This window comes from Pollicipes pollicipes, unplaced genomic scaffold (genome assembly GCF_011947565.3).
Source record: "Pollicipes pollicipes isolate AB1234 unplaced genomic scaffold, Ppol_2.1 Scaffold_4339;HRSCAF=5111_pilon_pilon_pilon, whole genome shotgun sequence".
Classification (NCBI taxonomy): domain Eukaryota; kingdom Metazoa; phylum Arthropoda; class Thecostraca; order Pollicipedomorpha; family Pollicipedidae; genus Pollicipes; species Pollicipes pollicipes.
In genome coordinates, this window is record NW_023596473.1 from 266214 (window position 1) to 378560 (window position 112347).

General features: G+C 54.1%; 4 protein-coding genes and 1 pseudogene across 5 annotated transcripts; 2 read left to right on the plus strand and 3 right to left on the minus strand.

Moving 5' to 3' along the window:
- Positions 1 to 8231: 8231 nt before the first annotated feature.
- On the minus strand, positions 8232 to 12774 carry LOC119097770 (50S ribosomal protein L1-like). Its single transcript, XM_037220744.1, is given in 7 exon segments — positions 8232 to 8344; positions 8347 to 8466; positions 8469 to 8540; positions 8543 to 8828; positions 8870 to 8912; positions 9864 to 10087; positions 12769 to 12774. Coding segments are annotated over 7 exon segments (864 nt in total).
- A 6468-nt stretch (positions 12775 to 19242) lies between these two features.
- Positions 19243 to 29848, plus strand: LOC119097756 (negative elongation factor A). 2 transcript variants are annotated; one of them, XM_037220726.1, is made up of 11 exons: positions 19243 to 19465; positions 21596 to 21776; positions 22039 to 22124; positions 22937 to 23102; positions 23508 to 23711; positions 23971 to 24183; positions 25472 to 25593; positions 27267 to 27347; positions 27865 to 27969; positions 28883 to 29015; positions 29584 to 29848. In XM_037220726.1, the coding sequence occupies exons 1-11, from the start codon at positions 19256 to 19258 to the stop codon at positions 29769 to 29771; spliced, it is 1689 nt and encodes a 562-aa protein (XP_037076621.1). In that variant the 5' UTR covers positions 19243 to 19255; the 3' UTR covers positions 29772 to 29848. The 2 variants fall into 2 exon arrangements, with proteins under 2 accessions (XP_037076621.1, XP_037076622.1); XM_037220727.1 differs by having other exon boundaries at positions 27868 to 27969.
- Positions 29849 to 31812: 1964 nt separating this feature from the next.
- Positions 31813 to 33318, minus strand: LOC119097772 (transducin beta-like protein 3; annotated as a pseudogene).
- A 1-nt stretch (position 33319) lies between these two features.
- Positions 33320 to 34995, minus strand: LOC119097773 (transducin beta-like protein 3; the record flags this gene model as incomplete). The annotated part of the gene is made up of 1 exon (XM_037220745.1): positions 33320 to 34995. A coding segment is annotated over exon 1 (1398 nt), but the record flags the coding sequence as incomplete, so codon positions are not given.
- Positions 34996 to 42849: 7854 nt separating this feature from the next.
- Positions 42850 to 106905, plus strand: LOC119097774 (putative U5 small nuclear ribonucleoprotein 200 kDa helicase; the record flags this gene model as incomplete). The annotated part of the gene is given in 37 exon segments (XM_037220746.1): positions 42850 to 42870; positions 42996 to 43180; positions 44128 to 44291; positions 44778 to 44949; positions 46010 to 46024; positions 46026 to 46203; positions 46465 to 46619; positions 46946 to 47037; positions 47449 to 47836; positions 48147 to 48614; positions 48954 to 49124; positions 49976 to 50146; positions 51033 to 51179; positions 51469 to 51612; positions 52083 to 52199; positions 52639 to 52770; positions 53176 to 53298; positions 53794 to 53900; positions 54318 to 54474; positions 54841 to 55047; positions 55366 to 55513; positions 60842 to 61001; positions 62525 to 62653; positions 62952 to 63039; positions 63353 to 63486; positions 69671 to 69788; positions 72448 to 72586; positions 73969 to 74156; positions 74521 to 74693; positions 75538 to 75697; positions 76041 to 76301; positions 83311 to 83489; positions 86786 to 87083; positions 92393 to 92718; positions 99209 to 99401; positions 99691 to 99780; positions 106798 to 106905. Coding segments are annotated over 36 exon segments (6045 nt in total), but the record flags the coding sequence as incomplete, so codon positions are not given.
- Positions 106906 to 112347: the final 5442 nt, after the last annotated feature.

Consider the following 112347-nt stretch of genomic DNA (forward strand, 5'->3'; position numbering starts at 1 on the left):
CCACCAGTTTGTTTTCTGGAAATGGCCAAGCTGCTTCGAATGGTAGGATTTGTGTTGCAAATGGATTGGATAAAGGTACTTTTTAGCGCATCAGGAAACAAAGAACTTTGCTGACCACTCTCAGGAACAAATTCCCTGTCACATTCAATCAGGTCACTGGAACCAACATTTCAAAGCAGCAAGGGTCTTCCGAGGTCATATGATGTTTGTAAAATCGCCTTCAGGGTTTCTCCGAACTAATAAATACATTTGCCTCAAGAATTTCAAGGTAAAGACATACACTTTTTTTTTTTCTCTCTCTCTCTCTCTCTCTCCTCTTCTCTCCTCCTCCTCCTCTCCTCCTCTCTCTCTCTCTCTCTCTCTCTCCTCTCTCCTCTCTCTCTCTCTCTCCCCTCTCGCTCTCTCCCTCTCATCCTCTCTCTCCTCTCTCTCTCTCTCTCTCTCTCTCCTCCTCTCTCTCTCTCTTCGTGGTTCAGTTGGACGACGCGCACCGATTGGTTTTCCACGTGTGACCTTCTCATTTCTGTTTCAGTCGGACGCTGCTGACAGTAGTGTTGTTCGTGTGTCGCGGAATGGTGGCAGGCGTCTTTTCCAGGTCGCCTATGTCTACACTCCGAGGCAAGTCAGGGACGACACCAGACTGTTAAGCAAGCGCGGACGGCTTGTCACGATTCGGTCTTGACTGTGCTATTGGTGGCATCAACAAGGCAAACAGATTCAGAGCCGATGGCACGCCGCTGAGCTTTACTTACCTTGTAATGCACAAGGTAACAAGCTTACAAACACTCGTGTTATGAGATTTCTGGAGGAATATATCGAATCAATTAGAGAACAATATTTTTGTCCGGTCCCGTGGCGACTAGTTTTTTCAAAGCACAACAAATATTTGAAGCAATTTAGCTTACATACCGGGAGTCTAAAATCCAAACCGAAAGCTAAGAAATCCTCGCGCGCTCGGCACACCCCTTGCAGGACAAGTTAAAGATCACATTATCGGGAACAAGAGGCCGTGCGTCACTGCTCATTTCTGTGTTTTAAGAACCCTGTCACTTTTTCTGTTTTGGTAGACTGGTTCACCCACACGTAGCAACCGTTTTCACCGTTGGATCTTTTTTCAGTTTAAAGAACAGCTTCACAAAGTCCGTCGTTGCAGTCATTTATAAATATTGCTGTGCTCGCGTGTAGCATCTTAAGTGAGTTCACCCCTTCGTAGCTTGCACTGCAGAGTACACTGCAAACACGCGCAGACAAAGACAGCCCGTGCTTTTAGGTCTCTAGCTATCTTAGTTTTCTAAGATCTCCTAAGAGTCAAATTGATCCCGCCACCCGATCGAAGGGTATTCAACCGACCACCCAGTAGTGTGTCGACCTATTCAACCCCCCAGTGGAGTACAGTGCAAACATTTCCTTTAAGGAGACTATTCCATATTTGTGAGGGGTTTTGAAGTGAGACAGCCATACTCAAGATAATTCCCGGCAGTTCGCAATCATGGCCATTGTAAGAATTCAAGTCCTCTCTTTTCTGAACTAGGCGCACGAGAACTTGTGCAGACTATTTCGTGCCGCCTTATTTGAAGTTACCCAGACACGCTCGACGTCATGGAAACACCTTACGAATTCTGCCTCCCCAATGGCCGCATTGTGTACAGGTTAAGACAAAATGACTATATATATATATATGATATGAGCATTTACTTATTCGTATCTGAAGCAACTCAGCGAGTGGCTTCCAACCGACTCGACACGTTACATGTAAGTCTTGATCACAAATGGCGTTTTGCGATACACAATTCAGGCATTTGGGAACTTCTACCAGGACATGAAGGACATGAAGGAAAAAAACGGAAGACATGAAGCTGGAAACGAACACCCTAATACCGCCCGAGCGGCCGGTTGAACACCCTTCGCCCGGGTGGGTGGTCAGTTCGATCCTCTGGGATCTCAGAAACTAAGGGAGCTAAATGCACCAAAAGCAGGGTGTCTCATTCTGTACGTGAACTCAATTACTTCAAAATCTGAGGTTCTTAGATTGTAGCCTTCGGGCCAAATAGGGCCAAACAAGATCAAACTCCAGGTTGGTGCTCAAAGTACCCTGAAACTTCTCATGCAAACTCCGTAAACCTAGATATCTTCCAAGGAAAAGGCCACTGGTGCTCATGTAAAACCAGTGACCTTGTTTGATTTTTCGAAGGTCATGCGTATCAAAGTCGTACAACACAGCTATGCTTTTTGCATTTGAATAAGCGTCAAAGATTAAGCTAACCGGTACGTTCCTACGACATGTCGACCTAGGCCATTTTAGGTCAGTGACTTTTTCTGACCTCTCAGAAGTTCATGGAAGACGTAAAATGAGGTTCTCGTTATCAATACATGCAAAATGAGCATCAGGAACCTCCCTATACACCAATCTCTAGAGTAAAAAGCAGATTGGTTTTGACCATGGTTTAGCCCTCATACCGGACTCTTGGTTAATGTAATTTGCTTTTTTAATTATTGTGTTGCCTAAGAAACTATCTCAGAGACATGCTACTTCGTCTCACACTCCGTTGTTGCGTCAGATTGAACGATTCCCTAGAAATCGTTTTCGCCGTATCCATGTCCTGACTTTGACCTACCGTAGGTCAGCGACCTTGCGACGTACGCCTAAACTTTTATACCAAACGATCCGCTCTTCAGTTGTCTACAACCAGCCAAGATTTGGCACGGCTATAACGTGCCGTTCGAAAGCTTTCCCTGAAAACCTTTGGGGTCAAATTGACCTCCATCCGGGCGCGTGTTGCGCCGGGTGGCCGGTTGAGTACACTTCACTCGAGGTCAGTTGGACTTCCTGGTATCTAAAAAGGAAAAAAGCTAGAGACACAACATTCTTGGGGTGGGGCGGTATGTATGTGAGCTCGCTTGCTACAAATTTTGATATTCCTAGGCCATGACCTTGGGGTCAAATAAGGTCAAACCAAGTTGAACTTGAAATTGGTGTCTTAAGTGCTCCCAGGCCTACTTACGCAACCGTCGTGAACACTAGATACTTGCTCTAGGCCAAAAGGTCACCTGATTTTCATTAAAGGTCAGTAACTGTTTTACCTCTAGAGGGCTTTAAGGTGACCAATCATGTATCTAATGCTGTATTTTGTATGCCTAATGCTTCTCGCTGTGCCCCATGGCCGTGATTAGTAATAATGAGTTTAGGATTCTGAGGAGGAGGAAACTTTGACCTGGCATGGTGTTCAAAATCAGATCTGCGGGTCTTGAGATCTGGGCACTGGTTTTTCATTTTGGGTTAGTTAGCTTTTCATCTCTAGAGGAACAATGGTGACAAAAAACTACAAGTTCGCTTTATTCATCATTCTAATAATCAGCAGGGATTATGTAGGCGGTATGTTCTTAAACATGCTGACCTTAAAACATGCATGCCTGACCTGGGTGTATTTTAGGTTAGTGACCTACTCTGGCCTTTAAAAAGTACACGAAACATTCCTGTTACGGTTCCTGCTATCAATGCATTTGGAAATAAACACCAAAAAACTATCCCTTTAAGCGGGTTCTCGAACAAAAAAACAGGTTACTTTTGGCATCAGTCGTACCCTCGTACCTAAGCAAACGTCAACGAAACTTTGTTTTAGTTTTAATTGCAACTGTTTCATTGCATAAGAAGCTATCTCCGAGAGATATGACTTCGTCAACATCTCGTTACCGCATCAGATTGAACGATGCCCAAGAAATGGCCTGTGTTGACAGCACGGCCTGATTTTGATGTGCCATAGGTCAGCGACCGTTTAAGGCACATCTAATTTTCGTACCTAATGATCCGTTTTTCAGTTGGCTACAGTCGTGCAAAGTTGGCCGCGCCGTTCGAAACCATAGTGAAAAACCTTGGATGAGTGAGATTGACCCCCGCCGAGCGCGTGTTCAGAATAGCACCGTACTGGTGATGGAAATGCAAGTAAAACCCGTCATTACGGAAAAATATGCGCGAAGCCACAAAAAGACAAAACACGCGAAAATAGGAATGGGTGATTTTTCACACCGCAGAGATCAACAAATCACTTTGCGGTGAGTCGAAGCAATGCGAATGAGTCAGCTAAATCACTTCGTTAACAGTTCTGACGCGGCCAGTCTGGCAGCGACTTTGATGTCATAGAAATTCTCCATGGCGCCATTAAACGATAACATATCCAGGCGAATATTGACTAAATACAGAGCTTGTGTTAAAACGCGAACTGACAGTTACAAGTAAGCTGTCTTCATACCTGATGCTTGCCTAAATTTCCTAAATTCCCTATATTCTCCTACACAGCTTTGAGAGCCAATTGAAGGCCGTTTGATCTGGAAATCGTGCTCACGAACGCTAGATATGCACGACTTGATGCTCACATTTGTTTTACCTGGATCGTCCCACGGTTAATGGAATGGCAGGATCTGAATGACATTGTTATGGCGTCGTGGATGCGCAGGCGACTTTGATATAGTCTCCTCCAAATAGTCTACACGTTTTCGCAGGCGTGTAGCTCATAAACTAGCTACACACGTGCGAAAGTAAAAGGAAGTGGGGTTTAGTTTTAAAGAAGGTGAATTTAAAGGGAAGGGGCTTTAGGTCTTAAGAAGAGCAGGGCAGCAAACTACCGCATGATCTTCAAGATGGCAAGTTCGGTAAAACCCCACACAAATGTTGAACACTTCCTTAAAGTAGCGCCCTGCCGCCGCCACTCGTCGCCAACCACGCCTGATATTTCCTGTCATCGCCTCGCTCATCTCGTGCGTCACAAAATCGTGCCGTCGAGGCAACAGAGCTTTGGTTGGTTCCAGGTGTACTCAACAGAGCATCGGTTGGTTCCAGGTATACCTAACAGAGCTTTGATTGGTTCCAGGTATACCCAACAGAGCTTTGGTTGGTTCCAGGTATACCTAACAGAGCTTTGGTTGGTTCCAGATATACCCAACAGAGCATCGGTTGGTTCCAGGTATACCTAACAGAGCTTTGGTTGGTTCCAGGTATACCCAACTCATCTGCGGGCTATCGGCTTGGGCTGCTGTGGGGGCGTAAGCCGCTTTGGGGCCATGATCACACCGATCGTGGCTCAGGTACGTTCCATTACCCTGACGTGGGACACGTGTGCGGCTGGCAGGACTGAAGGTGGTATCAGGAGGCCCCTGATGGACATACCCCTAGCGCCCTGGTGAATTACGCCGAATGGTCCATGTCGATGCAGTAACCATGCAAATAGGTCTCACGGTGACATGTCACAGTTATCAAACGATGAGCGGGCAGCTTCAGTGTCCTGTGGTGCGCCGCCAGGTTGCCTACTGGAGACCACTTGATAGCGTATCAATTTACGATTTCCTTCAATCGCGCTGTTCACCCCAAAACCGTAACTCATATCCATCCACCATCACCAAGTATTGGTGCGCATGTTGGTCGGAACACAGCACTAGTGTACCCTTGTTTGCGATTCGCACTGATAACCTTACGTCACCGCCCAAGCACCGAGGCGCGGCTCAAGTGCACGCTAACGTGGCTGCATCGCTCGTCCAGACTCCCTTCCCAGGCACATGTTACGGCGGCACTGCTAGTGCATCGATTCGGTTGCACGGCCCCTGCACTGGCTGGTGTGACTACAGTGGTAGGCCGGGCTTGCTCCCCAGGTGCTGGTGACTGTCTCCGTGCGGTACACGGCGCTGGTGGTACGCCGGCGTGGCAATCCCTGGCAGCGGTCAGCGCGCTGCTTCTGCCCATCGAGACTGGCGGCCGGGACATGGAGTAGCGCTTCTTCCCGACCGGACGAGCGGGTCGCGCCGGCCGCCACCCTGCGGCTGGCTGCCCCCTCTGGAGCAGTTCGGAGACGAGGACCGGACGAGCGGGGACGCGCTGGTCGCCACCCTGCGGCTGGCTGCCCCCTCTGGGAGCAGCTCGGAGACGAGGACCGCACGAGCGGCGCCGCGCTGGTCGCCCTTGAGCGGCACGGAGACGAGGACCGGACGAGCGGCGCCGCGCTGGTCGCCCTGGAGCGGCTCGGAGACGAGGACTGGACGAGCGGGCCGCGCCGGCCGCCCTGGAGCGGCTCGGAGACGAGGACTGGACGAGCGGGGCCGCTCTGGAGCAGCTCGGAGACGAGACTGGACAGCATTCACGCAGGCAGTGGGGACTGTCGCCAGCAGACTTGTTGCCTTTCGTATTCGTGTGCTCCCTGTTATAAATGATAATATTGGCGAGGGCTTCTGTGCGGTAACCATGGAATGTGTTTTAAAAATGTGGTCCCAAATTCTCGTGGAGATCGGAACTATACTCGTCTTCCACTGTCTATGTTCCGTGGGGGCATATTTTGCGATGCATTCAGCCGCAGGCAGAACAGGCCGCGCTGTTGCGGAACAGGCCTGACGCGACCTAGCATTGCGCGGGTTGCGCTAATAGTACGACGCCCTACCTCGCAGTGGGACTTAGGGGCGAAGTCACTACGTTGTGCTGGCTCACCTGTCAGCGTTCAAATAAACGGGTGCATCGTCACGAACCTTGTGACACGCGCTCGGGTCCGGAGAAACCCACTTAAGCCTCAGTTTTCCAGAATAACTTTGGAACGACGCGATGTAGCGGTGCAAAGTTTTGGATAGCTGTAGGCAATTCAATAAGCAATCGGTCGGAACTAAATTTAGATGCCGTTGGAACCTACCTGACGTACGACAGATCGAAGTCCGGTCATGACTGCCACCGAAGGCAATTCCTAACGAAGCGCGCAATCTGATGCGACAACGGAGTGCGAGACAAAGCAATACATATTTGAAACGGTTTCTTAGACAATAAAGCAACCTAAAGTCAGGACGGCGAAAAATTCCTTTGATCATGGATTATGACCTTTGACCTATGAAGGCAAGGCCGCGGTCAAAACCAACTTGCGTTTTCCTGGGGACACTGCTTGCGGTGGCAGCGTTTGACGTTCATTTCGAATTTCCTTCATCACAGAGACTTCAACAGATGTGTTAACTGGACCTGGCAAAGGTCAGAGAGATCACCGACCTAGAATAAGTCCGCCACAACCATTTGTTTTTAGAAACACATTGCCCCGCGTAAATATTGACGCTTATCAAGGCTTTACACAAAGACAATCTTGAAGGCCTCTGGTGACCGTGATCTTGGAAGGTCAAACAGAATCCCTGTACCGAAATAACAGTACTGATCTGTTATTTAGAAGATGCATACGGGTTACAGATCGTTGCATGAATAGGTCTGAGGTAATTTCGGACACCAGTCAGAAGGTTGACCTTGTTTTACCTCATTTGACCCGAAGGTTATGACCTGGGGACCTGAATATCTGCCATGAGTTCACGCACATGCCTATTTACGCTGTAACTTTGGTGATTAACTCCCGTAGTTCTTTGGGTCTCAAGGGGTCAAACCGACCCTTATCCGAGGGCGCCGCACTAAACTGGCCGGCCAAGTGCGGGCTAACGGCCATCCATAAATTATGTTGGGCATAGATGGGGTGGGGGGGGGGGGGGGACATTTGATGGAGCGTAGCCGAAACGGAACAAGTGGGAGACGTGAGATAAACAGTGTAATGCCGTGCTTAGGTAACCGAGTGGATGCCAGTATAACCAGTCTCTAAAAAGTTTGAGCAGCACACATGGGCTGTTTCTCGCCCAGCGCAGAGCAGTGCGTGATCAAGGGTAAGCGACAAATGTGTCATACAATGTATGTACCACCCCTATGACTAAGTTGAACCGTCCTTAGTCGACCAACCAGAGGCTGGGTCATTCACCTACTTCCAGCCTGGCAATGACGTCAAGTTTCCTGCATCCTGAAGTCGAAGGATTCCAGCCAGCACTGACAGCTCGAACGCCAATAGTTCAGTCATTCATTGCATTCACTACAGGGGCCATGACATACATCGCACGCACAAACAGCACACGTGTAATCGAACGCAGTCGATTCATGCGCACCACCAAACCAGCCCGAGTTTCAGCAGCGGCAGTCGCTTCCTGTTTGTGTTCGCACCCACCATGTGCCGCCGGGCTCGGCCCGCGCCCACCGCTGCTGCCGCCTGTATCGATGCCGGTCCGCCGCTGGCGCCACCTGCACCGGTCCCAGGGCCCGACACTGACGCTCACACCCGCTCGGCGTGAACCTCTGTCGGCGGCGGATCCACGTCGGCCCTGCGCCTGCGCCTGCGCCGGCTCCAGCAGCGCCGCGAAGTCGATGTCAAACTTCTCGGGCGCCGGCTGGCACCAGGAGGAGACGCGCGTCACGAACGGGCGCGTGTGCCGCGTGGCCGAGCCGCCTGCAGGTCGGTCAGCAGCGCGGTCAGGTTGGCGATCAGCTGATCGGTCGGCATGCTGAGCTTGCCGACGGGCGCCACACCTGGGCGAAGTCCGGCTGCCGCTCGTCGCGCTCCGAGGCGTACTCAAGGCCCGAGCTGAAGCGGTCGACGGCCGCCGCCAGGTCGACCGTCAGGCTGCCGTCGCGCAGGCTAGGAAGCGACGCCGCAACAGACCGCGGATCGCCACCAGCTCCGACATCATCTCCGGGTGCGCCACGAAGTAGTCGAAGTCGTCGCCATCATAGCGCCGCTCTGGAACTGCTTGATGAGCTCGCTGCCGCCGTACACCGTGACGCCCATCTGTTCGGCGAGCTGGCGCGCTGCGGCCGACTGGCAGAAGACGGCCACCTCGCGTGGCGCCGCGAACTCGAACGTGTGCGGCAGCGTCACCAACTGGCGCACTGGGTCTGCGAAGCGCGTCCGCTTGTCCATCTGCATGTCCAGCTCGATGGGTGGCGAACAGCAGTTCGTGCGGCCGGTTGTAACGGTCGGGTGGTGCGTCTCGCGGTGCATCTCCACCGCCTGCTCCATCCTATACTCGGGCCAGCGGAACCAGTGCGCACGTACACGTCATCCACCGGCTCCGGCAGGCGGTAGCGGTTGACCCTGGCGGCAGGCGGCGGCGCGCGGTCAGAGGGCACGGCGGCGCGCCGGTACCGAGCAGGATCCGCCGACTAAGGCCCAGACGAGTGGGCATCGGCAGGTGACAAGCGGAGCGCAACGGCGGGCGCTGCCCGCGGGGGAAGCCGCAAGATAGGACGAGCAACGAATCATGGCTGATATCAGCATAAAGCGGCAAAATAACCTCCCCACACACGGCATTCAAATGCCGCTGCGAGCACGCGGTCACATTACGGTGCCTTATCTCGTTATCATGGTTGAGCTAACTTATTCGTTGGAGGAGGCATGTACCCCCCGAACTAATTTCAACATTGAGCTGAGCTTCGCGGGAAGGGATACAGAGAGCGTACAGGGAGGGTTTCGAATATAGTGAGGCTAAGCCTACAACTCGTTTGCAATTATACTACTTGCGAAACAGTTCACTGCGATATCGGAGTGATTTTTCAGCGTTTGTCTAATTAGGCAATTTCAGTATCAAAGCGATTACAGGGTTTATCTAATCAAGCAATTTCAGACACGTAAGCATGGACAATTTATCGGTTTTCTGGTGCTTCCATGTGATCAAGTATTTCATCGGAGGTAGCGCGAATTACTTTTTACCTCTGTCACTAGTGCACACAGTCCGTCTAGCATTCGATGAACAACTACAAAAAAACGGAACGGGTGATTCAGCTGTCAGCGCTGGTCGACAATTCCAACTCTGAGGCAGTACCGAGGACGCAAAAAAGCAATTCTCAGCAGGACTTTTGGGAACTTTGGAACCTACCAACTCCATTTAACCCCAAATTTTGTCATGTTCTGCTGCTGACGAGTATGACGCATTGTCACTTCAACGCCCCAGGTTACCTCAGGCCACGTGATGCGCCACCCGAACTCGCGACAGGGACTACGCATCGCCGCCGGGACACGCCCACGGCCCCGCGCTGGTCCAGTCACCTTCTGTCCGGGTACGGCTGCTGGTTGAGCAGCTCGGCGCGGCGCACGTTCTCCGGCACCCACTCCGTCTTCACCTCCTCCTTCTTCACGATCTTGGCTTTCTTGCGTTCGCGCGTGCCCTTCCGGGCGGCGGCGAGCGGCGCAGACGTGGAGACGGCGCGTCGAGCTTGCGTCAGCAGCGGGCCGCCCAGCCGACGCAGCGGAGGACAGCATGGCGCGCCAGGCTGAAGTGCGTCGAAGCATACGCGCGTTATGCGCCAAGCCGCCGACGCACTGCCATGCACTGGTGTATACGCCACAGCAGGCAGCGGCAGGTCTGCCGTGTGCACTCACAGCGGCTCCTGGTGCCAGACCATTGCTGGATGGGGCTTACAACATGGCACACTTGGAATGGGGTGGATTGGGCTTAACAGATGTGTGGTCCTACCAGCCCAGCCCACACCAGGTGGCAGATGGCTGCAGTGAGCTGGACTACAATGGATTGCACAAAAGGTTGCACAAATCAATACATTGTGTCCGCTGCATGTGCGGTGTGCGGGACAGATTACCGATACCTTGGGGCCAGTGAGGGAACGGGGGGGGGGAGGGGGGGGGGGCAGGCCGGGAGAAAGAGGGCGTCATGACACTATGAAATGCTCATGCCGCTACGGCATGCTTATAGCAGAAAGAGCATGGTGCATACAAGTCAGAATACATGCCATAAGGTGGCATACTGTATCCACCTTGATATGACCATGAAGAGCATGGGAAATGCAGCAACACTGCAAACCTGGTGTCATTATACACCTATGAACAATGCAACTATGCAATGTGCCAGGTAACAGCAAAATGTATCCAAACCTGCAGCTGCCAGTCAGTCTGAACATGGCCCCATGAGGCAATGTGTACAATGGTGAAGTGGTCCAATGTTGTTGGATGTGACCAGAGTGAACTGGCCGCCGCAGGAGTTTTCCATGCATGCAGTTACACTGTGACCTGCTGGGCTCTGGGGTCCCCCCCCCCCAGGACAGCTGTCACCATGTGGGGCGGTCAGGCAGACCATGCTGAACATGTGTGCCCCGAGAAGGGAGGACTTGCTCAGGGGCACAGTGTGCATGGTCGCCATCAAAAGAATGTGAGCACGGTTCAGAGTGAACCATATACCTATCTTGGTTCACTTAATAAGGCCATGCATGGTTGCCATCAAAAGGATGTGGGCATGGTTTGCAGAGTGAACCATATATCTGTTTTGATTCACTTAACAATCAGATGCCTGGGTGGGATGAAAGTCGCTGGGGTGACAACCTGTGTGCATTGAGGCATGATGTGCACCATGGGATCTGGATCTGCCACAGCACCCTGTTATCAGGCTTAGGTCAACTGGACATCTTCAACAGTAATCAAGGTCAGACAAACCTGCAAAACATGTTTCTTGCATTGAGTGTGAGCACAGTCAGATAACTGTTGATTTACAAAAGTTATTTCATAATGGCTCAGTGACCACTAAGTCAAATTCACTATTTCACCACACAAATTCAAAATGTATCAGCAACACCAGAGCTAACACTACACATCTCCTGAATGCATCAGCTACATCAATTTGTTCTGCATAAAGCATGATCCTGTCAACAGATTTATAAAAATTTTGGACTGCTTCTGGCAGATGTGTTACTCATTCAGCTCACCACTTGATCCTTGCACCAATGTTAAGGCAGCATGCCCTATAATTCCTTTAGTTACTTATTTTTGTATAAGTGCCTTACTTCATCCCTTATTTTCTTTAGCTTCCTTTCTTATTTGTGTTCTTGTCTTGTCACAAGTTTTGCCTGAGACTTGTCACAACTGACAAACTGAGCAATGGTGTATTTACTCTCATAAAATAAGAAAGCTTTCAAAGAAGGGAATTGTGTTTTTGGCAGACCCCAATCCATATGCAGCACAGGGCACAATGCATAAGTGAAAAATGCTGAACAGTCGATTTGTGCCCATTGTGTTAAGAGTATCCCCTAATACTATGTTTGCCTGCTTTAGGATCACAAGGTGCACACTGAGAACATGACTGTATAAATAAGGCAGAGAAACCCTTTTCTTGTTATATTCTCATTGCTCCTTTTTCTTACTGACCTTAGGTCCTTTCACTAACTTCCGACTCTTAGGCACTGTGGCATAGATGTTGAGTTGAATACAAAAACATGGTGGGCCACCTGTACTACCGGCGTAGACCTCACACTTTTAAAGACCAGTCTCGTCTCCCGATCAATTCATCTGGTGTGAAATTTATACAATACCGGTATAACCTGATAAGAAACAGATTTAAGAATGCTTCGAACACCTCCAGTTACTTTCATGCTCCACACAATGACAAAAATTGCGTTTTACCTCACGCTCCCCAGTCGTCAAATCAACCAACGTGCGGAGCAGCGGGCAGTTGACTATGCGAGGAAATCAAACATTTTCAGCTGTCTGTGACGTCACAAAGCCAAGAACCACAGCTAGCTTGGTGGCATGTCTGCAGGATCGGACGGTGTGGGATGGAACCGATCAAAGAAGCTGAATAGAGCCGATCGACATTGGACGGGAAAGGACGGGTCTAGATGGAACCGGATGGAGCGAAATGAGACCAGACGAGACCAGGCAGCTCCGGATGGACCGAACAGACGGGATGGGACCAAACGGGCTTGGAAGTGATGGAACCAAACCGAGTTGGATCTGAACTGCAGTACCGGACGAGGCGAATGGAAACTGGACGGTGCCGGATGGAGCGTAATGAGCTCGCTGACGAGACCGGGTAAAATCGAAAGAGACCGGATCGGACCGGACGACGGTGGCGCACGGGGCTGGACGGCGTTACGCGAATTTATATTTTGTATTTCTCTCTCTGTGCTTTCTTCAACCTTTGATTCTTGGCGGTATCCCTCATACTGACCACCATTGTGTGACGCGGGTAATTTGCACATCGCTGTTTTCTTCAAATTGATTTTTGACGTCCACATGACTAGGAGCGAATTGAGACTTTTCTTCATTTCTTCACAATCGAATCATAATTATCCGATAAATGCTCACCGTTACAAACGACAATCACAAGACTCCCAAAGCCCATATCACCTCAAAGCAGCAAGGATCGTGACTGACTTTAAAGTGAAGGCGAAGTTCCTGTATGGTTTTTGAAATTACGTACTATCACATAGCGCTGGTGTAATGCATAATGCATTGAATGCGTTGATGGATACTAATCAGCGAGGTGATAGCGCTGCTTCGTCGAAATAAACACTTTTATAAGTATCTAATTTAGTTGGTTAGATAAGCTGTGCGGGTGTGAATCATTGGCTATATCCAGCCCCCCCCCCCCCCCCACGCACTGCGCCTCCCATATTGAACCCGTCATTGTCGCTTTATGACACTCGCAGCTATTCAAACTACATGGCACGTGACTGTACTCACTAATTATTAATCTCACAAAAGAAACGCTCCTTGAGAGTAATATGTTTATCAGGATTAATCACATTTGTTTGAATTTATCTCACCTGTTACAGTAAATGGCACCGGTGGTTCGCTTGCCCATTATATTGGTTCGCAGGCAATTATCATCGAGAAAATTATTTGTTATAAACTGACTAGCTGGATGAGTGCAAATGGTGGCGGCAACATTGGCTAACCAACAATATATGAGCTTTTACGAAAAACATGTGTTCTGTGTTTAAGGCTCACTACAGCATCATCACGTAGCTCACTCTATCGCCTTTGAACTGTGCCGAAATTTCTCATCGGCTCACAATGCCCTATCGCTAGCCACGAGGAACCCTTGCCTTTGTGACGCGTAGGCCTTCCTCCGTCGCTACCCGTTAGGGGTCATTCAGTAAAGTAACTGTAATGCATATAACCCCTCGTGACAAATTTGTCACGAGGGCTTCTTTTTTCCAATGGAATGGTTCTTCAAGGTAGCATTCCATTGGAAAGTCTGTGGGTAGGGTTGGAACGCGTGGAAAGTTTTCATACCCAAATATATATATATATATATATATATATATATATATATATATATATATATATATATATGTGTGTGTGTGTGTGTGTGTGTGTGTGTGTGTGTGTGTGTGTGTGTGTGTGTGTGTGTGTGTGTGTGTGTGTGTGTGTGTGTGTGTGTGTGTAAAACGCCGTATATGGTTTTATGCAAGATAAATGTATTGCCGTAGAAATACGGACCAACTACGGCGTGACCTGCCTCATCAAAAGTCTGAGACCACACCTTATACCTTGATCTGTTTTTTTTTCTCAATGACCGTTCATTGAAACATGTAGGCAATCATATGGCTGGAGTTAGCACGCGATTTAGCGTCAAATATTAGCGAAACATCTCTATATTAGATGTGCTTATTAGGACGATAAATGCTCGCGAAGGAATGCACTACATATAACAGATCAACGATAACATGCGAATGCATGATCTCAAAGCTCTGTGGAACTTTTTTAAGCTACATCAAATTCAACGCGATGCTATGTGATAAGTGGACAAGGGCTGGGAGCCTCAGGAAAACGCCAAAAGGTCACCGATCCTCCCGCCAGGCATACACTTTGTGGGGTCGTAGGTGCCGAGCGCCCGGCCGTCGATGCACCAGGCCGATGAGGTCTCCCAGCACCGCGAATGACCGTCTGAATATCGGAATCCCGAGTGAAAAAGTCCCCCCCCTCCGACAGGATTGGCGTATTCAACGGAAATGTTCCACATTTGACGATATGGAAGCTAGCATGAGGCATGATGAAATAAGCTTACTTATAACGCCCGTTATTCGTTAAATGGAAAAGACTGCTTCACACAATGCAATTTCTATGTAAGTAAATATGCTTCTCAATACATCATTCTTTAATTGCCTCATCGTACCTTGCACAGCATTGATTCAGAGCTAATTGACAGCCGTCATATCAGGAAATCGTGCTCACGAACGTCAGGTTATATTTTGTTGGTCTTGATCGCCGTATGTCTAATGAATTGACAAAATTTGAATGACGTTATTTTGACGTCATGTATGCCTGGGCGACCTTGGCATAGTGTCCCCGAAATAGTCCGCACATCTTCGTGGGTGTGTCGCTCAGAAAGTCGAGGGGATTAGGTCTTAGGAAGGCCAGGACTACCGACTGCACGGAATGATCTTCCCGATGGCTAGTTAAGGTCAAAAACCCTTGCAAATGTGAGACACTTCCTTCACTGGACCGCCCCCTCTTGATCGTCCTGGCGCGCATGCCCGAGGCGAGCGCCCCGGTCAAACATAACAAAAAACCGTGCTCGCACATTACGAAAAAAACGAGCGTGTGGTCCGTAGCGGATACATACTCCGCGTCTAAACCTAGCATTTTTTATGCCACCCCGTGATTACATATTTTGATACACACCGTCAGGATAACCGTGCTTGCGCATTGAAAAAATATGTGGTCCGCAGGGAATGTTTGCGCTGGAAGCCACAGGACCATACAGGAGACGGAAAGGGGTGCCATATTTGAACACACTGGTGACAGAAGGAACAACTGCACAGCATTAGAAACGGAGCTCCGTGTCAAGCCCATCAACTCTGGCATAATTCTGCACTGTGAATCTGTGCGTCCAGCTTCCACTACGTACAATACAAGTAACACAATGTTCAAAATGGCTCTAAACACGGCTGGAGATTGCTCTCCGATGGTGGGGACAGATGTGTGTGTGTGGGGAGGGGGGAGGGGGGTGGTCCGGACCCAGGTGACCCGGGCCATTGGAGCCCAGTTCAGCCCGCTGCCCAATTTAGAGCACCTCGGTTTGAACCACTTTATGTCAACGAAAGGGATTTTTGATTGCTATCTTTAAAAGCAAATAGAGCTTTTTATGATAAACTTGACGTCTGGTATAAATGACGTCTGATGTCTTGATGTCTGGCTTAAACAAGCCTGTTGCACAGACTCGTGATAACCCGAAGTTTTGCGAATGTTTTGCTACAGCTGAAGCGTTTGTTGCCTTCGTCATAATGGCCTGACGGGATAATTTCCTCAACGGGATAATCACCAACCCCATCTTACTCTGCTACCTTTTTCACACCACAGCTCAAAATATCTCTCCTCGCTCGTTTTGAGACGCCGAATGCGCGCATTTTTTTTTACAAATTAAAGCGTTTGTCGCCGTGTAAATAATAGTCTTACACGTATTTGTAAATGCCAATTTCACCTTCACCGAACCACTTTTGCACTTCCTTTGTGTTTCCTGTAAGATCTCAAATGTCACTACTTCGAGCACCACACCTTAGCAATGTGCTCGCGTCGCAGGTACGTGCAAATTTGAATGAAAACGTGATTATCGGTAGCAACATTTTAAACAGCAAACTTCCATATCGGCTATTCAGACTGGAACTAGGCTCTCTACGGTTTCCTTAAGCTTCCCAAAATGGTTACACAACTCCTGACTAAACCTGGGTTCCCGGGTTCGCCTGGCCGATCCAAGGCCCAATCCTTGTGGCCGTGCGTTTCAGTCAGTGGCAAATCACGGCACATCGCCACTGAAATTCGCGGGAGGACAGTTTCTCCTTTCTCGTTTTATTCTTACCGTCTTTAACTGGAACAGAGGTAGGAAGCTACCGGAAAATGCAGTTCTCTTTACATTTTGAAGTTAATTCATTTAACACGTGTCCGGATGGTCGGCTCATTATTTTTCGATCGGGGTGACCATACAGGAACGCAACGTCGAGAGTCTGCGATGACAATAGTTTTATTTCGAAGCTCACGAAGCATGGAAGAGTGTATTCGTGACTGCCGGTCGTGGGAACCAATACAAAAATGAGTGACCAATAATAGTTATGTCGTCATGAGGGCTACAGCACGACACGATTTCTCTAACGGCATGTTAGAGCAATCGTGTCGTGCTGTATTTTTTATCTGGCCGATAAAAAAATATTGAAGCACCAACGCAGTTAATGTACGGTTGAACACTGCACTTCGACTTGGCGCAGAGCACGCTTAGCCTTGACACGACACTTGTGACACACATGACACTTGTCTTCTTGACTTGACACATAACACCTATCTTCCACGTCATTGGGCGTTGGCGCGCAACTGTGTGTGGAAAACAACTTCATGAGACATGGGCGCAAAATTGCATGGCAATCCGGCGCGTCCTGAAGCGCCAATCATCACCATCGCCCTGGGGTATTCGATGCATTACCGTGCATCCACGGGAGGGCCACCTCGCCGCTGAGATCAAACGGCCTCATCACAGCCGTCGACAGAAGAAGTTGTCTTCGATACACAGCGACATAGACATCGACGGAACCATTCTCAACCGTGCGTGCCGTCCTCAGAGCACCAACACCACATGCTAAGAATGGATGCATTCAACGTTGTGATGAACTGCTGAGAAACGTTCCAAGCATGGATCACGTTAGCACAGTAACCCAATCACGACGTTAGCGCGACATACTTTCTTCTCAAAGTTTGAGATGTCGAGTCCCCACATAACAGGTGTCAACAGGTGTCGAGTTCCCACATAGGATAACAGGTGGACTATGCAATGACTAGTCAGGCAAAGTAAGTGGCAGTTTGGTGATAACCAAAGTCACCAGATCTTTTGGCAAGCCCTTGCCTTAGACCATCGTTGGTCTTATAAACCACATTAGGGCACGTTACATCTGCAACGTGCAAGGCTAGCGCGTTGAGAAGAAGAGAGGACATTGCGAAGCAGCATTTGTATGCAATCAAGCACTAACAAGCCCGTTAAATGACTCGTCAGGGTCCTTTTGCGAGCGCCAACATGCCTGCAAGCCTTTATTACCCACTAGATATTCGAACATCTATCACGATAGCCAGTTCTTTTCAGCAAGAGTGATGCACGGTACCTTGCTGTAATGTCAGGGAGAGCGCAGCGGGAGGATTTCCCCAAAAATTTGCATTTCACCAAAAATTTACAACATTTTACCAAAAATTTACCCGCCGATTTCAACTCTTAAAGCATCAGAATATTCACCAGCACAAGTCCGTCAAATGTCCTGAAAAATTAAGGTCACCTAATGCGGAATATTTAGGAAACAAAGTCCATAACGGAAACAATTATTGCCTTTAGAGGTGAAGTTTTCTATTTAGTTAGAGGCTCCAAACTTGGACACCAGACCCCCAACTTTGACGGAAAGTGAGCAAACTCCGGCGAGAAACCCGTCCATTGGCGAATTTTTGTGGCAACTTTCATCATGGCCGGCACATCTTGTTGACAGCCCCCCCCCCCCCTGGTTCGAGCTTATAACATCGATCAACACCAAATCTTCACCATTCGATGTCACTTGGTAGATTGTTTACACTTAACAAAACAAAGAAACCTTGGGTCAGGTCAAGGGTCGTCAAAAAAAACACGGACAACTAAGTTTGCAGACAACCCTATACTCCTCGCGTAGGGGACTGATCGACACAAAACCTTCACCAACTGATGCTCCATAATCAATATCATATCCTGTCCAGAACATAGTGACCTTGGGTCAAGTTCAAGATCACCGAAAAGCCCAATACTACCAAACTTGGCTGCAGACAGTCCCATGCTCCGAGCCTTCTGCTATCGATCGGCACAAAAGCCCTACCAATCGATGCGTCATCGTCGATATCCCATCCTTTCAACCTTTCAAGCACATCATAGCCGTAAGGTGCTTAAACCTAACCGAATTCGGTCAGGTGATAGGTCACAGAAACGCCCAAAGCCACCATAACTGGCTGCAGAAAACCCCATACTCCGAACTGTTGGGATCGATCGGCACACAACCTTCATCAATTGATTTGTCGTAGTCCATATCCTATCCTTCTCATAACATGCTGACCTTAAGCCAGATCAATGGTCATCAAAAACTGCCGAATCCAACTGAAATAAGTTTGCTGGCAGCACCATACCCCGAGCTTATGGGACTCACAGTCTAGCTTTTTACGGCTCAGCTCCCACCCCATGAAACTCACTGCGAAACATCACCCGTCGACCCTCATATTTTTGTTGTATGAGGTGGCCACCTTACAACATATGATGCATGCTCCCAATCCAATGATAACACATTCTATGCAATAGATGTAGGGACCCTGGAACGAATTTTTCGTCCCAAATAGTGTCGAGTTCCACATCTTTCTTGTCCTCCTTTGTTTTCAGCTGTTGAGAAAGCCAGCGGTAAGCGACAAATCATATTTGCGCCATATGAAATCCTGCTGTGCAGGGTCTGCTTTAAACTGGCTACTGTACGCTGCTCCACTGCCCCGAATCGACACCATGCTTGCGGCTGGCAGAATTCGAGAGCCAATGACCAATGAGATGGACGGCTTTCCGACTGTCATCAATGCGCCATAATCGGCTGACGGGGACGGCTGAGAACAGGTCCCATTTCCAATTAGCGTCTCTTGTTTACACCTTGCAATTGAGGGAGCCAGTGTGTGGAGAAATGGCGAACGTGAGGGACAGTGATACATCGCTGTGGCTTCATAACAAGCTAGGAACTTCTAATGACACCTGGATAGGAGGTTCGATATGCTCCCAGCTTAATGCATCTGTTCTAAGAAATATCCGAGAATGTTTTGTGGATTTGCAGACTCAGGTAAAGCTGAAACTACTGTTGGCACTTTTGCACACCCCAAGGAGGAACGTAGAAGAGGTGAGTACCTTTTTGTTATTGGAAAGTTCTGGAGTGCTCAAACCACCAGGTGTATATGTCATACCAAGAGTGTAGTTTCCTGTTCAGTTGGAGTCTCGCTCCCCCCCCCCGCCTTCCTCCACCTTAACCCAACTTGGGCTCCAGCGCGCTCAACTTTGAGAAAAGTGGGCCATATCCATGGAGAGGCCTATTTGTCAGTAATTTTGTGCACAATTTCCATCATTTTTCACTGTGCAGGGTCCCAGCCCTCAACTTAGTTGGCAAAACTACTGCCTTTTATCATGACTCAAGTGGAGTCGTGCAGTGACTAACACAATGTGAGATGTAACTAAGGTTGCAAAATGACAGTATTGAGTGTACCCAATTAAAATCAGTTTCATGGAAAGATAGTTTTGGCATAACACCACTGTCATGCCAAAGTCTTAACATGATACATAAAACTTGCATGCCTAGTTGAAGGATTGGTTCCTTGTGTGCTGACATTTGTGCATTCATCCCACCTATAAATCTCAATGATGAAATTGTGCAAGGCAATGTGTAGAAGCAACACATATCTTGACCAAAACTGTGTGTAGTGATGCATTCATTGCAGCAAAAGCATGAAGCTATTGCCTATGAGTTGTTACAAGTTGTGTTCAAATGAATTATCCTCCAGATACCATATATCACTATTGTGCAGAGGAGTGCTACATGCTAGAGTCATGATGTATAGATGTGGGTAACAATAGTAAGGTTACTTGCATTTTATGGTTGGTATACTGCCATGCTTATTCCCAATAGAAAGCATAGCAATTACTGCAGAGTGCTATTTGCACATGCCACATGGGCATTTACCAGCACCTTCCCTTTGATGCCACACACAGTGCTTTTAACGCACATCATTATAGCATGTGAGTTTTTGTATGATGCATTGCCTCGGGAGCTATTCCAGTAAGAAATGACATTACCAGCCTGATAAAATTTGGCCTGATCTAAACCAACTTTACCTAACCTAACCTGACCTGAGCTGACCTGACTGGATTTGACCACATCTGACCTGACCTGATATGATCTGATATAACCTATCCTAACCTAACCTAAGGCTTTTCATGGGATCAAATCTGATGCAGGCCTACCCCATGCTTGGCTGACTTGGCAAACAGTTAATGATCAGCCTCATCTTTTAATGCTGTCATGTACTTTGAAGATCTTCTTTGGTATGAGATCATAGTTATTTCATTTTCAAGCAGAAGATATTGCAGTTTTGCTGTTTTTTAAGTATTGTTGGTATTGTATGGTCAAAAAGGCAATCTTAGACACAGTTTTAGTTTGAATAGTGGTAAAAATTTCCATTGATTTCCATGCTTGATATGTTATCTGAACATTTGTCTAATCATGTCACATGCAATTTTGTTGAAACAACCAGCTGATAAAAGTATTGAAGCCAGCACATACCCCTGCAATCAGCAACTCCTGTGCTGGATTAGGGCATCCTTTTTGGAACAGAGAACCATGTTTTGGAATAAAGAGCACCTTTGTGGGGTTAAGAAGACCCCTGTATTAGCCAGTAGGTCTGTATTTTGGATCATTTTAAGTGCCAATATTTCTTAAACTAGATATCCTTGATACATGCAAAAATTTGATAAGGTGTATGTGCCCCTGGTGTCCCCACCCTTGACACTGCCCAGGAGCCCCCTAAAATCCTGCCTTTTCCCCAATTAAAGGGTTGTGGCATGCCAAACAGGAGAAAATGGCTAAACCTTCCCTCAAAATATGCTGTAAAATGCCCTTCTCTCAGATTTTACACATTTTCTTCTCCATGTTGCTAGGGCTGAAGTGCCACAAGTGAACAGGATACTACACCCCTGGTCCAGTCTATCCCAGAGATTCCTTATGGCTTCAGCATGTATATATTTGTCCAAGTATTGCAGGCTGGCTTGATGTCCCTCATGAATTCAGCAAGTCTCAAGGGCATCCCACGCCCTGTCGCGATGCCGTGTCATGAGTTGCTTGGTTGTTTGGAGATCTGCTTCATCATTTTGGAGCTCACTAACATTATCAGAACAATGTCATGTTTGCACAAACAGTGGAAGGGAAGGGGAGGTTCCACTGTCCATATGGTAGTGATTACATTGCTTGAATTTTTTGCAGTGGAAGGTGGACATCGAAGAGATACTGGAAATCGCAGCCTTAGACTCCGACCAGTGGGTCTCGATGCTGGCAGAAGTCATGAGAACGTTTCCGGCTACCGGAAATCTAAACACAGACATCGGGAAGATGGAGGAAAATAAGAAGATCTTTGGGGATTTGATTGCGGAATTAAAGAGGCTCGGTGCGTTGCTGAGCGTCGGGATGTCGGCCTCTTTCATGCATTAGGCCGCCATTGTGTTTTATGGTGACGTTTTTTATATGATGTACACTCTGTTCGATGCGCTTTAGTACAACAGTTAATTAGCGGCCAGATTGATGATATGGTGACCAGCACTGGGCTGACCAATGTGGCCACCCGCCCCCCATCGCCGCATTCAAGCCAGCGAGATTGTATGCGGCTGTTGTGAGTTGCGCGTCTCTGACTTTTGGCCTTGTGTTTTCAGTGAAGAAAAATCTCGACTTGGATCTGCTACCACTGGAGTGTCACTACCTCAACAAGGCTGCCTTGGTCGCCTCGGTTGGCCAGATTGTAAGTCAAGCGTGTTGGTCCAGCAGTGTTGTATAACCACTTCAGGCTCTTTTTTAATGCGAGGCTGGTGGATCTGTGGTAAGGTGGTACATGGTCTATAAAGACTTCGGTGCATATTGACCAAGAACAGTCGCGTTTGTCGGTTTGTGGTGGGTGTTTGTGGGTGCTGTCACCAGCACAACAAACAGTGCAAGATCAGGTTTAAGGGGCATCAGGAGTGTAGTGGTTGAGCTGCTCATATGGGCGACCAGAGTTGCGGGGGTTGGATGCCCTGCGCTGCCCGCCCTTCCCGCGTGGGTGAGAGGCAGGCGGCGCCGTATCGCATCAGCAGCCGGGTGCGTCGCTGAGCCCCAGTGCCACATGATGAGCTTTTACATTATGTTTGCTGGTGTTTCGTGCTTACTGGCTAGTTTCGGTAGAGCAACACATAGCTTTCGCAAAGCTCTTTGCATATATATTTTTTGTCGCTGGAAATAGACGGAAGTTTGCTGGCTGGAGACGTTTCTGAATATCGGCGATAAGCAGAATGGGAGTATCCATTGCAGTTTGTCGCTCGCTTGCTATCGCCTGGCTGCTGATGGGGATGCGTACCAACTGATTCTGCCGTGGGTGTGCTTCATAGCTGTTGCTGCTTATGCCTGCGCCAAAACAGCCTGCTTCACAAATTGATGGCATCTCGACCCATGTCCATAATCCCGGCTGCCTCGGCACTCTCGAATTTGTCGGCGCTGCGGCTGTACCATAAGTCCTGCGTTGTTCAGCTGAGTCAGCCAGCAGGGCGCACTCTCGAACATTCCACGGTCCTGCCGCAGATCCAACCCGAGAAGCACTTCGCGCTGCGACGCAAGCCCAAGTCGGCGGCGCTGAAGGTGGAGTTGCTGCAGAAGGTCAAGGACGCCAGTCTGCAGGTCAAGAAGAACGTCATGCCCAGCGTTCCCGTCCGCTCGCGAGGCATGCCGCGCAAAATGGAGAATGCCAGTAAGTGGCGGACAGACGGCCGAGGAGCGGAGGCTGGACGGAGGCGTGGCGGGGTATTCCGCTGTTACGCTTACCGGCTTGTGGCATGACTTATTACGTACAGCCACGTTGTGTACATGCCAGTCACGCCGGGACTGTGGCTGACTGCTTGCTGGTGGAAAGTCGCGGTCATGGTTTTGCGAGAAGGAAGTCTGTTACACCTCAATACCTGACAACACAATTTCATTTAACTTCCGAAGGGCTCAGTCTTAGGTATATCCACCACGCAGGGTCGTTGGCTTAGCGCAATAGAGCGCCTACCCGGGACCGGCGGCACGATGTGCGGCAGCGTCGTCGGTCGCGGTCCGGGCAGACCTTGCCGGGCTGGCGGCCCGGCCTGGTTTGAGCGCAGTGCGTCTGCCGCAGCGCCGCTCAAAGGCATCCCTAGCCGGATCCCGACCGGCGGCTTCACGGGCACCAGCAACCTGTCGCGGCTGGCGGCGGCCGGCGGCACGCCCGGCCGCCTGGCCCGCACCCCGGCCGGCAGGAAGGAGGGCCGCGTCAAGATGCTCGACATCAACGAGCAGCCCATCGGCGTGCAGCAGATCAAGAAGCGCAAGAAGCTGCCGGGTGAGTGCCCGCCCGGGTCGGCCGTCGTTGCGGCCGGTTGGCAGCGCGCGCCGGCTGGAACTTCATCGCGGGACCGTCACTCCCCTGTCTGGGCCGGATTGGTGTAGCGCAGCGGGCACGACAAGGGCGCTGTTTCCATCAGTCTTGATCGCCTCCGTGCAGTGTTGGCGGCATTGAGCGGAGCGCGCAACGCGCTACTCCCCGTGCCTGTCGGCGCCACTTGCACTGACTGCTTCCCTCCCCGCTGCCCCGCCCACAGAGGAGGAGGAGAAGGAGGCGCCGTCGCAGCCTCCACCGGCGGCACCCAAGCGGGCCCGTGTGACGGAGGGCGGGGGCGCCACGCCCGACTACGCGGCCGGCCTGCCGTCCACCAACCCGCCGACGCCGGCGGCCAGCCAGCCGGCGGCCAGTCCGGCGCCGGCCGCGCCCGTCAGCTACGCGCCGCAGCCGGACAACGCGCTCGCCGGCACTGGTCAGTGGCGCGACGGCGCTGGTAAGGTGTCTGCGTGTATTCATCTCACTCAGGCTGGTGTCTGCGTGTGTCCATCTCACTGGGGCTGGTGTCTGTGTGTGTCAATTTCACTGGGGCTGGTCTGTATGTGTCCATATCACTAGGGCTGGTGTCTGCGTGTGTCCATCTCACTCGGGCTGGTGTCTATGTGTGTCCATCTCACTCGGGCTGGTGTCTATGTGTGTCCATCTCACTCGGGCTGATGTCTGCGTGTGTCCATCTCACTCGGGCTGGTGTCTATGTGTGTCCATCTCACTCGGGCTGGTGTCTATGTGTGTCCATCTCACTCGGGCTGGTGTCTGCGTGTGTCCATCTCACTGGGGCTGGTGTCTGAGTGTGTCCATCTCACTCGGGCTGGTGTCTATGTGTGTCCATCTCACTGGGGCTGGTGTCTAAGTGTGTCCATCTCACTCGGGCTGATGTCTGCGTGTGTCCATCTCGCTAGGGCTGGGTCTGGTGTGTCCATCTCACTGGGGCTGGTGTCTGCATGTGTCCATCTCACTGGGGCTGGTGTCCGCATGCGCCCATCTCACGCGGGGTGGTGTATGCGTGGATCCATCTCACGCGGGGTGGCGTCTGCGTGGGTCCTTATCGCGCAGGGTGGCGTCTGCGTGGGTCCTTACCGCGCAGGGTGGTGTCTGCGTGTGCACGTATCACTGGGTGTTCGATCCTGCCGAAGGCTGGACCAGATTTGGTGAGGCCAAAGGGCGTGCGGACACAATTGGGTGCAGGCAGTGCTCATGGCGTTACGACCACTCGACAGCATATTGTGTACCACTCGACAGCATACCGTGTAGTCCGCATCACCGCTGATACTGCAGGCCACTTCTCACACGAAGCAATGCACATCGTAGTCACCAGCGATATGACCAAGCTGGTTGGACATGACTTGCTTCAGGCTCCTGGTGGACAACACAAATGGCATAAAGTGGTCACAGCCAAAGCTCTTTTTGTTCGTGACAAAAAGTATTTTTCTTGAAGACTAATCCACATGATGAGGTGTATAAGATGTAACTAAAATAACCTGCGTAAACTCCTTGAACATACAAATCTCATAGCATGTCGCAGGAATCCAGCAGCCTTGCACGCACTGATAATTGTATTAGCATTGTCGTCAGGTGAGGTTAAATATGCTGTGGTCGTCAGTAGCTCCTTTGCATTTTGTTGTCGGTGGTGAGTGATTTCGCATCCCCGCCTTCTCCCACTTACACCGGTACATGGTTGTTGACACCGACGGGCCGTTCGGCAGACATTCCGTCCGTGGCGTCCCAGGAGCTGGCCGACACGCCGACCAGCCGGCCGCAGCCGGCCGCGCCCGACGCGGTACAGGCGGCGCCGGCCATGTACGCGCCGCAACAAGGACAACCGCAGGTGAGGTACCGGCCCCCGAGCCAGGCTGAGCCGCAGGTGAGGCACTGGCTCCTGAGACAGGCTGAGCTGCAGGTGAGGCACTGGCTCCTGAGACAGGCTGAGCCGCAGGTGAGGCACTGGCTCCCGAGCCAGGCTGAGCCGCAGGTGAGGCACTGGCTCCTGAGCCAGGCTGAGCCGCAAGTGAGGCACCGGCTCCTGAGACAGGCTGAGCCGCGGGTGAGGTACCAGCTCCTGAGCCAGGCTGAGCCGCAGGTGAGGCACCGGCTCCCGAGCCAGGCTGAGCCGCAGGTGAGGCACTGGCTCCTGAGACAGGCTGAGCCGCAGGTGAGGCACCGGCTCCCGAGCCAGGCTGAGCCGCAGGTGAGGCACTGGCTCCTGAGACAGGCTGAGCTGCAGGTGAGGCACCGGCCCATGAGACAGGCTGAGCTGCAGGTGAGGCACCGGCCCATGAGACAGGCTGAGCTGCAGGTGAGGCACCGGCCACTGAGACAGGCTGAGTCGCAGATGAGGCACCGGCTCCTGAGACAGGTTGAGCCGCAGGTGAGGCACCAGCTCCTGAGACAGGCTGAGCCACAAGTGAGACACTGGCTCCTGAAACAGGCTCAGCCGCAGGTGAGGCACCGGCTCCTGAGACAGGCTGAGCTGCAGGTGAGGCACCGGCCCATGAGACAGGCTGAGCTGCAGGTGAGGCACCGGCCGCTGAGACAGGCTGAGTCGCAGGTGAGGCACCGGCTCCTGAGACAGGCTGAGCTGCAGGTGAGGCGCAGGCTCGTGAGCCAGGCTGGGCTGCAGGTGAGGCACCGGCTCCTGAGACAGGCTGAGCCGCAGGTGAAGCACCGGCTCCTGAGACAGGCTGAGCTGCAGGTGAGGCACCGGCCCATGAGACAGGCTGAGCTGCAGGTGAGGCACCGGCCGCTGAGACAGGCTGAGTCGCAGGTGAGGCACCGGCTCGTGAGCCAGGCTGAGCTGCAGGTGAGGCACCAGCTCCTGAGACAGGCTCAGCCGCATGTGAGGCGCAGGCTCGTGAGCCAGGCTGGGCTGCAGGTGAGGCACTGGCTCTTGAGCCAGGCTCAGCCGGAGGTGAGGCACCGACTCCTGAGACAGGCTGAGCTGCAGGTGAGGCACTGGCTCCTGAGACAGGCTGAGCCGCAGGTGAAGCACTGGCTCCTGAGCCAGGCTGGGCCGGAATTGAGGCACCGACGGGAATACATAAATAGGGTCATGTCATGCCTTGTCGTTGTTTTACGGCGCCCTTTGCTACTGGGACCCGATGACGTCGCATGCTGCCCATCCTGGCAGAAAGGCGAGCACCGCGCGAAGTCGAGCCCCTTACCTCCGGTTTCCAAGGGGTGACTTTCAGCCACTGCTGTACGGCTACCCAGTAATGCACAGGGAATGGAACGTTAGCGGGCAAGAAAAGGCCGTTCGTTTTAACTCCAGAGCAAAACTGTGGCAATTGTCGCGCGGGCCCATTGCAATACTGAACATGGCGAGCACAGGGTGTCAGGGCACGTTCAAGCATAAACATTGGGGAGTCCCCTGTGTACATTTGTAAAGTTACCACTCGGTTGGTGCTTAAAGGAAGCCGCGGAGATTGCACCAACAGTATTCTTGCAAAGATGTGTCCCTACGGCCTATTTTCCGTGTTGTTACAGTGTTCATTCCGTTTGCAGATAATCTCGCAGCAGACTTATCAGCCCGTGCAGCAGGCGGCGGGTATGAGCCCTCACAATCTCTCGGATCCAGTGCAGCAGGTTGGTCCTGATGTGCGCAGAGGCAGTCGTCGCTCACATTGTATCATCACATCACATCACTCAACGCGTGTAGACGTGAGCCCGCAGGTCGAGACGTTACACGAGGGCGAGGACATGTCCTCATTTTTGTGCGGCTTTGGTGGATATTGACCACGGGTAGCCTGAACGGGATTCGTTTGGTCGTTAGGCCGTCGTTAGGTCGTGAAGATGGCATGTTCTGTGCGCCCGATCTTCTGCACGTGTTGGATGCCCTCCAATACCTGCTTGTTTTACCTGTGGTCATTTTGGCAGTTGTGTTATTGAAATGCGGTACAAATGTAACATTTGTAGCGGACGGGGCATTATTCCATCATGCAGCTCCGTTGTGTTTCACTGGGTGGGCGCGGTGGATACCAGTTTGCTGTCGCCAGGCTGTGGGCGGCCGAGGATGTCGCGGCCGTCTTCCCTCCCGGGGCGCCCGGTCGTCCGGTACGGCGCTCGTGTGTGTATGACGTTGCTGTCCTCCTGCGCTCGACAGCAGATGCTGCTGCGACGGGTGGTGAGCGGCCCGCAGCAGCAGCAGCAGCAGCCGCAGCAGCAGGCGCAGCAGCAACAGCAGGTCACCATCATCGCCCAGCCTCAGGTCAGCCGTCGGACAGTCCGGCTGTCGGCTCCGGGCCCGCCACTGGTCTGGCACCGGCAGCCAGCCGGCCGACACCGGCCCAACCGATGGGACATGTGCTCTAGTGACGACTTCGTCTTCCGTGCGCACAGCGGGTTAACGAAGAGTCCCAATAATTTGCTTAAGTTTTAGGGCAGCTGAGCGAAGGAAGCATGAGAAAGCACTTGATACTCACTTTGTCGTAACATTTTCTTCGTTCCTTGACAAAAACAATGCATACCAACATTTACAACTCACGAAGAATCTAATACGAGTAATTTGTTATCACTACTAATAATTCGTGTGATGTATGTTATGTCGGGAGTTGAAGGTTTCGCTAAACAGAAGGACGCTCGAAGGAACGTTGTAGTTATAGTTTAAATGTTATGTTTGACGTTGTACGTGCTACTTATATTTCTTAATGCCTCAGTGGCATCCACTTCTTTTAATGAATCATTCCTCAAACCACAACGTAAGAGGTTGATGAACAAGCACAGATGTATGTAACCATAGTCAATTCCACTTCCAACTGAAAAGTGAGAAATCTGTGAACAAAGCTGTACATTTTGTTTTTTTACCAATTGCAGCAAATGTATGCATGAGTGTATTGACACGACCCTGAGCTGTTCCACGAACACTTACAATGTGATATGGTACCTCCGCACAGACTGATGATCCCGTCATATCATTGGCATTGGGATATTTCTGAAATGATTACTCGCATGGCGAAGACTTCAAATATCGAAACAAAAGCCGTCCGTTAGTCAGTGTGGTGCGGGTGTTTTCGTCGCGTTCCTGCCACGTCTCTACTTCCAATGCTGCCTCACCACCTGTACCTCTTGTCTTGGCGCTCATGCCTGTTGACTGACTGCGCCGTTTATGTGGCGTCGGACAGGCCAACGCCCAGCGGCGCAACCTGACGCTGACACGGGAGCAGATGCTGGAGGCGCAGGAGATGTTCCGCACCGCCAACAAAGTCACGCGGCCGGAGAAGGCGCTCATCCTGGGCTTCATCGCCGGCTCCCGAGGTGAGAGTTCGGTCGGGTCGGGTCGGGTCGGGTCGGGTCGGGTCGGGTCGGGTCGGGTCGGGTCGGGTCGGGTCGGGTCGGGTCGGGTCGGGTCGTCAGCTGTCACGCCGCTTACGATGGTGAAGCCCGTCGGACAAACATGTTTCAAAATAGCCCATGTTGTGTGCATATCTTTTGTCGCGTTGCATGACTTTAAAACCTTGGTTAGTTGCACTAGAGATGGACTGGGAAGGCGTCCGGGTCAGTGCCAGAAGCTTTGGTGTTATAGTATAAACTAACCGATGAGAACCATGTCGGTACACCACCATGTGCGTTGGCCCAGTGGCATCCGTGTAGCTATACTTTTCATTTAGACATATTTTGATGCGAGATAAAGCGCACTGCCATTTGGACCGTCATGGATGGTGGTCCGCGGAGTTCGATGCTGTATGTGTTACGGTTCCGTTTGGGACCTGTCCGGTGACGCTCACACGGACGCCGGGTGGCGCCCGGTGCCGCCCGCCCGCTGCGGGCGGTGAACGTCGCCGTCGGCTCCCGGCTGACTGTCGGCTCGCTGTCGCGTCGGCAGACAACCCGTGCCCGCACCTGGGCAACGTGGTCACCATCAAGCTGTCGGAGAACCAGGAGTCGGTGCCGCAGGGCGACGGCGGCCCGTTCGCGGCCATGGTGGCCGAGACCCACTTCCAGATGAACTACTCCACCGGCGAGTGGAAGCGGATCAAGAAGTTCCGCCGACTGGACGAGGTGGCCGGCTGAGGGGCGGGCCGCGCCGCCGCGCCGCGGGTCGGCGCCGCGGCGCGCCACCGTCCGATCTCGGGCGCGGCTCCTCACCGGCGATGGGCGCGGGTGACCCGCGCCGCTCCAGGCTCGCGTCGGGACAGTCCGCGTTGGCACAGGCTGGCCGGCCGGCCGCGGCCGCGGCCGACGCCCGCGCGGCCGCGCCGCCGGGCTCGATGGCGTGGCTCGCCGCCTCCGAGCGGCGCCTCGCGCGGCCGGTGTTCCGCGCTGTCCGGGCTTCCAACAGTTGTGGCGCAGGGCGCTGGACACTACTGACATCCAGCTCCGTCGGGCGCCGCCTGACGCGCCCGCCCGCGCCGAACAGGATCAACAGGGCGTGCTGTGCTGGGTCTGACCGCGAGCTAAAGTTCAATTTGTTTTGTACTGTCCTCGTACAGCGCCATGTTACCGTGGTGTAGGGAGATGCAGTAATGATTTCCTTTCACGCGCGTTGTTGACATTGTATTCGATCCTAGCTCGACGTAATGACTACTGCTCGTCTTCAAATCATTGTCATGGTTTGTCGGCTAACATGCTCTGTACCAACCAATTCAATATGCTAATATATGTTTGTTTTGATTCATGTGAGATGCTAGATCAATAGTTGTTTTTATTAGTCTTGGCACATAATGGGCTTGAGAACAATCAGAAACTCATAAAGCGCAGGTGCCCATGGCCCCGCCGAGTTGCGCACATCTTCCCATCGGAACTGTATTGAAGATACCAGGAACCAGGAGACACCATAGGAGATACCACGAACCAGGAGATGCCGGGAACTGCGGTTCGCGCTCCGGTTACCCGCACGCGCGGGCTTTTTTCAACGCAAGAATGCAATGCCGTCTGCCGACGGTTGTGAGACTGACACAGTGGATATTGGCCTATATAGTGATTGTGAAAACCCGTTAAGATCATATAATGCAGCGGGGATCAGAAATCGTATACAGTGTAGAAAGACGTTACAATTACGAACTACGATGACTAAGACGTCGCATGAAATGCGTAAGACTGGAGATGCCATTTCTAGGAGTTCTTGTCCAAAGTCAAAGCCAAAATCCCAGGATGGACCAGCTGTCTGTACCAAGTGTCCAGAAAATCAGCTGCCCAAAAAATTTCCGAGTTAAAATCAAATCACTACCAATAACCAACAATCCTCTCATTACCCGCGTGGCTGCATTCCCTCACTAGAAACGCGTGAAAAAAGGATTGTCGAAGTAATGTGTATCTCAGGATTTCGTGCAAAAATTCACAATTCGCACCGATGTCCGCTAAGCTTGACTATCGCTAAGCTAGACGACGCCAGCTTATTCGGGAGGTCAGAGGCAACGAATTTAGTCCAGCTACAAGTAATGAGCATCACAGGCTCTCCTGAAGACGAACATCAATGCCCCTTATTAAGGAAACATTCTACCTCATGTTTCAAAAATAAATATACCCTGGCGTGCCCTATCATCAGATTGCTGACGTACCATAATAAAATAATTTTGACAACGAACAGCAGTGAATAAGCTGAAATGCGTGACAAGTTGTAGAATGTCGTCGGCTGTCCCAACTATTCCCAATTTGCTTTGTTCTTCTCAATGTAATTTCCAACCCGGACTTTTGATTTGTTTTAATGCCAAAATTTACAATGCATTCGGCACCTTTGCTCACGACGGTCTGATTCACCGACAAATGGAGTCAGTGCGGCATATCGTAAACCAACGCGCGTTTGCTCAAGAACAAATTATTATCACTTAAGCTAAGCCCGAACAAACTCGTGTCTGGTGACGACCGTTCAGAACAATTGACCTTGCTTAGTGATGAGGCCTGACATGTCGCGATGGGAATCTGTGAAGGACGGCGGCGGATACCGTGAAGCCACATGACCTCGTGTAGGAAAAGGTCACTTCCAATAATCCCACCCGACCCGTTGCCTGCTCGCCCAATTCTTGTGAGCCTCTGTGACAAAATGTCTTCGGCAAGTCGTTCATCAAAGGCGCGAGTGTGGACTTGAACGACTAGATTTCATGACACGGAAACCTCTGCAAAGCACGGGTTATATTTTACTTCCGTTCGCCATCGAATACACGCATAGGATGCCAGAGAAGTGCACTTGAAGGCCAATACAAACTCCGGGTTCCACGCAGAATGGTGGAGGAATGCCACTTTCCCCAACAGCGACAACAGAAATACGCCGAGTTTTTTTGTCCACGCTTTCCGTACTGTACCCTAAACCTACTCCACCCCAATTCCCACCAGTCATCACTGTCACGCTTTCCTTTTCTTGCTGACTTTTTTATTACCCTTCTTCAGGGGTCGTTTCTTGGATTTAGCAGAACGCCGCACCTTGACAGGTTCCTCAGTCTCCAATCCGCTGTCTTCCGATGACTCCGATTTCTTTTCGACTTCCAAGACACCCTCCTCCATCGTGTCAGCTTCTGCTTTCACTGAAGTCTCACCTTCGTCCTTGGTCGCCACCGTCGAACTCTTGACGGCATCCATGAACAGGTCCTCGTCGGGGTAGTCGGTCGGCGGAGCGCTGCCGCTCGAGCGCGACGTCACCTTCATGCAGGCGGCTGTGTAGTCGAGGAAGGTGATGCTCTGTTGAAGCCGACTGATGCGCTCCAGGTGGCGCTCGGTGTAGGGCAGCAGGCCCTCCAGCAGGGAGCGGAAGCTGGGGAGCCGGCGCCATGCCTCGGGGGGCAACAGACGCAGCAGCAAGTTCACTACCAGCTGCGCCTCATGGCAGTGCTTGCTGTTGGTGTTCCACTCCACCACGAAGTGAAGCAGATCGTCCAACTGGTCGTCCCGCAGCTGCTTCAGGATGCCGGTCAGATGGTCGGCTGAACCACTCTCGCGCCGCAGCTCCTTCAGGATCTGCAGGACAGCGGAACGGCCGCTTCAGCTTGATGGCCAGCTTGAGGGCGCGCAGCCACTGACGCTGCTGCACGAGGTTGCTGAGCGCCTGCTCCTGAGTGGCGCGCAGCGCGGCCGCCTCGGCGTCCACCTTGGCCTCCTCCTCGGAGACGTCGCGCCAGACAAGGAGCGAGGAGTCGGCGCCGCCTGAGACGAGGCAGCGCTCATCACCACGCACCGCCAGCGCCCACACCTTAGCCTCGTGCTCGCTGCACGTCTGCACGCACTCGTTGGCCTTGACGCTCCACAGTTTGAGCAGACCATCGGCCGAGCAGGTGAGCAGCTGCATACCGCGGCACAGGAACGCCACGCGCAGCACTGACGAGTCGTGGCCCTCGAACGTCTTGACGCAGCTGAAGTCGGCGATGGACCAGAGCCGGACAGTGCCGTCGGCCGAGGCCGTCGCCACGATCTGGTCCACGGGCGAAAAGGCCACCGACCAGACACCGCGACGGTGGCCGCGAAGCACGCCGGCCAGCGCCAGCCCGTCGGCGCTGTACAGGCGCGCTGTCTTGTCCTGGCTGGCCGTGGCCACCAGCCGGTCGTTGGGCGACACCGCCACAGAGTTGACGTCCTTGTCGTGCGCGATCTCAGTGCGCCGGCAGTGCAGAGTCGCCGGCTTCGGCGCCGGCGCCGGACTTCTTCAGCCAGCCGAGAACCGACGCCGGAACATCCCACATCTTGACGCACTTGTCTTCCGCGCCCGACACGACGAAGCCGGTGGTCAGCTGACTCCAGCAGACTGACGTCACAGACGCCGTGTGTCCCGGCCCGACGGCCAGGCACAATGCTTTCTGGAAGGTGTCCAGGTACCACAGACGTATCGTGTTGTCTTTGGAGCTCGACGCAAACAGGTTCTTGTTGCTGGCAGACACAGAGAGAGAAAGGACAGTGTCTGCGTGACCTTTGACAAGCTGGCAGTTAAACGTAGACACGTCATATATCTTGATGATTGAACTGTTTGTGGCAACAGCTATGTGTGTTTCTCCATCACCACAAAATACTACATCCAAGATCTCATCACTAAATCCAACATACTGTCGCTTCAACTCCATTGATACCAGGTCATACATGAGGATATTATGCTCATGATTCAGTACTGTCAAGGTCTTGCTCATCTCACTCTGGCACAACTGACAGATGACTGATGATTGTGAGCCGGAGGCTTCCTCCTGCATGTAAACACATTCAGACGTAGCCAAGTTCCAGATTCTCAGAACCCCACGTTCTCCACCAGTGATGGCAAGAGCAGCGCTGCCACCCTTGATGCCAGCCACAGACACACCTGGTGGGACAAGGACAGCACTCTCCATCACCTCATGGGTTGGCACTGTTCGAACCAGTGTTCCATCCCGTAGGTCCCAAAGCATCAACACCTTGTCACGGCTGCAGGTCAACAGCTGATGCTGGGACTTGTTGATACTGATGCTGGTTACCTTGCTGAAATGACCACGCAGCTCTTGCACAATGTCGGATGATGACAGGTTCCAGCAGCGTACCACAGAATCATCCCCAGAAGCATATATGAATATCTCATTACTGCTTTGATGGAACTCAATTGCACTGATCACACCCACAGATCCTTTCAAGTTATGGGTGCAGTACTGGCGGACTGTATCCCACACCTTGATGGTTCCATCCACTCCTCCACTAGCAACTAGGGTGGTGGTCTCATCAAAGCACAAAACAGGGATGGGTCCAGAATGCAGTGACTTCCATACACGCTGGACCTCATTCTTCTTCCAATCCCAGAGACGCAGCAGTCCAGAGGTGTGGCTCGTGACCAAAACATCTTCACTGGGACTGAGTTCCATGGTGTATATTGGGTCATCTTTGGCTTCTAGAGCATGAAGAACTTGTCCTGTTGCACAGCTCATGACATTCACTTTGTCCCCTGCCTGACATAGTATGTTCTCACCGTTCTTTGTAACCTGGATGTGTGGCTCAGTCAAAAAGGCATCATGCCTGGACGCAAGGCGGAGACGGAGGGCCACGTGTGATTTTTTGTCCATTGCACTTGCTTCTGACATACTGATCGTATGTGCAGCACCGTGGACTCAGGAAACCGCGTGCCCGTGTAAAAACAAGTGCGTCCGTGGCGTACAAGGCAAACTTATCCCTTCATGCCAATGTAGTCAAGAATAACGACCGCAATGCTCCTTGACGCGGGATGCTTGAGCACTGTTCTCTTCTAGGCAACCAAAGCACACCAAGCATCCGCGACACCACTCCCACGCCGTACGCAATGCCCAAACCACGAGCATACGGGCACCGCCAACAGCGCTTCAGCGCGTCCCACGTGCGACCGATTCCGCTATGCACGACAAAAATAGGGTTTTGATGGGGTTTTAGCGCAGGTGCTACAAATATCTCCGTGTCATCTAACACATGCCTATTGACCAGCTAATGCATGCTACTGATCTCATGTTTCGCTACAATGTAGCTTTTCTTGTATAAAACAAGTTTAAAATATATTTTCCATATATTTATAGCGTTTTTCTTAAGAAAAATTGCACACTGTAAGAGCAGTCTACGAATACCACGTGACAACGGAGCTCATCGGGCAACCTTTCCTAATTGACGGCCTAAGCTGGCTGACGGCTCCATGCTCCAATTCTGTGCAACAAATTGCCACCAAACCCGATTATTGGATTGTTGCAGCAGATAAAGTGTCCCATTCAAGAGAATGATCACCATAGACTGAGTGAAAGCCAACAAAGAATACCCAAATTACTAAAATGGACGGTGGACGATCCCATGCTCCTAGTTTATGTTGGGTGACGAACGGTCGCTTAGGAACGGGTACTGCACCCTGAAGTCGATTCAGAAAAAAATTACGTTTGAGGTGTTTTTACCGAACCAAGATTTTAACCGTCTGAAAAGAGCAAAATTTTACCAGAGTATCGGATGGCTAAGGTTTGGTGGCGACAGGTTTTCAGTTTCGTTACCTTAGAGTATGCGATCTTTTCAGTTGATTTGTATGCTTAGATAATTTTGGGTAATCTCTGCCCGATTCAAGATAATTTGTACCTATTGCAGCTAATATTTAAAAGACAGCACGTCGAATGGAACAGGTTTTGTGATCATCAATTGCTTAGTTTCGGAGCATGGGATAATGGGCAGGCTTACTCAGTTAATTAGTGCCAGTCCAGAAGAGCTGCGAAATTGCTCGGAACGGCGGAAACGTTTTACAAAAAAATTTCATTCGCGTTCGAGTACTGCTGAAGCCAACACGTTCCGGCCGTCTGGGGTGGCGCGTGTTGGTGTCTGGATAAGTGTAGAGCATTTTTGACAGGCCATACGAACGGTGGAAGCGAGTTCTGTGGGGTCACATTTAATTTACTTCTGAATTCTTTCCTGTTTCAAGACTTCGGGTGAATCTCAGTGTAATGTTCTTTCTTCTTGGTGGTGATGGAGTGAAGTGAAGATGACTGGGCCGAGCCGACCCGGTAAGCGAGTGCGTACAGATGAACTTTTCTTTTTCTCAGGTAGGGGGGGAATCCTCAGGCTCATACCTGAAAATAACACTCAACTCAGGGAAATCATTCAAGTCCAAAGGTTGGCCATGGATCCAGATGTGCGTGAGAGGAGTTCTGGGAGGCTCTGAGAAGGTTGAAAAGGCGAATCTTCTGGCTGCAGGCAGCCTTCTGATAAAAACCAAAAATCATGGACAGACTGAAAAGTTCATGAAAAACAAAAAGTTTGGGAATGAGGAGTGTGAGGTTGTTCGGGAACAAAGAATGAACACATCCAGGGGAACCATCATTGCATATGACCTTGTAGATTTGTCCGAGACCGAGATTGTTGGATGGCTGGGTGAATTTGGGGTAGTGGGTGCTCGGAGATTCACCAAGAGGGTGGATGGAAAGACGGAGAATACCCCAACCATACTTTTGACATTTGACAGGTCCTCATGCCCAGCCAAAATGGAGCTAGATTACATCACATACCATGTCCACCAATATATCCCCAACCCACTGATATGTTTTGGTTGTGGCAGATTTGGCCACACTGAAACAAGATGCCCTGGTGATCCTCTATGCCTTCGTTGTGGGAAAGGAAAGCATGAAGGGGAATGTGAGCGCTGGTGTGTGAACTGCAAACAGTCAGGACACTCATGCATGGCCAGAGAGTGTGAAATATGGAAAAAAGAAAAGGAGATATGTAAGATTAAAACTGAACAAGAACTCTCATACCCTCAGGCTAGAAGGCAATATGAAAAAGAGCATGACCCCCCTGTCCTGAAGTCATATGCTGCAACTGTCCGGCACCCAAGTGTGGCTCCCACTAACAAGCAGCATGATGACCTCAGGGAAAAAGTAGGAAAACTGGAAGAAAAGGTGGGTGAGATGATTGCTCTGCTTCAGCAACTGCTGATGAAACAAGGTGCCCAGGGGATACCAGGGGAGGGATGACAGTACCAGACCTGTAGGTAGACAGGATGAGGAAGTTGAGGTGGATGTTATAGCAGAGGGACAGAAGGACACTCAAAAAGATGAGCAGGAAACCTATGAGAGGAGGAATGATGGAGAGGTTCAAGTGATGCAGAGAGATGATGTAGAAAGTGAAAGAGTGGACAGGGAGATGAATCATATGACTGTGGAGCATAATGAGGAGATGGAGGGTTGGCAGAGAGCATGTAGGGCAAAGAAAAAGGACAAACAACAATGTAACATATCTGAGGTACCTAATGACACTACCCCCATCACCAATGATTAGCCGAGCAGGAGATCTACGGAGAGGCCGAAGAGAAACTCCAGCCAAAGGAGGTCATGGAAGGAAGACTAACTAGTATTGAAATGGAGTGAACCACGTTTCTTTCTTCTTTGTTAATAGCTGAATAGTTTGTTGGTGATTGGTTGACAGGTATGTTGAATATTTGAATGAATAGGCCAGCAAATTCAGACGTTCTCCACGTAACTGTTCTCGTGCGGAGGGCATGCAGAGGTCGGTGGTGTTTGTTTTCATAGTTATTTTAGGACCCTTAATGCCGGGATTGTTATGCGAAATGGTTTGCAAAGTTGAGGGAGACTTAAATAACGAGTTCATGGTGTTTTCCGGAGGCAGCTGCGTTTTCGGTTTGAGCAGAGGTCGCCCGGTTGGGCTAGTCCCAGCCCACTTGGTTCTCGGAGGTAAGGTTAAACATCCAGGTGCGATACCTAATTCGGGTCAGGGGGTGGACGAGCTGAGGTTGTTTGTCTCGTGGAGGTCACCCTTCGGAGGGTGCGGGGTGATCCTTGCCGGGGGCAATGGTACAGGCGCTATTTCCACTCGACCGGCCGGAGCGCGCCTGGTTCCGACCGCGGGGTTGGGGCTGGCTGGGGAGGGGAATAAGGGAAAGGGAAATGTGTATGTACTGATATGTTTTGTTCGCAGTTACAGGACAAGTAGTACATACCGATGTTTGGCATATTTATTAATTTATTTATCTGATTTTTTCATGTTTTTGGTGGCGGTCCTTTGTTGGATTTCGGCGTTCGGGCTGCGCATTGGTTGTATGTTTGTGTGTGGGGATATGGTACGCGGTACAGGCTACTCGCGTGATTTTCTGATGTTCAAGTTTAAAAGTTCAATAAATGTCGAACTGTTGTCGGCGTGTGTGCTTGACTGGACGGAGTCTGCAGTCTAAGGCAACAATAAAATGACTTTCAGCATTATGCAGTGGAACTGTAGAGGTGTGATTTCAAAGTGGGCGGAGATAAAACCACTGCTGCTGGCAAGACCACATAGTGCCGTATGTCTCCAAGAGACACACTTCCTCCCTACTGACCAATATGATTTCAGAATTCCCGGATATACTCTTTATAACGCTTATTCTGACGCACATATTAGACGAGGCGGAGCATCAATCTACGTCAGCAACGACCTACCTCATTTTCAGGTCACACTAAATACTAATTTTCAGGCGGTGGCATGTTCGGTGACAATGGGGCATTCTCGTATTTGTGTTTGTTCTTTATACTTACCACCAAACGAGAATTTGACGTACCTTGAACTGAACGACTTGGTTACACAGCTACCGCAGCCGTATATCATAAACACGGACGCCAATAGTCGGCATTTCTTATGGGGTGCAGACCGGTGCGATTCTCGTGGAAAGGTGTGGGAAATGATAATACGGCAACATGCCTTAAAAGTGATGAACGATGGTTCCCCAACCAGAATGGACGAGTACACAGGATTATGGTCACATATCGACCTGACTGTGACGTCAAGCAGTGTGGGACAATTCATGCATTGGCAAACGGACACTGACTTACACTCCAGTGATCATCTCCCAGTTTATATTACATATGATAGGTATGGAGATATTCCACCACGACGTGACGAATTTACTGGTTGGAATATTAACAAGGCGAACTGGTCTGAATTTACTGACAGATGTTGTTTGCGATTCAATGAAAGGGACGGTATGCAAAACTACCAAAACATTACGAAGGTTATGCTGGGAGCAGCAAAAGAAAGTATTCCTCGGAAAATCAGAAACACCAAATATAGCTGCCCCTGGTGGACTGACGAGTGCAAGGAGGCAATTCGGGCAAGGAAACGGGCGCTCAATCGATTCCGACGTTCGCACACACATCTGCATTTATTGGCTTATAAGGAGGCGAAGGCGAAAGCCAGAAGGATAATTCGTACGGCAAAGAAAGATTCGTGGGAAAAACTATTGCATATGTTCAATGTGAATACGCCGATACAACACTTATGGGACATCATTAGGAAATTTACCAGAAAGGAGCGATTTGCGAGACCCTTACCTGTTCTGAAGGTGGCTGGTAACATAATTGACGACCCAACTGAAGTTGGAAATATCTTCGGACGGTTGTTTTCTGACATGTCGTCCTCTCGGAACTACCGAGCCACTTTTAGAGAGCTGGAATGGCAGATGATGGATCAAATGCCGTCATTTATTTCTGACAATGAGGAGGTTTATAATGATGTATTCACGATGACTGAGCTACAAATGTCTATTGCTAAATGCGGCAATACATCCATTGGACCGGATGAGATACATTACGCGTTTTTTAGACACCTACCTGATGAACAATTGCATTCAATTTTGGAAATGATGAACTGCATATGGTGTGGAGGTGATATCCCTGATGAATGGAGACACTCGATTATTGTTCCTATTTTGAAACCAGGCAAACCTAGGGAAAACCCTGAGTCATATAGACCAATTCAGCTAACTTCATGTTTTAGCAAAATAATGGAACGAATGGTCGCCAGACGGTTATCCTGGTTTCTTGAGCGGAACAATATGTTGTCTAAATATCAGTGTGCATTTAGGAATGGAAGAAGTACCACAGACCATGTAGTCAGGCTGGAGTCCGAGATTAGAAAAGGTTTTTTCTACAACAAATATACCTTGGCTGTTTTTTTGGACCTTAAAAATGCATATAATCTCACGTCTAAAGTTGCTTTGCTCACAAAAATGTTTAATATGGGTTTTAGAGGACGCCTTATGTATTTCGTTAGATCGTACCTTGATAACAGAACCTTCCAGGTGCGCAATGGAACATTATCGGATACGTTCGAACAGGAAAACGGCTTAGTCCAAGGAGGAGTTATATCCCCGATATTGTTTAACATCATGATTGATGACGTGTGTGGAAATGTCCCGAGTGAAGTGTCCCGAGCGCTGTACGCTGACGATTGCTCTCTATGGGTGCAGGGAAGGAGAATTTTTCATCTAGTTAATAAAATGCAGGGGGCGTTGAACCATGTGAGTGCATGGGCTGATCGGTGGGGTTTCCTTTTCTCACCTCACAAATGCAACGCAATTGTATTTCGAAGGTATATGAAGGCAAGAGAGATGACGAACATACCTAACTTACATATATATAACCAGCCGTTAACATACACCGACACCGTCAAGTTTTTGGGAGTGATGCTGGACTCTAGGCTGAACTTAAACACGATGATGCAGTACATTAAAACAAAGGCTGTCAAAAGGATATCAATATTAAAATGTTTATCTGGAAAAGGCTGTGGCGCAGATCGTTCTACACTATTGAGAATATACAAAGCCATGATAAGACCGATATTAGAGTACGCATGCCAAGTTTTTGATGGTCCCCGTAACAAGGCAGTGGAAATGATTGATGTTATTCAAAATGAATGCATTAGAATTGCTACTGGAGCCTTTAGAACTTCGCCCATTTTACCATTGATGGTTGAAGCAGACATACTTCCCTTGAGACTGAGGAGATGCGACTTGTCTCTCCGTTATTCCCTGAAGATACTAAGTCGAGAGGATCATCCATGCAGAAAACTTATGGCCAATGAGGCTGCGTTACATGAGGTAGAGACTGGATATATGAAAAGGATTTCTGGTTTCCCGCTATATGAGAGAATACTTGATATGTGCCATGAAACAGGATTCGATTTCCCAGAAGAGGTGACCTTAAAACGCAGCGTCGTTCCGCCATGGAGATTACGTAAATGTACGTTGATAAAGTTGACTAACAGGAGCAAGAGAACGCTAGATGAAGTGCAAATTCAATGTGAGTTTAATGATTTGAGAAGCAGGTATACAGAATACGAGTTCATATTTACCGATGGAGCAAAAAGTGCAGACGGAGTTGGATGTGCTTTTGTCCACGGTGAAAGACGTCAAAAATTTAAACTTCCTGAACTTTGTTCGATATTTATAGCTGAAGGATTCGCAGTATTACAGGCTCTGAATTATACACATACAAATCGCATCCTCAAATGTGTTATATGCACAGACTCCTTGTCCATTATAACAGCCCTGGGAAATCCGACTTCTGAAAACCCGATCGTGATCCATTTACTAGAGACGGTCAGTCAGCTTATTGAAATGGGCAGTATAATCATTGTCCTCTGGATCCCAAGCCATAGTAATATACGTGGAAACGAGACAGCGGATGCACAAGCAAAGATGGCTATAAGATTGAATGACGTGTGTAATTTTCAAATGGGTCCTAAAGATTATTTTCCTAAAGTGCGTCGAAGTATTCGTGAATTATTCAACAAATATTGGACAGATTACAACCCTAGGACTAATTTAAAACGCATCAAAGAAGAGGTAGGAGACTGGGTCTCCTGTAAGCGAGCAGTCCGACGCGAAGAGATAGTGCTGTGCCGGCTGAGACTTGGGCATACTCGCTATACCCACGCATACATGATAGATAGAAACCTCCAACCTGAATGTGAACGATGTCAGTGTCCATTAACAGTGTATCACATTCTTCTTGAATGCCCCGTATATTTTCACGAAAGACGATCATTGGTAACACTATGTCAACGGTCCGGAACACAATTTTGTGTGAGGTCGCTGGTAGGAAATCAATTCCCGGACATCATTGATGGAGTGATGAAATATTTGCGACACTGCGACCTACTGAAACAATTGTGAAGTGCTGCCTTTGCGTGCGGGACAAGTGCAATTTTTGCTTTGCTGTCATTGATTGCTGCCATGCTGTTTATACTATATTGTAATTGTTTGAAATGAGTTGTTTATTCTATGTATAATTTAAGCTTGCGTGCATATCTGCGTACGATGTCTGACTGGATGCTTGAGAAATGTGATAAGCAAGGAAGTGGTATAGGAATTATGTGTAGCAAATATGTGTATATGTGTGATACGTGGGTGTGTGCGTAAGCAGAGGAGATAACATGAATGAGGTTTGAACGAGCATGGTGAAGACAGATGAATGTGCGTGCATGCGTTAGAGTACACGGCATGGCAGATATGTGAAATTTCCATCTGGTAAATGCTTTGTTAAACGACAATGTTGTGACTGCCGACTGACTGATGACTAACCTGCAACGTCTATCATGTGGGGAAGCTGCGGTTAAAAGAAAATGATAAAAAAGAGCCTGGCAAAAAAAAAAAACCGGACTTTTTGTTCTCTTGTTTTAGTTCACTAATCAGTTTATGTATCTGAACATTTAACACCGAGTTTTCTAGAAACTAACACCGTTTACTGCACCTCCTTGCTACACCACTATCCTGCACGAAAATTCCTGACCAGCGCGACACATTCCTTCTATCCTCTGTCGCGCTTAGTTACCACCTGTGCTACCAAACTTGCAAGACAACACTTCAACGATGGACGCCTGAGCCCAAGAGGCTATGCGCCCTTAACCAACAACAACAACAACAGTTTTACAAAAGCTCGCAGCGTTGCTGGGACGGCGCTGGTTGGTGTTTAGGGTACCATAAAGGCGATGATCGGTGAAGCGGCTTGTATGGGCATGTGTCTTCTGGGTTCCCACATAGTATTATTGCATACAATGTCTGGATGCGCACGAGCAATCACTGGGAATGCGTTGTTTCAGGTCTCAAGAGTGCCCGGTGAATCTTTTCACCATTTAGTACATAGCGGGCTGTTGGCGTTCTGTATGAAGACGAATAGCGGTATCTGAATTGAAAAGTATTTTGGCTTTGTGTGGAATAAGAGCGGACCACACAAAGAAAAATGGCTGATGCTACTGCTCGCTCTCTTCAGTATGAGTACAAGGCGGTAAGTCTGCTTGCATACTGTGGTATCAAAAGCACCTTCTCTTATTTTGCCGTAAAGATATAGGTCTACAGTCATTGAGTGTGGTCATTTGTGAGATGTGAAATTAACCACACTCAATGGCTATTCTTACATCTAACAAATAATGATGTCATATATGACAAGTGACTGTGCTATATAGGGGAATAACTTGTTATTTGTCAGACATTTTGTTTTGATCTTCCTTTACATGTGTTTGAAGTGCTCGCAAGCATGTCAAAATTTATGGGATGCATGCAGTAATAGGAATTTGTCCCAGATCCAAGGGTGTTTGGGTTGAGAAGTGCTTTAATGGATGTGGCATTTTGCGCAAATGCAAGGAGCTCACAACAGTTTAAATGATGTTTACATTACCCTGATATTGGTAGCTTAGTGTGTGTCCATCATCATTGGGGCTTTATAACACACTCAGCTGCTTAGGCATCATGGTATTTCACGTGTGCTCAAAATATGGAGCATTCCCTTCTCATCAACCATAAAAAACACTACAAATTTACATGAAAATCATGCTGAATATTCTTCAGTCACTGCAAGGAGATTTTGTGGGAAGCATGATGCTGAACTCTAAACCTTTCTGTTGTTTAGAACATGGATTAGCTTAAAGCTCTGCGAGTTAAGGATTTTAGATCAACAAGGCCCTTAAGGCACTGAGGACCTTAAAGCTCTGAGCGCTTTGGAGGCTGGAATTTAGAGCTGAAAATTTAGAAGTTTTGTTCTTTTAATTTTTTCATGCCTGATGAGATATGCATTTTTAGTGTCTGTATGATGAACAATATCATCCACCTGCAAATATCTGCATAATGCAGTCTACATCTGGTTGGTAGCCAAAAATCTGGACATGCTTTGTGAACTGCTATTTGTTGAATATTAAGACAAATTTAAACTGATGACATGCTTCACATTTTTTCCAGAATTCCAACCTTGTCCTGCAAACTGACTTGCGTTTGGTGGAGCGACGAGGTCGAGATGAGGCCACCGGTGAGGTTGTCTCCCTAGTTGGAAAGCTGGAGGGCACCCGCATGGGTGACAGAGCTCAAAAGAACAAGCCACAGAAGACAGATGAACGCAAAGTCAAGTGAGAGAATCACACGTGGTCAGGAGAGTGTGAGAGGGCAGTCAGAATGATCATGTGTCCTCATGCCATGTGTGTACCCAGCATCAGCATGCAGAGTGGTGTATACCTTAAAGAGGTATTTTGGAGGGCACCTGCTGCCCCACACAGCTGTCTCATTTGGGACCGCTGTAGCTTATCAGAATCAAATTGTAGTAGGACGTGTCATGTCATCATAGTGTTCAGTTTCTATTTTTTGGTGGAGGGGTCCAAGTAGTAATATGCAATTTCACCCTAAGCATGTTGTTATATTTGAGGCTGTAAATGATTGGGATTTATTCATAAGTCAGTGTTATCGTACATGAAATGGAAATTGAGTTTTTAAGTGCTTTGCAGTTTACTTGCTGTTCAAAGAGTTGGCAGCTGATGTGTCACATGCATTTTTAGAGGGAGGAGTGCCCTTGCTGCAGTGGGGCAGTGACTGATTTGTGCTGATTTTGTGCTGTGCAGGCGTCAGAAGCGCGATGAGGCACAGCACGACTTTACCAAGATGCGCGGCACCACACTGCTGTCAGAGGGTGTGGAGGAGATGGTGGGCATTTACTACCGGCCCAAGACACAGGAGACGCGCCACACCTACGAGGTGCTGCTCAGCTTCATCCAGGAGGCCATTGGCGATCAGGTACACACCCCGTTTTTAGCTTGGCAGTTTTTAGATGAGATTCATAGTGTCCATGAGACATCAGAGTGCATCAGACATTTGAATATCACTCCAGGCAGGCTCATATGACGCCTTCGTGGGCAAATGTCAGGTTGCTTTGGTCTGCATCGCCATGACTCTGCGGACGGACGCACTGAACGGTCGGCCTGCCCCGTGGACGCCCCGGATCATGTGACGTCATGTGTTGCGGTGCCACCTTGGCCTGTGGTGATGACCCGTGTTGTCGGCATGGGGGGGGGGGGGGGGGAGAGAAGAAGAGAAGTGGGTGTGCGTGGATGGCTGTTGGGGCCTTTGACACAGGCTCTGCTTGCTGTGTGGATCTGGCTAATGCATCAAGATTGTGGAGAGTTGGTTTGGCTCCATTTGCCATAACTTGACAACTCTACCATGAAAGCCGCTATGAAATGGTCAAATTTGAGCATAACCAAACCTTGGACAAAACGAGAGAAACTGGGCAGCCATTTAAACCACTTAAAGTGATGTCGTCCTCGTTTTTTGTTTTCTAGCGCATTAGGTGTTTAACGGCAGAGAGAGGTTCGTAGTTCACACCCCCACCCCCCGCCATGGGATAACCAAAAGTGTCAAAGCTAGCAAAGCCGGAGTGGTTTAATCAGCATTCATTGAGTAAATGTTTTTGTGAATCTGGCCAATGAGGGGGCAAAATAAAATTGTCTCTCAAAGGATGACAGCTCAACGTCTATGCAATTCTGGCACCAGTTTACAGCTCTGACGGCGTGGCCGTCGCCCCAGGTAACAGTGCTCGGCGACTGGCCTGTTGCATGTCCATGTCCTGTGGTGACGTTAGTGATCCAGTTTTTGGCCGTGTTGGCGCCCCATTCTGTGGCCGTGTGAACGTCCTAATCTTTGGCCGTGTGGGCGCCCCAGACTGTGGCCGTGTGGGCGCCCCAGTCTGTGGCCGTGTGGGCGCCCCAGTCTGTGGTCGTGTGGGCGCCCCAGTCTGTGGCCGTGTGGGCGCCCCAGTCTGTGGCCGTGTGCTGAGCCGAGGGCCGCGCTCCGGCAGCCCCGAGATGTGCTAGTGCGGCGCCGCCGACGAGGTGCTGACAGTGCTCAAGAACGATCGCATGAAGGACAAGGAGCGGAAGAAGGAAACCGAGGGCCTGCTGGGCCCGCTGGCCGAGGAGCGGTTTGCTCTGCTGGTCAACCTCGGCAAGAAGATCACCGACTTCGGCACCGAGGTCAAGTCCACCGCCGCAGGTAGGCCGGCCCCTGCAGTGAGTTGCGCTCAGTGCGCTGATGTCCGTGGCGGACCGCGTCGCAGGTGTGGCTTCAGACTGGTGGTTCGGTAGCCACCGCCAATGCGCGACGGTCACGCGTTGCTTTGTTTGCGGTGTCCGCATTCTTATCGTAATTGGCCGCCACTTCTGTGGTGCGCTGGTGTGCGAAATGACGCAGGACGTGGTCGTGCACGGCTGTTGGGCGTGAACGGTGACGTGTTCTGTCGCCGTGTGCCGGCAGCCGACCAGCTGGACGACACGTACGGCGTCAACGTCCAGTTTGAGGAGTCCGAGGACGAGGGTGACAACGAGGACGTGTACGGAGAGGTGCGGGAAGACGACGACGACGAGGAGGGCGAGGAGTCCAAGGCCAACACGGCCATCTCGGCCACCAACGTGAGTCGCCGGGCCGGCCGCCCCCCGGCAGTTCGGCCGCGTCGCACCAGCTTCCGGTAGGAGGGGTTCCGTCACCGAGCTGAGCTGCTGCAGCTTGTAGCGCGTGATGTGATGTCCCACATGACATCACACCACCCTCCCGGACAGTAGGCTGAAGGGAGTATCTATAAGACGGCGTCGTCATACGAAGAACGTTGTAGCCCGGAGCTGTCCACTTAGTTTAAAGCACACCACGTCTGTAATGAGAGAGTTGTCAGGTGGCGATCTGTTTTATTAAGCGTTAGCATGTTCAAGGCGGGTAGCGTCTATACTGCCTCACATTCCAGTTGCAAGGAGGAGACGAGTCTCTGATGAAGAAAGAGAAGGCGCTTCATCCACAGGACATTGACGCTCACTGGCTTCAGCGGCAGCTGTCCAGGTACTGAGGCGTCATCTGCTCCTGCCGGAGCCCTCCACGTCAATGGCGGCTGGTTTGTGCCTCAGACAGTCGGTGCCAACTGAGGCCTCCGTTTACTTACGTATGTTGTTCCGCTCGTCATCAGTTTACCAGCACAGTAATCTAAAGCGGTGGCCGACGATCTCTTCAGTTGCCCTCATCAGTGTTTCTGTTTAAAGTATGCGTGGTGACGAGTCGGTGTTCCTAACAGCTGCATTCGTACGAACTCCATCTCGGCCGTTACTCCCCGCCGCCATCCAGAGGCCTGCTGAGGTGTGCGCGGGCGCGGGGTGGGGGGCGGCTGTTACCGGCGTTCTCGTCGCCGAGCTGGCCGGTAGCGGGCACGCCGCGCGGTGCGGCGCCACCGACCATCGCCATCGCCCGCTGTTTCAGGTACTATACGGACCCGTTCGTGTCGCAAGCCAAGTCGCGAGAGGTGATGGAGGTGCTGCAGTCGGCCGAGGACGACCGCGAGGCCGAGAACAAGCTGGTCATCCTGCTCGGCTACGACGCGTTCGACTTTATTCGCACGCTAAAGAAGCACCGCCAGATGATCCTGCACTGCACCTTGCTGGCATCAGCGCAGTCCGACCAGGAGCGGCGCGAGCTGCGCGACCGCATGGAGGCCGAACCGCAGCTGCGCAAGATCCTCCGGCTGCTAGACAACGCCGTGCGCGAGGAGCTGGAGGCGGCAGAGCAGGGGGAGGAACGGGCCGCCGGCGGCGCCGACCGCCGCCAGCCGCAGCAGGAGGCCATGGAGGTGGACGGCGAGCTCAGTCAGGTGGGGACGCGGACGCGGTACAGCCGGCAACGCTGCCGACATGGTTTCGGAAGCAAGGACGAGGTGGACAGGTTTCTAAAGACAAGGACGGGGTGGGCAGGTAGTCAGAGGCAAGGCTAAGGTGGACAGGGCATCAGAGACAAGGACAAAGTGGACAAATGATAATGATGTACGAATGCAAGTGAAGCTGCATCACTGCAGCTCTGTATTGGCCATTTAGTCTCATCTGCCAGTACAGTATTCACGACAAATGACCGTATTTGTCCGCGCGCCGCTCCGCCGTGACCTGACCCGTTTGCCGTCCTCGCAGGTGGCCGGGCCGCGGGAGACACTGGACCTGGACGACCTGGTCTTCTCTAATGGCAGCCACTTCATGTCCAACAAGAAGTGCCACCTGCCCGACGGCTCATTCCGCAAACAGCGCAAAGGCTACGAGGAGGTGCACGTGCCGGCGCTGAAGCCCAAGCCATTCGAGCCGGACGAGCAGCTGGTGCCCATCCGCGAGCTGCCTAAATACGCCCAGCCGGCTTTCGACGGTTTCAAGTCGCTGAACCGCATCCAGAGCCGGCTGTACCAGGCCTCGCTGCACTCGGACGACAACCTGCTGCTGTGCGCCCCCACCGGCGCCGGCAAGACCAACGTCGCCCTCCTCACCATGATGCGCGAGATCGGCAAGCACATCAACGAGGACGGCTCCATCCGCGCCGACCAGTTCAAAATCATCTACATCGCGCCCATGCGCTCGCTCGTGCAGGAGATGGTCGGCAACTTCAGCAAGGTGAGTGGTCGCGGAGCTGCGCCGGCCTCCGGGGGAGCGTCGCTGCGGGCTATAGCGAATTCAGGACGGGGGTCTAGCGGAGCTGTCCAGCCTTTTCACAAGCTCGTGAGGAGTACCCAGCGATCATCGGACAATCCTCAACCATTGGCCTCTCCTCGTAATCGGAGAAATGACATCTGGTGCCAACCACGTGTCATTTGTAGTTCCGTTTACAGCACAGTGATGACCCGAGTGCTCCGAAACCACCCGCACATGTGACGTAGGATGCCGGACGACCGCCACCACGTGCTATCACGCCCCGCCTTGGCCAACCGAGCCGACTGTGTCCGCGTGCCGCAGCGCCTGGCGGCGTACAACATCACCGTCTCCGAGCTGACGGGCGACCACCAGCTGTCACGCGACCAGATCGTCAGCACCCAGATCATCGTGTGCACGCCCGAGAAGTGGGACATCATCACCAGAAAGGGCGGCGAGCGCACGTTCACCCAGCTCGTCCGGCTCATGATCTTTGTGAGTGGCGCCGGCGGTCGCGCCGTCGGTCCGCTCGCGACCGCTGGCCGCGTGGTCTGCGGCGCGCAGCGGGCTACCACTGACAGATACATATGTGTAGGACCGACAGTTGTTCAGCCGTGTTGTGCGCACAGTTTGACGAACAATTTATGTGCTTGCAATCTGACTGACTTAGACTGGTATTTCAGATCAGTAAATGATCAGCTGTGTCGGCTCACCTTGACCGTTATGACCCCGGAAACAGTGCTGTGACCTTTGGCGGCCATACCGTTAGCTTTGGTGACCATACCGTGACGTTTGGTGATCGTGCCGTGACGTTTGGCGACCACATAGGGACCTTCGGTGACCATGCCGTGACTACTGGTGATCATACTGGTGACGTTTGGTGACCATATAGAGACCTTCGTTGACAATGTCGTGACTTTCGCTGACCACCGGTGATCCAGCGTGCCTCGTGGTGCTTCCGCTGCAATCCTCTGTGACTTCACCGTAACCCTCAGCTACCATACCGTGACCTTCGGTGATCGTGTCATGGCGTGTTATGACTTGACCGTGACCATTGGTCACCATGGAGTGATCCCTTGTGGCCCTACTATGACACTGTGTATACGACTACCCTTGAGACCAAGCCGTGACCTTCGGTAACCGAATCGTGACCCCTCGGTGACCATGTCATGTGATACGGTGACTGTGTGGCCATCCCCGGTGACCATCCTGGGACGCTTGGTGACTATACCATTTCACTCGGTGACCGTGTCGGAGGTTTTGATGAACCTGCCGCGATCGGCGGTGGCCGTACCGTGACCCACGGCGACCGTGCATCGCTGACCGCCGCACGCGCGTGCCTGCAGGACGAGATCCACCTGCTGCACGACGAGCGCGGCCCGGTGCTGGAGGCGCTGGTGGCGCGCACCATCCGCAACATGGAGCTGACGCAGGACCAGGTGCGCCTGGTCGGCCTCTCCGCCACGCTGCCCAACTACCACGACGTGGCCATGTTCCTGCGCGTCAAGCCGGAGACGGTGAGCGCCGCCTGCGGTCCGGCCCGCCGGGGACGTGTGCCGGGACGGAGGGGAGGGGTGAGGGACGAGCGCTGTGATGCCGCGGAGCTGCGCTGGGACTGGGCCCTTGTCCGGCCCAGACAGGCTCGTGGCCGACCCGGACAGGCTCGTGTCCGGCTCAGACAGGCCGGTGTCCGGTCCATACAGGCTCGTGTCCGTCCCGGGACAGGCTCGTGTCCGTCCCGGGACAGGCCCGTGTCCGGCCCGGACAGGCTGGTGTTTGGCCCCGGACAGGCTCGTGTCCGTCCCGGGACAGGCCCGTGTCCGGTCCAGACAGGCCCGTGTCCGGCCCGAACAGGCTCGTCTCCGGCCCGGACAGGCTCGTGTCCGGCCCGGGCAGGCTCGTGTTCGTTCCAGACAGGCCCGCGTCCAGCCCGGACAGGCTCGTGTCCGGCAGGGACAGACTCGTGTCCGACCCAGGCAGGCTACACGCGGCCTGTTCGGATGCGGTGTCTGGCGGAGGACGCTACGCGTGCCGTCAACCTGCCTTTGCCACGTGTCGTGGTCCACACACGGTCCGCTTGAGTCTGCTCGAGAGCCGCGCCGGAACGCCAGTGTCAGCGCGGTCTGCTCTGGCAGTCATTGCCGGGCGCCAGCGGCCCTGTACGCGTCGCTAGTGACCTTGTCCATGTAGGACGCCACAGTCTGCCGCTATACCCAGGGGTTAGACGCTGCAGGCTCGCGCCATCTGTAACCTAGCCGACGGAGTATGCAAGGTTGTTACGCCCATGGACCGCTTGTTTCCAATGTCTCACTGCGGGATGGCATGTGCGTGTTCTCCACTCTCCTCCACCTCCTCATCGCCAACCCGGCCGTGACGCGCCCCGCCTGGCCCCGCCGTCGGCAGGGCCTGTTCTACTTCGACAACTCGTTCCGCCCCGTGCCGCTGGAGCAACAGTACATCGGCGTCACCGAGAAGAAGGCGATCAAACGCTTCCAGGTCATGAACGAGATCGTCTACGAGAAGGTCATGGAGCACGCCGGCAAGAACCAGGTACTCCCGCCGCCGTCTGGAGACTCCGGCCGCACAAGCGGGCTCACTGCTGCGTGAGAAGCGTGCCAGGATGCTCTGCGCCGGTGCTCTTGCTGTGACTCAACGGACTCCTAGCGTTGAGAGCTTATGGCATGTCTGAGGATGGGATATGGCTGGCAGATGTGGCCTTCACAGAATCGTGGGGAATAGCTCGTGGTGTTGTGCTGCCCCGACTGCCCACTAGGTGGCCGGCCTCCGCCTCAGAGGACGTGACCCGTGACCTGTGACCTGAGCTGGCCCGTGCTCGCAGGTGCTCATTTTCGTGCACTCGCGCAAGGAGACGGGCAAGACGGCGCGCGCCGTGCGTGACATGTGCCTTGAGAAGGACACGCTGGGGCAGTTCCTGCGCGAGGGCTCCGCCTCCACCGAGGTGTTGCGCACAGAGGCGGAACAGGTGGGTGGTGCGCCGGGCCGGGCTGTGTCGGGCCGAGCTGCCCCCATGTCACGCGACGCTGCAACTGCCGGTGCGTCCAGTATCGCTGTCAAACTCCACGATCTCCGTGTGTTCTCCACGCGGCTTCCGGCTCATTCGCGGAATACTGTTCTTCTTAAAGGTTTAGTCCGGACGTTTTGAGTGGATGGATTTCTGGAATCAGAGCTCACACCAAGCAGTGCTTGTTGTGCGAGCCCTGTTCTCTACCATCCGATCTTGCAATTCCAAGTCCACATCAGACTGGTGGCGAAAGCTTAGCGTGCTGCAATGCTCGGCGCGGTCCGCCCCGTCCTCTGACGCCATCTGACCTTGCCCAGAACGGCATTGCTATTCACGGGACCTTCATTAGTCTTTGCCATGCATGCCGCGGTGAGTCTCGATGATCCCGTGACCGGCGTCCGGTGACCCCGTTCCGCCCGCGCGCCCCGCAGGTGAAGAACATCGAGCTGAAGGACCTGCTGCCGTACGGCTTCGCCATCCACCACGCCGGCATGACGCGCGTCGACCGCACGCTCGTGGAGGACCTGTTCGCTGATCGGCACATCCAGGTGGGTTGCGCGGACGCCTCGGCCGGCCGGCCAGGCGGCGCTCCCCGCCCGGTCCGGGGCGGACCATGATGGACAGCTGCTGCTGTTGGACCACACGGCGGCTGGGGATTTCCCGAGCAAATGTGTCGCGATCAGTACGCAGCGATCGTCTCGTCGTGCAGCGATTCGCGACGAACAGCGACTCTGGCTTCTTCAGAGGCTCGGTGACCTTGTGCTCAGGATGTCTGGTTCCAGTCGTATTCATGAGTGGTTGACCAGGAGTGACCAGGAGCCACTGCTCGGCTGACGATTGCTGGTACTTGCTGCTGGTTTACGTGTTATTCCAGCAAGGGTGGGATGCCAAGTGGTCGTCAAACCCGACCGCCACACACGCTCTGCGTCCTTTTCCACCGTTGCTGCCGTGGCGGCGCGAGTACGCCCGGTCTCCGTCCTCGTCCAGGTGCTGGTGTCGACGGCCACGCTGGCCTGGGGCGTCAACCTGCCGGCGCACACGGTCATCATCAAGGGCACCCAGGTGTACAACCCGGAGAAGGGCCGCTGGACCGAGCTGGGCGCGCTGGACGTGCTCCAGGTGAGGCAGGCGCCGTGGCAGGTCAGGCTACCGCCATAGAGCCCTGACGCCTCCTCTCAACGAGACAGCATCCGACCACCGCGGGGTGTGCGGTGACTGGACGCGAGCCGCGCACCGCTCAGGGCGGGATGTGGGACGCCTGTTTAGTTCCTGATGCAAAGTTCAATAAGTCTTGTGAAGGCGATTAGTAAACTGAGTTGACAGTCGTTTTTATGGTGACTGATAGTTATACTCCATGAGCGTTTGCTGCGCCACGGACCAGATGTGTCAACTTGGTCCTTAAAGCATTTGGTACATTGCGGTTTGGAGTGCTACCCGTACTCCGGTGCCCGCTGGTGGCGCCGTCCAGCGACTCCAGGGGCGGCTTTGGCAGAGCCGTGACGTGCTGGTGCCGTTACCCTACAGATGCTGGGCCGCGCCGGTCGGCCCCAGTACGACACCAAGGGCGAGGGCATCCTCATCACCAACCACTCGGAGCTGCAGTACTACCTCTCGCTGCTCAACCAGCAGCTGCCTGTCGAGTCTCAGGTGCGTGGCGTGGCGCGTGTCGTCACCGCTGGCGGCCCGGTCCGGGACGGCCGGCGCCGGCGCGCCCGTGCGGCGCCGGGGCAACGCTGCTGCGCCGGCGGCCGGTCCCAGGAGCCCGGTGCTGTCGGCGCGTCGCGCCCGCTCGTGCGTCCAAACCGGCGGGAGGTGTTGGCTGGGGTTGTGTTGCTGTCGGCCATCTTTGCGTTGCGCTGAAGGATTTCCAGTCCTGACTGGGTACGATGTCGTGGGGAGGTGCGCTAACGTTGAAGTACTACAGGCTGTGTATATATGTAGATCGCTTGAACAGATGACTGTCGCAAGACAACAACTACATACATGCCATGTAGTTGCTAGTACGTCATGCGGAAGTCATTTCACGTCGTTTATGTCAAGCATGTCATATGAAGCTTGCGTGGTAGCATTGTTTCGATACGCTCATCACACGGACCAGCTTTCCGGCTTCTGGAGGGTGTGTGTGTGTTTCTCCGCCGACAGATGGTGTCTCGGCTGTCAGATACGCTGAACGCCGAGATTGTACTGGGCACGGTCAAAAACGTGCGCGACGCGGTCAACTGGCTGGGCTACACGTATCTCTACGTGCGGTGAGTGCGCCGTGGGAACGGTGACCACGATCCCGCGGCGGCGGCGTGGAGTACCAGAGCAGAACACGTGCTGTGAACAGGTCAATGAACCCTCGATAGTGTGTACGCCCAGCCAGCATTGATACCTGTTCCACCCTTGAACCCAGTGGCGGCACTCTCCCGCCCATCTGAGTCGTGCCTGCTTGCGCCCAGCCCTGGTGTGCTGCCGTCAGACACGTTCCAGCTCGTGGCCGTTGTCGGGCGGGCGGCTGCTCGGCAGTTCACACTGACTCGACAATCCACACTGACCCAGCGTGGCGTCTGTCAACCCCTGACCGTGTCGCGATGTCGAGCGCGCCGGGTTGAGTTCGCTGGCCGGCGTGCGAGTGTGGCACCGGCCGTGACCTGCGCTGACCTGACCTGACCGCCGGCCTGCAGCATGCTGCGCTCGCCGGCGCTGTACGGCGTGCAGCACGACTCCGTGGAGTCCGACCAGCTGATGGAGGGCCGCCGCGCCGACCTGGTGCACACGGCGGCGCTGGCGCTCGACAAGTCCGGCCTGGTCAAGTACGAGCGCAAGACCGGCCAGCTGCAGGTGGGCACGCGTCACGGCCGCCGCTTCAGCCGGGCGGCGCCGCCGCGGCACGCTGCGACGGCAGCCCCGCCGCAGCGGCTGCATTCCAGTCCGGACGGATCTTCGTATTCGACTTTGCTCAGGCCGTGGCGTTGTCCGGCGTTATGAAACTGACGTGTACGGTATCTTCCATGAGTTATGCGCGCGGCCTGTGTTGCACCCGGACGCACGTGCTCTGTGGTGTATGTGACTGCGGCGTCCTGTTAGCGGCGTCACCGGTGTTGGTGCGTCGGCGATGTCGACCCCGGACCAGAGGCTGGGCCCGGTGGTGTGTGACCTCTGCGGTCCCGCTGACGCGTCCGCGTGCCGCCACGCCCGCCCCGGCAGGTGACGGAGCTGGGCCGCATCGCGAGCCACTACTACCTGACGCACCAGACGGTGCAGACCTACAACCAGCTGCTGAAGCCCAGCCTCTCCGAGATCGAGCTGTTCCGCGTGTTCTCCCTGTCCGGCGAGTTCCGCAACGTCGGCGTCCGGGAGGAGGAGAAACTGGAGCTGCAGAAGCTGATGGAGCGCGTGCCCGTGCCCATCAAGGTGAGCAGTGCGCTGCCTCTGTCGGGCAGCGGCGGCGATTCGGGTGCCGGTGGTGCCGTCCGCTTCTCGGTCGTCCCCGTCACCTGCCATAGACGAGCCGGACCCCCGGCATCTCTCACCGATCACCGATCATGTCCGCCTCGGACAACAGAGACCGGTTCACAGCCTCCCAATCATAGTAACAAACAGTAATGTCAACAGGCTCCCCGGTCACGTGACGACGTAGACACCGGCGCCATTGTCTGAGAGCGAGCCCTTTGCGCGGCCCTGCCCTCACACTGCGCCACTACCACTGCATGACAGGCGCCTCCCCCGCAGGAGAGCATCGAGGAGCCCAGCGCCAAGATCAACATCCTGCTGCAGGCGTACATTTCGCAGCTGAAGCTGGACGGCTTCGCGCTGATGGCCGACATGGTCTACGTCACCCAGTCGGCCGGCCGGCTCATGCGCGCCATCTACGAGATCGGTGAGCAGGCTGGTGGGCGCGCGCCGTGCCACCGACTCGCGGAGCGCGGCTGCGACGGGCGGACCGTGCTGCTCGGCCTGTGGCCTCTCGCCGGCGGACTGAGCTCGGCCTGTGGCCTCTCGCCGGCGGACTGAGCTCGGCCTGTGGCCTCTCGCCGGCGGACTCAGCTCGGCCTGTGGCCCCTCGCCGGCGGACTGAGCTCGGCCTGTGGCCTCTCGCCGGCGAACTGATCTCTGTCTGTCACCGCTCGCCGTAGGACTGAGCTCGGCCTGTGGCCGCTCGCCGGCGGACTGAGCTCGGCCTGTGGCCGCTGGCCGGCGGACTGATCTCTGTCTGTCGCCGCTCGCTGGCGGACTGAGCTCGGCCTGTGGCCGCTCGCTGGCGGACTGAGCTCAGTCTGTCGTCGCTCGCCGGCGGACTGAGCTCGGCCTGTGGCCTCTCGCCGGCGGACTCAGCTCGGCCTGTGGCCTCTCGCCGGCGGACTCAGCTCGGCCTGTGGCCGCTCGCCGGCGGACTGAGCTCGGCCTGTGGCCTCTCGCCGGCGGAACTGATCTCTGTCTGTCGCCGCTCGCCGTGACGGCTCGGCCTGTGGCCGCTCGCCGGCGGACTGAGCTCGGCCTGTCGCCGCTCGCTGGCGGACTGAGCTCAGTCTGTCGTCGGTCGCCGGCGGACTGAGCTCGGCCTGTGGCCGCTGGCCGGCGGACTGAGCTCTGTCTGTCGCCGCTCGCTGGCGGACTGAGCTCGGCTTGTCATCGCTCGCCGGCGGACTGAGCTCAGTCTGTCGTCGCTCGCTGGCGGACTGAGCTCGGCCTGCTGCCGCTCGCCGGCGGACTGAGCTCGGCCTGTCGCCGCTGGCCGGCGGACTGAGCTCTGTCTGTCGCCGCTCGCCGGCGGACTGAGCTCGGCCTGTGGCCGCTGGCCGGCGGACTGAGCTCAGTCTGTCGTCGCTCGCCGGCGGACTGAGCTCGGCCTGTGGCCGCTGGCCGGCGGACTGAGCTCTGTCTGTCGTCGCTCGTCGGCGGACTGAGCTCGGCCTGTGGGCCGCTCGCTGGCGGACTGAGCTCGGCCTGTGGCCGCTCGCCGGACGGTGACAGCTCTGCTGTGTGATCCAGAGGGACGAGAGCGGCCGCACAGCGATGTACACGTCCCTCTCTCTGGTGTCCTTCCATCGTCGAGCGGATCTGTCACGCGGATCAGTTGTCCCCTCGTAGGCCTGTCGGCCACAGTAAGCGCACTGCGTCGTCCTGGTCAGCCTGCATCACCGCCAGCCTTGAAGTGTGGCCAGGAAGGGCCGACCCAGCCGCTGTGTGAAGCAGGCAGTCACAGAAAGGTAGTCAGTCTCTCCAGCACCCCCTCTTAGGACACAGGCGGTTATCGGCCGGCGGAACAGCGGTGCACAATAAGCAGGGAGCGGTGACTGGCATGGAGCTGACGCGGCACCACTGGCTCGTGTCCGAACCAGCCATCCTCACACTCCAGGCCGTGGGCCCCTGGCCGCTCTGCAGGGGACGAGCTCGGGCGGCCAGGTTGTGTGATAGATGTCCGACCAGTTGTTCAGATACGCACTTCGGGGCGAGAGTCGATGTCTACAGCTTCCCGGTTTAACGCGGCCTTCATTGGGCGCCTGATCCGCCCTCTCGTTACCCTCGATTGCCGCGCGGCCTGTAACCCAGACGATTGACGTTCTCCCGGCCCCGGCTCAGGCCGGTCAGGGATGACCATATCTTCGCCTCTGCCTCTGAGTCGTTTCTCGCACCGCTGCTGAGGTTACAGCGAGTGAGAGGAAGTGCGTGCAGAACCCCCAGTGGTTTGATTTCCTCTGGGGTATCGCTAGCGTGCCGAGCCGCTGCAGGGCGCGCTCCCTGTTCCCAGCGGCGTAAGCGTGTCGTGCGGCCAGCGGGGACGCCCCAGTCGGCGGTCCATCGGCGTTGTTCCCCACGGATGACACCACCTCCGCCCGGCCCGAGTCCGTTTTCGGTGGAGCCGTCGGTGAAGCAGGTGCTGTCCGCCGCAGGCACGACTGCCATCGCGCCGTCAGCCGCTGCCCTTCTGGTCTCCGTAGCGTCGATCCGCGGTGTGTTCCCGTGGCCGACGTGTCGAACACGGTGGGGCACCGCCCGGCGCGCGGCCGGGGCGACATGGTTGGGACTCGGTACCTGTTGGGCGATGTAGTCTCTTCACGTGGGAGGCGCTCCAGCCCGACGTCGGCCGCTAACCGGGCGGCCAGCTGTACTACCGTCAAGTCCCTCCGCTCCGGAGACGTGGTCTGATTCACATCTCGGCCGTGCGGTGGGAAGCGCAGGACTCCTTCACGCGGCGGCGTCCCTCGCTACTCGGCTGAGGAGGCAGTTCTCATGGCTGCGTCGGCGAGCGCCACTCCTCCCGTGGCGTCAGCAGAGCGCCCGTGATGGTTCATCCACGGCGGAAGCTACGTCGGCCTGGCCTCCGGTTGTATGGGCGCTGAACTGTACGTACGTGGCGGCGGCGGTACAGCGCGACCGGCAGGGTGAGCTGCGCGCGCGTCCCGGGAGAGGCGAGCCACAGCCCCACGTCGTACCGACCAGGGCTTCGACGGCCCTGAGCCGTCTCGCCAGTGTGGTCTCAAGCCGTTTGTCGTTTGAGGAGATCAGCGCGTGCCGAAGGTGACGCTCCACCGCGTTGTCGCCTAAGCGGATGGGCACGCTGGTTTTGCTGTTTGTTTCGTGCACACTCGAAATGAAAAGCGTGGTTTTGGTCTTCTTTTTTTCTGACCTCCATCGACCACGTGTCAGCTCACTCCTTCACCTCATCAACAGCGGGCTGAACCGTGAGTGTCGCAGCCTCTTCGATTTTGTCGTACGCGTAAACGGCCAGCCCTTCGGAGTCCATGCTGGTTTGGGCACGGCGGCGCAGCACCGGATCGATTGCAAACAAGCCAGAACAGCGGAGATGGCGTCCCGCCCGTGGCAAGCCTCTTCACTGATATAGACCGCGCCTGATGGCGTTTCGTGCCGGAGGACCGCGCCCTTGATCGGCCGGGCAGTGGCGCCTCCACCGCAGCGTCCAGGAGAGTACCCACCGACCACAAGCTGGTAGGGAGACGCGTCTGTGTGACCTTGTGGCCGGAGTACGCAAAACACCAGAGGCTTGAGAACAGAGGTGCCGTTTTGGGGAAGTTCTTGTCCGAGCTCCCGTCGGAAGTCCGAGGATGGACCATCTGCCCGTCCAAAAAAGTGTCAAAATTCAGGTTTTCCAAAGGCTTCCAATTCTTTATATCAAATAACCACTACCTACAACCAATAAGCCCAGTCACTACTCCCGCCATGACAGTCCCTCACTCGGATCGAATGGAAACGAGGAAATGACCGTGGGCAAGTGATGTGTAATGGTAAGTAATTGTATGTCTTTTTGAACCAGTTTTCTGCTACTTGCGGGAAAATAGAGTGCGCTGTTTCGGTTGGTCCGGTTCCTTTAGACTCGTTTTGCTTACAGCTTCGCTGGCAATAACATTCACAGATGCCACTTACCTACCCATATGGGCTTAAAGGACAGCAGACGTGGTTCTGTACTGGTAGTGGTAGTTCCACTGAGTAGATGAGGGCCCTAACACCAAGAAGTGTGAACGCACTCCGGTGGTCCAGTAAGTGCTCAGTAGTACAGCACTGTTGACTCGTTTCGTTCTGTGATTAGCTGAGGCGTGGGGGGGGGGGGGGGGAGGGGACTACATCGCGTGATCGCTGCCCCGCTCGGATTATAGAAGTGCGGTTAATGTAGCGCCTGCTGAAAAAATTACTGATTGAAATGCTTTCGTTTTCCTTAAGCTTAAATATCCAACGCGCGTGGCATAGTGATAACCTCATTCTGAGCTGCGCAAATGGGACGTCACTCAAACCTAGCGGAACGCGTTTTTGATATAGACGAATGACCGGACCAAGACCGAAGTTTCTGAAATGCGACTTTGATCGGATGGGAGACACTTTGCCATTAAACTGTGCTTTGGCTCTCGCCCTGATACGTTTGGTCAGCGTCAGTCTGCGCACGAGGTGGAAACCTTTGATCTGTTAAGCAAGACATAATGGCAAGCAGTTTTTGCGTAAGGCCTCTCCCGCAGACGGCGTCTGGGACGGCTCTAGGTTCCGTTTCTATTGACTTCGTTCCTTGCCGCCGTCTGGATGTGATGAGCTTGTATTACGCTCGGCTGATTGAGTCCTCTTTGACTCGGCGCTGCCGAGCGGCGGCTGTGAATGTCTTCTGTGCTTCGCTAATGTATTTATTGTCCTCATGCCGGCCAGTTCTGAGCGAATGTATCCCTTTTCCTGTGCTGTGTTGATTTCCATTTAAGCGTCTGATGCAGCTGTGGTCAGATACAATTAGATACCCTCCTCTGAAGTGGTTTCATCAGCGAGTTTACCAGCAAGTCTTCCACGACGGCGAGACTCACTGTACCCAGGACTTTGTCCTTTGACCTGACCTGTGAGGGGCAGTACTCCCCGCTTGCGCCATTCAGATGCGCTATCGCACCGCCGTCGCGGGCGTGTCGCTGCCACCGCCGTACGTCCGCGCTCCAGGCCCGGGTCTACCCTCCACCAGGACGTATTTGGCGTGCTTCTAGCCTTGCAAGCTTCGCTAATGACGTATGCAGCGCAGACTGGTCTGCGGTGATGTGAGGGGATGACACGTGTGGACGACGGTCTGACCGCTGTGCTGCTGAAGCCAGCCGCATTCTGAACACTCACGCTGCAGTGGGGGCACATCGCGTGCACATCTTACCGCCCCGCCTGTGGCCGGTGGCACGCCCGATGCCGTGTTTCCATGCAGAAAGGCCAAACGCGGCGGCGACCTCCACACTGAATCAATGGACCGTTCCACGCCATTTGCCAGGCCCCGGCTGCTGTAAAGGCCAGCTGCCGCAGAAATGCTGATGGGCAGCTTTTGGAGCTTGGGCCATTTTTGGATCAAAGATGGTGTACGCAGGTGCAGAATTAGCACGTCATGTGCACGATGTAGCCAACGTGTCTGGTTGTATCCCCTATGCTTGGGTGCATGGGTGACCGTCAGTGACATTGAAACCCAGCGTTTTCGCTCAGCCTTCATATGATGTCACTTGAGCTACGTCCCTTCGCTAAGCACTTCTGAGTGTGTACATGTGTATTTGACGACTGTTCGGAGACAGTCTTACTGTGGACCGACCCGATAAAGTACAATGGATATATAAATAAGCCGAGACGTGTCTTCGGAATGCGCACCAAATTTGATGTTGTTTAACTTTGAAAAGCTGTCGCATTGCTCGTGCGGTATGGCGTCTGCCACCTCCGTGTCTCGCTAAGCCAGACCCCTGTTTGTGTGCAGTTCTGAGTCGGGGCTGGGCGCAGCTGGCTGAGAAGACGCTCAGCCTGTGCAAGATGGCAGACAAGCGGATGTGGCAGTCGATGTCGCCGCTGAGGCAGTTCAAGAAGATCCCCGAGGAGGTGGTCAGGAAGATCGAGAAGAAGAGCTTCCCGTTCGAGAGGTTTGTTGCTGGCTGGCGATGTCACACGCCGTCGCGCTGGTCGTGCTACGTCTGGCACTCAGCTGACGCCCGGCGTGTCGTTATCAGTCTGTCGCGCCTCGTGGTGCCGCACACGACGTTGTCGCGCTCGATCCATCAGTGGCCTCTCCAGCCCGTTTACCCGCTCGGCAGGGCCGCTCCGAAGCTCCGTCGGCCTAACCACCGTGCCGATCGCCAAACAGCGCCTGGCGGGCGGGCGGAGCGGCGGCGGCGGGCGCCCGTTCTCGGCCGCGCCCCGGGCGCAAGCGGGGCAGACGGGCAAGGCGTGCAGCGGCCGGCCGCCACCACGCTGATTGCGAATTGGTGGAATCAGTTGGAGCTGTTGTTTGTGCCGTCGAATGTTGCCGGCGGGATGAATCTGTCGTCTGTTCTCTGCTGGGTAGCGGGCGTGTGTTGTTTGTCATAATCTTGAGCAGTCTTGTATGTTCTGGGTGGGAGATAGTTTTGCGGAATGGAGTGGCGGCTATGGAGCGGCTGTGCCTTTAGCAACCGTGTTATCTGTACCCATGGGCGAAGGCAGGGTCACACTATGTATGCGTGTGGGATGGGGGGGGGGGGGGGGGCAGGTGGTGGAGGAGACCCAACCACTTTCTTTCGAAAAGTGGTGCGCAAAATTTTTCCCGTAGGGCATAACATCATCAAGGGTTTTCTGTCAGTAATTTTTGCGTGTTGCCTTTGATTTTGTAGTTCTCGACATTTAATCACAAAGATTATATTAATGTATATACAAATTTGATAACATACGTATACACACACACGCATATATATATATATATATATATATATATATATATACGGCGTATATACCGCGTTATCGTGGTATTAGATACTGACAGTGTCGCGTTGTCAAATGCTTGCCAGTAGGCTGGGAAATTGCCCCAAAAGTCCTGGTGATTTTACTTCGTTGTTTGTCCCCGACAAGTGCCGTGAATAGCTGCGTCCAAACCGAATACATCGCAATGATCATCATATTGTCCTTGCATGGGTTCAAGTTTACCGAAGGTGCGTGTCAGCCGCAGCCCCCGGCCAGGACTGTCGCAAAGCTGGCGGTTACTAGCTAAGGCCATGCTAAGCAGTTTCAACCAACCTCAGCTGGCTTTTCTTCCGCTAGATTTCCAACGTCATGAATGGTGAATTATTTTAATAACGTGAGAGGAGTTACGTCATGATCTGTCTCATGATCCCAACAACGTGAGTGAACTTTTCTCAGCGGTGAGGAGGGCTTTGTGCTGTGTCGGGTATATCTACTTTTGCACAGAGCAAGTGGGTAATGCGTCGAGATGTACAATGCCGTTCAGTATGCGGGCCCAGTAACCTCCCAGAGAGATCAGAACTGCTTCAAGATATAAGGCGGGCGCGCATGAGACGGTTTCGGCCGTTGCAGGAAATAGTCGCTTCCATTACGCCAGTCCGCTCATGCCATGACGGACTAGCGCCTCAGGACTAACGCTCACGCGGCGTGTAACGCGCCTATTACGCCGCAGACTGTACGACCTGGGCCCCAACGAGATCGGAGAGCTGATCCGCGCGCCCAAGATGGGCAAGCTGATCCACAAGTACGTGCACCAGTTCCCCAAGCTGGAGCTGGCCACGCACATCCAGCCCATCACCAGGTGAGCAGTCAGCGCCCGGCGGCGGCGGGCACCATGGGACAGGGGACGTGGGGCTGCCTCTCTGCGCCGCGGGGTGCACTCGGCGGGTCCAGATGGGCGCTGTCGCACGGACGGCGACGGCTACGGCGGCCGTGTGTCGTCGTCCGTGTGTGATTATGTCCTTGAGAGGCTGCGCGCTTCTGCCAATGTCGCTCGGCCCCCCGCTGATTCCGAGCTGTCCCTCCCCCGTGCGTGCTCGCCCCGTCTGCACGGTGTCCTGGCCTGCGGCGTCCAGTGATCCCGTCGGGTGCGATCGCAGGCAGACGCTGAAGGTGGAGCTGACCATCACGCCAGACTTCCAGTGGGACGAGAAGGTGCACGGCAAGGCTGAGGCCTTCTGGATCCAGGTGAGCCATGTCGCAGAGACGTGCGGTCGCCGCCGGAGGCACTGTCACGTAGCGCGACCGAGCAGCGTGATTGCCATCCTGACGTGGCTGGTTTCTGGCATCAGACGCGTGGGGTGCTATGGCTGCTTGTCTCCTTATCTCATGTGTGCAGTTCGTGACGTGTTACATTTTTGATTTTGTTCTGACCCCGGTTGCGGTCGTTGGAGCCGCCTGTGACCCAGCCGGCCCTGGCCCTGGCTGCGGTCGTTAGAGCCGGCCCTGGCCCCAGTTACGGTCGTTAGAGCCGCCTGTGACCCAGCCGAGCCTGCCTCAGGTGCTGGACGTGGACGCCGAGATCCTGCTGCACCACGAGTACTTCTTGCTGAAGCAGAAGTTCGCACAGGATGAGCACGTCGTCAAATTCTTCGTGCCCGTGTTCGAGCCGCTGCCGCCGCAGTACTTCATCAAGTGAGTGACAGCTGGTAGCGCGTCCCTCGAAGTTGGGCGCCGACAGTGGACTATTTTTCTCGCAGCGCAAGGGATGGATCCCACTGCGAACCGGGCCGTGAGCGCGAGGCATTCAAAGTTGCGAAAGCCGGCGAAGTTTTCGCTCGAGCAATGGGGCTCTGTGGTTGGCGAGTATGCGGTAGCGGCGATGGTACTTTGATTGTGTTTCAGTTCATAGTGGTACAGATACAGACAAGGCTAAAGAGCAGCGTTATTTCAGTGGCGCGGGATTTATTAGAGTTGGGCATCTTGTTCTGTTGAACCGGAATTCTCTGACCATTCCAGGAAAAGCAAAATATGACCCCGCTTGGAAGCCCCAGCCTGTTAAAAACGCACTTCAGAGCCTTGCGTTTACTTATGATAGCGATGTGACGTTAAGTTGATCACTGCATCGTCAAGGAGAACTGCGTGCTTTTTGGTGAACTCGCGTGTCATGCATGGCTTAATTTCATCGGCGCATATTCTTTACGTGTGACGTACGAGTTGGGAGCTCAAGCAAGGTATGACCATTTCCTTACCCTAGGCTAACATGATGTAATTTATGAGTGTTAATGCTCATCGGTTTACAATATGGAATACGGCCATTTTACTGATAGAGACAAACGAGACGTATGCGAAGTCTGATAGTCCCTAGATAAAAGTTGTAGCACCTTTGGTAGCTCAATGTAGGCATATTGACATTAACCTTAGTTCCGCGTCGTTCAAATATTCACAGTTCACGCGCCCTGCTTTGTTATTGCATAATTAGGCTTCTGAATCAGATAGAGATATTGTAGCTTACTTTGCTTTATGGCTACGTTACTGCTAAATACCATGACGTATGCTGTGATGCATTAGGAGTTTTGAACCCACCGTAATTATAACTAAATAGGCATCTAGTTTATGACTGTGATGTGATGCTGCATATCCAGAAATCCTTCCCATCCCACAGGCCTCATACAAGTCCACAGCGACGATTATTATGAACGCAAATAACCCTTAAATCATGATTGCATTTGGGCCATCGTTATCAGTGTTCTCAGAAGGGTCGTGTGTTCATGTTACCTATGGTGGCGTACGTTTGCACTCCGTCGTCTTAAAAGTCAACAGGAGTTTATGCGAGTGCCAACTCTACAAACGGCTCGCGTGATATTATCTGGTGATCCAGGCCTAGTCATATCCGGTGACCAGGCTTCTGCCAGGCCTAGTCATAATGATATCAAAGGTAAATGCCCTTCTGACAAAGGGCATTTACAAAATGCGCATCTTCATGACAAAGATGCGCGTGCCATCAGGACCGATCAGTGACCGGCAGGAGCGCCGCCTTGGCTGCGTGTCGTAATCGCATGTCCGCAAAATGCGGAAACCTTAGGGTTTTTTTGGTCGGACATTATTTTGCAGCTGGCCAGGCGACCTGCTAGCCCATCGCCCAACTGGCGCCGCTCCCCTTGTTAAGTAAAGGTTCTCAGAGCCTGCAAAGGTTTCCAGAGGCCGCCAATATGCTCAAAGGTCACGGCACGCCCACGAGGAGACAAAGTGCAAGCGTAGCAGCGCGCAATTGCAGCTCCTATCATTGAATGGGGCTGCCAGAGTGGTCCGCATTGCCTGCTGCACTGTCACGTGACCTCCGGTGTGGGGACGTCGATTGCGGCACCTGCGCAGGCGCGTACAGACGAGAGGCATTCGTATCGGCACTGCTCACAACTCGATGCGAGAAGATTCCTCTCCCCGTTGAGTTATAGCCAGACGTTGCAATATGGCAGGATCGGTAGAGCGGTATTTTTTGGGGGGGATTGCTCACCAAGTCGCGGCATCCTTGTGGGCCGGTCTATGACACGTCCTAGCGCCCTGTCACCTGTGCTGAACGAGTTAGGTGCGCGCAGGCCTGACATAAATATGTGAAGTTTGTGCATACAGGGAAGCCGTAATCCATTTCGTGTCATCATTTTTGTCAGCAGTTAACTATTTATGGTGTCACATTTCTGCAAAGTTTTGACGTCACCATGGGTGCTTAAGAAGGTGAATCCGCTGCAGCCTTGGTGCGTCCCTTATGACGGCGTCCGTGACATTACAGCCGAAGACAAAGCAGAACAGGGCAGGATTTCATGTTCTTTTTTCGCTGAGTCTGGGGCTAGAAAGCTGCCTTTTGTATATAGCTGTATGCCCTCTTTAAGAAAAAGTTTGTGAACGGCCTGTTTTAGTAGCCCCAATTTCTCGCCTGATGCGTATGCCCAGGCTTCGGACCGGCCGAGCGGGCTCGGTGGTAGCTGGAGGCGGACCTGAGCCCGTCGCGCGCCGCAGGCCGGCTATCTGAAACGTTCGAACAGCCACCGCCAGGAGGCGCACCGGCACCGCACCAGTCCGGGGTGACTAAAATCACGGCTCGGGTGTATGAAATTTGAAAGGTTAATCTGAAAGAGCCTGCCGTGATTTTTGAGAAAAAAATGTGGCCAGAACCAAGGAAGAAAAACATTTTTCCCATAGAGCGTGATTTGACCTTCCGACTTGACCAGGATAGAGGCTGTGTTGATTATGTGTGGTCTTGCGCGGCGGGGGTCCGTCACACGGCTATCTGCTCGCTGGATGCGCCAATTTACCAGGCTGAATGCCGCGACGGGCCGGGCAGTGACACAGCCGGGCTGTCACACCGGTTTTAAAGATCACCTCGAAAGTTTTGTTTCAGTTGCATTGGATTTAAAAAGTAAACCGCCAAACGCATGTGATTCCGCGCCAACTCCAGAATGGCCGAGTTGACGAGAGATGTTCGCCGTACATATGGAATAAACCTGATACGATATGGTAGGCCATTCATGGTCCGGTACGCATCAAACGTAAACGGCGACCATGTTTTACAGCTCGACCGGTGGTTAGAGATATACTCGCATTGTTAGCACACATTGACTGACACTATTTTAACTCACCCCTCAGTGCAAGTGCACCAGTGATACCGCCTGTTATTTGCTGACAGCACGCTTATCGCGACGTCGCAGATGTAGATAGCCACCATCGAGAGCGCGCAAAATGGCCTCGATGCCGACGCGCCCCAAAACTCCAAATCACCACCACCAGCACAGAACCAATTTTTGAGTTATATTACTATTGGAAGGGTTAGCTTTATTTCAGACCAACGACGAACCAACGCGTTTACGGTAGCAGTACTATGTCCCGACGCAGAGTCACGCTCGTGTATTAGTGCTGCGCTGGAACGCATCAGCGGCTGGGATGTTGACTGTGGATGAGGACGGGTGGGGAGTACACGCGTGTGTTTAATTACATTTCTCTGAATTCACTGGCATGTGTCGTTGCAATCATCCGTGTGCCGTTGCAATAATTGTTCAAATATGGTCCGGCGCGAACTTCTGTTTGGACCATACCATCTCATCGGCCTTGTGAGCTTCATTTCTTTGACCCAGGAGCGATCATGCCGTCGTATTGGTAGTTATTGAACGTGCCTCGCTGGCCGATCCGCGATGTGAAAAAAATGTGATAAAAAACGGCGGACCCCCACGCTTCCGGGGAAATCCACTTACGGGTAATTGCCGTTGAGGTGCTGTGCCACAGACTGGCTGCCTCACGGTTTATATCGGGCCTCCGCGAACGCCGTGCTCCGACTAGCCGAGCATCCCGCTCCGGCCATTCGTACACAGTGCTCCGGCAAGCCTAATATTCCGCTCTAGCCAGCTGTACACCGTGCTCCGGTTGGCCGAGCACCGTGCTCCGGCAAGCCGAATACCGTGCTCCGGCCGGCCGAGCACCGTGCTCCGGCTTGCTGTCTTCTGCTGCAGCTAGTGGCGTGCGGTGACAAGGGATCATGCGCCGTCACGACGGTGCTCGTCTGCTGACCGAGCAAATTTGGACCTGAGTTCGGCCGTTCAGCGTCTTTGAAGTCACAGGGTCTACCAAACTGCTGAGCCATGCTCTGGTCTCGACTATGAAGAGGACATGCAAATAGTTGTAATTTGTGTGCTGGTGGTCGACAAATCAACGGGCTACCTTCGGTTTATTTTACTCTAGTCCCATTCAGTGGTCTATGCAGTCGTACCTTTTGCCTTTTGGGGTCTTTTTAAAGGCCGTCCTATGCCGGGTAGCATAAGCCAAATGAGGTTTGTTATATAACGAACCCCATGGATGCGGATTAATTGTGCTATCAATACGTTACTCATCTTGATTATGCGGAACTGGATGTCGAGCTGGGAGCCGAACGCCAGTTGATTTGCACCTTACGTTCCACCGCGTCCGAAGTCTTCAAATGCGCCACAATGTGTGGTGGTCGTGCACCCGTACAACACTCGCTATCGCCCGTTAGGCATCAGGGTAAAGCCGAAGCACTGAATGCGCACGTGGATGTCTGGAGCTGGGAAATAGCAATAACCAATCCCTTGGTTCGACCACGCAAGCGTGGTACCGCACCCTCTCCGAATCTGAGCGGTGAAGTGTGGGCCGGCGCGCCGCGATCGCCGCCCGTCCGGCTGCCGACGACGAGCGTCGCCACCGCTCCGGGCTCCGCGGACCGGCCCGTGTCGCCGGCCCCGGCGCGGCGCGGCCGCCGCCCGGTGCCACCGGCGGCCAGCGACGAGCGTCGCCACTGCTCCGGGCTCCGCGGACCGGCCCGTGTCGCCGGCCTCGGCGCGGCGCGGCCGCCGCCCGGTGCCGCCGGCGGCCGGCGTCGGGCGGCGACACTGTGAGATGGGACACCTGGTTGCGCGGCGTCGTTCGGCCCGGGCCGCGGCCGGCCGGGGCGCAGCGGTCGTGCGGTCACCGCATGCCGGCCGGCCGGCGCCGACACACCGCGGCATTGATCCCCGTCCTGTGGCCGCAGCCTGCTAATGCTGGCCGGCGGGCCGCGGCCGGACGCCCGCCGGCTGGCGGTCGCCCACGCGCCCTGCGGACTCCCCACCACCGGTCTGGGCTTATTGGCAATGCATTATGCTTTGTGATTTACTTGTTATTGGCGATGCATTAGTGGGGGCCAACGCCAGAGCGTGCGTAACGCGTGACGCGTGGGTGAAATATTTACGCATCCCAACCAGTGTATCCGCGATGCTGTTACACTGTCGCACGGTGTGCGAGGTTTTTGACGACGGTAGGGAGGACCCTACTTTGGTCGAATCCCTTTTTTATGTTTCAAGGGTTACCTTTATGACAGCATGCCCTGATTATAACACGGAAGTACCGGTCAATAGGCGATATCAGGCGGTTTATTGGCGATATCAGGCAATCATGGAAACGCGCAGATTCATTGATTACCGTGTAACGCTTCTGAACCTGTATTTCCCGGCATACTGAAGGCAGGTTATTCTCAACATGTTATACAAGACACAATTGGAGGTTTGCCTTTGCAAGTTTACAAAATCTCCTTTATTTAAGGGCGTGTCGTTCCATAAAGGACCGTATTGCATTCCGCACATCGTACGCATTTCTCAGTTGTTAAATAGGCGAATCGATTCGATGAGTGGGGCGGGTGAAGCAGTCAAATTTACCTCAGGACATTTGGTTTTCGGACAACAATGTGTGCGACGTAACAAATATTGTACTTGGGGGGACCAATTCAGGAACGCAGCCAGGCCCTTCTGGGGCGAAAGAGGGGTTCCTAAGCTGGGTGATAACTCAGCATACGAAAACCCAAAAACGGTCACAGGTTCGACTTGTTTGGATGCATCCACTCTTTGCCGACGGACGCCGTGTTGTCAGGGTGGTGTGACGGACGCTGTGTTGACAGGGTGGTGTGACGGACGCCGTGTTGACAGGGTGGTGTGACACACACCGTGTTGTCAGAGTGGTGTGACGGACGTCGTGTTGTCAGTGTGGTGTGACGCACGCCGTATTGACAGGGTGGTGTGACGGACGCCGTGTTGACAGGGTGGTGTGAAGTACGCCGTGTGTCGTGAAGGTGGTGTGACGCACGCCGTGTTAACAGGCTGTCGTGGCACACGCCGTGTTGTCAGGGTGGTGTGACGGACGCCGTGTTGTCAGGGTGGTGTGACGTACGCCGTGTTGTCAGGGTGGTGTGACGCACGCCGTGTTAGGATGGTGTGACGGACGCCGTGTTGTCAGGGTGGTGTGACGGACGCCGTGTTGACGGGGTGGTGTGACGCACGCCGTGTTCACAGGATGGTGTGACGTACGCCGTGTTGACAGGATGTTGTGACGTACGCCGTGTTGACAGGGTGGTGTCGGACCGGTGGATCGGCGCCGAGACGCACCTGGCCGTTTCGTTCCGGCACCTCATCCTGCCGGAGAAGTACCCGCCGCCCACGGAGCTGCTCGACCTGCAGCCGCTGCCGGTATGGGGCCCGCCGACGCTGGCCACACGTGTCGTCCCACACACCACCTACCCTCCCGCGGTGCCGCTAACCATGTCATTAGCCCGCCAACGCGCTCATGCGAACGGGCTTCCGGCGCCTAACCCTCGGAAATACCGCACGCCCTGCCCCCCCCCCCCCCTCCCCCCGCTCTCCTGCTGCCTGCTCCCCTGGAGCCCAGTTCGTAGCTTTGCTTTAGCGCACTGACAAATCGTTTTTGATCCATATCCGTAGAGAATTGTGGCGCATTAGTTGGATTGTTTGTTTCCTTTTGCAAGCAATTTTCTCTTTGTACTGTAATAATTCTGAAGTTTTGTGCACTAGCTTCAGCACTATGCGTAGCATGCACACGACACCGGCATTGTCTTTATCACATCTTTCGATTCCTTTATGGCAGTGCCCTTTTTCATAGCGTTAAGACCGCATGTACAAAAGCGGCACAATTTTGCCTACTGTAAATGGCTGGGCTTAAAAAGGATTGATTTTGGCTTCTGGAAGTTATTGCTTTGTAGGAAAAATTTCATTGGAGGAATATTCTCCGAAGGCCCGATCCGTCCAAGTGGCGACGTCCGTGTTGCGACCGACAGCTGGCTGTCTCGGCCGCCACTGCGCCGGCCGCCACTGTCTCGGCCGCCGCTGTGTCGGCCGCCGCTGTGCCGGCGCCAGTGAGCGGGCTGACGATCAGTCCGGGTAGCAGCCGGCGTCGGCGACACTCATTAACCGGATGGACCACGCAGCCGCGGTAAACAAATCATGACTGCAATCCCCACCTAACGCCAAGGCGACCGGCGGATCTCGGGTGGCCCATGCGTGCGCCCATGCGTATGGTCGGTGGTGCTGCGGGCTGATTGCACCCCTGTGCCAGCGCATGGACATCCCTGTCATTTCTAATGCGTATGTCGGCGTTTCCCCCCCCCCCCCCACTCTCTTCTCTGTCCTTCTGTCCTCCCCCTCTTCCCCGTCCGGTCGCCTTCTCGCGTTACCTCCCTTCCCTCCGGCATCTCCCTCAGTCGCTGCCGGCCCTCTTTCACTCTCTCGCTGCAGTTTTCCCCCTTCCTCGCTCACTCGCTCGCCGAGTTGGCTTTGGTACGCAACACCATCCACAAATAGACTGTCAAGATTGCCCCCTTTGAGCTCTCGTACATTTCCAATTCGCGTTGACAATTGCGGTAGATTGTGCTTTTGCCGTAAAGGGAGTCTGCCAGTTCTTCTGGTGTTGCATTCTCCAGATGCAGCGCGCGGCGCCGTCAGCTTGTAATGGCAGGCGCGACGCCGGGGTCGTCCCAAGACCTGTTCTTTTTTCCATTTCCGGAAATTCCGGTGGTACGCCGACTTTGTGTTGGGTCTAAAAGGACCCCCAGTGTCGTGAGTTGTATCGATGTCCGCACCTAGTAACATCTGGATTATCTTCAAGCAAACGCACACACAATGCCGTCTCGCTCAGACAGCTTGGTAAGGATGTGCTTTTGCACCGTTGGGAAACGTGACAGCAATTTCGGGCGTTGCGGCCTCCAAGCCAAATGCGCATGGCCGCCGACAGGCCACACCAGCGTGGGCTGGCTGTGTTTCCAGGACCGGAAACTGTCCGCTGTTCCCCACGCATCTTTGGCAGAGCTGTTTCCGCGCAATTTGTGCGTGTTATCGTTCCTGGTATTTGTATTTGTTCGTATGGTCAACAGAGTTCCTTCTACTGAAAGAGAAATCACTGGTGAGAACGCATGTTATAAAGTGCGTGTTAGGTACGAAACCAAAGCTAAAACGCACTGCATTAATTATGCTTTTTTTGGACGCGGTGTGCCATGAAACATGAGTTTTCGGAGCTCTGGAGATTCATGTGAAAGCATGTACTCTTCCTGGCCGTTGCTAGATTGATAAGAGTTCATTAGCCGCACAGTCTACAGAAAATACATGCCTGAAAGGTGTGGACCCGGCCTAGCGAAGAGCATGTTCGTTCCCATGCCCAGGCATGATGAACTTGCGCATCGTGCGTCCGACCCGCTTGGTGTGGCAAGCGGCCGCCCATTCCGGATCTCCCCGCGCTGAACTCTTTCTGCTTAAACGCCCGGCTAGCAGAGCTCCCCGATTGCATTTGGAGCTGTTGCAGCCGGTCTGGAATAACGATAGAGAAGCCGAAGAGGTCGGCTCGGTTGGCGACTTCCAACCTTGTTGGCGCCTGGGCCGACGGTCAGCTTTGTGCCTGGGTGCCCGGGTACACCTTAAACAAGGCGGAAGTCGCCTGCGCAATGTTAATCTCTTATCCAGGTACAAATAAGAATCACGGACAGAGCAGCATGGGTCGGCTTCATGTAGAGGGCAGTTTTTTCTCAACGATGGTGGCGATTCAGAATCAGAAGGCAGGGGGCTGATGCCCGGAATAAGCTCGCCTTATTATGCCGTGAGTACACGAGCTGCACATCATGAGCAGGTGACGAAGGGCGGTTAGTGTTTCTGTTTGGTGTGAAGACTTTCTGTTGCCTTGAACGAGCTGAAGGCAATCGGAGCAGAAAGCTATGCCATCCGCGTGACACACGAAGCCGTGCCGTGGTCCTCGTGATAACTTCTTCAGCAGCCCCCCCCCCCCCCCCGCCCCGCTCGGTGAGAAGGACAGGGACCGTGACACGCGCGCGTCGTCACGTTGCAGGTGAACGCGCTGCGGAACCCGGCGCTGGAGGCGCTCTACAAGGAGCAGCTGCAGCAGTTCAACCCGATTCAGACCCAGGTCTTCAATTCGGTCTACAACTCGGACGACAACGTGTTTGTGGGCGCGCCCACCGGCTCTGGTGAGCGCCCGCCCGGCCGCGTCTCGGCCAGCGCCCCATTGGAAGCACTTGAAGCGTTGCCAATCTGGGGCAGCCCGTTCACGGTGGCCCCGGCGGCGCCGAGCCCCTCTGGGACGTCGCGGCCGCGGCGCTCCGCGAAATTAGTTCCCGAGAGACGGGGCGCTTGTGACTTCTTACGCGGACCGCGCAGCAGCCCAGGGCTGCTTCGCTTCTGGGGCTCGGCTTTGAAGCAGCCCGACCGTCTGATGTCCCCAGCCTCGTGGGACGAATGATCCCCGAACATGCCCTGCGGCCGGCGGTGGCCGCGACCGGGCTTTGATTGTCAGCCTCCGCCCGGGGATTCCTCTAGCTGGACCTTGTTTTCAAGTCGGGGTGGATGGGACTAAATCGGCCTTCTCTGGTTTTCCGTGTGTTCAGCGGACCACTCTATCCAGATTGCGATATTTTTGACCTCCGCATGATCAACATGACGTACTCCGGCAGCATTTTGGCACCCATATTGCACAGAGAGGGGGGGGGGGGGGACGTCAGGCTCGATTTTAGGACATGTGCCAGCATGAATTTCTTTTCGAAAGCACGCCTTGGCAGAGCACTTCGAACAACCGAGTGCAGGTGCTTCGCCTCATTACGCATTCATGTGAATGAAATCATGACTAGCTGCACTGTCTGTTAAATCATTGATTGCCAGCGGCGAATAGGGAAGATATTGACAAAGGCTGCTAAATAATATATTGTCGAGGGCGAATGCAGATGATGTACAAGTAGGACATTGCTGCGATGAATTGCCGTTGGTTTTGTTGTTGGAATCGGCGTGCTTCCTCATTTGATGACTGCTAGCCAATCGCGGTCCATGTACTCGATGCCGGAGTCGTAACCATTGCAGGCGTGAAACCATTAACGGCTGTGAAAGAAAACCACACGCAGGAGGTGACAGGGACGAATGCGGGGATGCATGTGAATGAGACCAGCCCTCAGGTATAAAGCCGGGCCGTTCGGGCTGGCTGTTTAGTAGTAACAACAGTGTTTGTGTAGAAGCAGCGTTTCAGCTGAGCTCAATTGTCACAGGTGGCATGGATAGGCCATGTGGACATCGCGAGGTACAACAATTTGGTAAATATGGCAATCCCGGCGCGTTGGTCTGAGTTCCCGGCCCGCTGGTGTGAGGTCCCGGCCCGCTGGCGTGAGGTCCCGGCCCGCTGGTGTGAGGTCCCGGCCCGCTGGTGGGAGATCCCGGCCCGCTGGTGTGAGTTTCCGGCCCGCTGGTGGGAGGTCCCGGCTCGCTGGTGTGATTTCTCGACGTGCCAATCTCAGATCCGGACGCGTGCGCCGTGTTTGAGCATGCCGTGCGGGTGGGGCACCCGTGACCCCGGCACCGCCCGCAGGCAAGACGGTGATCGCCGAGCTGGCCATCCTCCGTCTGCTGAGCACTCAGCCGGAGCCGCGCTGCGTGTACGTCACGCCGCAGGACCAGCTGGCCGAGGCCGTGTACGCGCACTGGAAGGACAAGTTCGGCCGACGGCTCGGCAAGCGCGTGGAGCTGCTCACCGGCGAGACGGGCACCGATCTCAAGGTCAGGCGGCAGGGCCGGTTACGAGGTCAGGTCTACCCGTGACACTGGGAGGCCGTGTTAGTAGGCCAAAATGCGTGCTGGTATTGCTTTATGTTTTTGAGTGGATTGCTTTTAAGGTTGGTGTTATTTACAATTCTTAAATTGGCTGAGACTTCTGTGATGGGCAGTGCCGAGAAATTGTCAAAGACACGTTGCGACCGCACTCGGTGCGACGCTGTCGTACCACCGTCTCGAGAACAGCCGCCGCAGCTTCGGCGTCAACGCAGACCATTCCCCGCGACCACGAGACCTGGTCTCGTGGCGCGTCCGGCGCGTCGCCGGCAACCGCGCGGTGCGTGGCTGACACCGGGCCGCCGGTCGACAGATGCTGGCCAAGGGCGCCATCGTGGTGGCCACGCCCGAGCGCTGGGACGTGATGTCGCGCCGCTGGAAGCAGCGCCGCAACGTGCAGGCCGTGCAGTTGTTCATCGCGGACGAGCTGCAGCTGATCGGCGGCGAGACGGGACCCGTGCTCGAGGTCGTCTGCAGCCGCATGAGGTAAGCGCCGACGACGCTATATATATATATATATATATATATATATATATATATATATATATATATATATTCCACCGGCATTGCGCGGGTAGTGGCTTTAGCTGGAAGCCAAACTAATTAGCGATACGCAAAAGCAAGCGGTGAACGCGCGCTGAAACAACGGGACGGTATAATGTTGTTAGGCTGGCTGCAGGGCGATAGCCAGTATGTGCGGACAAAGGCTGTAGTAATGAAGTGATTTGTACGTATATATGTATATATATATATATATATATATATATATATATATATATATATATTTGTATTTATATAATTTGCTTTTATATACAATCGGTGACACCTTCCGTGACGGCATGCCGTTACACGCGCCCAACTCTAACTTGTTTCGTCAGACCAGTTCAGTCATTGCTTACCGGTGCTGGCTGTTTTCCTGCCGCCCGCCAACATAAAATAACTCCTTTGGTCTAAAGTTCCTTCATCGCCCGTTTTTTCCCCATCGCGTGCTTGGTTTGTTCCTGCCACTAATCGTGCAACGGCTTCGTTTCTTCGCTTATCAAGAAGGAACGGCGGTTGCGTATTATTTTCGACTCAGCTATTGATGTGCGTTATTCAACGATTTCGATGCATGCTGCTTATGATTCAAATTTAGCATTCATGTATGCGCGCTTATTCCCCATTTGTTAAGCAAATGGCCTCATCTACCCGCGCCATGTTTTTCGGCCGCCTCTTTGTCGTTTGTCGCGAATCCCGGTGGGCGTTTATGCGCTGCAGGCGGTGGCTGGCCAGCTGGCAGGGAGTGGCGACGGACGCGCGGACCTTAACTGACCGTCGACGCCACCGCCAGGTACATCTCGTCCCAGCTGGAGAAACCGATCCGCGTGGTGGCGCTCTCTTCGCCGCTGTCGAACGCCCGGGACGTGGCGCAGTGGCTGGGCTGCGCGCCGCAGAGCACCTTCAACTTCCACCCGAACGTGCGGCCTCTGCCGCTGGAGCTGCACATCCAGGTGGGGCGGCGTCGGCGGCGCGGTGCCGCGCGCGCTGACCGGGCCGTCGGCCCGGGCGCGGAGCCGCGCCCACCGAGCCCTGCCGCCGCCGCCGCCGCCGCGGCGATCTCAGGCGATGAAATTGCATTCTTGGAGGAATGTTGGGTAGCTGCCGGACACATTTCTGGCCGCCAATATTGGACCGCCTCGCCCGCCCTGTCTGGCTAATGCAATCCCGGCGCCGGGTCGCCCTCGGCCGGGCCGTGGCGGACTTCTGGCCACCCGTTCCGTGTGTGCGCGCGTGGGCGTTGGGCGGCGTCTCTCCGTGCCGTCCGACGCCGACACGGGCCTCGTCTGCCGGCAGGGCTTCAACATCACCCACGCCGGCTCGCGCCTGCTGGCCATGTCAAAGCCGGTGTACCACGCGCTGTGCCGGTACTCGCCGCTGAAGCCGGTGCTGGTGCTGGTGCCGTCGCGCAAGCAGTCGCGACTGACGGCTGTCGAGCTGTTGACGTTCGCCGCCGGCGACGGCCGCCCGGCGCGCTTCCTGCACGCGGAGCAGGCGGACGTGCAGCCGTTCATCGAAGGCATCGCCGACAAGACGCTGCGCGAGACGGTGGCGCAGGTCAGGCGCGGTGGGCACCGGACAGGGGCCGGGGGCAGTAGTGGGCAGGTGTAGAGAGTGGGGCGGGGCCAGTGCTGGGCAGGGAGAGCGAGTGCGGGCTCGCGGCAGGGGCGAGTTCGGCAGTTCATCGCACGTCGAAGATAAAAACAACAGCCTTACCTACATGCCTTATTTTTCAATGGCGTAAGAATCGAAAGATCAAGAAAAGGTGCAAAGCACGAAGTTCAAAAATTGACCTGCTATTAGTAATACGACGAAGTTTATTAGTGCGTAAGCTCATACTTCTGCCTATGAAACTATGCCCTAGTCTAAATTTCCACGACTCTGCGCTACAGCGACAGAAGACAAGCATGTCTGGGGAATAAGAAAAACAAAACAAAACAAAAACGGCCAATCTTATCAGCAAAAAAGCAAACCGACATGTGCAGAGAGTCGCGTATCCTCGCACGCAAACCATGGATTCACCTAGTTTGGGGCTTTGTTTACTGGTGACGTCAGTTCCCGGCAGCCAGAGCAGATGAAAACCGGACAGTTGGTTTGGCCAGCCGCGCCGTGTAGGACCATGTACGGGCTCCAACCCGCTGACGGATCTAGAAACTGCTCGACCCGTAGATGCGTCAGCAGTCGACCGGACAGCTGGTTTGGCCAGCCGCGCCGTGTAGGACCATGTACGGGCTCCAACCCGCTGACGGATCTAGAAACTGCTCGACCCGTAGATGCGTCAGCAGTCGACCGGATATCAAGTTGTTTTTGTTTTTTGTAACTCGTCTCGAATGCAAGGTGCTGTGGTCTAAACCGAGGATTCACGCATGCAGCATTTTATATTGTGACCAATATCCACCCAACTTTCGTAGGCGCTCTCATAATTCGTGGGCCATCACTGCCAAAGCTATCAGTCAGTGCAAGTTCATCGATTTTGTCGATTAAGTTAACGAAGTGAGACCAGACTGACGCTCAGACATTTTTTTGTTTGTTTGGGGGGGGGGGGGGGCGTTGGTCCACGAATTCTGCATCAGCGAACCGCCGCCTGCTATATCCTCAAGGTAGATTTATATATATATATCAAAGGTAGATTTTCTAGCGCACTGTTCAAAGCTTTCGGTGTCCCTTTCCGGTGCCTGGCCTCCTTACCTTAGCGTTTGACATTCCCGAAGCTTTGCCGGCTGGCAGATCTCACCTACGTGGTGGCTTCCCTAGTCTCGCGCCGCGCAGGATGTCGCATCGGTAATTTATACAGTTGTTTGTCAAAGACTGGACTATCGTAGTCGGATGCAGAGGACAGGCAATAGGAGCGATATCACGATGAATGGGTGTTTGTTTTCTGTGCTGAGATTAGTGAGGGCGTGCTGGTATGCTAGGCTGGTTTGGGGTGTTTGTAATGACGTCAGACTGACGGCGGGTCCCAGCGACCGGGGCAGATGACGACCGGGCGGTTGGTCTAACCAGTTGGCAGTTTGTGCAGTTGTTTTCAATGCAGTTGGCAGTTTTGTGGGAGCGTGTCACGATGAATAGGTCTTGTTTTTTCGTGCTGACATTAGTGGGGGCGTTCTCAATGAGTACGCCCTATATGCAGGGCATGATATATGCTGGATGTTAGTCAATGCCGGCCACGTATTCCATGCAAAAGGCACTGACATTACGGAAGTTGATAGCATGGTGACACGAACGGATCCAGGGCAGGGGTTTGTTGGAACGATGGCTCAGACTGTAATCTGGACTAGTTCTAGCAAGTATGTATATTTAACATATGGGTCATGACATCCCAGGAGAAAGGGGTGCCGGTGGTGTAGTGGTTAGCGCGTCTGTGCTAACTGCTGCGCGTCTGGGAAACCAGAGGTACGGGGTTCGATTCCCCGCGGTGCCCGCCCTTCCTGCCAGGATGAGAGGCAGGCGGCGCCATATAGCCTCAGCAGCTGAGTGCGCTGTAAAACCCCAATGACACACACATCCCAGGAGAAATCAAAGGTCACTTGCGGAAACGCACCGTCTCGTAAGGTCTTACCATGTCTTGACTGTTTGGGAAGAGCGGCAGCGGCGATAGACAGAGCGATAACAGTGGCGGCCGTTATGATGATGTCCATATACGCGCCGTTTCGCCCGTGCCCCCCCCCCCCCCCATCTTCTTCGTAGTTAACATGGCTAGCATATCCACAATCCAATATTAATCGGTATCTGGGAATGCACCTCCTTGAAACATTTAAGGAAATCGATATTTTAACGCCACAAAAGTTTTAATCACCTTGTGTCACGGACTGCTGCGCCTCGAGCGGTTGCAAACAACGAAGCTTAATTGTAAATGGTCCATGCCTGATAATTGGAAATTTACTTTTTATCCTAAACGGTGTCGTAAAATTTCACGGCACGTTGACATTGCCAAACTTGCGGGAGAAGTTTAAAGTGGAACCAGCTATGGAAGCCCGAGGTCTGTAAATTTGTCTGGAGACGCTTGAGCGTGCCCCCAGCTTAATTCCGAGAACACAAGCTGGTAGTGAAGAGCAATTAGATGGCGGGCCCTGGAGCCGGCGCATTAGAGCTGTTCAGAATGCATTCGGTGCATCCATCAGCAGAACCGCCGCCATCCGAGCGACTTACGGAGCGTGAGGTGGGACCGTGGGCCGGCAGGCTCAGCCGGACTCTGTGGCCCCACCGCCCCTCCACCACCCATCCGCCCTGCCAGCCTCCGCACGGCCAGCCAGGCTAAGTTCCCGGTATCGGCGCTCTGCGTGCTAGCCTTCACACGGCTAGCCAGGCTAAGCTCCCGTTATCTGTGCTCTGTGTGCCAGCCTCCGCAGGACTAGCCAGGCTATAAGCTCCTGTTATCGGCGCTCTGCGTGCCAGCCTCCGCACGGCTAGCCAGGCTATAAGCTCCTGTTATCGGCGCTCTGTGTGCCAGGCTCCTCCCGGCTAGCCAGGCTATGAGCTCCCGGTATCGGCGCTCTGTGTGCCAGCCTCCGCACGGCTAGCCAGGCTATGAGCTCCCGTTATCGGCGCTCTGCGTGCCAGCCTCCGCACGGCTAGCCAGGCTATAAGCTCCTGTTATCGGCGCTCTGTGTGCCAGCCTCCGCACGGCTAGCCAGGCTATGAGCTCCCGTTATCGGCGCTCTGCGTGCCAGCCTCCGCACGGCTAGCCAGGCTATGAGCTCCCGTTATCGGCGCTCTGTGTGCCAGCCTCCGCACGGCTAGCCAGGCTATGAGCTCCTGTTATCGGCGCTCTGCGTGCCAGCCTCCGCACGGCTAGCCAGGCTATGAGCTCCTGTTATCGGCGCTCTGTGTGCCAGGCTCCGCACGGCTAGTCAGGCTATAAGCTCCTGTTATCGGCGCTCTGTGTGCCAGGCTCCGCACGGCTAGCCAGGCTATAAGCTCCTGTTATCGGCGCTCTGCGTACCAGCCTCCGCACGGCTAGCCAGGCTATGAGCTCCCGTTATCGGCGCTCTGCGTGCCAGCCTCCGCACGGCTAGCCAGGCTATGAGCTCCCGTTATCGGCGCTCTGCGTGCCAGGCTCCGCACGGCTAGCCAGGCTATGAGCTCCCGTTATCGGCGCTCTGCGTGCCAGCCTCCGCACGGCTAGCCAGGCTACAAGCTCCCGTTATCGGCGCTCTGCGTGCCAGCCTGCGTGTGGCCGCCCAGCAGAGGGCGACTCCCGCAGGCGATGAACTCTAACACAAACACGCACGTCCGTGTGTGCGTGCGAGCGACCACATCAAAATAACCGCGCACGATGCGTCTAAGGACTAATCGAAAGTATTGATGTGACATATTTCACTATCAGGAGGTGTATTCTGGCCAGGGCGTGCGAGTTTGCGCGTAGTTCGGCTGGTTTCAGCACGTGCCGGGTCGGCGCCGGACGCGCGGCGGCGTGCTCCTGCGCCGGGCGCTCCGCAGCCAGGGTCTGAGTGGTTTGCTGGTGTCCGCGGAAGGCGCCCCCAACGCCGCTGCCCACGTCGGCCGTCGAGGACCTCGTAACAGTCCGTGTGGATTGGTGCCTGAGTGCTCTGCAGTTTAGGCTGCCGCTCAAGCTACACTTTAGCCGTTTCAACCAACAGCTGTTGGAAGCAGCAGCTGTGCGCCGCGCCAGCCGGCCTCCGGCTAGCCGTAGGGTATCACTACACCAGTCCGGAGTAGTGTAGCGAGGAAGAATCGGGGTCGCTTGTTCCGAATGAGACGCTCGGCTACATAGATTGAATATGCCGCAGAATGTCAATAGTCGCGAATATTTCTGTGAAGGATGGTTGTTACTACAGACCCGGCATTAGCATGCCCGTGGGTGGATTTTTGCGCGTTTGTTACTGGTTCATGTTCGTCCGTCCCTCGGGTCGTCGGCCAGCGGCGAGATGCACGTGTTGGCGCGTGTGGGCGTGACACGCTACGCGTCAGCTGGGTGGCACGGTGTCGCAGGGCGCTGAAGCACCTCAGGGCATTGTGGAGCAGATCTGTCCTATGCTCTGTCGGGGTGATGTTTCTCCGCTGCAGCGAGCTCCCTGCGGCTGCCCGCAGAGAGACCGTTACTGCCGTGTACACAGTGTCCAAGTGGGTGTGGTCAGAGTAGCGTGACTGGAGTGTGCGTAAGTCAGGCGTGGAGTAAGTTTGGGCTCGGGTCGTGGTGGTCCTCAGATATGTAGGTGCATATGCTGTGCTGCACGACACATGCACGGCTTGTGCCAGACACCTATGCGCGTCACATTGTCATGGCCAGAAATTTGAGAACCCCGCACGAGCTGAGTTGTAAGTGGCCTTCGATCTTACTGACGTGCATTTGCCCCTTCCATCCCACGAATTTGACCCACCTCTGAAGGCGCTTTGCAGATTTGGCATTACCGTCTGGCAGCGATAGGTCAAATATTGCGGCCAGCGTACACGGCCACCCGCTGTTTTTTCCTCCGGTGCGTGCGACCAGTCAGTCCAGAGCCAGTAGTGGCAAGGCTGAGATTTAGGAAGTGTGCGTGTTAATACCTGATCATTTCTGACATACGATGATTTTGCCGAGTGGTGACCATGTCGGATCGATTCACGGGGTTGTTATCAACTGAGTTTAGTTTTTGCTTAATCAGTTCATCGCATCACGAAGGATTGTGTTGAATAGTTAACTGAAAGGAAAAATGTGGACATTTTGATTGCCGTGGAAATGCAACTGTTGAGGTCATGCAGCTGTTATGTTCTCATCTCCCCGATAATCAACGTGATTCATCAAGCCGTCAAGTTGTGTGGCAGCGTTGCGTTACATATGCAATGTGATTTGCGAGTCGGAGTGGAGCTTTGCCCACTAATAACATTAACGAGAGCCTTGTTGGTGCATCGGTGTAGGCTGGCGTTGTTGAGCCAGCGTCAGATACATGTATCCGTATCTGTCGAGCACTTAACAGGTGGGTTCAGTGGGGATGCTACATTGTACCCCGACATAAGGTGTTTTGCGGAAAAAATCTTTCCAAATTGAAAGACAGTTACGGTAAGATGGTAGGTGAGCGGCTGCATTACAATTTCATCATGCATGAATACTTACCTACAAGCAGCAAGAACAAAATGCGTGTGCTCTTCTCCACTGTGTGCATTTGTCCTCGGTTGCCGGACGACTGAAGTGCTCGTCCGGCTGTTTGCTGGGGTTTGGGAGGCGACGCACTAGGACGTTTGTGCTCAAATGATGTCGGCGGGTAGAAGCTGAAAGAGATGAAGACTCGAGTAAAGATGCGAGTGGCATCTGCAAATGCGTACTACGGGAGGTACAGGGGTCAGAAGTGATGTGTTAAGTTAAGGCTTCCTGCTTTCTACTCTTTTGCAGCAGTCCCTGCATCGCTTGGGCTAGGGCTAGGCTAGAGCTTGAATTCGTACGACCCAGTTGACAGACGCAGGTTTGTGTTTCGTGAGCGGAAGCTAGCAACATCAATAAACCTTGCCCTTCCCCACCTCCCGCCTATACCAAACGCGGCACCATCGGCCGGGGATCGGTTGGACGCGACCCGGTGCGTCCGCTCTTAGTGTGACCTCACCTCTGCCCGATATGGTCGCGAGTGATTGACTCGAGAATTAATGTATTCAGCACCAAAGTGACATGTGCGCAGGCAAACCAACTTCGAGATGGAATGTGTGTTGTTCCGAAGGTTGTTAAGCTGATGAAATTACGCGTGTTTTGTTCACGTAGCTGGGTGTTTTTGTGTGCGTATGCGCGCGTGCGAGTGTGATGTGACAATCTAGCACGCTCCACATGTGCAATTGTAACATAATATGATTGGATTGCTCTTCAAATCACGCTGCTGTGTGCATTTTACATGATTTGGTTTCCAGCGGTGATTTAGAATTTAATGCTATCGATCGAATGTCCATTTGATTGATCCTTGACATTGCCTCCTTTCTGACGCGAATGTCGCAGCAGTGCTCTTTGCAAGGGGAGCCTTTGGCAGCGGCGGCTCTCCGGACGCCGTCCCGCGCTGTGTTCATAGAACTCATTTAGAATGCTTCAGACGGAATGAACGTGATACAGTCTTATGTAAAAGGCTGCTGGAAACCGGGCGGGAGCGAAATGCTGTGCAAACATGATCAGCGGAACAAAATAAAAGCACCCTATCTTGCCTTATCCGCATGCGTTATGTCAACTATACTTGTGCTCTGGAGTTTCGCAGCGGGAATTGCGTAGTGAAAATAACCGTACGGATGAAAACTATTCACAAGTTTGGCGGCTTGAATTGGCTGTGAGCGACACACCTTCTCGTAGGAATTTGACAAGTGCCAAGAAGAAACGTAAAAACATCTCAGACGCCAACAGTAATGATAATCTGTGATGTTGGATGCGTGCTGAATAGATCAAACGAACGTCAGGGAGCTCGCAGGCCAATTGACTTCCTCACTCAAAAATAATGTTATTTGTGTGCAGGGGCAGACGAGACCAGCCAGCGACCGTTCCCGGCGCGCGCCTGCAGCGTCTGCGGAACGTTCCCAGGCCCCACGCCCGCTGGGCACCGGGCGCCGCCTGCCCTTATGTCATGCACTACGACCTAACGAGGGCGTGCTGTCTGCCCAGGGCGTGGCGTACCTGCACGAGGGCCTGTCGGTGGGCGACCGGCACCTGGTGGAGCAGCTGTTCGACTCTGGCGCGCTGCAGGTGGCTGTCGTCTCGCGCTCGCTCGTCTGGTCCCTGTCCGTCTTCAGCCACCTGGTCATCATCATGGACACGCAGTACTACGACGGCAAGACCCACTCGTGAGTGGCGCTCCCATCGGCACTCGCTGCTCGCGGGGGCAGGCTGGGGTGCTCCCTTCCCGCGGGGCGGCTCCGGGCGCTCCCTGTTTACGTGGACGAGCTCGGAGCGCTCGCTGCCCGCGGGGGCAGGCTGGGGTGCTCCCCTCCCGCGGGGCAGCTCCGGGCGCTCCCTGCTTACGTGGACGAGCTCGGAGCGCTTGCTGCTCGCGGGAGCGGATCTGGGCGCTCGCTGTTTACGTGGACGGGATCGGAGCCGGGCTGAGGTAGAGTTGGCGCCACGGGCTGCTGGCTCCGAACAATGTCCTGAAATGCGATAATGAATTAAAAAATCATCCCGGGACGCTTGTTACCGCGCCTATTTGTGCGGAAACAAGACGTAAATTAAGACCCTTTAGTTTCAGAGAAACATGCGCGCAAATATGAGGCGAATATTTCCTGGGGGGGGGGGGGGGGGGGGAGTATTTCAATGGTATGTTGTCAATGTCACCTTTCAATGTCACCTCACGTCATACTAACGTCATTCAAATCCTTCCAATTCACAAGCCATGCGGCGATCAAGGCCGACAAGAATATAAAGACCTAGTCGTTCATATCTTGCGTTTGGGAGCACGATTCCAGGTGTAACGGCCGTCAATTGGCTCTCAATCAATGTTGTGCAAGATGCGATGACGTAATGAGACAGCGGCGTATCGAGGAGCATGTTTACGAAACAGAGAAATTGTGTTGTCCAGAGAAGGTTTTCGTACTCGAAATTGTCCCAATAGTTCTAAGTGAGGTTGTTTCAACGTGTCTGATGATTGCTTTGATATCTTTAAATGTGAAACATTTCCTTTAACGAATTATTTTGGTTGTATAAAAACAACTCCAAACCAACATATATGAACTTCGAGGCAGACCAGAAACCTGACTTGTGTGCAGTTCTTTCCCCATCGAGTATCACCCTCTCTGATGCCCTTGAAAAACACATCAAAATGTACAATTGTTAGAGTTACGTCTTCTTGACTCAAAAGAGCACTCAGGTCCACCTGAGTGTCTGCGAGGAGGCCAAAATGGTGGCATAAACTGAAATTCTCAAATTAATTAAATTTTATCAGTTTTTCCAGTGAGAATGTTATATGGCAACAAATAAGAGCACGTTTAAAGCCGGATTTTCTTACCTCAAATCATGATAACTGGCATTGTTTTACTTCCATAGTATGGATATTTTGATTGCTCTGTAGCCATGCTAGTGCGGTTTCATTCTTGGATAGCGTTTTGCAATGTAAAATTGCCTGGTGATGTTTTTGATGATGAGCAGCTAAGGCGTTGCTTATTAAGGCGTTGACTGTCTGTAATCATCATGTCCCGGTGAGATGTCTCCCTTCTGTCTCGCCTCACCACCCGGATCTCTTTCGCCGTGTCCCCGGAATTTTGACTCGTTAGGCCCTCGGGCTCGTGTCGATAAAGTCAGCTTATGGCGTTTGTTAACGCTGATTTATTCGGGGCTCGTGTTGAGGGCTTTATCACGTTAATTATATCATTGACACCCTCTGATGACGTATATTGCTGTGATGGCGTCGGTGATTCGTCTCAGCTCCTATCGACGGGAGGGGCGGGTCCCAGAGGCCCGCTCTTAGTCTGCGTTACGTACGCTGTTAGTCTTGCGTTACGTACGCTACGCTGTTAGTCTACGTAGTTTCTGCTCCCGTCCCGATAATCCTGTTTTTACTCTTCGGCTCTCCACAGAAGTCGCGGTTTGGCCAGCTGTACAGTTACGCTCAAAGGCACCAGTGTCCGCGTGTTACACGGCTTCCTCTCCAGGGCGCCGTTACGCTGCGCTGCGCCTGGCATCGCGATGTACCGGAGGAAGAGGGGGGGGGGGGGGGGGGGGGGGAGGCAGGGCGGTGCCGGTGCCTCGGCTGTTCGTGCCGCCCGTCGGTGCGGCGACCGCCGCCGACGATCAGCTGTAATAACGGCCGGTGATGAGCTGAGCCGGCGCCGGAAGCGGCCGTGACGGGCAGCCGCCGGCCGACGCGCTGCGTGAGCCGGCCGGCCCGGGCCGCCGGTGGCCGCGGCCTTGGAGGGCGCCGCTGCCGGCGGCCGCGAGACGACCGAACTCTCGTGCCGTGACAAATGGTGGCTGGCTGTGCGCCGATAGCGGCCTCTGTGTAGCTGTGGCGTGCTTGTCCCAGAGCTGTGTGGTGTGATTCGGACGGTCTCCTGACAAACTGTCCCGCTCGCAGATGTACTGCACGCTAGGGTTAGACGCCAGGGATGCGCCTCCTCATGTGACTAGCGTAGACACCGCGTGTCGTTCGCGGGGTCTACTTCTGTCGACGAGTCTTCAATTTCCTGGTCATTGATGATTCGCATCATTCAGTCACATGCGATTTATATGTGCCACCCGCCAGCCTGGCTTGGGAGCATCTTTTCCCAAAATTGTACCCGCTTCGGACCATGCGATTTATTTTACGTTGAGCACCAGTTTGCGAGAAAATATGCGTTCCCTCGAACCCGACGCCACAAGTACGCCTGTTAGGCCGTCGTTGACTTTACAAGGGTCTCGTAATGTTCAGGGTATTTGTACAAAGAGTGGTTATGGAAGGTCGCATAACATCACTACTCATAATACACTTACAGAACAACGACCGTAAGGCCTGCAAAGTACGATCTGATCTCCCCTCCTTCCTGCTCCCCCAAGCTGAGGCTAAACACGGTCCAAACTGGTGCCGTGCTGCACGCCGAGTGTGTGCCGGCTGTCGCTGAGACGTACAATCCGGCCCGATAGTGCACAGTCGGGCTGGTGCCTGTTGATCAAACGGTGCCACGCCCTGTTTGCCGATGGGACCGGTTTCGGTGGGCGTTCTATAGTTTTTTTTTTCTGAGAGTTATAACGTGTACGTTTGCCATACCCATAGCCATGGGCATGTGGCAGTTCGGTTCTGAGAACGGTGATGGTTGTTCGTTGTTCATACTGCGGTGCTGGATGAAACCACGCGTGATGGAACTGCTCGGTCAAGAGCCTCGAAAATATCGCAGCACGACTTGTGAAGGATAGCGGTACTTGCTGATGGGCAGTGGGTGGAGCTGGGGTCATATCATGAGTGTTACTCCTAAAGAGGGCCCATCAGGAGCTCATGCGGTCAGGCCGGGTCCCTCCACGTATTTCAAACGGGCTCGCTCTTGATGACGTTGCCGTTTCGTGATGACGTTACTTGACAGCCCGACGACGTCGGTGGCTCGGCAGCCACGGTGTTGTACGCTGCGTGGCGCGCCGTGGGCGCCCGTCTGACCCGTGCCTGGCTCGTCTGACGCAGGTACGAGGACTACCCGATCACCGACGTGCTGCAGGCGGTCGGCAGGGCCAACCGCACACGCGACGACCACGACAGCAAGTGCGTGCTGCTCTGCCAGTCGTCGCGCAAGGACTTCTACAAGAAGTTCCTGTACGAACCGATCCCGGTGGAGAGCCACCTGGACCACACGCTGCACGACCACTTCAACGCCGAGATCGTCACCAAGACCATCGAGAACAAGCAGGACGCCGTGGACTACCTCACCTGGACGTTCCTGTACCGGCGCATGGCGCAGAACCCCAACTACTACAACCTGCAGGTGCGCGCGCCCGGCGCCGGCGCCGGCTCGCGCTGGTTGGTCGCCGGGAGGGCGGCAGTGCCTGCTTAGAGATGACGGTCATGCCGGGGCGCGCGCCCCTCGCCGGCGGCCGTCTCATATTTATGCGAATTTACGGCCGGCCGGCCCACCGAGCGCTGCTTCGATCAGGCCTCGTGGTGTCATTACTCGGGGGGACGGAGATGGGAATGGGCCTCTCATGACTCTCGTTCGTCACCATCAGAGCCGCCGGAGGATCCGCCGGAAAATGGCCGTCAACTCGGAATCTGGCGTTCACAAGATTGGTGTTATAGACCCGGGGACATAGCTTTATCGACGCGGAACGTATGACTCCGTCGTTGTCTAAAACGGAAAGACACTGCAAGTCGCGTGTGTCGATGTCTTTGGACCCAGAATGCTCCGCTGAGCTTGTTTCATGTTCACTGAATCTGTTATTTAAGCTGGGCACACTAGCGCGCCGGACTTCATGTCGAGCCTTTCGGCCGGACGGGTCTGCCTGGAGATCTTATCATGACGTACAGTGCGTCTCGCGTCTGGGCACGCAGACCCAGTGCCGTTCGATTACGAGACGTGCACTGACTCGCCTCAGCGGCGGCGGCCCCGCGATGTCGGCGCGCCTCGCCACCGGCTGGCCAGTGTATCACCTCGGACGCTGGCGCGCTCGGGCGCCTCGCGGCTGGGGCTTGGCGCTGAGCGGGCCCGCCGTCCGGCCCTCAGCTGAGGGTCGTCCGGAACCCGCCGGTAACCGTCCGCACCACGTTCGCCGTCGCATCCGCTGACGCTCCGTCCGTCCGTCAGGGAGGGAGGAAGGGAGCGCTGCCCCGCGCCCGGGCCACCCGTAACCGATCAGCGTCGGAGTGAGGAAGGGTGTCGGCCGCCGTCGCAGGCGCTGACGCTCCGTCCGTCCGTCCGTCCGTCCGTCCGTCCGTCCGTCAGGGATGGGGGGGGGGGGGGCGGGAGCGCCACCCCGCGCCCGGGCCGCCCGTAACCGATCAGCGTCGGAGTGGCAAACGGTGTCGGCCGCCGTCGCAGACGCGTCTGAGCCAGCATCGCACCTTGTTGGGATATGCGCGTGTACCGACTTGTACGACCAGGGAGCGACGCGACTGACGTCATGATGCGGACCCAGTACGTGACTCCCGGATGCGTTGTCAAGTGCTCCGATTCAGTGGTCCCTGTCGGCCCGAGTGTTCGGTATGGCCGCATTCAGCACCATTTATATCCTGTGCGTGCTGGTTTTTACATGCTGGCAGTTGATTGAATTGGCTACTGAGGAGATGGCTCGAAGAGATGTCTTTGCCGTCAAGGGTTCCCCAGGAGACGTCTTAGGTCGGAGTAGGTTGTAAAGCGCTCTTTGATTGGTTGAGAACTCTCCCATATGCTGCCAAGGGATCTGTTGCTGGCGCTGCGGACATTTCTTGCATCATTGCCTAATCGATCCGACGTTGTGTCTCCCTCTGTTAAGTATGCACCGTGAGGAGGTGTTCCCTCTCCGTTTGATCGTGCGTTGCCGGGTCGACGGCCGGGCAGCTCGGACCGGCTCCGAGGACGGGGTCTGTCGGTGATCGTCTGGCATGGCCGGGGCGAGCCGGGTGCGTGTCGACCCGGACTTCGCCTGCGCTCTGACAGAGGCCTGCCACGGACGGGCCGACTCTCGTAGTGGTCGCACGGCTGCACCGGGTCAGGCAGGTCCCGGCTGTGGCCCGGCGGGCGGTCGGCTCACGGAAACGCAGGCCCCGCTCCTGGTGGCCGTTCGTGCGTTCGTCGATCTGTCTGGAGTTGACGCGCTCGCCGACGGCGTAGTTGGTGCGGCGCCGGCGCCGGCGCCCGCCGAGCAGCGGCCGCGGGGTGCTCAGCGGCCGCCTGAACAACACGTCCAAAATTGCCTTGAACGCGTCCTCGCTCACCTCACTGGCCGAGCCTCGCGGCGGCGTGGCGAGTTCGAATGCTCCGGACTACCGGCGCGGCCACCGTGAAGAGTTGAAGTGGGCGAGTAGCTTCTGGAGGGCGATGGGCTGTGTTTGCTGGTGACCCCAAACATCCCGAAACCCAGTGATATGTGTCCGCAACATGTCACTTAAGTCCATTATTTTGTTGCGTCGCCATCATTCGCGTTGGGTTGACTGTGACCAATCGCGAGAACATCTTGGCCACGCCTTAAAGACGGTTTGTTTTGCACGTAAACGTCGACAAGACATGCACGTGTCCGCCGCGCCGGGCCGACGTGCCGACGACACGGCGCCACCCGATCTGTGCAGCCCGTTGACACGTGACTGGAGCGGCGCATCTGCTGTCGCCGTCAGACCGGCCCGGACACAGCTTAATCAGGCTAATGCCCGGCCGGCTCTCGGCGATCGCTTCATTACCGGACAGCGACTCGCGCGGCGGTCACCAAGGTCCCCTGGCGTCGAGCTGCGCTCAGCGACCCGGCCCAGGGTCGTCCTCCGAGCGATGGCCAGTGGCGATCTGATGATCTTGGCGAGGTTTCTCCGGCTCGCCCACGGGCCGCATCGCGAGCGACTTGTGCGCCCGTGGGGAATAGCTGCGGTCGTTGTGCGCGACGGGTGCGGCTGGCCGCCCCCCCCCCCCCCTCGACGCCGACGGCGAGCCGGCTCCGAGCAGACGGGTGTCCGCTCCATCGGACGCGTCTGGCGACATTTCCGACGCGTGGTTGGTCCTGCGCACAGCGTCCTGCCTGGCGCGCGGCGGTGGGGACTGGCGGTGGGTTCGATGGGTCAGTGCACAGGGTGGGTGGGTGGGTGATGTGTGGGGCCCACATCCCACCGGAGATGTGTAGGCTGGCAGACCCGCCCGAGCGGTGAGGACATTTTCAGCTTGAGCGACTAGACCCGGCTGGGCCCGACCGTTGCGGTATTTGATGGATTTATATCACCCAACTTATGATCGCAACCACGCGCAGTTGCTGGAAAGGGGACGTCCATAAATGACGCTACGCATTTTTGAGCATTGTGGCAAACCTGATCTCCTTGTTTGAGGGCTGGTCACGCTAGATGAAACGCCCGCTCCCCCGGATTACGCTGTGTAAAGTATAACGTCCGAAAAGTGGTTTGTTGGGCCCATGATTGAGCTAGAGAGGAGATACAAATAACGGGTGCGTTTGTTATGAGAAGATCCCAACGGCATCCAGATTTAAGGTATTCATTTTTTTTTTTAAGATCTTGTAACATCATGTGCAGCCTGTCCCGGGCGTATCATTATGCTTTCCAAAGCCTCTCCTCCTTTGTTTTGCGTTCGTTACACCCCATCCCCCTTTCTCTTCAATACGTGGCGCAATTTTTGGACGGCCCCATCAAATAATCCAATCCATTAGGATTGGGTTGAATTAATTTGAAATTATTTTCATGCAAGTTGTTTCATCAGACCAGGTTTTCCAGGAATGATGCAGTGGGATGGATTCAAGTTTCACCACCACCTCCTCCATTTAATAGGCATGGAAAAGTTAAAATTACGTGGTGCGAAACAGCTACATATCACGTTTGGAACTAAATTTTAAGTTCGACAGCTCGTCGCATTGGCACGAGGTCAGCGCGGGTTAACTCAGAAAGGAGTGAACAGTTGTGTCGGCACATATTCGGGTTGCTGCATGTAGCTGGCCCCACGCATTTGAGCGCAAATATTTGATCCGCCGGTTTGGGGCACCTAATGATTAGCGACCTGTCGCGGCGTTTACAACGACAGCCTGGGAAACTGAAATGATAATGTAATAAATGGTGATACGTATATAGTGAGGTAAATCAACTGCAAAATGTCGGCCAATGCGTCACTTTAAAACGTCATAACCAGCAGAACGACGCCCAGTCTATGGGGCTATCATAATCGAGCGGGAGGCAGACATTGCCATTTTTAGACCCGCTCTGGGATGTAACTTCCTGAGCCGATATAGACCAAGTCATACAAATTGCACAGACATTTAAGGCCGATGCACTGAGCCACTTAACCCCGGCTGTGGGGCCGCGGACAGCCAGTTTTCGGGCTATGCTGCTCGCGATTGAACATGCCCGTCTGCCTTGATACGCATAATGGCCTGTTGATGTATTTGGGCTATGTTGTTCGCGATTGAACATGCCCGTCTGCCTCGACACGCATATTGGCCTGGTGATGTATTTGGGATAGACGCGATTGGAGTCTAACGACGTCTGAAGGCGATGTGGCGAGATCATTTGACGTCCGAACGCGCCCGGTGTGCCAGTGCCTTCCCTCGCGCCTGTCTTGCTGCGTGATGAGTTGGTTGGATAAGTCAGATGCTGGAGAGAAAAGGGCGCGGTGAGATGGGGCGAAGAGAAACGGCGGGCGTCGAGAGGTAGAGATGCTGTGATGTGGTGGGAGGGCTTTGTAAGGATGTTGATACTCGAGCAGTCCGAGTCTCGTTTGGCCACGTTTGACACCTCTGTCAGCAACGTGGGTTTTAGGTAAATTGCAAATCAAACAACGCAACGGGTGATGCGTTGTTGGTTTTGCCTTGAGAAACGAACGTGTTTCCCATAGGCTTTCGATTCCAGCTTCGCTCATCATTGCCTTGATAGGACCCATTGGTGTTTCGGAAGTCGTCTGACCGCATACTGCCCTGGCGTGGGAGTTATCACTAATATCACGACAATACACTGTTCGTCTATGTTATCACCTCGCCCGTGCCGCGCCAAGTCGGGTGTCTGACTTATTGTAGAGACGAATGACGCTGTAGTCATTGTACATTCACATACGTGCATGCTGAAAGGTTCGTTTTGTGGTGTTCCAGTGTAAGGTTTGAATCATATTTACGGATGGGACCTGGTGTTATTTGTGGACGATTAGCTTGTGTATGTTTTGTGAAGTCCCGCCGAATTCTTAGAGTACGTGGAAAGCTAGCATATATGATGTATGCATTTTTTCATGCCAGTAAGGTCACGTGTGGTTTGACTCCTAAAGAAGTGAGGCCTGCAGCCGTGCATTTTTTTTTAACTGGTCGTCGATTTTTGCTCTCTGAAACACTCACCAATGGGCGCAGTTTTCGCCGGTGGCAACGAAGCGGCCACTGAATCTAAATTGTTATGCTGGCTTTTTGATTAAAACTATACGTTCGGGTCGGTGATGTGTGGTTGCATGACAGTGTTTACGTAGGTGAGTAAACGTTATCGTGAGATTTGAGGGACGGAAGGAACAACCCTAAGACGCAATGCTTGATAGCAATATGCTCAGTCATGCATAGTCAGAAAACTCATTTTCTGTGTATAAATGTCAACAGTGCTGGACCACTTAAACGATGACCTGACCTGTCCCGACCTCTTGTGCAGGGCGTAACACACCGACACCTGTCGGATCACCTGTCAGAGGTGGTGGAGAAGACGCTGTCCGACCTGGAGCAGAGCAAGTGCATCACCGTGGAGGACGAGATGGACTGCTCGCCGCTGAACCTGGGCATGATCGCCGCCTACTACTACATCAACTACACCACCATCGAGCTGTTCTCCATGTCGCTCAACGCCAAGACGAAGATCCGCGGCCTGATGGAGATCATCGCGTCGGCGGCCGAGTACGCGGAGCTGCCGATCCGGCACGGGGAGGACAGCCTGCTGGCCAGCCTGCACCAGCGGCTGCCCAACAAACTGCAGAAGCCTAGGTGAGTCTCACAAACCCACGCCGCGCACGTCGCACGTCGTCCGCCGCACGCCATACCACATACGCCATACGCCAGATGTATATGCCGTACGCCATACGTCGTACGTCGTACATCATTCGGCATACGCTATGCGCGGTGCACTACTATACTACGCTGCACAAAGCAAAGTGCGGCTCTAGCGGGGGGACAGCGTGTCCTCCACGCTGTGTCCTCCTCTGACCTCTACGTCCGTGGCCTCTGCCGCACGTCGGCGTGTGCGACGTCTTCAGCTCGGTCCGGCTGCTCGGCCTCCGGCCGCGCTGTGTCGTGTCGGGCTGTGCCGTCGCTGTCGCCGTGCTGTGCCGTCACCGTTGCCATGCTGTGCCGCCGCTGTCGAGCGCCGGTGAAGCCGCGGCGCCACTGCGCCGACTGCCAGTCGCCTCGGCCACATCGCAGAATGGCCGCAGATCAGGAGATCTGTTCAGATACGTATGGCGGTTAGGCCGGAGATGAGGATATCTCCTGCTCAGATGCGGCCCCGGCTGTACGGCAGCGCCGTCAGCGCCGCACTCAGTGCTGGAAGTTATACCGGACGCCGGCCGAAACTGTTCCGCCGTGGCCGACGCACATACGGCGTGGTACGCATTTGAAGTCAGAGGTAATAATGTGTTTTGTTGGAAGCGTTTGCCAGCGCACAGCTCGTTTCGAATGGGGCGCCAGATGTGCGGCGGGCAAGTTTCTCGCTGCCGGCTCGTAGTTCGCTGCCAGCGGCCGTCTCGCGGGTCCAGCGTGTGGCGCACTGTGAATGCGACAGGCACGGTCGGCGGCCTCCGTGCCAGGGGTGCGCGGCCTGAACTCAGGAGGGGGTGGGGCGGTGACGTCAGCGCGCCGGGTCCGGTGTCGGGCCGGGCGGGAGATATCCGCGTTGTGTCGGGGAGATAGCCGCGTACGCGTCACGCCGGCTGTCATATAGCAGCCAGAGGCGAGTTATCTGTCCCTCGTAGAAAACGATCCAGTTACCGGATACGCAGCATAAATGTGCGAGCGAAACGCCATGAGATAGCGTCGCATTTGGCCGAATCTAGCAAGGTGTGCGTGTGAAGTCGCGTTGGCCATCACATATGTGCATGATATGATATGTATGATATATATATATATATATATATATATATATAATATATATGTATATATGTATGTATGATATGTGCATGATATGGATATGACATGTAAAATGTTTTAACGGTAGAATTCGTTTGGTATCGATGTACACAGCATTGTGGCAGCACTGACCATCTAACGGTGGTGCTTTGGGTCGGCCATGGGCCCGTAGGGAGTACCGGCCGGGTGGTCTCGTCCTGTGCGGGCACTGTCGCCCAACGTGGGCAGAGTGTAGACCCTCCGAACAAATTCCGGTAACTAGTGGTGGGACCATGAAGGGAATCTAGGCAGTTGCAGATTGTAGGATTACAAGCAAGTGCACAGAAGAATGTGTGAGTAGCAGAACAGCAAAATTTGAATCTAAAAGGTCATGGTGTCCTGCCGTGGTAAAAGTCTAAATGTAGCCAGAGTTTAACCCTTTGAAAATCTCCGGCGTTTTGTGGCCTGCCGCGTTCCACATAGGTGGATTAGCGGCGCGGTGTGCGCGCGACATTTGGTAGCGTTCCTTTTGTTCGACCTGTCGGGTCGGGCCAGACCAAGTGGGAGTCGCTGTTTCGCCGTCCCTTCGTAGTCTCACATATAGCCGCATAGTGAAGCCGATGCAGTTCAGAGCATGCCACCATTTACTTTCAAGTAGTAGTGTGAGGTTATCTAGGGTGATTCCGCGACCTTCCTTGTCGGTCACCGTGAATGATCCAACATTTAGGATTGTCTTTGATGATGATATTGATTCTTTGAGCGGTGTGTAGGACAATTTCGATGATCTGGCCCGGCGTGACCTTGATTTTGCATGACCTGTACGTCACCATTAACACTGCAGTCACCGCTTCATGGCTTAACGGGTTTTAAGACTTCTGTGAGGTCAGTTCGAAAATTCTACTTGGCCTCCCAACGTGACCTGGACGTCGACTGATGTTGCAAAGGAAGATGTGGATTTTGGTCTAGTCTGATCAGTAGCAGCGCTTACGTACACAGTGTGTTACCCAAGCACGTGCTTGAACAGAATCTGTTGCCATAAACATGCTGCGGTATAATTGTGAGTCGCATTTCGTAGCCACTGCGTGACGTCGCAATTAATGCCATATATGATAAATGGTGTGCAGCCAGACGTCTGAACGGAATACAGCACAGATTAATCGCTTTGAAACTGAGCAAGGAGGCCGCTTTATAGCCCTGAGTACGGCTTGAATTATGACGTGCTTATGTCGATAACTCTGTGTACTTCTAAGCGATATGCTTAGCTCAGAGCCGTATATGGAAGGGGAAGCTGATTCGTTAAATATAAGTTGTTTTGAAATAGTGAGAATGTGAAACTCGTTGAGCCTGTCTTTCTGTGGGAATCATACTGATTGTCCTGTTTGTCCCGCGTTTTGAGATAGCTAACGTTAAAAGCTCACGTCTTTAATCGTGACAAGTCCCAGACGCCAGTTTCACGCAACCCGTCGAGACGAGTGCTTCCTACGTCAACCACAGGTTGCTGGAGGGATATTTTTGGGTGATGCATGTTAGGAGAAGTCACTTCTTCGGTACGAACGTTCTGTCCGCGTCTCTATCACTACGCCCGGCCGATGCTCGACTGAATTGTGGCGTAACTCTACGCACATCTTGGCCGGCCACATCTTGGTGAGGTGTGATGTATGTGACCGTCCAGACGCAGATCCGGAAATCATAAGATTGCTTGACGTACTCGGCTGTAAGCGTGAGCTATGCTGAGCGATTTAGGCAGCAAGATAATCTTACTGACAGAGGTTATCGATTGCTTCCAGTAATGAAATTCACGCAGGTGACATTATATACGCCAATAGCCAAATTCTTGTGCATAGACGACATTAGGCAATTAGATTGTGGTCGACTGGAACAGACATTTCTTCACTGTACGGCCGGCGAGAAATAAGGTTATGGTTGTCTTCTCTCCTCCTCTCTGCTCTTCTCTTCTCTTCTCTTCTCTTCTCACCGCGCTGGCGCCATGTACAGCGACAGTAGTAATACGTCAGAGGCCGAAATAGTCCAAACCCTTATGGTGTCGGGCAACGCAGACAGGAGGTAAAAGTTGGCACTTCAGTATTTTTGGCGTCTGCCAAACCAGACGTAGCAGGGGCGGCGTCGGGGAATGAACAAGTGGGCGGTATGCATTCATCTCGCACTGATTCGGGTGCATCAGCACGTTTTGACAGAAGAACTCCATGGGCAACGAGATGAACCCCTTATCTTTGTGGTATTCCTACATCTGGCTAAGAAGATGTTGTTTTACGAGCCTTATGAACAAGGTTATTAATCACCGTGGCTTTGCTTGCCCTGAAATAATACGTCTTAATAGCTTGCACTGCCCCTTTTTAGAGCATACCTGAGTAATCTATGACTAAGCCCTTTAATCCTTTAATATTCATATAATTCTTATGTCTGGTTGTGCGTAGCATTTTTGATCATCTCAAAGCAGAGTGAGCTGAGAGAGTGAACAGCCCAAGCCAGACGTGAAATTAATTGCTGCAATGCTGTGGTTAATTGCCGAAGTCTAATTCCCTAATTGCCCTTGGCAGTTGGCAGACGCGCGCCTAATTATATATCCCTGCATCCACCGCTGGCACAAAACGGCTTTGTGTATCGCATAATGCTCTACATGGGCTCTTGCGTCCACTTTCATCTGGCGTGCTCCTAAAATCTGACGCACGTGTCATGCCGGAAAAATCCGTGTGTGCTCCAGTGTGTCGTGTTATGAGTGCTCCGGTGGCAAAATTCGAGCGCTTTTATATGTCAAATGGTAGCTCACGCTCCGCCGGTCGGTTTGAGCTCTTCAACGACAAAATCGACACGGTGATCTCGAGATGCCTGAGGGCAACTCGCTCCCCGCATTAAGTTTTCGCGCAGGCGACCAAATTTAGGCGCTTTTAATGTCAAATGGAATTTCACGCTCCGCCGGCTGGTTTCATGTCTTCAGCGGCAAAGTCGACATGGTGATCTGTAGATGTCCGGGGCCAATTTGCTCCTCGCATTGAATTAACGCGAACTCACCTGTGCGAAAATGGGGCGAGACAGTGGTGCCTTTGACATCAGATCACCGTGGCTGCCGGCCGCGTGGTGCCGCGCTTGCTCCGTGCAGCGGAGTCCCCGGCACGCCCGGGGCACTCCGGGCACGACATCACGACAAATCTGCAAGTCGGATACGGTACCAAATCCTATTATGACGGCGCGGCGCGTCGATGCTCGACGGCGTGTCAGCAATCTCGTGGGGATGCGTGCGAGGCGCGCCGCCCCGGCTCGTCGCACATGCGGTCGATGGTGACGCGGCCGGCGCCGACAGCACCCACCCTGGCCGCCGGCGCCATCACACCCGCAAATGGGCGACTTTTGGGACAGAGTATCGCTGAAGTGCTGTTTGGTGCTGCGCAGGAGGACTGTGCAGTGTTGGCTTGACGGCATGGTCGAGATCACATCGCGGAGGTGCTGTGTATGCTGGCAGTGGCCGTTCCGCTCCCCCAGAAAAATGTCGGGAATAATTTCTGTGCGCTCCTGTTATTTCCATCACAAAACCGAGTGTGTGTTATGACGCGACGCTGTGAACTTTACGCCACTACCGTTTTCGCCCGGAGTTTGAACAGATGAGAGAGGGACTACAAGGAACGCACCAGAATAGAACCAGACAGAACTGTTAACTAGACCACCACAAGTGGGGCGGTGTTGGGGACCCCTGTCGAAGAGCGCCGCTGGCTAATTGACAGTGTTGTCAAGGAAAAGGGGGTATCATAATGAACGCAACGAACCGGTCGAGCGGCATGAAGTTCTGAGCGCTGTGCTGGGACGTGACTATCGTTTGGGGTTATCCAGAGCGAGCACTTGTTTCGAAATATCCGATGTTCGAGAACGTGTTGTATACGCATCGTGGAAGTTCGACTTGGCTCCGTTTTAGCGGATTATTGCGCTACAAAGTTGCCGCACAGGCTGCCATAGCCACATGCTCAAGACAGCGTGTGGTGGTCCGCTTACCAGACCAAATGATGTCTTGAACCGGCCGCCTCGCTGCCCGGCCGTAGGAGAGCGTTGAAGCCTGCTCACTCAAATTGCCAAACGTTCCTCTCAGGCGATCCATTAATGCGCCGGTCGGCGCGGGAGCTGGGCGCTGCAGACCGAGCGCTAATGGCCCGCACAGGCCCTGCAGACGGCATCCGAAATGGAAAATCGCAGGTGATGCTGGCGCCTGATGGAACACTGTCCAGGCTGAATGGTTGGCTGAGCAGCGTTCGCAGCGGTCGTGTCCTTCCTCTCGAATCGACGCGTTTGGCGGCCGACAAACTTATCCGCGGACGGAATGTCTCGCGCGGTGGCACAAAAGCCTCTGGGGACAAACTTTATCTAGTCCAGTGTCCCTCACAGGTCCGGAATTCAGACTGGACGGATTCTGTGGCCACACAAGGCCTATTGTGTTGTGCTCAGACTGCCGCTGGGGCCAGAGAGCTGTCGCCGACCGCTGAGGACAAAGCTTCAAAAGCGCCGGCCCGCTGAGACGACCGGGCCCTCTCGACGGAGACCGGACCGGCCTCGGAGCCGACCGGGCTCGCTCGACTGAGACCGGACCGACCTCGGAGCCGACCGGGCTCGCTCGACGGAGACCGGACCGGCCTCGGAGCCGACCGGGCTCGCTCGACGGAGACCGGACCGGCCTCGGAGCCGACCGGGCTCGCTCGACAGAGACGGGACCGGCCTCGGAGCCGACCGGGCTCGCCCGACAGACCGGACCGGCCTCGGAGCCGCCCTCGGCCGCCCCGACCGATCCGGCTGACACTGCCGGCCTCGGCGCCGACCGGGCTTCTGGCCGAGGCCTGACCGGCTCGGCGCCGCCCTCGGCTGCCTCGGCCGACCTGGCTGACACGACCAGCCGCGGAGCGGCGGGTGGCGCCACCGAGACGCTTCCGGCCATGAATTTAGATTGTTGCTCGGAGGGGTCACGCGATGCGGCGCGGCCGCCCGTCACCGTCGCCAACGCCGACTAATTATTGATGGCGGGAGGGAACATCTGGGTGTTGTGCGCTCAAAAGCATTCCCCGGCGCGAACACCTGTAAAATGCCTCCCCAACTGCCCTTCAGCTCGGTGGCGCCGGCGAGCATGATGCGGCCGCTCGATGCCGACCTGTGTGTGCGATGGCTCTTCATTACAGCACATAGCGTCCCGTCGCCGATCGGAATCCGTCGTCGCCCTGGGCTCTCCCCAGCCGTGCTTGACCCCGACGCCGTCCGGTCCACCGGTCATTGGCGGGAGAGGGAGGGGGAGTTCCCGTCGCCGGTTGGCCGCCGGACGGCACCGCCACCGCCACCGCCACCGCCACCGCCACCGCTCACCGGCCGCCTCTCGCCGCCACAGGTACAACGACCCACACACGAAGACCAACCTGCTTGTGCAGGCGCACTGCAGCCGGATGCAGCTGTCGGCAGAGCTGCAGCAGGACACGGAGCTGATCCTGCAGCGGGTGGTGCGCCTGATCCAGGCCTGTGTCGACGTGCTCTCCTCTAACGGCTGGCTCTCGCCGGCGCTCGCCTCCATGGAGCTGGCGCAGGTCAGGGGCCGGGCGGGGCAGCCGCGGCCGGACCGGCACGCGGGCCGGACCGAGCCGAGCCGAGGCGGGCTGCCGTGAGGGTATTTGGCGGCAGGACGCCGGTCACAGAGCGCGGGGAAGGCCGTGAATGCTGTAAGCCTTGGTGGGTGGGAGCCTTTTCATGGATTGTAGTTGTTGACTGATGCAGGTTGTGTGTGAGTGGTCTGTAATGTATTTGTGCGATCACCGGCACACGAAAGCGTGTCAGGCGGCTCTGTCTCCCGGCGATTAAGTATCCGTCCCCCTTCAGATGTGCACGCAGGCGATGTGGTCCAAGGACAGCTACCTGAAGCAGCTGCCGCACTTCACACCCGAGATCATCAAACGCTGCGAAGAGAAGGTGAGGACAGCGACGGCGCGCGAGCACACGCGCCCCCCGACCCCCGCAGAGCCGGTTGCCGCTCGTTCGGGGAGGCGCACCAGCGCGATGGGGTGTCGTGTGGGGTTTAAACGGGTGGCGTGCTGGATCACAAGTAGTGGAGTGGCGCGAGGTAGCTGAATTGCAATAACGCCGACGTGGGCCGGTGAGCTGCAAGTTTCGTTGATTCTCAACTTTTATTTCACCAGACGCATGGTATTGGCCGTCTACTGAAATGCTTGGAGTATTGCAGTAGCAAAGAAACGCACAAAGCATTTTGTGTGAAGCTCCGCCATATTTTTGAATTGATGACTTTTGTATGAAGGGATATAGAATGCGCCCTGACTAACACAGCTAGACAGCGGAACCGTTAAGTAATCCTTAGTAAAGTGCTCGTGGAAATATTATCTAACGGAGGTTGGTTTCTGAGACTGAAACGTCAGTCAAGTGAGCCATTGCATAAGCTGCTGGCTCCAGTATGCCTGGTTTGATGAAATATGGTCCCCGTTTGCATAATTCTCTCTGTCTCTCTCTGTCTCTCTCTGTCTCTCTCTGTCTGTCTCTGTCTCTGTCTCTGTCTCTGTCTCTGTCTCTGTCTCTGTCTCTGTCTCTGTCTCTGTCTCTGTCTCTGTCTGTCTGTCTGTCTGTCTGTCTGTCTGTCTGTCTGTCTGTCTGTCTGTCTGTCTGTCTGTCTGTCTCTGTCTGTCTGTCTGTTCTGTCTGTCTGTCTGTCTGTCTGTCCTGTCTGTCTGTCTGTCTGTCTGTTCTGTCTGTCTGTCTGTCTGTCTGTCTGTCTGTCTGTCTCTCTCTCTCTGTCTCTGTCTCTGTCTCTGTCTCTGTCTCTGTCTCTGTCTCTGTCTCTCTCGTCTCTGTCTCTGTCCTGTCTCTGTCCTCTTGTCTCTGTCTCTGTCTCTGTCTCTGTCCTGTCCTCTGTCTCGTCTCTGTCTCTGTCTCTGTCTCTGTCTCTGTCTCTGTCTCTCTGTCTCTGTCTCTGTCTCTGTCCTCTGTCTCTGTCTCTGTCTCTGTCTCTGTCTCTGTCTCTGTCTCTGTCTCTGTCTCTGTCTCTGTCTCTGTCTCTGTCTCTGTCTCTGTCCTCTGTCTCTGTCTCTGCTCTGTCTCTGTCTCTGTCTCTGTCTCTGTCTCTGTCTCTGTCTCTGTCTCTCGTCTCTGTCTCTGTCTCTGTCTCTGTCTCTGTCTCTTGTCTCTGTCTCTGTCTCTGTCTCTGTCTCTGTCTCTGTCTCTGTCTCTGTCTCTGTCTCTGTCTCTGTCTCTGTTCTGTCTCTGTCTCTGTCTCTGTCTCTGTCTCTGTCTCTGTCTCTGTCTCTGTCTCGTCTCTGTCTCTGTTCTCTGTCTCTGTTCTCTGTCTCTGTCTCTGTCTCTCTCTCTCTCTCTCTCTCTCTCTCTCTCTCTCTCTCTCTCTCTCTCTCTCTCTCTCTCTCTCTCTCTCTCTCTCTCTCTCTCTCTCTCTCTCTCCGTCTCGCTCTCTCGCTTTCGCTCTCCTCTCTCACTTCAGCTCCCGTTGCGGGATATATCCCATTTTATTTGGAACTCCCCTCCAGCCATGCTCACGGTGCGAAAGCCTCGCAATCATCTAACTCCAGCCAGGGAATATTGCACGCGTGGCTCACTCTCGTGCTCTCACTCTGCTTTAATCACTATGTGCTGGTACTCACTAGCTCATGTGCGCTCGCAGAATGCGAATGCTCCGCGGTTGAGTGACTTCAGTGGCCCCGACGTGCTACCTGCGACGGCGGGTGGCGTGGCGCCGCGCATGCGCGAGAGCCCCCGTAATTTCGTTTGATGTCGTGACAGCAGTGAGCTAATACATTGCCCGTGGCAGCAGGATGATCGGCGGGCTGGCTGTGCGCGCAATAGACGGGGAGCTCCCAGTTAGGCACAGTACCAGCATCAGACAAAATTAATCTCGGATTTCCTCCTCTTCTCGGAATTCCTCTTGGACTAAACGCGACAGCGTGCGCTGAGGCGAACGATTTGTCATTAGATATGACCGGTGCAATAAAAAATGTACGTTCTTTATTACGCAGCTGTCCAGTGCTGCCATATCCAAAAGAGCGTCACGCGCTGGGTGTGCACACGTGTTGGACGGTGTGGCCTGCAGACAGTTGTGGCTACGTAGCTGCCAAAGATACCTTCAACCCATTCCGTGCCACTTGAACCGCCAATTCCAGTGCCACTTCATCACAGGAACCCGCAGATGTCGGAAAATTGTTCTCAAAACTTGGATGCTCTGAACTGGAGACGTAACTTTTCCACCCACCAACATCTCATTCGCAAAAACCCGCGAAATTTGGTCGGTTTGTGGGTCAAATTTAACGGACTTCTACAGTTCGCAATGTTAAAAAATTATGAATATTGGTATTTATCAAGTGAAGCCATCTAAAGTTGGATTATGCTGCCGAACATGATGCGGTTTTGCAAAAATAATATCTTGATTTTCATAGCAAGTGCTTCAGTGACAGAAATCCCATGGCACACTTGACACATCAGCAAACCAGGTTGCAAAAATTTAACAACATTAAGCAAACATCTCACTGAGAAAGAAACTCAAGAATACCATCTCAAATTTTCAGAGGTTGGCCTGATTTCGTGGAGGTGTAGTTGTGTGGGTCATTGATGTAAACACGGCCACATCATGCGCTTGGCTGCTATTGTGAGGGTGGGGTGGTGAATGGACTGGTCATGCTTTCTTGTGTTGTATACAAGCCATATCTCATCAGTATCATGGTTAGTAAAATGAAAGGGAAGCTGTGTGTCTTCCGCTGCTGTAGCTTCGCTCACTTGTCAATACAGTCCGCAGTTACTGGCGTGGCCAACGCGCAACAATTATCGAAATGATGGATGGAATAACTGTGCGGACCGCCGTTCTCGTCTGGCGTGTTAGCCCGCGCCTGACCAGGGGTCAGGGAAGCGCGCCTGGCCAGGGGAGTTTCTGACTTCCCTGGGATCTCCAACTTCTGGACGTCATACGAGAAAACTGAAGATGCGGTTGTGAGGGTCTCGTTAAATGATATAGAAAACACACCAGTTTTTTATCTTCGGTTAAATATGAGGTCACCAGAGGTCATGAAAGAAAAAATGATCGATGTGATAGATGTAGTTGAGTTGTGTTTAGGCGTCAAGACGGATACTGAGGGCACAGAAGTAAGCGTTAAGACTTTGGGGAGTCCATTCCGACCATTTTTACCCTCCCACAAGGATCAGGTCAGGTCATTATTCAAAAATGGTCAACGATAGGCCTACAAGAACGCTACTTTTTTCTTTTACAATATGCTTCTGACTAAGCTTGTTTTATGAGGTGCAGCTGTGGGAGAAGAGCATCCCAGGCGCAAAAAATACCAAAATACCTTTTTAGGCGGACCTAGAGGTCAGTTGAAGTCAACTTAGGTCAAATTCATAAACTCTGAATGAAAAAACGTGAAATGTTGCCGGGTCTAAGTGACCACTGCAGTGCTTTTTCGGTGGTCAGAAATAGTGTCTTGTGCATCTGGAGGTGCCCGAGATCGCATAGCTCTTACATTGTACAGTCCCCTCCACGCTTGGCAGTGTATTCGCAACGAACTGAGAACAGGCACGTTGCCACCTAAATTTGTACATGTCATCAGCCTGACAAACCCGGCGTAGAGGTGGCTACACGCATCTCACTCGTTCATCTAACCTCTCCGCTCCTGACAACATTGGCCATTGACCTTGATGACCTCTTGGTCTTTCTTGCCTTCACGTGACAAACCATGACCTCACTATGCATTAGATTGATATAATTTTTTTATTGAAATATTCGAATTTTGCACCCAAAATTGCCCTATAGCATTGCCTACTTTGAGCTCAGCATGCGTTTTACAGAAGGCGCCCATAGAGGTAGGTGGTGACTTAGGCCAACTTCATTTGCTCTGTGGTCGTACACTGGTTGTGCATGCGAGTTAGTACCCCTTTTCTCCTATACAAGGAACAAAACTACACAAAAGTGCGTAAACATTTGCATTTGGTACGAAAAATGGCAAAAATCGACCCACCTCAGGTCACTGACCGTGCTTTAGAAAATCTGAGACACAAACTGTAGGTACTATCATGCTCTATTTCTGTAGCAAGTGTGAGCAGTGACAAACAACGCACAAAAAGTTATGCGTGGTCAAAGTTGTTTAGAAGCTGACCTCTGACCTGACCTAGGGCACTGACTTCGGCAGATCAAAACTTTGAATGTGCACAAAAAATGCCAAATTGGTGCATTAATAGGCACTGAAAATTTGGAAGTGCTGCGAGCGTCTGCTTTTGAGTTGTGCTCGACAAACCGTAGGCGGGTAAGTCGACTTCCCCTGGCTGGGCGCGGACTAGTTACATATTTTGGCCAATGAACCTTCCAGCTGTCGTCAGGCGTTATGGAGTGCTGAGAAGGACTTGATGTAGCCCACGGTGGGACTCATTGTTCGGACTACCGTTCTCGTCTGGAGCGTACTTGCGTAACGTTTCGTCCAGTTCACTCGACAGCCTTCGCCAGGTGTAGAGTGCGGATGACTGAATGGCGTTTGGCTGTCAGCCATGCATGCGTCACAACCCGAATTATCTCTGTGGAGTGGCTGGTATTCGAACCAGAATCCTGATCACGAGTCCAGTGCTCTACGAACTGAGCGAACCAGAAGGGACAGCTTCCGGTTAGCTCCCGGCGTTCTTCGCGGACAGCTCAGTCGGTAGATAGCCGGCGGACAGCTCAGTCGTTAGATAGCCGAGTTGGTTGAAGCGTCTGCATTCGTGCCCCGTGGCGGTTGTGCGATGGTCTCGGCTTAAGCGCTCACTATCTGCCCCCGACTGGGATGGCCTGCGGCCGGCGGCAGCCGCCGCGCTAAAGGTCATGTGGACGTCAGAGGGCAGAAGCGTGCCGAACCTAACCAAAGCCGAACCTGACCGGATCTAGAACCCAACTAGAACCAGGAGCCTAGAACGTAACGTGCCGAGCCTATTGTCGCAAGTTAATCTTTTGTCACAAAATTCTGCCGTAGACGCGGATCGCCAAGGTCTGATGGTGAGATCAGGGCTTGCGCTACAAACACTGCTTGGTGTTCGCGCTGATCCCAGAAATCCGTCCAATCTAAGTTGGGGCTAAGTTTATATAACATGAAATGAAATGGAAAATCCAAGGTGTTGTGACCAGGATCTGCCCAGAAAACTGTTTTGGTTCTGGATGCATTCTGGTTTCATCAGCCTAATTTCGTGGAAAGTTTTTTTCTATTTGGCGTATCTCAACAGCCTGGCAACGCTTTTGTTACGCTTTGAAACGCTTTTAGTGTTGATTTTGTGCTCCTGGTTGTGCCTTTCCTTGCTTTATGGTTCGCAGATTTTCTTGTTCGCTGCAGATAATTCGTTGTGTTATTGTACAAGACGCGAGGTATTAAACAGAGGCGCGTTGTTTTCAAGCAATTTACGTGGTGTGCTGCTCTCGTGATTGCGGCATCATGCTGAGGTATTGCTCTCGTGCATGATGTGGTGGTAGTCCAGCAACTACGTTTCTGTTGTGTCAGTGTTCCGCTTCCGTCCACCAGTGCTATTCCTCTCGGTCTTGGGTTGTCAGCTATCTCGTGACGCTTGTTAATGCATTACTCGCATTTTGTTTTCAAACATCCGCTGAGCCAGGTGACGTATGTCACCGTCAAGCGGCATTTTTAAGACGACGAAAACTATAAGAGGCAGCGCGTGTGAACTTGTGATGGCTAGTGATACGCTCATCGCGCATGTTTTTTTCAGAAACGAAATGGTTCCAGGTTTTGCCGGGTGACTGAACAATGGCGCCGTTGGATGTGGCTTGCGGAGCCTTTTTTACAAGAATTGGGGGGAGGGGGACTGCCTGCCACACAGCACTCTCCAATGGCATGAGGGGAAGGAAATTGACCTCGCCCAGCTTTGGCTAAGATGAAACCACCTCGCCTGTCCGTCCGTGAATATTATTTCATAGCGAAAAGTCAGAAGATCCGGCCCATGGCGCCTGGTGCAAGGCCAGCCGGATGTGGTTCCCCGTCATCTCTCTTTATCAACCGCCTCCACATCGGCCTCTGCATCGACACGGCCGCGCGCCCCCGTACCTGTGTGGTCAGCGGCAGTCTGTCGTCGCGCGCGGGGGGGCGGTTCGGCCCGCCGGGACTGACGCGGGTGATTAGGTGCCTGATCGGAGCCGGCCGGATTGCGCCGCCTGGCAGTAGCGGCGGGCGCGGCCGCAACTCCCCCGGGCGCGTCGTCGGCGACCACGGAGCGCGGCGGGGGCGGAAGGGAGCCGTCACTGGGGCGTCAGGGTCGGGCCCACAGGCGGAGCCGGGGTTCGCAGCTCCCCCGGGCGCGTCGTCGGCGGCCACGGAGCGCGGCGGGGACGGAAGGGAGCCGTCACTGGGGCATCAGGGTCGGGCCCACAGGCGGAGCCGGCTCGTTCCGGTGCAGGCGTGGGTGGAGGGGGGCTGCAGGGCTCGCGGCGGGAAGACACGGCGCGTTATAAGCAAGCGGGAGGGCATTGCTTTTGCATGGAACGGGGGTGTCGGACCTGTGCTTGGCTTCTGGAGGCAGGGGTCGTCGATAGGTGCTGACCCAGGTTGTCGGGTCTGTCTGGACCTGTGCTCGGCTCCTGGAGGCAGGGATCGTCGGTAGGGTCTGACATAGGTGTCGGACCTGTGCTTGGCTTCTGGAGGCAGGGGTCTTCGGTAGGTGCTGACTCAGGTGTCGGGTCTGCCGTGACCTGTGCTCGGCTCTTGGAGGCAGGGGTCGTCGGTAGGTGCTGATCCAGGTGTCGGGTCTGTCGTGACCTGTGCTCGAGTCCTGGAGGCAGGGGTCGTCGGTAGGTGCTGACCCAGGTGTCGGGTCTGCCGGCGTGGTGGGATTGGATCCATCGCCCGGGCGGCGTGATGGAGGGGATAGGGGGGGGGGGGGGGGTCTGACCCGTCGGCGGCTGCTGAGTTTCGGAGGCCTGTCGCGATTTGGCGCTGACCCGCCTTTCCGACACCGGCAGGAGGTGACCACCGTGTTCGACATCATGGAGCTGGAGGACGAGGATCGCAACAAACTGCTGCAGCTGGACGACAAGCAGATGGCCGACGTGGCCCGCTTCCTGCAACAGGTCAGCGGGCACACGCGGCCGAGCCGGAACCGCGTTGAGCCCCCCCTCACGCCGGCCCGAGCTGGTGCGCGGCGCTTCCGCCGTCAGCGTCCCCTCCACGCGTCACCCTCGCGTTCGGAGCGGGCCGCCGCCTGCCGGACGGCGACACGTGACTCGCGCGGTGCGGTGTCGAAAGCAGCCGCATGTTGGGGTCAGTCAGGCCGCGCTGAGAGACGAGCGCCCGCGCCGCCGCCGCCGCCGCCGCCGGCCCCAGGCGCGGCGCTGCGCGGCGCGCGGCCCTAGGTGAGCACGGCTGATGGCGGGCAATTAGTGCCGCTCGGAGCTGATTTACGAGGCAGCCGGGCGCGCGCGCCGTCGGCGGCACCGCGCCCTGCGCTGACAGCCGGATGGCCTGCGTGATCGGCTGCAAAATAACAACGTGCAATTATTGGACGGGGTTATCCGGACGTGGTGTATCTGATGTGCTCCGAAAATATTCACTTATTGTGACAGGGCCTTCGACCCGCTTGGGCGTCAGGCCCATGCCAAAGGCTGTTTGCCGTTCACACAGGTAAAACTGCGGTAAATGACTCAAAACATTTGAGCTGGTTGTACAAGCTGCAGTGGGATAGCAACGTGTCGCAGGAGTTCCAGCAGTATCGAACGGTGCATCTTAAGCCAAAAAGAATGCTTGAATAATGTTTAAAACATGTCGAGCACGTGTAGCTCAGCAAGAACTTTGTTGGGCATAACTGATATAATTTCCGCGGATCGTGTATATTCAGGCGCAGTGTTCGGAAACCTGTTAAAGGCCCGAAATGTGTCCATCCCGATAGCCCAATTGGTTGGAGAGATTGCTTTCCGATTCACCCACCCGTGTGGGGTGGGTTCGAGTCGATTCAGGCGCGCGCTATTTGCCGTGGGCTGAGATGGTCTGCGGCCGGGGACAGCGGCCGCACGAAAGGTCACGTGACGCTGGAGGGCAGGTCGGACCGTGCCACCATCGCGGCACGCTGCGAAATTCCTGCCGTTGACCCGGGGGTTTCATGATCGGACGGTAGCGTCAGGGGTTACGCGACCAAGCTCCGTTTAGTGTTTGCGCTGTTCCCAAAGATCTGTGCAATCAAGAGGCTGGTCTAGATCTTAAAAAACATGTCGTGGGCTCTAACACCCAATTGATTACACATTTTATATATATATATATATAAGGATAACATTATATATAGTATATATATATTATATATATATATATATATATATATATATATAGATAGATAGATAGATATAGATAGATGACATATATAATATATATATATACATATATATTATATATATATATATATATATATATATATATATATATATATATATTTGGCGCCATATATATACATATATATATATATGGCGCAAATATACATATATACATATATATATATATATATATATATATATATATATATATATATATATATATATATATATATATATGTATATTTGGCGCCATATGGAGTTGGGAATCGGTCTTGTCCCTGCAGGAGGTTGTCAGGATGCACGACCACCTCTGGGCATGTGGATTGCGAGTCATTCTTCCCAAATGGTGCGATCCTATCTCCGGGACGCGTCCGGGCGGGGCAGGGAGGGGGGGGGGGGGCCGTACATGTCTTGCTGATGGCCCAATCTACTGGACCGTGCGCATCGGTTCCATCTATCGGCTGCGTTGGCCCCGGCGCCGCCGGTGTTTTCCTGGGAGATAGGTCTATCCGACGGCGTTCTTACAGCCGGTGACGTTCCAAGGACCTGACGCAAGCGGGGTGATGCTCTGCTCTGGCAGGCAAGGCAAGAAGCCGAGCTGAGCGCCGATCATGCGCGCCGCAGGAACAGGCCTCTGAGGCAGGCCGGGCAGAGCGCCGATCATGCGCCGCAGGAGCAGGCCTCTGAGGCGGGCAGAGCTGAGCGCCGATCATGCGCCCGCAGGAGCAGGCCTCTGAGGCAGGCCGGGCAGAGCGCCGATCATGCGCGCCGCAGAGGAGCAGGCCTCTGAGGCAGGCCGGGCAGAGCGCCGATCATGCGCGCCGCAGGAGCAGGCCTCTGAGGCGGGCAGAGCTGAGCGCCGATCATGCGCGCCGCAGGAGCAGGCCTCTGAGGCGGGCAGAGCTGAGCGCCGATCACGCGCGCCGCAGGAACAGGCCTCTGAGGCAGGCCGGGCAGAGCGCCGATCACGCGCGCCGCAGGAGCAGGCCTCTGAGGCGGGCAGAGCTGAGCGCCGATCATGCGCGCCGCAGGAGCAGGCCTCTGAGGCGGGCAGAGCTGAGCGCCGATCATGCGCGCCGCAGGAGCAGGCCTCTGAGGCAGGCCGGGCAGAAGCGGCGCGCTGGAATCGCCGACTTGGCGTCGGCAGGGGGCAGCCGCCGCATGGTACTGCGGAGCGGACCGACGCGTACAAGGTGTGGCACTAGGACCACCGAGGCGTGTGGAGTAGCGGGGTCACCGAAGCACGGTGTGAGGATCGGGCTCCGAAGGCCGAGGTGATCAGGGCGGCTGCACGGGCCCGACAGTTGACGCTGCGGCCGGTGAGGCGAGGGCCCTGAAGTGGCACTGGGGATCAGGGCGGCTGCACGGGCCCGACAGTTGACGCTGTGGCCGGTTAGGCGAGGGCCCTGAAGTGGCACTGGGGATCAGGGCGGCTGCACGGGCCCGACAGTTGACGCTGTGGCCGTGAGGCGGGGCCTTGAAGTGGCACTGGGGATCAGGGCGGCTGCACAGGCCCGACAGGATCAGGGCGGCTATGACGGGAGGGTTACCGGCGCGATCTGGTCGATGCTGGCACCACTGGCCCAGATGGAACGCCCGCGCATGCGCAGTCCTCGTGGCTGGCATGGATTCACGCTGACGGACCGAGCTGTTTACGCCGACACGCGATCCTTGATGCCGCGGGATAAACATGCCGCCCGTCTCATATGATCCTTTCATTTACGCTTGATTATAATGCTGAATTGATGTAAAGGTACTTCAAAGCAAACTTACGATCCCAGAAAGTGTTTTATCCCCTGGACTGGAACCTGCCCGAAAGCTACGGCGACCAGCAATGTCACAACGTCAAATGTGTAGCCATTAAAATGGAGCCAGAGACGCTACGCACTGGGCCGCGGAAGCGACCTCAGCGCTGGCAGCGCTGGCTGGCCGAGCCGGCGGTGACCTGCTGCCGGGCCGGGTCAGGGGCGTGGGCGGCGTCCCCTGGGGACCCGGTACAGCTGCCGTTAACATGATGATCGGCGACAGCGGATGTGCAGCCGCGTCTGGAAGCCTTAAGGTTGCGCTTTACCACCTGCGCCGGGCGGAGTTTGCACCGTGGATACTGCCATCCTTAATCAGGACACCGGCCATTGGGAGAACCTTCAGCATATCAGAAAGTGGCAATCTTAGATGGACCGAAACATTGCCGCGGAGTAGTTTTTCCAGATTGAGGCCCCACAGTTGCACACATCGCTAGCGGTCAAGGACACCTGAGACGAGGCCGTTATTCGGGCTGCGCTATTGGCGTTTCGCACAGCTTCGCGCAGCACACATTTGTGTGCCGCCCACCGTGCAGTGCTCACATAACTCGGGCCATAGTGAGATCTTTCACTCGAATGGCTGTCATAGGCTACTCCGAGCTCTCTGGCTTCACACATTGGAGAGGCTTTTGCAGACACAAAAATCGCGCGGGGATTTCGAACGCGCTTGAGACCGAGTCATTCCTTTCAAATATCACAGATCGATATTCTCACTCAGTGGCTCGCCCCGCTCTGCTAACCTGCATGGGACCGCTTGTGGCAAACGCGCAGCGTTCGAAGTGCCGTAGTTGTAGATTTGCCCTGCGCCATATGGTGTCTCGGCTCAGGTCTGAGGTCAACCAAGCGAGCAGACCGCATGACTCGTCCCCGTACACAGCCGCGCGCTCCATGTGTATGCCCGGCTGGGGCGCGACGACATTTCACAATTCGAGGCAGTGGACTACCCGACCCTACGTCACCGTTTTCCTATCGAACAATTTATAGGCAGGCGCCTCGTACAGTGAAGGTCTTAAAATCATTGTTTCATGGCCAGACAGTAGTAAAAGGCTCACTCCTCGGAGAAAAACCAGGAGAGTGGATATATAGATGTGTTGATATTTCGGCAACATGCCTTTATCGAAACGAAGAGCAGAAGTGCTTCTGATTTTCGTTTCGATAAAGGCATGTTGCCATCTTTATTCTCCTGGTTTTTCTCCGAGGAAGGGGGCTATTACTACTGTCATCTACATGAATAATGTTCCTCGCAAATGGATTTAAAAACTTAGGCAATTTTGTCTTATGACCCTTCGTCCTCATAGGTACGGAACTTGGAATTGTCTGCAAAAACATGCCTGCATGCATCAACATTTGAGGTGACTGGCGTGGCATGATGCCACCTTAGGCGAACAGGTACGAGCAGGAAAAAGAATTTATGGGAATTCTGAATGCTATTGTGTTGTCAATTCCTTAATACCGCGCGCTAAAGACGGCTCGTGGAGTTCTTCGAAACATGTAGTTGGTTGGCAAATGAAAAAGGCGTGAGGATGAATAGGTTTATAGCCATGTAAGCTATATAATTTTCATTTCATATTTTTGTTTTGCACACCATCCACATCTGTAGCGACCAAACTCGATTGTGCCACACTTTCTCACGAATCAGCATTGCTAGGAAACTTCGCATCCCCATTGCATACAGGGGATTTCCCGCAACGTTATCATAGATGTTCGTTTATTACGCGAGGAGGGTATCATCATACACGTCATCATCATCACCTTTCTAACCGCGCTGCCACGCAACTCCACTACATACGGATTCACTGGCAGAGCTGTTCGATTCGCCATCTTGAAATGGAACGCACGAGTTTTCTCACACGTGGACGCAGATGAAATCTTGGTGGCGCCATGCGGCAGCTATTTTGAACGTTGCGATGGAGGTGACGGGTACACGCCAGCCAGTAGCCCTAGCCTCGTACGTTGCAGAGGTCCCAACGTTGTACTCCCGGTGGCACTGCACAGTCCATTGGCCGCGGAAATAATCTGGAGAAAGTTCGCGGGTATAACGCACAAGCACGTGATAATTCGAGCCCCCCCCCCCCCCCCGCCTCAGTCGCCTTATAACTCAATGATTGGACTTGAGAAGCAGTAAGTCGACCTCCCTACACTTTACTCAATATTAGATTTGATGGAAGGAGTCGACAAATACGTAACAAGGGGACGGGGCTCATAGCCCTTAGACTGAAGGCAATGTAACGGAAATGGAAAAATAACTGGCCCAGTTTCGTTTCTCAGCGGACTGGATTGATTTTCTGTACGTTGGAGTCTCTTTCAGTACGAACGTAAAAAAACAATCAGTACGCGATTCAGCGGATAACAACCTAAAACCTTGCCTTTTATACGGACACAAACAGTTATCTGCCGTCATGTTGAAACG

Excerpts from the sequence above, each read along its gene's own strand:
- LOC119097756 (XM_037220726.1), top strand. The coding sequence starts at position 19,256 with ATGGCGAACGTGAGGGACAGTGATACATCGCTGTGGCTTCATAACAAG. Across the intron at positions 19,466-21,595 it reads CAAGGAGGAACGTAGAAGAG|TGGAAGGTGGACATCGAAGA; the intron begins GTGAGTACCTTT and ends AATTTTTTGCAG. Across the intron at positions 23,712-23,970 it reads GAAGCGCAAGAAGCTGCCGG|AGGAGGAGGAGAAGGAGGCG; the intron begins GTGAGTGCCCGC and ends CCCCGCCCACAG.